The sequence below is a fragment of the Siphateles boraxobius genome, unplaced genomic scaffold (genome assembly GCF_051911475.1).
Source record: "Siphateles boraxobius isolate OS27281-9 unplaced genomic scaffold, OSU_SipBor_1 76, whole genome shotgun sequence".
Lineage (NCBI taxonomy): Eukaryota > Metazoa > Chordata > Actinopteri > Cypriniformes > Leuciscidae > Siphateles > Siphateles boraxobius.
In genome coordinates this window covers 2,675,256-2,819,434 of record NW_027509204.1, presented here as the reverse complement: position 1 = coordinate 2,819,434, position 144,179 = coordinate 2,675,256, and the positions used below count along the sequence as shown (strand labels likewise).

At 41.5% G+C, this 144,179-nt stretch overlaps 5 protein-coding genes across 11 annotated transcripts; 2 read left to right on the top strand and 3 right to left on the bottom strand.

Annotated features, from left to right (window-relative positions):
* Nucleotides 1-4,913: 4,913 nt before the first annotated feature.
* On the bottom strand, nt 4,914-7,255 carry LOC143724614 (zona pellucida sperm-binding protein 3-like). The gene is made up of 8 exons (XM_077217800.1): nt 6,698-7,255; nt 6,101-6,219; nt 5,921-6,024; nt 5,659-5,836; nt 5,400-5,517; nt 5,234-5,316; nt 5,072-5,163; nt 4,914-4,998 (listed from the first exon to the last, which is right to left on the bottom strand). The coding sequence occupies exons 1-8, from the start codon at nt 7,235-7,237 to the stop codon at nt 4,928-4,930; spliced, it is 1,305 nt and encodes a 434-aa protein (XP_077073915.1). The 5' UTR covers nt 7,238-7,255; the 3' UTR covers nt 4,914-4,927.
* A 5,322-nt stretch (nt 7,256-12,577) lies between these two features.
* On the bottom strand, nt 12,578-14,943 carry LOC143724562 (zona pellucida sperm-binding protein 3-like). The gene is made up of 8 exons (XM_077217706.1): nt 14,358-14,943; nt 13,761-13,879; nt 13,581-13,684; nt 13,322-13,499; nt 13,064-13,181; nt 12,898-12,980; nt 12,736-12,827; nt 12,578-12,662 (listed from the first exon to the last, which is right to left on the bottom strand). The coding sequence occupies exons 1-8, from the start codon at nt 14,895-14,897 to the stop codon at nt 12,592-12,594; spliced, it is 1,305 nt and encodes a 434-aa protein (XP_077073821.1). The 5' UTR covers nt 14,898-14,943; the 3' UTR covers nt 12,578-12,591.
* A 36,270-nt stretch (nt 14,944-51,213) lies between these two features.
* On the bottom strand, nt 51,214-53,586 carry LOC143724565 (zona pellucida sperm-binding protein 3-like). The gene is made up of 8 exons (XM_077217709.1): nt 53,000-53,586; nt 52,405-52,523; nt 52,225-52,328; nt 51,963-52,140; nt 51,701-51,818; nt 51,535-51,617; nt 51,372-51,463; nt 51,214-51,298 (listed from the first exon to the last, which is right to left on the bottom strand). The coding sequence occupies exons 1-8, from the start codon at nt 53,537-53,539 to the stop codon at nt 51,228-51,230; spliced, it is 1,305 nt and encodes a 434-aa protein (XP_077073824.1). The 5' UTR covers nt 53,540-53,586; the 3' UTR covers nt 51,214-51,227.
* Nucleotides 53,587-63,879: 10,293 nt separating this feature from the next.
* On the top strand, nt 63,880-109,587 carry l3mbtl1 (L3MBTL histone methyl-lysine binding protein 1). 5 transcript variants are annotated; one of them, XM_077217804.1, is made up of 28 exons: nt 63,880-64,063; nt 64,289-64,314; nt 64,687-64,730; nt 64,949-65,101; nt 65,189-65,311; nt 65,734-65,760; nt 68,547-69,194; nt 75,788-75,948; nt 76,270-76,436; nt 78,403-78,529; nt 83,660-83,816; nt 83,949-84,072; nt 84,181-84,229; nt 84,740-84,822; nt 85,050-85,154; nt 85,245-85,380; nt 86,682-86,773; nt 86,857-87,008; nt 87,605-87,681; nt 89,746-89,831; nt 92,029-92,139; nt 94,273-94,411; nt 94,511-94,610; nt 95,669-95,863; nt 98,128-98,177; nt 101,264-101,421; nt 103,853-103,915; nt 108,750-109,587. In XM_077217804.1, the coding sequence occupies exons 7-28, from the start codon at nt 69,130-69,132 to the stop codon at nt 108,882-108,884; spliced, it is 2,532 nt and encodes an 843-aa protein (XP_077073919.1). In that variant the 5' UTR covers nt 63,880-64,063; nt 64,289-64,314; nt 64,687-64,730; nt 64,949-65,101; nt 65,189-65,311; nt 65,734-65,760; nt 68,547-69,129; the 3' UTR covers nt 108,885-109,587. The 5 variants fall into 5 exon arrangements, with proteins under 5 accessions (XP_077073919.1, XP_077073917.1, XP_077073920.1 ...); XM_077217806.1 differs by lacking the exons at nt 63,880-64,063; nt 64,289-64,314; nt 64,687-64,730; ... (2 more) ...; nt 65,734-65,760; nt 68,547-69,194 and adding exons at nt 74,431-74,473; nt 74,753-74,935; XM_077217807.1 differs by lacking the exons at nt 63,880-64,063; nt 64,289-64,314; nt 64,687-64,730; ... (2 more) ...; nt 65,734-65,760; nt 68,547-69,194 and adding exons at nt 74,441-74,473; nt 74,756-74,935.
* Nucleotides 109,588-111,783: 2,196 nt separating this feature from the next.
* sgk2a (serum/glucocorticoid regulated kinase 2a) lies at nt 111,784-121,985 on the top strand. 3 transcript variants are annotated; one of them, XR_013197405.1, is made up of 14 exons: nt 111,831-111,975; nt 112,357-112,497; nt 112,579-112,634; nt 112,788-112,845; nt 113,038-113,121; nt 113,688-113,819; nt 115,273-115,385; nt 115,466-115,502; nt 115,591-115,677; nt 116,861-116,956; nt 117,053-117,208; nt 117,299-117,388; nt 121,218-121,437; nt 121,635-121,787. XR_013197405.1 is itself a non-coding variant. In XM_077217698.1 (13 exons), exons 2-13 carry the CDS (start codon nt 112,480-112,482, stop codon nt 121,377-121,379), a joined length of 1,089 nt encoding a protein of 362 aa, XP_077073813.1. In that variant the 5' UTR covers nt 111,784-111,975; nt 112,357-112,479; the 3' UTR covers nt 121,380-121,985. The 3 variants fall into 3 exon arrangements, 2 of the variants coding, with proteins under 2 accessions (XP_077073813.1, XP_077073814.1); XM_077217698.1 differs by having other exon boundaries at nt 111,784-111,975; nt 121,218-121,985; XM_077217699.1 differs by having other exon boundaries at nt 113,691-113,819; nt 121,218-121,985.
* The last annotated feature ends 22,194 nt before the right edge of the window (nt 121,986-144,179 follow it).

Genomic DNA, 144,179 nt, shown 5'->3' with positions numbered 1-144,179 from the left:
GAAAATGTAACACTGATTTCGACAGTTCAATAAACAAGTTATTCATATTAAGTCACTTACATTTTAGATACAATATTGACTTTTTGTTCTATTTTAAAACAAAGATCCCAGCAGAAACAGAACGCATCTCACAATCAACCGTGTTTTCATTACTAAATGATTCAGTGTTTTAAACGAATAGGTTGAGTCAAAGATTCAATGACCCATTCATGAACGACTACTTTATTCTTGATGAATCAGCTGTTTGAACGAATAGTTTGAACAAATGACTCAATGACTCGCTTAATAACACCGCTTATCACTTACTGCCATCTACTGGCGGTTTAGTTTCATGTTTAAAGGGGTCATATAATGCCATTTTTGTACAAGTTAATATGAATCTTTAGGGTCTAAATGAAAACTTTGTAATATACTTTTATTAAAAATTCTCATTAGTATTTTAAGAAAACACTAATTTTATCCGCTCAAAAACAGCTCTGTTTTCAGCACGCCGTTTTAGTGTATATGCCTTTAAATGATAATGAGCTTGCTGACTCCGCCCCTCTGTTCTTTGGGGCGTTTTTGACACAACCCACATGGAGTGTTGCCTTGACAACAGTTGATGGTATATTTTGGCGAAAGAATGGCAGCGGGAGTCTCTGAGGACACATCTGAAGTGTTGCCATACCAATTTGAACCGGAGTCGGACCCGGAACAAGATGACGGCCCCAAAGAAGTTTGACAATTAAGGCTGGAACAGGACGTTTCGGAATGGTTGGTTAACGTAATGTCACTTTGATCTATTTTTGTATATACTGTCAGGGTAGAGTAGTGGGATACAAACGCTGTGTTTACTGTATAGGTTAGTTCGTAGACAGATTTATGTTGAAAAACTTTTTTTTGGTAAATGTAGGCTTGTCAGTGATGCGTAACGTTATCTCAGTGTTCGATACAACTATCGTGACTGAAAATTGTCCTGTCATGTCAGTAATGATTCTAGCAGTAGTTAAAGGATACCTAAGAATTTGTTGTTTGTTTAGTGCTGTACGAAAATGTTTTATGTTTCACTTAGTGTTAGCACGTTAACTGTAACACCTTCGTACACAGTTTTTAATAACACAATAACCATAACGCGTTGTTCATTATAAACGTGGGATTATGAATTATATTGAGAACGTCGTAACGTTACATAGAATACATGCCGTAATGTACCCTGAGTGTAAACATTAGCCGCATTCATCGTGAAGCGTGCAAGCGATTTGCAAAAATTAATATGTATCGTAAAAGGTTAAAACGTTATACTTACTTCTTCAGGAGGTGCAGCAGGAACACGAATAGTTGGTACCGATTCCTTTTTCAGGACCAGCTTCTTAGCAAAACCAGCTTTATACTGACCCTCGTTTAAAAAGCAGTCTGGTGAGAAATGCTTCTCGCAAACATGAACGCATTTACGTCGATCGTGGGGAATATTCCCATCGTAAACAAAACCCAGCCACTGCTGTCAATCAACAACCGTGGGAGGGGTGTCATGTGCCGTGTGACGTCACATGGTGAAACGGCTCGATTTGAGACAGGGGAATACATATAAGGAGATTAAAACTAAAACACTGGATGGATTTTTATCATTATATGATGGTTGTGTACAGGCACTGCCAACACACATTGCAGTACAATCAACATATAAAAGTGCATGTACCATTATATGACCCCTTTAAAAGTGTCATTCTGTTCAACTTTTCTTATTTGTATATTTAAAAGAAAGATTTTAAACAATCTCATAACATTATTTAATGTATATTATTTAGTGTAAATTATTTAATTTGATTGGTAACAGTCCTATAGTATCTTATTCTAGTTTAATTTATTGATCAAATAAAGAATTTGAAATGAAAGAGGAATCATTACGATATATAATCATATATTTTATAAGATTAGGGCCCGTAGTGAACCTGCTGCTTCAACTCGCACATCTACTCACTAGGCTGGGCTGCTGTTGATTTCTCGGAGCAGTGTGACTAGGTCATCAAATGATCTCAGAGCAACTGTTTTGAATGTCATGGCTAGTATACCTATCGTTGTGTGGGATAGTCTGCGCTATCTTGGCCAACACAGCATCTTTCTTCAAAGTATATTCAAATATGGACAAAAAATAATCCGCATCCATCTTCATCCATACAATCAAAAGCATCATGGTCACCTCTAAAACGTAGCTGGTTCACTGCAAGGAAATCGATGACATTGATTATTGATGACAAGTAATATCTATTGCGTTCCAAATGTTCTGCATTGATTAAAGTTGTGATTTCTTTACTGGTCTGAATCGGTCTCTCCTTGTCCCTCCACATAGCTTCATAAGTCTGGTGTTCTTTTGACGATGTATGTTTATTAAGTCCTTTCCTAGTTTCCACTGCATGCTTCCAGTCGTTAAATTTAATCATCGTACATGTGGTGTCTGTGGCAGAGGAGGCCATGCTCGAAATGTTCTGCATGGGTAGCAGAATTCAGCACCTGCATGAAGAGTATTCTAGCCAGTCTCTGCTTCCATACCAGGAGCTGTTAAACTATCTTTTTTTGCCTGAGAAAACATGTGCAGGAAAGTTTTTCAAGAATACTTGGTTGGGTTTCTCAACCCCCGAGATCCCGTGGTGCTGCATCCTGTGGCCGTGACGACCTCTTGTGAACTGCTACACCCTGGGTTTTCTCTCCTTACCCCGCTGCTCTCTTCTGAAAACTTTGGTGGTCTTTGATTAAAGAAACAGCGTATATCCATGGTAACTGTCACACGAAATAGCTCAGCATAGTTGTTTAAAAAAATAACAGCTATCATTATTAAGCGCTACTATGCTTAAGACACAAACAAACATTCCCTCGCTTACTATCGACAAACCAATCAAATCCGTTTAAAAATATTATTTTTTAAATCAGACCAAACACATTTTTACTTTTATTCAGGAGTTTATTCATCAACTTTTGATAAGTTACAGTAGCCTATTGATAACAAAATATAAATAAAAGTGCAAACAAGCAAGGACTGGTGGTTGGTCAACTCCCGAGGGACAACTAACATTTACGACTAGATTTGATGGCCGAGTGCGGGCGCGGGCGGTAATGGGTTGCGGGAGAATAAATGATTCTTGGGACTCCCTATCTAAATAAAACATCCAAAAACAAATAAATTGTTATTCATTTATTGCACAAAAGCAATAAGAACAACTAAACAAAATAACGATTTACAGTCACAAGCATAGGTAGAGTTTCTATTTATAACGTGTTTTTGCAGCGTTGGTGCAATGTAGCCAATCACAGACATATGTGTTGATTTCTAAAACGCAATGGCCAGTCAGATGCATTTCAGATAAAATCCACTCACCGCTCAAAACGTTGGAGCTTTTGTGCAGTGCTGAATTCTGCTTGCTGGCAAATCCTCTGATTATACCAAAAAAAGTGCTGACATTATGAAAGATTCATTGTGCAGTCATCTTCACTGATAATAAAAGAGCTTTGTGGGATCATGATGAACTGAGATGTGGGACGTGACGTAGAGTTGAAGAAGGGAGACAAGCTCGTCCAGGGCTGGCACTAGTAACTCATAGGGCGGGCCAGGCCCCCCAATGCCTGCCCATGGTGCCGGGACTGCCAATCACAGACATATATGTTGAGCGCGTGAATGCAATGGCCAATCACAGACATATATGTTGAGCGTGTGGATGCAATGACCAATCACAGACATATATGTTGAGCAGGTGAACACAATGGCCAATCACAGACATATATGTTGAGCACGTGAACGCAATGGCCAATTGGACATGTTGATCTCAGAGACTTAGGTTAGGTAAAGAATCCTAAAAAATGGCCCCCTATTTAATAAGAATCAAAAGCTGAAGTGTAGTAAAATACATGAAGACTTTTTTTATAGGCTTTATAGATAGACAGATTGAGAGTGTCTCTTGAAGGACCAGCACCACATCCTCTTGTACCACTGTTTGAAGAATTCATCTTCCAGAATCTGTCACTAAGTTTTGGGAGTTCATTTTTCCATCTCCTACCCTGAAGTCTGTGTTGCAGAGATGTACTAAAAATGAATGTAAAAGAAAATGTGCCTATTATGCACACCTGAATATTAGTTTTTTCATTTCCAGCATTCATGAACAATTATATATTCACTTATAAATTATTAAACATACAAAATTAATAGTAGTTAAGATTAATGTGGCTTGGAATTGGTAGAACGTGCCTGGAAAAAAATATGATCAGAAAATCAACGTGCCTAATAATTCTGCACGTCCTGTATGTTGACCATTCTTCTAGAAGTGCACAATACTAAAGTCACGATATGGATCATCTTGGAATTATAAAATGTTAAATGAAAAAAAAAAAAAAAAAAAAAAAGCAAAGCTTAGAATGGCTATTCCTTCTGCTTTTAAAGTCTCTGCCTCAACTGAAATGACAATTAGTGTCAACTATAGTGACACTGAAGCATGTCAACAATACTCAATGACAACAAACACCATAAAACCAACTCCACCAGGGCTTTTCTGGCAGATCACATGACTCACATCTAACTCTTTGGTTTAGTGTTAATCCCAGTTTATGATGTTGTATCAATATTCTGAGCACAGCCCAAGTGTACATTAGTACACATGAAAGCACTATATAAATTCCTCAGTGGGTATGGTTTCCACCAGGAATTATTCTGTTAAATTGTAACAAACGAATGACTTCAAAAGCATAACCTTGAACTTTCACTAGTGGTCTTCAAAGGGTTCATCATTTAAAACTCCCTATGGAGAATGTTGTTAACTTCAGGAAGGCTATGGTTGCATGCTATATGGGACTTGAAAAGTACAGTAGGACTGTCAGTTTGACCACATTGGCAGAATAAGGCACTTTTTACAAGTCAAGAGCAGTTAAACCAGACATGAAGCAAAATAGGATTGATTTATCAGTTTTATTGAAAAGCTCTCTTTTGCCCTTGAACCATTAGAGGACCAAGTGAGGCCTTGCCTTCCCACTGAATGCCTAGAGAGAGGAAAAAAGCTAAGTAAAAGAACTTGAATCAAAAGCAACCTTAGATAGAACAAAAGCTACCAACCTTCATAGGGAGAAGCAGCAAATTCATCATCAGAACCACACGTTGAGTCACAGCAACCACAAACTTGGTCATTACCATCAGCAGCAAACCACCTGCAATAAAACAAAGACATGGCACCTTCAACATGAGAAAAGTCAATGTAAAAATAAAATGCCCACTTACCCATTGGCAAAGGAACAGGATTTGCGCTGAGCGTCACTAGGTGCAGAAGCAATAGTTGCCTTCAGAATACAAGTTATGTAGATCTGCAAGGGGTGTCAGACAAGTCACAAAACCAAAGCAGATGGGAGGAGAAGTCAAATTAACTCATGATATTCATAGGACATACAGGAGGACTGTTGCCCTCCTGGAACATAAATGCCTCCAGCTGGAACTGGATCTTGTCAACCTGGGACCGAGGCAAGAAGCGGGAGCTGGAAGCTGTAGTTTTGGCATCGACAAAGCACCTGACGACAAATCACAAAGAGCAACTCATGAATGTCAACTGTAGAGCATCAAGTAACTAGACCTTACCCATGACTCTGTGACAAAGTGGTTACAAAAAGCAACTTAAAACAGTCCTACCGCATCAAGGGCCATGACCTTACCCGTGATTCTCAATGAAGGAATATCTTGGAAGAGAGTTCACATCAGGTACTTGAGTGGCCACACAGCGGTCCACAAACACACGCAGAGGCACATGATTGTACTGCTTCACGGATGCCTCGATGTTAATTACGCCACCCAGGAAATAGGAGTATGAAGGCCTCTGATAGGACCAATCATCTAAACAAAAAAAAAACATTTTAGGTACAGCCATAATAGCAAGGGTAAAGGTTCATTTTATTGAAATAAAAAACTTGTACCAACCCATCATGATCTTCAGGGAGAACAGCAAGACTTCTTCACCAGCCTCTGTTGAGGCATAAGGGACCCACGTTGGCCTCAAGGCATCACTGCTTACATTTTGGAGCCTGCGGTTCATGAAAGTACCCATTAAATGGTCACCCAATTGCACGAGAAAGTGCAGAAAGTCACAGAGATACTTACCTTTGATAATGGCATTGAACACCAACAATTGCACCATCGGCCCGGGTGATGGGAGTACCTGCAAGCGCCTCAGGGGTGTAGGTAAGAGAGAAGGTGTAGACAAGCTCATCCTCACTCATCTGTAAACAGATTGTGGTTACCAAGAGGGTTATCCCAAAGACTTACATACACCAAGACCGTGCACTCATACAGTTATGTATGGGAGAAGGTGCACTGTGCAATATAGTGGAATTCCTAGAGAGCAAAAATCACCAATTAGTAAATTCTTCACATCACCGCAGCTGCCCTCAGAAGCGCTGGTGTTGCCAGAGATAGTCAAGGTTTTGGAGACATGCATTAAGGATTGAACATGCACATTGGCTGTTCCAGTTTAAAAACACTATTTATTGTTCTTGTTTCTTAAGTTCCCTTCATACCATTTATGGCATGGCTTACATCAGATGTTAGTTTGAAGGGTTACTTAAGGCAAGTAGCTTGAAAAACAGGATTTACCCATTCAAATAGATATAACTTGGCCTTAGCTGCCCTGGTATTGTACAACCAAGTGAACTGACTTTTCTTGAAACAAATAACTCATTAAGATTTATATGTTCTTACCATCAGTACACTGTTGCAGTCCTGTAATTCGTACTCAAAGATAAGCACTTTTGCCTCAGGATCCTGACCAACAACAGGACATCCACCTAAAGACAAACCAGTTGGCTGGATCAACTGACCATTGCTGAAAAAGTCCTGCTGAACCTCTACAAGAACCCGGTTCTCGCCACATTGAACTGCTACGCTGCTGGGAGTCACGGGTTGCCTCAACTGGAAGTCCACCGCCAACTCGCTCTGCACTTCAGGAACGATGGGATACCTCCAATTCAAAGGCTTCACTGGACCCAGCAACAGCTGCTTCTCCTGAATGCCAAAGGGGTCTTGCGCAAGGCTTTTGGAGACAGGATCCAAAGGACTCTGAGAAGCCACTTGCAAAGTGTTCCAGAGCCCTAATGGAGAAAGGGAAGGACTTCTGGAAGCTGGATCTGATTTTGGCCCCATGCTTCTTGGACTACGACTGGACCTCAATCTTCCCAAGACATCAGGCAGCTCAAATGCAACAATCACAACCACCACTAAGACAACTTTCAGGAACCCCATCCTAACAAACTTTGACACAAGCACAACACACACCAGTGCTTGGCTTTGCCATTTTGTACAGATTTGAGTTGGCTCCACCCCTATACCTTAATTATCCTTGATTACCTTCCGGACCTGTAGAGTGTATGCATCTTGGGTACGCACCAGTCTGCACATTTTTCTGGGCCTGTCCAAATAATCACACTTGCCGTCTTTGTACTTGACCACTTGTCTACTTACATGATCTACAGTTTTTCCGGTCTTTGATCCAAGTGTTCAAGTGGGCTTGAAAACCGCAAGTGTGTGCAGAAATTTTGATTACCCAATGGGACACACTTTTAGTGTTGCAAAAATGCAAGTTTACATAGCTTTATTTACACATTTTGCTTTCAAGTACTTTGCAATTTTAAATAAAACTTATAAATGTCTGCTCAGTAGTTCCTATGTAACAAAAGACACATTTAAAAAATTGTGATGCTTGTATTAAGTGATTAAATGCAGTCGTAATGCAATGTTGTACCAAATATACTCTCACATCTTTGCACCGATAACATCTACAACACTTTGATTTACTACCAAATTATGTGTAATTTCTCATTCATTTAACTTTAAATTTGGTGAATATTTTCAGTTGCACCTACATGTCTACATCCTACAGTATTAGTAGTATTAGTGTGCATCCTGAGACAAAACAATAGCATATTTAATATAGCATATAGACATATTTTAAGATATGCCAGTGCAAGCTGCTTTGAGTTAAAACAGCTCAAAGAAGTATTTTAGCCTGCGACTAGGCTTAAGCTTTTTGTGAATACAGGGGTTAATGTATTAGACCTGATCAAGATAGTGATTAGCTTCCATTTTGTTCAACAGCATTCAGAACACAGTTAACCCTGGGTCATTGTAAACCCCGGGTTAACAATCCTGCTTCATATTTCACACTGCTCGTAATTTACCCAGGGTTAACAATTAATCCTGGGTATTCATTAGCTGGCGTTTCACACTATGCATTCCTAAACCCTGGGATAATGTCCTTCTCTGCATATTTGCGGTGTGATGATTGGATGAACACTGCGTGAATGCAATAGCCAATCACAGACATATATGTTGAGCGTGTGAACGCAATGGCCAATCACAGACATATATGTTGAACGTGTGAACGCAATGGCCAATCACCAGACCCGGCGCCAGACACAAATTCACAGACGAGCATTACATTTTTTTCAAGGGGGCACAAATGAGATAATCCTAATTTCCTAATTGCATAATAACATTAAACAATATGATAAATTATGAATTGAATATGTATGATACAATGATAGTGATCGATAGTAGCCTACATAATGTACTGACGCTAAAAATTTGTGCTGTTTACGCTCGCGCAGCCTCTCGATGAAACAAATAGGCCTAACTGCAGCTCACACAAAGAAACTCAGTTAGCATACTGCGGTAAAAAAATCTAAATGTTTAAGTTAGTTTTTATATTTATAACATCACACGACCAAGTGCTAAATACCACCACGATTGAAAATGTAACACTGATTTCGACAGTTCAATAAACAAGTAATTCATATTTTGTCACTTACATTTTAGATACAATATTGACTTTTTGTTCTATTTTAAAACAAAGATCCCAGCAGAAACAGAACGCATCTCACAGTCAACCGTGTTTTCATTACTAAATGATTTTGTGTTTTTTAAACGAATCGGTTGAGTCAAAGATTCAATGACCCATTCATGAACGACTACTTTATTCTTGATGAATCAGCTGTTTGAAGGAATCGTTTGAACAAATGACTCAATGACTCGATTAATAACACCGCTTATCACTTACTGCCATCTACTGGCGGTTTAGTTTCATGTTTAAAAGTGTCATTCTTTTCAACTTTTCTTATTTTTATATTTAAAAGAAAGATTTAAAACAATCTCATAACATTATTTAATGTATATTATTTAGTGTAAATGATTTAATTTGATTGGTAACAGTCCTATAGTATCTTATTCTAATTTAATTTATTGATCAAATAAAGAATTTAAAATGAAAGAGGAATCATTACGATATATAATCATATATTTTATAAGATTAGGGCCCGTAGTGAACCTGCTGCTTCAACTCGCACATCTACTCACTAGGCTGGGCTGCTGTTGATTTCTCGGAGCAGTGTGACTAGGTCATCAAATGATCTCAGACGAAACTGTTTTGAATGTCATGGCTAGTATACCTAGCATTGTGTGGGATAGTCTGCGCTATCTTGGCCAACACAGCATCTTTCTTCAAAGTATATTCAAATATGGACAAAAATAATCCGCATCCATCTTCATCCATACAATCAAAAGCATCATGGTCACCTCTAAAACGTAGCTGGTTCACTGCAAGGAAATCGACGACATTGATTATTGATGACAAGTAATATCTATTGCGTTCCAAATGTTCTGCATTGATTAAAGTTGTGATTTCTTTACTGGTCTGAATCCGTCTCTCCTTGTCCCTCCACATAGCTTCATAAGTCTGGTGTTCTTTTGACGCTGAATGTTCATTAAGTCCTTTCCCAGTTTCCACTGCATGCTTCCAGTCGTAAAATCTAATCATCGTAAATGTGGTGTCTGTGGCAGAGGGTGCTAGAAACGTTCTGCATGGGTACCAGAATTCAGCACCTGCATGAAGAGTATTTTAGCCAGTCTCTGCTTCCATACCAGGAGCTGTTAAACTATCTTTTTTTGCCTGAGAAAACACGTGCAGGAAAGTTTTTTCAAGAATACTTGGTTGGGTTTCTCAACTCCGAGATCCCGTGGTGCTGCATCCTGTGGCCGTGACGACCTCTTGTGAACTGCTACACCCTGGGTTTTCTCTCCTTACCTCGCTGCTCTCTTCTGAAAACTTTGGTGGTCTTTGATTAAAGAAACAGCGTATATTCATGGTAACTGTCACACGAAATAGCTCAGCATAGTTGTTTTAAAAAAAAAAACAGCTATCATTATTAAGCGCTACTATGCTTAGGACACAAACAAACATTCCCGCGCTCACTATCGACAAACCAATCAAATCCGTTTAAAAATATTATTTTTTAAATCAGACCAAACACATTTTTATTCAGGAGTTTATTCATCAACTTTTGATAACAGTTACAGTAGCCTATTGATAACAAAATATAAATAAAAGTGCAAACAAGCAAGGACTGGTGGTTGGTCGACCCCCGAGGGACTACTAACATTTACGACTAGATTTTATGTTGAACTGAGATGTGGGACGTGACGTAGAGTTGATGAAGGGAGACAAGCTCGTCCAGGGCTGGGACTAGTAACTCACAGGGCGGGCCAGGCCCCCCAATGCGCGCCCATGGTGCCGGGACTGCCAATCACAGACATATATGTTGAGCGCGTGAACGCAATGGCCAATCACAGACATATATGTTGAGCGTCTGGACGCAATGGCCAATCAAAGACATATATGTTGAGCGTGTGGACGCAATGACCAATCACAGACATATATGTTGAGCACATGAACGCAATGGCCAATTGCACATGTTTGCCAATTATACACCTCTATGTTGAGCGGGTGAACACAATGGCCAATCACAGACATATGTTGAGCACGTGAACGCAATGGCCAATTGGACATGTTGATCTCAGAGACTAAGGTTAGGTAAAGAATCCTAAAAAATGGCCCCCTATTTAATAAGAATCAAAAGCTGAAGTGTAGTAAAATACATGAAGACTTTTTTTATTGGCTTTATAGATAGACAGATTGAGAGTGACTCTTGAAGGACCAGCACCACATCCTCTTGTACCACTGTTTGAAGAATTCATCTTCCAGAATCTGGCACTAAGTTTTTTGGAGTTAATTTTTCCATCTCCTACCCTGAAGTCCGTTTAGCAGTGATGTACTAAAAATTAATGTAAAAGAAAATGTGCCTATTATGCACACCTGAATATTAGTTTTTTTTTTTCATTTCCATCCGTCATGAAAAATTATATATTCACTTATAAATTAAATATACAAAATTAATAGTAGTTAAGATTAATGTGGCTTGGAATTGGTAGAACGTGCCTGGAAAAAAATATGATCAGAAAATCAACGTGCCTAATAATTCTGTATGTTGACCATTCTTCTAGAAGTGCATATGTGAGGTCAGGCACTGATTTTGGACGAGAAGGCCTGGCTCCCAGTCTTTGCAAAAGTGCACATTTACACACAAACTGACCATCTAATGCAACTTTCAAACACCCTCTTTATTTTTTATTTTCAAACGATCAGCTAGCTGCCCGCCCCATAAGCATGCCGTCCAAAAAACGCGTCTCTGTAGGCAGCCTAGGCTCTGAGATCTCCACACAAAAACAAATGGGTACAACCACCACTCAAAGCCAAAATAAACAGTGTTCCAACCAATCACTGACAGGGGCGGGTGTTGTGAGGTTTTGCGCTCGTGCACGGCTGGACGCGAAATCGGAGCAACACCCGCCCCTGTCAGTGATTGGTTGGAACACTGTTTATTTTGGCTTTGAGTGGTGGTTGTACCCATTTGTTTTTGTGTGGAGATCTCAGAGCCTAGGCTGCCTACAGAGACGCGGTTTTTGGACGGCATGCTTATGGGGCAGGCAGCTAGCTGATCGTTAGGAAAGATTAGACATTTATTTTGGGGCCAGAAATCACTGATACAACCTTTAAAATTGAACTTAAAAACTGTGTAGAACAGTGTGACAACAGAACATCGCTTAACTTTCATACAACCAGTATTTTTTTTCTGTTAAAAACTGACATATTCACTCTTGAAGCAGTTCTCACTGTATTGCCATAAATCCTGACATATGAAGCATATTAATGTATTTGTAATCTTTTGAGGGCGCTGAGACAGGGGTGGGAGTGGAGATAAGAGCATCAGGTAATGTTGTCTGCTTCTGAGATGAAAAATGTGGTGCTACCTGCTCCACCAGGGCTTTTCTGGCAGATCACATGACTCGCATCTAACTCTTTGGTTTATTGTTAATCCCAGTTCATGATGTTGAGTAAATATTCTGAGCACAGCCCAAGTGTACATTAGTACACATGAAAGCACTATATAAATTCCTCAGTGGGTATGGTTTCCATCAGGAATTATTCTGTTAAACAAATTGTAACAAACGAATGACTTCAAAAGCATAACCTTGAGCTTTCACTAGTGGTCTTCAAAGGGTTCATCATTTAAAACTCCCTATGGAGAAAGTTTTTAACTTCGGGAACCCTATGGTTGCATGCTATATGGGACTTGAAAAGTACAGTAGGACTATCAGTTTGATCACATTGGCAGAATAAGGCACTTTTTACAAGTCAAGAGCAATTAAACCAGACATGAAGCAAAATGACAAGACAAATGCAATATAGGATTGATTTATCAGTTTTATTGAAAAGCTCTCTTTTGCCCTTGAACCATTAGAGGACCAAGTGAGGCCTTGCCTTCCCACTGAATGCCTAGTTAGAGGAAAAAAGCCAAGTTAGGAGCACTTGAATCAAAATCAACCTTAGATAGAACAAAGCTACCAACCTTCATAGGGAGAAGCAGCAAATTCACCATCAGGACCACATGTTGAGTCACAGCAACCACAAACTTGGTCATTACCATCAGCAGCAAACCACCTGCAATAAAACAAAGACATGGAACCTTCAACATGAGAAAAGTCACTGTAAAAATAAAGTGCCCACTTACCCATTGGCAAAGGAACAGGATTTGCGCTGAGCGTCACTAGGTGCAGAAGCAATAGTTGCCTTCAGAATACATGTTATGTAGATCTGCAAGGGGTGACAAACGAGTCACAAAACCAAAGCAGATGGGAGGAGAAGTCAAATTAACTCATGATATTCATAGTACATACAGGAGGACTGTTGCCCTCCTGGAACATAAATGCCTCCAGCTGGAACTGGATCTTGTCAACCTGGGACCGAGGCAAGAAGCGGGAGCTGGAAGCTGTAGTTTTTGCATCCACAAAGCACCTGACGACAAATCACAAAGAGCAACTGATGAATGTCAACTGTAGAGCATCAAGTAACTAGACCTTACCCATGACTCTGTGACAAAGTGGTTACAAAAAGCAACTTAAACAGTCCTACTGCATCAAGGGCCATGACCTTACCCGTGATTCTCAATGAAGGAATATCTCGGAAGAGAGTTCACATCAGGTACTTGAGTGGCCACACAGCGGTCCACAAACACACGCAGAGGCACATGATTGTACTGCTTCACGGATGCCTCGATGTTAATAACGCCACCCAGGAAATAGGAGTATGAAGGCCTCTGATAGGACCAATCATCTAAACAAAAAAAATGTTTAGGCACAGGCATAATAGCAAGGGTAAAGGTTAATTTTATTGAAAGAAAAAACCTGTACCAACCCATCATGATCTTCAGGGAGAACAGCAAGACTTCTTCACCAGCCTCTGTTGAGGCATAAGGGACCCACGTTGGCCTCAAGGCATCACTGCTTACATTTTGGAGCCTGCGGTTCATGAAAGTACCCATTAAATGGTCTCCCAATTGCACGAGAAAGTGCAGAAAGTCACAGAGATACTTACCTTTGATAATGGCATTGAACACCAACAATTGCACCATCGGCCCGGGTGATCGGAGTACCTGCAAGCGCCTCAGGGGTGTAGGTAAGAGAGAAGGTGTAGACAAGCTCATCCTCACTCATCTGTAAACAGTTTGTGGTTACCAAGAGGCTCATCCCAAAGACCTTATATACACCAAGACCGTGCACTCATACAGCTATGAATTGGAGAAGGTGCACTGTGCAATATGGTGGAATTCCGAGAGCAAAAATCACCAATTAGTAAATTCTTCACATCACCGCAGCTGCCCTCAGAAGCGGCAGTGTTGCCAGAGATAGTCAATGTTTTGGAGACATGCATTAAGGATTGAACAAGCACATTGGCTGTTCCGGGTTAAAAACACAATTTATTGTTCTTGTTTCTTAAGTTCCCTTCATACCATTTATGGCATGGTTTACATCAGATGTTAGTTTGAAGGGTTACTTAAGGCAAGTAGCTTGTAAAATCAGGATTTACCCATTCAAATAGATATAACTTGGTCTTAGCTGCCCTGGCATTGTACAACCAAGTGAACTGACTTTTCTTGAAACAAATAACCCATAAAGATTTATATGTTCTTACCATCAGTACACTGTTGCAGTCCTGTAATTCGTACTCAAAGATAAGCACTTTTGCCTCAGGATCCTGACCAACAACAGGACATCCACCTAAAGACAAACCAGTTGGCTGGATCAACTGACCATTGCTGAAAAAGTCCTGCTGAACCTCTACAAGAACCCGGTTCTCGCCACATTGAACTGCTACGCTGCTGGGAGTCACGGGTTGCCTCAACTGGAAGTCCACCGCCAACTCGCTCTGCACTTCAGGAACGATGGGATACCTCCAATCCAAAGGCTTCACTGGACCCAGCAACAGCTGCTTCTCCTGAATGCCAAAGGGGTCTTGCGCAAGGCTTTTGGAGACAGGATCCAAAGGACTCTGAGAAGCCACTTGCAAAGTGTTCCAGAGCCCTAGTGGAGAAAGGGAAGGACTTCTGGAAGCTGGATCTGATTTTGGCCCCATGCTTCTTGGACTATGACTGTACCTCAATCTTCCCAAGACATCAGGCAGCTCAAATGCAACAATCACAACCACCACTAAGACAACTTTCAGGAACCCCATCCTAACAAACTTTTACACAAGCACCACAACACACACCAGTGCTTGGCTTTGTCATTTTGTACAGATTTGAGTTAAGGTGGCTCCACCCCTTTTACCTTAATTATCCTTGATTACCCTCTGGACCTGTAGAGTGTATGCATCTTGGGGACGCACCACTCTGCAATTTTTTTCTGGGCCTCTCCAAATAATCACACTTGCCATCTTTGTACTTGACCACTTGTCTACTTACATGATCTACAGTTTTTCCGGTCTTTGATCCAAGTGCTCAAGTGGGCTTGAAGACCGCAAGTGTGTGTAGAAATTTTGATTACCCAATGGGACACACTTTTAGTGTTGCAAAAATGCAAGTTTACATAACTTTATTTACACATTTTGCTTTCAAGTACTTTGCATTTTAAAATAAACTGATAAATGTCTGTTCAGTAGTCCCTATGGAACAAAAGACACATTTAAAAAATTGTGATGCTTGTATTAAGGGATGAAATGCAGTCGTAATGCAATGTTGTACAAAACATACTCTCACATCTTTGCACCGATAACATCTAAAACACTTTGTTTTACTACCAAATTATGTGTAATTTCTCATTCATTTAACTTTAAATTTGGTGAATATTTTCAGTTGCACCTACATCCTACAGTATTAGTAGTATTAGTGTGCATCTTGAGACAAAACAATAGCATATTTAATATAGCATATAGACATATTTTAAGATATGCCAGTGCAAGCTGCTTTGAGTTAAAACGGCTCAAAGAAGTATTTTAGCCTGCGACTAGCCTTAAAGGGATAGTTCACCCAAAAATAAAAATTCTGTCAGTATTTACCATTTACTCACCCTCATGTTTTTCCAAACCCGTAAGACCTTCGTTCATCTTCGGAACACGAATTAAGATTTTTTTGATGAAATCTGAGACCTGGATCACTCCTCCATAGGCTTCAAATGGATTGAAACCTTCCGGCCTCGAAAAGTTATAAAAGACATCGTTAAAATAGTCCAAGTGACTACAGATTGAGCAATCTTAAGTTTATCAAGCGACGAGAATACTTTTTGTGCGCAAAAACAAACAAAAATAATGACTTTATTTCAACTATACATTTCCTTCTCTGTTGGCCTCTAGTCAGTTAACTTAGTGTAATGGCGTAGAGCTACGTCACACGTAGGCTCACTATTGGCCGACGCTGGTCATGTGGGTGATGTGTGTGACGTACAACACAGAAGCTTACGCTATTACACAAGTAAACTGACTCGAGGCCCACAGAGAAGGAAATTAATAGTTGAAATAAAGTCGTTATTTTTGTTTTTTTGCGCACAAAAAGTATTCTCGACGTTTGATAAACTAAAGATTGAGCCCCTGTAGTCACTTGGACTATTTTAACGATGTCTGTAATAACTTTTCGGGGCCCTGCAAGTTCAATCCCTCAAGAAGCCTATGGAGGAGTATGGAGGAGTGATCCAGGTCTCAGATTTCATCAAAAATATCTTAATTCGTGTTCCGAAGATGAACGAAGGTCTTACGGGGTTGGAACAACATGAGGGTGAGGAAATACTGACAGAATTTTCATTTTTGGGTGAACTAACCCTTAAAGCTTTTTGTGAATACAGGGGTTAATGTATTAGACTTGATCAAGATAGTGATTAGTTTCCATTTTGTTCAACAGCATTCAGAACACAGTTAACCCTGGGTCATTGTAAACCCTGGGTCAACAATCCTGCTTCATATTTCACACTGCTCGTAATTTACCCAGGGTTAACAATTAATCCTGGGTATTCATTAGCTGGGGTTTCACACTATGCATTCCTAAACCCTGGGATAATGTCCTTCTCTGCATATTTGCGGTGTGATGATTGGATGAACACAGCGTGAACGCAATAGCCAATCACAGACATATATGTTGAGCGTGTGAACGCAATGGCCAATCACAGACATATATGTTGAGCGTGTGAACGCAATGGCCAATCACCAGACCCGGCGCAAGACACAAATTCACAGACAAGCATTAAATGTTTTTCCAGGGGGCACAAATGAGATAAACCTAATTTCCTAATTGCATAATAACATTAAAGGATATGATAAATTATGAATTGAATATGTATGATACAATGATTATGATCGATAGTAGACTACATAATGTACTGACGCTAAAAATTTGTGCTGTTTAGGCTTGCGCAGCCTCTCGATGAAACAACTGCAGCTCACACAAAGAAACTCAGTTAGCATACTGCGGTAAAAAAATCAAAATGTTTAAGTTAGTTTTTATATTTATAACATGAAGCAACACCACACGACCAAGTGCTGAATATCACCACGATTGAAAATGTAACACTGATTTCGACGGTTCAATAAACAATTCATATTTTGTCACTTAAATTTTAGATACAATATTGACTTTTTGTTCTATTTTAAAACAAAGATCCCAGCAGAAACAGTAAGCATCTCACAATCAACCGTGTTTTTATTACTAAATGATTTAGTGTTTTTTAAACAAATCGGTTGAGTCAAAGATTCAATGACCCATTCATGAACGACTACTTTATTCTTGATGAAACAGCTGTTTGAAGGAATCGTTTGAACAAATGACTCAATGACTCGCTTAATAACACCGCTTATCACTTATGCCATCTACTGGCGGTTTAGTTTCATGTTTAAAAGTGTCATTCTTTTCAATTTTCTTATTTGTATATTTAAAAGAAAGATTTAAAACAATCTCATAACATTATTTAATGTATATTATGTAGTGTAAATGATTTAATTTGATTGGTAACAGTCCTATAGTATCTTATTCTTATTTAATTTATTGATCAAAAAAAGAATTTAAAATGAAAGAGGAATAATTACGATATATAATCATATATTTTATAAGATTAGGGCCCGTAGTGAACCTGCTGCTTCAACTCGCACATCTACTCACTAGGCTGGGCTGCTGTTGATTTCTCGGAGCAGTGTGACTAGGTCATCAAATGATCTCAGAGCAACTGTTTTGAATGTCATGGCTAGTATACCTAGCATTGTATGGGATACGTACCTCCGTGAAGTTGGCACCCAATAAAACGAAATAATCTCCAAAACTATGCCATTGGTTTGTGCTGCGTTTGTGCTGATTTGTGCCGCAAAAACGGACGTTTGTGCTGGTTTGGTTTTTGAGATATTGAACATTATTTTTTTGGGTGTGTTACGTCACCCTCCACCCCATGTCGCTCAAATCGCTCAAACCGGTGTCATTTGTTTGTGATCGGTTTGTGCTGGTTTGTGCCGTTAAAACAAACATTGTATCTGTTTTCCTTTCGCAGATATAACAAATTTAATTCGGGAACTGTGACGTCACTCTTCACCCCATATCTTCTAAATTGCACAAAAACTGTGTCGTTCGTTTGTGCTCGGTTTGTGTCGATTTGTGCCGTTAAAATTAACATTGTATCTATATCCCATCCTTTAGAAATAACAAATATAATTCGGGGCAGTGACGTCACTCTCCACCCCACCTCATCTAAATCGCACCAAACCGGTGTTGTTTGTTTGTACTGGATTTGTGCCGGTTTGTGTCGTTGAAAGAAACATTGCAACTGCGATCCCCTCTTAAACATAAAAAAATAAACTTCTTACGTACAGTTACATAACTGTCCACCCCATATGGTCTAAATCGTTCCAAAACTGTGCCGTTCGTTTGTACTCGATTTGTGCCGGTTTGTGCTGTTACGATGAACATCATATCTTTTTCCCCTCTTTAGAAATTACACATTGGATTCGGGACAGTGACGTCACTCTCCACCACATGCCGTCCAAATCGCCCCAAAACAGTGCCTTTTGTTTGTGCTCGATTTGTGCTGTTTTGTGCCGTAGAAAAAACCATCATAAATTATTCCATTCTTCAGATATCACAAAATCTTTGGAGGAGTAGTGACGTCACTCAAGCAAGCCGCGCTCTCCATCCATCTCGTCTACAAACCTGTCTGGTGCGTTTGTGCTCGCACAGGGCCTCTGCTGTCATTTGCCTTTTATTTTTTAGATACTGTTGTGGCAAAAATTCTGTTAAACATCATCACTGCGTAAGAGACACTCAGAGTCAAATTAACAAAAAGGAAAGTATTTATTCTTGCAAGAATAGGTCCAGTCTAGTACACAGAAGTTACGCTGTGCAAGAGAGTGACACACAACAGGAAGATATGAGACAGCCTTTATACTGTTTTTAAGGTTCCTCCTCACCCGCTGTACCTTTCACCCACCCAGATAAGGTCCTTACTGCTGTTCAGTTTCTACTTAAAGACACAAACTGGTACTGAAATAAACTGGCCAAAACTGACCGTCCCTAAGGTCAGAGGTCCTGTCCCATATGTTCCTGAAGAGTCACGCACAAGCACGTACACACATATACCTTTATACATTGAATTGGTTCTTTCTCTTATGATCACTGTTTGGGATCAATGACTATTAAAATTTCTACAACAGTTCCCCCCTTTTTATCATTCAGATTACCCAATCATAATAATAAAAATAATAGAACAAATTTAAAGTCATTTCATCACACTTATACTCTTCATCTCTGGTTTTCACATAACTGACCATTCTCTTAAACATTTGTGAAATAACATTTGGAAAAGTAAAAAGCTTAGGCTGTTTTTGTGGGGATAGTCCCTTAAGTATTAGCAAGCAAGTAAAGACTTTATCTGAGGCCGGGCTAAATGAATAAGCACTGTTATTGCACTCCCGACCTAGGTCGGACCCTCAGTCACCTCAGTATAAACAAGAAATAGTGTATAGTTTAAGTAGGAAACACATCAATTTAACACCCTTGTTATCATTACACATCTTGAAACCCACATGGCATTTCAACAGGCTAAGAAATACAAAGAAATAAAAGTAGAATAAAATCCCTCATTTCGACCCCTCTCCTTGTACGTCATCACATAGCGGATAACCACAGCTTTTAACCTTCTGTTCATATCAAAAACATTCATAGAAAGAAAGAAAAAAAAAAGGAAACATACACTTTAACACATTTCACAGTAGCTCCCACTACTTGTATCATCATATTTTGTTCATCCCATTGAACAGACTCCCAGCTTTAACCAGTCTCTGTACTGAGCTGGAAACACATTATAATGCATGGTAAACATAACAATATTGATAATCCTATCGCTGAAATTGGTAGTACAGTACCCCCAACCCCCCAAAGATTAATCAATCTTATCCATTTACCATCAGTCCACGCCCATTTCCATACATCGCCTCCATTTTCCTAACCATATTTTCTTAACTTTTAACTCGATTCAGCCAATGGTTTTTACTTAGTAAGCTCTATTTAACACCATATTTAATAAAATCTATCCAGAAAAGGTTTTATATTTTTTATCCATTCTTTTAACCAATGTAGTTGTTCAAAATTAACTTTAATATTTCAAATACGGACCATCTTTTAGCTTATTACCATACATATTCTCCCATGATCGGCCTTTCTTACCCTTAATGGAAAGCCTAATCATCAAGTTTCTTCAATAATAATCCCTATAATTTACCTGAAATATTTTCTAATGAATCTTTAACCAATCAAATCATTTGATCTAGCCATATTTTGATTCAATCAAATAAAATCATCAAAATCATCACAAAAACAGATTCTTTTGCTAAACTCAAACCATTAGTTGGTGCATCTTCCTCCAGGTGTGTTGGTCATCTCGTTTCCCCCATGGACATTCCGTCTTCACCAGGGTGACACTTTGCGTGCCGTAGCCATGGTCTTCCATCGCTGGTGAGGGAGGTACGTTACTAGCACGTCCTTGAATCCCTCACTTTGTGCTCTATTGGATGGTTGAGGCCTGTTGGTGTTGTCTAAGGTGAGAGGCTTGGACCCAGGTGTCACACTCTCCAACCATTTTCTGATCCTTATAAGGTTTTCCCTTAAATCACGACCGCATCCCCACTGGAGTGAACCATTTCTTGCCTGCTTTCACCTGTGAATGGAGACCTTAAGTATTTTGTTAGTGACCGCTTGTCTTGCCGCTCGTGCCTATTGGTGTGACCTGTGGAATTTTCACCATTTGTTCACCTTGCTGATGATATGCATAAAGAATTTCAAGTTTATTCTCAACACTTGTCCAATTCAACTCTGTTTCTTCTCATTTTACAAATCATCTTATCACTAAATAATTTCTTCCTCACTTAATAGCACTCGGGGTCCTTTTACCCTGAAAAACACTCAACCCACTTTGCTCATGTCCACAACACAATATTTATACATTTGGAACAGAATTAGTTCTGTTTTCTGCAATCCTTCCTGACATTCTGCAAAAGGAAAATCTTAAGTTATGCGCTGCGCAGGTGTGGCCTTGTTTCTTTCTGCCACAATAACAATCTAGGCCAGGATAGTTAGTCAAATTCATCCATAACCATTATTTTATTGGGCACATTCTGCCCTGCATCAAAAGTCTGCATGCTCTGTAAAGAAAAACTAATGTCGAGGTTATTTTCAGATAGTAAAGTACACGTGGTTTCTTTTGTCTACTGTGCTGCCACGGCCTTCGCTGCTGCATCTTCCCTGGTGTTTCCTGTTGAAACAGTCCTGCAAATACACTTACAGACAGCAATTTTGTTAGGGAGAAGAATGGCTTCTTGCCAGGCTTTTACCCAGTCAAGCTCAGTGTCTTCCCAAGATATATTGTCCCCTAGTAAACCATACTTTGTCAATTGTTATCAAAATTGTTACCAATTGTTACCATCCCCCTTTTGATGCAATGATTCAACTCTTGCATCAATCTAACATAATGGTGTTTGGGTAAAGTTTGCCATCATCACTAACCCAAACGTTGTCCTTCAGACAAATTTCCTTCAGACATCTTTCTCTGCCTCTTGAAACAAAAATATTACTTAAAGCCACAAACACATCTTCTTATCAGAGTATTTGGAGGGCAACGGCCCTCAGTCTTACAGTGTATCCTGCTTTTCAGGCCTGTTGTTTGGTCCCTTATGCCAGTCATCTACAAACATTTTCAAAGTCATCAATTGTTTCTGTCTGGTCAGGTCGTGCTGTACAGACTTGGTCAATGTCAGTCAAACAACATTTTCCCCCTTTGTTCACAATATTCATAAATGTATAAATATTCATAAAAAAAGAATTTAAAATGAAAGAGGAATCATTACGATATATAATCATATATTTTATAAGATTAGGGCCCGTAGTGAACCTGCTGCTTCAACTCGCACATCTACTCACTAAGCTGGGCTGCTGTTGATTTCTCGGAGCAGTGTGACTAGGTCATCAAATGATCTGAGAGCAACTGTTTTGAATGTCATGGCTAGTATACCTAGCATTGTGTGGGATAGTCTGCGCTATCTTGGCCAACACAGCATCTTTCTTCAAAGTATATTCAAATATGGACAAAAATAATCCGCATCCATCTTCATCCATACAATCAAAAGCATCATGGTCACCTCTGTAACATACCTCTGTGAAGTTGGCACCCAATAAAACGAAATAATCTCCAAAACTATGCCATTGGTTTGTGCTGCGTTTGTGCTGATTTGTGCCGCAAAAACGAACGTTTGTGCTGGTTTGGTTTTTGAGATATTGAACATAATTTTTTTGGGTGTGTTACGTCACCCTCCACCCCATGTCGTTCAAATCGCTCAAACCGGTGTGTCATTTGTTTGTGCTCGGTTTGTGCTGGTTTGTGCCGTTAAAACAAACATTGTATCTGTTTTCCTTTCGCAGATATAACAAATTTAATTCGGGAACTGTGACGTCACTCTTCACCCCATATCTTCTAAATTGCACAAAAACTGTGTCGTTCGTTTGTGCTCGGTTTGTGTCGATTTGTGCCGTTAAAATTAACATTGTATCTATATCCCATCCTTTAGAAATAACAAATATAATTGGGGGCAGTGACGTCACTCTTCACCCCATATCTTCTAAATTGCACAAAAACTGTGTCGTTCGTTTGTGCTCGGTTTGTGCCGATTTGTGCCGTTAAAATTAACATTGTATCTATATCCCATCCTTTAGAAATAACAAATATAATTCGGGGCAGTGACGTCACTCTCCACCCCACCTCATCTAAATCGCACCAAACCGGTGTTGTTTGTTTGTACTGGATTTGTGCCGGTTTGTGCCGTTGAAAGAAACATTGCAACTGCGATCCCCTCTTAAACATAAAAAAATAAACTTTTTACATACAGTTACATAACTGTCCACCCCATATGGTCTAAATCGTTCCAAAACTGTGCCGTTCGTTTGTGCTCGATTTGTGCCGGTTTGTGCTGTTACGATGAACATCATATCTTTTTCCCCTCTTTAGAAATTACACATTGGATTCGGGACAGTGACGTCACTCTCCACCACATGCCGTCCAAATCGCCCCAAAACAGTGCCTTTTGTTTGTGCTCGATTTGTGCTGTTTTGTGCCGTAGAAAAAAACATCATAAATTATTCCATTCTTCAGATATCACAAAATCTTTGGAGGAGTAGTGACGTCACTCAAGCAAGCCGCGCTCTCCATCCATCTCGTCTACAAACCTGTCTGGTGCGTTTGTGCTCGCACAGGGCCTCTGCTGTCATTTGCCTTTTATTTTTTAGATACTGTTGTGGCAAAAATTCTGTTAAACATCATCACTGCGTAAGAGACACTCAGAGTCAAATTAACAAAAAGGAAAGTATTTATTCTTGCAAGAATAGGTCCAGTCTAGTACACAGAAGTTACGCTGTGCAAGAGAGTGACACACAACAGGAAGATATGAGACAGCCTTTATACTGTTTTCAAGGTTCCTCCTCACCCGCTGTACCTTTCACCCACCCAGATAAGGTCCTTACTGCTGTTCAGTTTCTACTTAAAGACACAAACTGGTACTGAAATAAACTGGCCAAATCTGACCGTCCCTAAGGTCAGAGGTCCTGTCCCATATGTTCCTGAAAAGTCACGCACAAGCACGTACACACATTTACTTTTATACATTGAATAGGTTCTTTCTCTTATGATACCTGTTTGGGATCAATGACTATTAAAATTTCTACAACAATACGGAAATGTTTTATTGCCAATGACTTCTACAAGCTCAAGATTAAAAAACGGTATGTGATTGATTGACTCGTGTTTAAAAATGCTTGTTGTGTGTCAGCTTTTTGAAAACTTTGTAGCATGTCAGAACATTGCGACGCACGCCCCTTGTCCGTCGCTTAATCCCCTTTGTTATTATTATGTTCTTTTATTCAAATAGAGCTTAATTTATCAGATTGAAGTTTAGGCTACTGTAGTTTGTTTTAAATGTGTTATTGCCTTGTGGTGGCAATTTTAATGATATTCATTGATCTTTAGTAAAATATAGATGATTCAAATAATGTCACATGTGTGTCTCTCACTTGTAGTGAGAGAAGATTCTGTTTATGTACCTGGGGAGGCAGAAGGGGGAGACACTCCAGAGAACAGACGAACAAGGACCTCTGACCTAGATGTCAGAAGGCCATTTGGTGCAGGGGAGCTTAGTGGGCCAACTAGTGACGTCTATGGAAAACTACTGGGAGGAAGGCTCTGGGGGGAAGAAGGCCTTGAAACTAAGATAAAAGCTAGTTCAGTCTGTCTGGGGGTGTGTCACTCTTCTGCACAGGGTAACAACTGTGTATTAGACTGCTCCTATTCTTGCAAGAATAAATACTTCTATTTTATATAATTTGACTCTGAGTGTCTCTTACGCAGTGATGTTTGTTTGAGATGAATTTTTGCCACAACAGTTTGGTGTCAGAATAGTGGGATTCCTTGGAAGTGCCTTCTGGACCTGAGAGCGGACGGTGTTTGGCCACCTGGACTGAGCAGTTCCAGCTCTACCTCGTAAATTTCAGAGAGAGGGGCCGACCGCTATCAGGGCCAGGAGAAACTCCACTGGAATCAATTGAAAGAACCCGGTGGCAACAGAAGCATCTCTGGTAAGAGACAGTTCAATTTATTTTCTTTTGGGTAAGTTAATTAAATTCAGTTTAATTGGGGAGAAGAGTGAAATTGAACCATATTGGCTGAAGGCTGTTTCTGTGGTACGTAATCTGAGATTAATTGAGATCTATATAGATCAAGAAATTTCAAACAGATACGAGGGAAAATGATCTGAGATTAATTGAGGTCTGTAACAGAACAAGAAATTTCAAGCAGATAAATAATCTGGGATTAAGTGAGAACTGTAACAGATCAAGAGATTTCAAACAGATAGGTACCCTGAAAATTAGTTGTTCCACGACGGAGCAAATTGTTTTTAGGTAGTGAGGCTAATTAGGGGGAACCAGAACAGTTCTTTGGTAAACCTTAATTAGGAGGGCACTAATAGTGCAACCCGACCGATTTGGGTTAAAAGAAAGAATCGGGTCTGTTGGGGACGCCTAAACAGATTAGAGAAAACGCGCGTTGAAGAGAAATCCACAGGGAACAGAAAACAGCCAGTATGGGAAAATCTCAGAGTAAGCATGCCAAATTTGATACACCGGTTTTCTGTAGAACTAGGAAAGTATGGGGGGAAATGTATGTTTTAGATATTGAAGTAGGAAGAAGCAATAAGGCTGTCTGTGTGAAATAGAGGGAACTGTAAGTGAGACTTGGTGGAAGAGGGAAGTGAAAAAACAAAAAGGTGGTGTGTGAGACATGTGTGTGTGGGGATTGTGCAAACAATCATGTACTGGTTAGATAATGAAGGAACTGGCATGTTTGAGAAAAGAAAGGAGAAGATAATGAAGGAACTGGCATGTTTGAGAAAAGAAAGGAGAGGATAATGAAGGAACTGGCATGTAGGGAAAAGAAAGGAGAAATATAGTAGAAAACTATATGTGATGAAAATAGACATGGTCTGACAGAATTTATGGAAGTCAAATTAACTGATTAACATGATATGAAGAATGTTTTAAGCAGAATGGGGAACATTTCTAGATTTTGATAAAATAATGATTGAAATGATGATATATCTGCTTTATTTTATTAATGTTAAGAAAATAAGGGTATTGAAGCAAGTAGCTATAATGGTTGTCTGTGTAATTTACGGACTGAGTAATATAATCTGTTTTGGAGAAACAGTAGAGATAAGACTGAGACAATAATGATAATATTAAGTTGAATCTGCAGACTGACCATGTGATGGAAGGGAAAAGGCTTCAAACCAGTTGTAATGAAAATAATGATGTACAAATTGTTACACTTTATGAAGAGTAACTGAACAGTCCGGGAAAATAAATAAATAAATAAATAGTGAGACAGAAGAGAGCAAATGCTGTAAACAGCTCTGCTCTGAAGATCTCATTTTGAAGAGATTTGCAGATGATGTTTTGTAAAAGATAAGCTGGGATAACAGCAACAGTACTTGTAATTAGTGTTGTTGATGATAATACCAAATTAGTAAGGTAAAGACAGAAAACAAATTCGAATATTTTGAGTATTCTCTGTGCTGCTCATGAAATTATGTTCTGCCAATAATAATGATGAAGAGTATGAGTTGGCTATTGTGATTGAATCCGCCATTGGTGGATGGTCAAAGGAATACAGAGAACTGCTTATCAGTGGGTCTGTTTACATTCCTGAATGGGACACACACTGCTTCAAGGGTGTGCAGTTAAGTTGAAGCCCTTTGGAAGCTCACAGTGATCAAACTGCAAGGTGTCTGATGCTGTAGTTGAGGCTGACACACGAACCAACAAGATGACAGAGAGTGTCTTGATTGTGGTCAGCAGGACCATTTAACACGTGACACATTTCTGATAATAATGTGGGGATGAAAATAGATCAGTGTTTAAATGACGACAGTGACAATTTTTGGTCTGAGAAATAAGAGATAAAAAAACAAGGTCAAAAGATTGAAGTCTTAAAGTGAATCCTTTTGTGACTCCAACAAATGTGAGTTGCAAAATATGTAAAGGTAATATAGAGAGACAGATCTCAAAGATGATTTATAATAACTGCAAAAGATGCAGAGAAGCCTTGTCAAAATTAGTGTGAATCCTAATTGGAGATTGATAAACTCCAAGAGAAAACTTAAGTCAAATATTAAACTATGGTTGAGAACTTGACAATTAAAATTGAGATTGAGAAATGTGAAACGTTATTGAGAACTAGAATAATTATTTTTATGTAAGAACAAATAAGCAGAAGTAGTAGGCTACTGAATTAACAGTTGCTAAATGTAAAATGTGTTGAAAGGCATTTGATTAAACAAACAGCTTGAAAAGTTGACCATGAAAGAGCTAGAAGCTGATGTTTTGCTTCCAAAAGATAAGTCTGCTATTGGCTGTAATGAAACAGTTCGCTTATCTAAATCTGGTGTGTGCTGTGCCTGAAACTGCCAGTGCGACAGAGACTCAATCTGAGTGGAAATTTGTAATGTCTAAATTCCCTGAGGTGGGCAAAAGACAAATATAAATAATATGTTTATTTGAAACACATGTAATTTCTGGCAAAGATGCCTTAAGCTGGGCTAGAGTTAAAATATGGTAGATAAAGTCTGATGTTAAAAGTTTTATGAAAATGCAGTGTACCAGTCCTGAATGCCTCAGAGTCTCTCTCTGATTCAATGTCAGCTAAAAGCTGTTATCTGAGCCTGTGTCATAAGTAAAGCACAGTGTTTAAGTTGAAAATCATAGACATGGAGAGGTTAAAAGAAATCATTGCCGTTCAGAGGGCAATTTGTATTTGTAAATGGATTTAAGTAAAACTGAATGACTTTAAAGAAGTCTTTAAAATAATAATACAGACCTTAAACGATAGAGGTGACATTTTGATTAGCGTATTTTAGGACCAGTAACAACTTTGTCTCATTTAGTCTCCACCATTCAGGACCGATGGCTCCGGCTACAGATGAAGTACACTGAATGTACGGTTGTGATCTAAATTCACTGAGTATAATCTAAGCAGCTAGGTTTCTGCTTTTAAGATAGTTAATGGATTTAAGTGATTAAATACTGTTGTTATTGACCTGTCTCCCTGTGTGAACACTATTAGGCAATCCGAATGGCCCTGGTGACTCTAGAACGTGCCTTACCTAAGCTCCAGAAAACAGCTGAGGTCTGTTGAAGAGAACTGATTGTGTGATTGGAAAGAGCGGTCACCAGTGGGCACGAGTGACCATCTCGATGACGGGTAAGACCTTCTTTGGCCAGACAGGGGGCAACCTAAGCCAGAGTGGATCACGTAAAGTCATTGGGCATCTCCTGAATGGAGGTGTGTTATGTGAGACAGGTATGAGGGTTGAGCAGGAGCTGTGAGGCCAGCAGCGTACTTATGCCGTTAAGGGGAGATGACGCGGTGACGAGTCACGGCATGTCTCCCCAATAAAGCAAAGCTCCTCTATATATACCACTCGCCGGAAGAAACCGCATTAGTTGTATGGCTTGTTTTTTTATTGTGACAAGCGTCTGCAAATATGCCAGGGGAAAACACCCTGATGGAGATTATAGATAAAGGGCTAACAGGAGTGGGCTTTCAAGAGCCAGCTGAGGCCATGAAGTGATTCCCATTAGTTGTTGTGGAGACAGTAGCAAAACTTTTTATGTACTGGTTTGCCTTATGGGCAAGGAAAAATCATAGTGTTGATTTTGAACTAATAGGTCTATGACATAGTTTTAACTCTTGAAGGTCGTTAGACATGGTGGTGCTAAAGATGAAGACAGCTTTTGATTTAAGGAAAGTCTGGATGACAAAGGTGAATGGTCAAAGGTTATTGTAATGAATACAAATTTTGTCTAAGTTACAGCCTTAGGAGGCTGGTGGAAAAATTATTTGTTATAGTGAGAGAGACTGCCTGAGTTGGAGGAAGGGATGGTAACTGTGTCTGTCTTTCTGTTATCTGCCTGCTAGAGCAAGCTGAAGCAAAATAATGATAATGAAACAAAACAACCCAGCTGACTTGTCTAAAAATCAAATGAATAATGAACAGACGTGCTTTGAAAGTGGTTAAGATACCATGTAAAATTAGGTAGAAGCTACAGGAAAATGGGAAGTTTAAAATCTTATTTAAAATTTAAATCTTTTAGCAATAATATAAAGAAAAGGTTTGGTGTGTATATTGCGTCATTAACCTCTGGAATGAGTTTATCATTACAGATGGGTTAAGGCAAATGTGTCACGGAACACACACAGGAGGCAGAAAATCCAAGAGCAGTATTTTTAATTAAAGGGCAATCCAAACTCGTAGTCATCCAGGCAGGTGTCAAAATCCAATCAGGCAATCCAAAACACAAGACAAAAACAAGAAACGGGCAGATACAGACTAGAAAGTGAGGTGACATAAACCAAGGACTCCGTAACAAACACTAACACAGACAGGGAATATATACACACAGAATTAACAAGGTGTTGGGAAACAGCTGAGGGCAATAATCAGATAAGTGACAGAACAGAATGCTGGGAATTGTAGTCTAATGTGAATGACACCGTGAGAACGAGGACCTCTAGTGATAACCCAGGGAAACACAACCAGACACTGTGACAGAACCTCCCCTCTACGGAGCGGCTACCAGACGCTCCATGACAGTCCACAAGACAACACAAGAGTCCAAGAGGAAGGTGGGAAATCCAAGGGAGGGATGGGAGGGCCAGGACCATGAAGGGGAACAAGAACAGGGGGTGATGGCTCAGCCGGCGGCCAGGGCGAAGCAGACAGTCCATCGGGCGGCCAGGGCGAAGCAGACAGTCCATCGGGCGGCCAGGGCGAAGCAGACTGTCCATCGGGCGGCCAGGGCGAAGCAGACTGTCCATCGGGCGGCCAGGGCGAAGCAGACTGTCCATCGGGCGGCCAGGGCGAAGCAGACTGTCCATCGGGCGGCCAGGGCGAAGCAGACTGTCCATCGGGCGGCCAGGGCGAAGCAGACTGTCCATCGGGCGGCCAGGGCGAAGCAGACGGCCCATCGGGCGGCCAGGGCGAAGCAGACGACCCATCGGGCGGCCAGGGCGGTGAAGAACCCTCGGGCGGCCAGGGCGGTGAAGAACCCTCGGGCGGCCAGGGCGGTGAAGAACCCTCGGGCGGCCAGGGCGGTGAAGAACCCTCGGGCTGCCAGGGCGGTGAAGAACCCTCGGGCTGCCAGGGCGGTGAAGAACCCTCGGGCTGCCAGGGCGGTGAAGAACCATCGGCCGGCCAGTGCGGTGACGACCAGGGCGGAGACGACCCCTCGGGCGGCCACGGTACAGGAACAGACACCGGCTCAGGAACAGACACCGGCTCAGGAACAGACACCAGAACAGTAACAACCGCAAGGACAGACATAAACTCAGGAACAGACACGGGCTCCGGCTCAGGAACAGCAGACACGGGCTCCGGCTCAGGAACAGCAGACACGGGCTCCGGCTCAGGAACAGCAGACACGGGCTCCGGCTCAGGAACAGCAGACACGGGCTCCGGCTCAGGAACAGCAGACACGGGCTCCGGCTCAGGAACAGCAGACACGGGCTCCGGCTCAGGAACAGCAGACACGGGCTCCGGCTCAGGAACAGCAGACACGGGCTCCGGCTCAGGAACAGCAGACACGGGCTCCGGCTCAGGAACAGCAGACACGGGCTCCGGCTCAGGAACAGCAGACACGGGCTCCGGCTCAGGAACAGCAGACACGGGCTCCGGCTCAGGAACAGCAGACACGGGCTCCGGCTCAGGAACAGCAGACACGGGCTCCGGCTCAGGAACAGCAGACACGGGCTCCGGCTCAGGAACAGCAGACACGGGCTCCGGCTCAGGAACAGCAGACACGGGCTCCGGCTCAGGAACAGCAGACACGGGCTCCGGCTCAGGAACAGCAGACACGGGCTCCGGCTCAGGAACAGCAGACACGGGCTCCGGCTCAGGAACAGCAGACACGGGCTCCGGCTCAGGAACAGCAGACACGGGCTCCGGCTCAGGAACAGCAGACACGGGCTCCGGCTCAGGAACAGCAGACACGGGCTCCGGCTCAGGAACAGCAGACACGGGCTCCGGCTCAGGAACAGCAGACACGGGCTCCGGCTCAGGAACAGCAGACACGGGCTCCGGCTCAGGAACAGCAGACACGGGCTCCGGCTCAGGAACAGCAGACACGGGCTCCGGCTCAGGAACAGCAGACACGGGCTCCGGCTCAGGAACAGCAGACACGGGCTCCGGCTCAGGAACAGCAGACACGGGCTCCGGCTCAGGAACAGCAGACACGGGCTCCGGCTCAGGAACAGCAGACACGGGCTCCGGCTCAGGAACAGCAGACACGGGCTCCGGCTCAGGAACAGCAGACACGGGCTCCGGCTCAGGAACAGCAGACACGGGCTCCGGCTCAGGAACAGCAGACACGGGCTCCGGCTCAGGAACAGCAGACACGGGCTCCGGCTCAGGAACAGCAGACACGGGCTCCGGCTCAGGAACAGCAGACACGGGCTCCGGCTCAGGAACAGCAGACACGGGCTCCGGCTCAGGAACAGCAGACACGGGCTCCGGCTCAGGAACAGCAGACACGGGCTCCGGCTCAGGAACAGCAGACACGGGCTCCGCCTCAGGAACAGCAGACACGGGCTCCGCCTCAGGAACAGCAGACACGGGCTCCGCCTCAGGAACAGCAGACACGGGCTCCGGCTCAGGAACAGCAGACACGGGCTCCGGCTCAGGAACAGCAGACACGGGCTCCGGCTTAGGAACAGCAGACACGGGCTCCGGCTTAGGAACAGCAGACACGGGCTCCGGCTCAGGAACAGCAGACACAAAAGGTCTGAAGGGTCCTTCCAGGATCCGTGCCAGACGCTCCAGATAGTTGCTCGGTATTCCCCCGGCTGCGAGAATGGTTATCTCCTGATCTGTCTCTGGCTCTGGAACAGACACTGGCTCCAGCTCTGGAACAGCAGACACCAAATCCGGCTCAGGAACAGCAGACACCGGCTCCGGCTCAGGAATAGCGAACACCGGCTCAGGAACAGCGGACACTGGCTCAGGCTCTGGAACGGACACTGGCTCCAGCTCTGGAACAGCGAGCACAGGCATGTCTAGGATCCGAATCAGATGCTCCAAATAGTCCATCCGTGCCCTCGCGGCCACGCGAATGGGCATATCCTGATCCGTCTCTGACCGGGTAGACATGGCGTGGACAGTCTCTGGCTGAGCAGACGTGACGTGAACAGTCTCTGACTGGGCAGACGGAACCTGAACAGTCTCTCGACCACCTCCTCCACTGCGACCTCCACGGGTCCCGCAAAACTTGACCAATCGGGTCCCTTTAAAAAACTCCCTTCTCTCCCGCTCGGTGGCTGGGGAAGAGATGTTACAAAACATACCGCTGGATTAGGTGTGACGGAGTCCTTCTGTCACGGAACACACACAGGAGGCAGAAAATCCAAGAGCAGTATTTTTAATTAAAGGGCAATCCAAACTCGTAGTCATCCAGGCAGGTGTCAAAATCCAATCAGGCAATCCAAAACACAAGACAAAAACAAGAAACGGGCAGATACAGACTAGAAAGTGAGGTGACATAAACCAAGGACTCCGTAACAAACACTAACACAGACAGGGAATATATACACACAGAATTAACAAGGTGTTGGGAAACAGCTGAGGGCAATAATCAGATAAGTGACAGAACAGAATGCTGGGAATTGTAGTCTAATGTGAATGACACCGTGAGAACGAGGACCTCTAGTGATAACCCAGGGAAACACAACCAGACACTGTGACAAAATGACAAATTTTAAAGAAGCTGATAATTCTGATGAAGAGACAATACAGAACATGGGACAAGCTTTAAGTTGATTGGCCATCAAGCTCTGTCTGGTAGTAATACTTTTGTCATACATAATGTAGATTTGAAGATCAGTAAATTGGAATTGTGTAGTTGTAGATCACCATCTGGCATGGGCTGAGATAAATGAAAATGTTGTAGATTTGAGGGAAACAACAAAGTGACATATTGGCTAAGTCAACATGAAATTATCAAGAGAGCCCCTCACATTTATGATTATTGTGAACAAATGGGGAGAAATGATTGACTGACATTGACCAAGTCTGCACAGCACGACCTGTCCTGATAGGGAAAATTGATGACTTTGGAAATGTTTGTAGATGACTGACTTGAGAGACCAAACAACAGGCCTGAAAAGCAGAATACGCTGTGAAACTGAGGGCCGTTGCCTTTCAAATACTTCAATAAGAAGATGAGATTGTGGCTTTAAGTGAAGAATGTAATATTTTTGTTTCAGAGGCAGAGAAAGATGTCTGGAGGAAATTTGTCTGAAGGACAACGTTTGGGTTAGTGTTGATGGCAAACTTTATAAAAAACACTATGTTAAATGTTATGTTAAATTGATGCTCGAGTTGTGTCGTGCATCAAGAGGGAGATGGTATAACAATTGCCAAATATGGTTTATTAAGTGATTAATAAATGTTGGGAGAACACTAGGGGTAATTTGATAAAAGCCCTGAAAGAAGCCATTTTTTCTGCCTAACAAAATGGATGTCTGTGAGTGTGCCGCACACACCAATAACAAAGATTGTTTCAACAGGAAACGCCAGGGCATCGAAGGCCACGGGAGAACAGTAGACAAAAGAAACTACGTACTTTACTATCTGACAATAACCTCGAAATCTGTTTCTCTTTACAGAGAGCATGCAGGATTGGGAGACAGGGCAAAATGTGCCCACTAAAATAATGGTTATGGATGAATTTGGCTAACTGTCCTGGCCTGGGTTATTAGTGTGGCAGAAAGGTGCTACACCTGCGCAGCGCATAACTTAAAATTTTCCTTTTACAGAATGTCAGGAAGGATTGGATCAAACAGAACTAATTCTGTTCCAAATGTATAAATATTGTGTGGACATGAGGACAGGGGTTGAGTGTTTTTCAGGGTAAAAGGACCCCGAGTGCTATTAAGTGAGCAAGAAATTATCCGGAGATAATGTTTCAGGTTGTTGATTCCACAGGTCACACCAAAGGGGAGCGGTCAAGCGGTCACTAACAAAATACTTAAGGTCTCCATTCACAGGTGACAGTTCACTCCAGTGGGGGTGCGGTCGTGATTTAAGGGAAAACCTTATAAGGATCAGAAAATGGTTGGAGAGTGTGACACCTGGGTCCAAGCCTCTCACCTACACCAACAGGCCACAACCATCCCATAGTCCATGGGGCGAACGAGATGATCAACACGCCTGATGGTTTAAGTTTAACAGAAGAATCTGTTTTTGTGATGATTTTGTTTGATTGAATCAAACTAGGTATTGATTTGATTGTAAATGTAGAAAATATATTGATTGTGTCCGTAATGGAAATATTAGAGTTAATTTTGAACAACTACATTGGTTAAAAGAATGGATAAAAAAAAAATATAAAACCTTTTCTGGATAGATTTTATTAAATATGGTGTTAAATAGAGCTTACTAAGTAAAACCATTGGCTGAATCGAGTTAAAAGTTAAGAAAATATGGTTAGGAAAATGGAGGCGATGTATGGAAATGGGCGTGGACTGATGGTAAATGGATAAGATTGGTTAATCTTTGGGGGGTTGGGGGTACTGTACTACCAATTTCAGCGATAGGATTATCAATATTGTTATGTTTACCATGCATTATAGTGTGTTTCCAGCTCAGTACAGAGACTGGTTAAAACTGGGAGTCTGTTCAATTGGATGAACAAAATATGATGATACAAGTAGTGGGAGCTACTGTGACATGTGTTAAAGTGTATGTTTCCTTTTCTTTTTCTTTATTTCTATGAATGTTTTTGATATGAACAGAAGGTTAAAAGCTGTGGTTATCCGCTATGTGTTGACGTACAAGGAGAGGGGTCGAAATGAGGGATTTTATTCTACTTTTATTTCTTTGTATTTCTTAGCCTGTTGAAATGCCATGTGGGTTTCAAGATGTGTAATGATAACCAGGGTGTTAAATTGATGTGTTTCCTACTTAAACTATACACTATTTCTTGTTTATACTGAGGTGACTGAGGGTCCGACCTAGGTCGGGAGTGCAATAACAGTGCTTATTCATTCAGCCCGGCCGCAGATAAAGTCTTTACTTGCTTGCTAATACTTAAGGGACTATCCCCACAAAAACAGCCTAAGCTTTTTACTTTTCCAAATGTTATTTCACAAATGTTTAAGAGAGTGGTCAGTGAAAACCAGAGATGAAGAGTATAAGTGTGATGATATGACTTAAAATTTGTCTTATTGTTTATTATTGTGATTATGGGTAATCATAATGATAAAAAGTGAGGAGTTGTGGAGGCAATTTTAATGATATTCATTGATCTTTAGTAAAATATAGATGATTCAAATAATGTCACATGTGTGTCTCTCACTTGTAGTGAGAGAAGATTCTGTTTATGTACCTGGGGAGGCAGAAGGGGGAGACACTCCAGAGAACAGACGAACAAGGACCTCTGACCTAGGTGTCAGAAGGCCATTTGGTGCAGGGGAGCTTAGTGGGCCAACTAGTGACGTCTATGGAAAACTACTGGGAGGAAGGCTCTGGGGGGAAGAAGGCCTTGAAACTAAGATAAAAGCTAGTTCAGTCTGTCTGGGGGTGTGTCACTCTTCTGCACAGGGTAACAACTGTGTATTAGACTGCTCCTATTCTTGCAAGAATAAATACTTCTATTTTATATAATTTGACTCTGAGTGTCTCTTACGCAGTGATGTTTGTTTGAGATGAATTTTTGCCACAACAGCCTTATCTAGGCCTATATTGCAGATGATCAAATAATCTGAGCATTTTATCTCTGAAGGAGAAAGTGAACCAAGGACAGGTGAGCAGTGTTTCTGCTTGTTTAAAATGTTTTTAAAGCAAATAATCGAGGACTGTTACTTGTTAGTTTGCGGTTCTTAGCTGGTTTAACGTCTTCACGCTTTTTGACCAGTTTAGGATTCTGTAATTTCGTACTAAACAAACAAAGTCATAGAGATTTTATTCATTGTTGGGTGAAGTGGCTATTCATTTAATACCAGCAAACCACCTGGTTAAAGTTTTTCACTCTCTCTCTCACTCTCTCTCAGCTGAACAGACAACATATCCAAACTTGTTTCCTTTTAAATGCAAAGATGAATGTAAAAAAAAACCCCGGCAATTTCTGTGGAGAATTTACAAATATTTTTTCATTCATTCATCATTCACTTAAACTGCATCTTTTTTTCCAAATCAGTTCAAGTAAATAATGGCTGAAATAAAAGCATGTGGGCTATATAACTTATATATAGTCCAATTGTTCCGAGGTCATTCAATTAGATTTACCTCAGAAAATCTTGTCATCCATCCTATATTGGCCGTGTTTAGATATTGCTACTTTTTATGACTAAAAGAATCAGTTATTTGGTGGCTTTAAAGAACAGACTGTATTTTCAATATTACCGTAAAAATTTAATCTCAAAGTCATTGTTTTCTGTTAATCTTTCATTCCAGTGATATGGATCACCAAGTCAATGAGTTCAGAGAAAGATTTACTAAGAATCCTTTTGTGAACTAAATCAACTAATTCATTACAAAAGAGCTTGAAAAGACAACACATTCTCTATATGAAAAGTAGCAATAACTGAACTTGGTAAATGGTAAATGGGTGACAATCTTTTCTGTGAATTAGTTAAATTTGAGTCTGTTCACAATGTAAAGTGATTTCCATTACACGAGAGTAGATGTTAAAACTTCATGCTGATTTGTACTCGGCTTTCGCCAATTTAAGCACCAACTAAGACGTAGCTTTACAGTAACCTATGCTTCTCCATCCATTTACGCTTCTTTCCATCTGGTGACATGAATCTCCTTCTGTCTGGTGTTAATAGCTACAGTGTACTGCGCGTCAGCACACACAACGGCTGCAACCACAGTGCGGTTCCCCCATAACAACCGTCTGGATTGAGCGGAGTAGGGAACATCTCTAGGGTCTTCAAGTGGGCACCTTCCGTCCTCAGTGTTTCGTCGACTAGCCCACGATACCTCAAGAGGGCTCGACAGTGACTCTGACGTCCCAGAGTCACCCCTCTCCGTCCCCCACTCAACTCAGCCCAGCTTACTGACCTCTACTTCCCTCTTGCTGCTGAGACCTAACCACAATCTCACAATCTCTCCGCAACCCAACCATACGCGCCAACCCGTTTGACTAAGGCTGTCGTGTCACGGTATACTATTCTCTGGTTCCTTCTCGTCTCGTGTTTATGTTGTGGTATGAATGCACGTGCGTTGTGGGCGTGAGTGTGATGTCATTACCTGATCCGCTCCAGCTGATCATCATATCACCACCAGCTGCAGTCCATTTCCTCACCCTATTTATACTCACCGGTTTTTGTCCTCTTTGTCAGATCGTTGTTTGATGTCTCCTGTGTCGGTGTTCCAGTCCTGTCATCCCGCTCGTCCGGTGTTCGTGTTCTTCGTGGATTGTCGTTTCGTTGTGGATTATCGTTTGGGTTGTGTGGATTCCGTCTTCTGTGTTTCACCACTTCACGGTTCCTGTCATCACTTCTGGCCATCGAAGTCCCTGCGCTACCATTCCACGCCCGTGTCATTGTTTTGGTCTTTAATAAATTGAGTTACTTGCTATTGCTTCCTGTGTTCTGTTCCCCGCCATGACAGAACGATCTGACCAAACCATGGAAGCAGCGAGTGCACCATCGTCTTCGTTGGAGGACTTCATTCGGCACAGCATACGTAGGATGGATTCCCAAGAGAGAAATTTGAATGACACGGGTCGTGCGGTACAATCTTTGGTGGCGCAGGTGTCCGAGCTTACCCAGCAGATCCAACAAATGCGAGCTCCCACTGCGCCACCCGCACCAGCCGTTCCCCCCACACCACCAGAGTTCCACCACCAGTCTGAGCCCCGCCTACCGGTTCCGGAGGCTTATTCCGGGGAGTCCAGGTACTGTAGAGCCTTTCTGACACGATGCTCGATGCATTTTGCGCTACAACCAAGAACTTTTCAGACTGAACAGGCCAAGGTAGCGTTCGTCCTGACCCTTCTGACGGGAAAGGCGGCGCTATGGGGAACGGCGGTGTGGGAGAACCAAGACCCATGCTGCGCCTCGTTCCAGACACTCTCCTCCGAAATCAGACGAGTTTTCGACCGCGCCGTCGCGGGGAGAGAGCCCGCCAGGGTGTTGGCCGACCTGCATCAGGGAGAGAGGTCGGTTGCGGACTTTTCCATCGAGTTCCGGACCCTGGCGGCCGAATGTCGATGGAACGAGGAGGCGCAGTGGGACATGTTCCTGCATGGGTTGGCTGACCGCGTCCAGAGGGAGATCTACGCCCTGGACCTCCCCACATCTTTAAATGGACTAATCGAGCTGGCACTGCGGGTGGACGCTCGACTCTCACGAGTCGAGCGAAGAGGGTCGTTCACCCGCACACCGGAAGGAGCCGAGGGTCCTAGGTCCAGCGGCAGGGACGCGGTCAGTCCCGTCTACGATCACGAACCCATGCAGGTGGGGCGAGCTCGGCTTTCCCGGGAGGAGAGGGAAAGGCGGAGGTCCCAGGGCCTTTGCCTCTACTGCGGGGGTACGGGACATTTCGCATACAACTGCCCGGTAAAAGGTCAAGCCCGATAGTAAGTATGAGGCTACTATCGGGTGGGATCTCCGCCAAGAAGACCTCATCCACATCTACCCTCCTCCCGGTAAGACTAAGATGGTCAGTCCACCAGCACGACTGTAGAGCACTTTTGGACTCCGGGGCTGAAGGTAATTTTATGGACAAATCATTTGCACTCAAGTTTCAGATTCCCCTCAAGCCCCTCACTCACAGGATTGCAGTACACGCACTTAATGGTCAAGAACTTCCCACTATTTCACTCACGACTGAAGATATTACCCTCATCACATCTGGCAACCACACTGAGACTATTTTTTTTTACATACTGGATTCACCCCTCGCACCCATCGTTCTTGGACACCCCTGGCTCATCCACCACAACCCCCGTATAGACTGGCAGCAAAGAACTGTGCTGGAGTGGAGCAAGGAATGTCATAAGTCCTGTCTTGTGTCTGCTTGTTCGTCTGTGCCTGTTTTTATGTTTCAGGAGGAAGCAGGGGATTTGTCTAGCGTGCCCAGGGAGTACCTGGACCTGAAGGAAGTGTTTAGTAAGTCTCGTGCTGCTTCTCTCCCTCCGCATCGTCCCTATGACTGTGCCATAGATTTACTGCCAGGTAAGTCTCCGCCCAAGGGCAAGTTATACTCACTGTCTGTTCCTGAGAGGGAGGCCATGGAGAAATATATTTCTGATTCTCTAGCAACCAAGTTCATTCGCCCTTCCTCTTCTCCAGCGGGGGCGGGGTTCTTTTTTGTGGGGAAGAAGGATGGTTCTCTGCGACCTTGTATCGATTACCGGGGGTTGAACAACATCACGGTAAAGAATACTTATCCTTTGCCGTTGATGTCTTCAGCTTTCGAGAGGTTACAGGGAGCTTCCGTCTTCACGAAATTGGACTTACGTAACGCATATCATTTGGTTCGCATTAGGGAGGGGGATGAGTGGAAGACTGCGTTTAACACCCCCAGGGGGCACTTTGAATACTTGGTCATGCCGTTCGGGCTGTCCAACTCCCCTGCGGTCTTCCAGGCACTCGTCAATGATGTGCTGCGAGATATGATAGATCAGTTCATTTATGTCTACCTGGATGACATATTGATTTTTTCATCTTCTCTCCAGGAACATGTGCAGCACGTCCGACGAGTGCTTCAGAGGTTGCTAGAGAATGGGCTTTTTGTCAAGGCGGAGAAATGCGAATTTCATGCACAGTCTGTTCCTTTCCTAGGGCACATCATTTCGTCTGAAGGAGTGCGTATGGATCCTGAAAAGGTTAAGGCTGTGGTCGAGTGGCCAAGCCCAGATTCCCGTAAGGCCCTACAGAGGTTTCTGGGCTTCGCCAATTTCTACCGGCGTTTTATTCGCAACTTCAGCCAACTAGCCGCACCTCTGACTGCCTTGACCTCCCCCAGAACGGCGTTCAGGTGGACAGACACAGCGGAAGCTGTGTTTGCCAAACTGAAAGGCCGCTTTGTTTCAGCCCCCATCCTTATTGCCCCTGATTCTTCACGTCAGTTCGTGGTGGAGGTTGATGCGTCAGAGGTGGGGGTAGGTGCAGTGCTATCCCAACGCTCTTCTACAGACGACAAGATGCATCCCTGCGCGTTTTTATCTCATCGCTTGTCCCCAGCCGAACGTAATTACGACATCGGTAACAGGGAGTTGTTGGCAGTCAAAGTAGCGTTGGAGGAGTGGCGTCACTGGTTAGAAGGGTCAGGGGTACCTTTTATCGTCTGGACTGATCATAAGAATCTAGAATACATTAGAACGGCTAAAAGATTGAACTCCAGGCAGGCTCGGTGGGCACTTTTTTTCGGCCGTTTTGATTTTACGGGATTTTAAAAACATCAAACCCGATTCATTATCTCGTATTTTTGAGCCTTCCGAACGCCCGTCTACTCCCGAGTGCATTTTACCCGAAACCCTATTTGTTTCCACACTCACATGGGAGGTCGAATCGAAGGTCAAGTCGGCCTTAGAAGGGGTAACGCCTCCGCCCGGTTGCCCACCGAATCGTTTATTTGTGCCGGAGGAATTACGGTCCGACGTCATTCAGTGGGGTCATTGCTCCAACGTGGCTTGTCATCCAGGAGTCAACCGAACCAGTTTCTTGGTTAAGCAACGATTTTGGTGGCCACTTATGGCTCGTGACATTCACAGTTTTGTCTTGGCTTGCTCAGTTTGTGCCACTGGTAAGACTTCTAATCGACCTCCAGATGGGTTACTCCAACCGCTGCCAGTCCCTTCGAGACCCTGGTCCCACATCGCGCTAGATTTTATTACCGCCCTCCCGCCCTCCCAGGGTAACACAGTCGTTTTGACCGTGGTGGACCGGTTCTCGAAGGCGGCTCACTTTATCCCCTTACCCAAATTACCCTCAGCTAAGGAGACAGCGTTGACTGTCGTAGATCACGTCTTTCGTTTACATGGCCTCCCGATGGACGTGGTCTCCGACAGGGGACCCCAGTTTGTGTCCAAATTTTGGCGAGAATTTTGTAGATTACTGGGTGCGACGGTTAGTCTGTCCTCAGGGTTCCATCCCCAGAGCAATGGCCAAACTGAGAGAGCCAACCAAGATCTGGAAAGGATGTTACGGTGCTTGGTCTCCAAGAATCCTTCCTCATGGAGCCAACAACTATCCATGGTGGAGTACGCCCACAACACGTTACCGGTGTCGTCCACGGGCCTTTCTCCGTTTGAGTGTAGTTTAGGTTACCAGCCACCTATTTTTCCCAGTCTGGAATCCGAGGTCGCGGTCCCCTCTGCTCACGCCTTCGTCCAGAGGTGTCACCGTACCTGGACTAGAGCCCGTGAGACTCTACTCCAGGTGGGGGCGCGCACCAAGGCCAAGGCCGATCGCCACCGGTCAAGGCCTCCCGTATACATCGTCGGTCAAAAAGTGTGGCTTTCTACCAGAAACATTCCTCTCCGCTCCGTCTCCAATAAGCTTGCTCCCAAATTCATTGGCCCGTTCACTGTCACCAAGATCATTAGTCCGGTGGCAGTCCGCCTCAATTTACCTCCGGCGTACAGGAGGATTCATCCCGTCTTCCACGTATCCAAAATTAAGCCCGTGTTTCATTCGCACATTAATCCGCCAGCCCCGGTTCCCCCCCCGCCGCGACTCGTAGATGGGGAAACCACTTATTCGGTCAACCGTATTCTGGACTCTAGGCGGAGGGGACGCGGATTCCAGTACTTGGTGGACTGGGAAGGTTACGGTCCGGAGGAGAGAAGTTGGGTACCTGCTAGAGACATCCTGGATCACTCCCTTATCGATGATTACAATCGACAGGTAAGGGAGTCTGAGAACGCCAGGAGGCGTTCTTAGGAGGAGGGGTACTGTCACGGTATACTATTCTCTGGTTCCTTCTCGTCTCGTGTTTATGTTGTGGTATGAATGCACGTGCGTTGTGGGCGTGAGTGTGATGTCATTACCTGATCCGCTCCAGCTGATCATCATATCACCACCAGCTGCAGTCCATTTCCTCACCCTATTTATACTCACCGGTTTTTGTCCTCTTTGTCAGATCGTTGTTTGATGTCTCCTGTGTCGGTGTTCCAGTCCTGTCATCCCGCTCGTCCGGTGTTCGTGTTCTTCGTGGATTGTCGTTTCGTTGTGGATTATCGTTTGGGTTGTGTGGATTTCGTCTTCTGTGTTTCACCACTTCACGGTTCCTGTCATCACTTCTGGCCATCGAAGTCCCTGCGCTACCATTCCACGCCCGTGTCATTGTTTTGGTCTTTAATAAATTGAGTTACTTGCTATTGCTTCCTGTGTTCTGTTCCCCGCCATGACATGTCGAGCCCCACTGGTGCGTTAATATGCAGTTTCAGTGGCAACGGTTCCGTATGGCATACCACCTACCGCAAAACACAATATCTGCCCAACCACCCGTCATTCACGCAATATACACAGGAACGTAATGACTGTAAATACTATACAACCTATACAAATAAACCAACAGACTCTTCAAGTTTTCAAGAATTCTACGAAACCGTAGCATGGCGGCCTGTACACAGCCAGCTAGAATCTTTCCGTCTCAACCACAGCCAGTTGCTGCTCCTTTCTGCTGCTTCAGATAAGTTCTTTACTGTGCGACGCAACTCTTGGCCACTGAATCCGACGTCTCTGAGGAACCGGGTTGTAGAGTGTGCCACAAAACCTCGACAACCCACTTCCACTGGATAAACCTGGACTCTCCATCCTCGCTGTTCTGCTTCAGTGGCCAGATGAGCATACCGCAATTTCTTCCTCTCATATGCCTCATCTACCGCATCCTCCCATGGCACTGTTAACTCTATCAGTTGAACAATGCGTGCTGATCCAGACCACAAAACAATATCTGGTCGTAGGTTAGTGGTGGCAATCTCAGGTGGAAAAATAAGCCGTTGCTCAAGATCAGCCAATATCTTCCAGTCCCTAGCAGCTTCCAGTTGTCCTGGGCGAGAATTGGTGTTAGCACCTTTTCTTTGTGGTTGCTCGCCTGGGCGGAGGAATATTGTCTTCTGCGTGTAATGTTTTGCTAGAACAGGCGGCAACTTATTGGTCATACTACGCTTTCCTTCCAATGCTAAAGCCAAACATCGCAATACTTGGTCATGGCGCCAAGTAAACCGACCATGGCTAAGAGCCACCTTACATCCTGTCAAAATGTGCCTTAATGTGGCAGGTGATGAACACAAAGGACAAGAGGGATCCTCTCCTACCCAGAGGTTTAGGTTCTGCGGTGATGGGAGAACATCATATGTTGACCTAACAAGGAAACTGATCCTACTCTCTTCCATTGACCAAAGGTCTTGCCAGCCCATTTTGCCCATTATACATCTCATCCTCTCCTCCTGCTTTCGCACCTCGTTGACTACCAGCTTCCTCCTTTGAGCTGGGCCTGCCTTGTGCCATTTAGGAGGAGCTAATTAAATGACTTCAGAGGATTAAATGGAACATATATTCCACTTGTATATTGCTTTTTGTCATTTCCTCTGCATAACATCAAGCTTTTTGCCATGAAATGTACTTTGCTGTATATCTTAACTAATAACTTAATGTATTTTATTGCATGGCATGGCATAAGAATGTCATAGGTCTACTCTTATTAATGTGACCAATGGAGGATCATTTGGACATGATACATTTACCTGATTGCCCATATTAATTAATAAAAAGTTTCACATCTTTGACGTGTCTGTCAATTTCTTATTTGTTCAAATTATCCAGTAAATTATATTGACCTGCACACATGATTTTAGTATTTTTTTTTGTATTTTATCTCAGAGCACATGCTTACCTTTTTCACAGCCAGATGCCTTTTCCTGTTTTGTTTTCCCACTATGCATTGCTTAGGGTAAACAAATGTTTTTAGGGGGCAGAAAGACTTTAAATGTCTGTAAGCTGAAGCTTAAGTATTCAGAAAACTTATGACAGAACACAACTTTATTTGAATTTATTGGACAAAATTAAAGCATCTATCACACGTAGCCTGCAGCCAGAGTATTGATAGTTTTTAGTAACCAAAAATCCAAATCACAGTCTCTACTGCACCAATTTAATTGATATTAATACTAGTGTAGAACATTGCATAGAAACTGTGTCTATTCCTCGTTTACTAAGATCAAATAATAAATCTACTGCGGGATCTAGAAAAAATCTAATTGTTATTAAAACAAAAAATCTCGCTAGTAGTGAACAAAAACAATTTCTAAAGCTAGGTCTCCTAAACATTAGATCGCTCACACCTAAGGCGGTTATTGTAAATGAAATGGTCACAGATAATAATTTCGATGTTCTGTGCCTTACTGAAACCTGGCTTAAACCAAATGATTATTTCGGTCTAAATGAGTCTACTCCGCCAGGATACTGTTATAAGCATGAGCCCCGTCTGATCGGTCGTGGCGGCGGTGTTGCAACAATTACAGAGATACCCTTAATGTTACTCAGAAAACTCGTCATAGGTTTAATTCGTTTGAAGTGCTTGTGCTAAATGTTACGCTCTTAGATGTAAGAAAAAAAACCACATTATCTCTAGCATTGGCTACCGTATATAGACCTCCAGGGCCTTACGCCAATTTCCTAAAAGACTTTGCTGACTTTCTATCAGATCTTTTGGTCAACGTCGATAAAGCATTAATTGTTGGAGATTTTAACATACACGTAGATAATTTAAATGATGCGTTAGGGGTTGCGTTTACAGATTTATTAAACTCCTTCGGGGTCAAGCAAAACGTCACCGGACCAACTCATCGTCTTAATCATACACTCGATTTAATTATATCATATGGAACCGATCCAACCGATATAGATATTGTACCGCAAAGTGATGATGTCACTGACCACTACTTGTTAACTTGCATATTACGCACTGCTATAATATGTCATGCTGCGCCACGTTATCGACCAGGTAGAACAATTCGTCCATCCACCATAGATCATTTCTCAAATAGCTTATCTGATCTGTCCCAGCTGCTGCCTGAACCCAAACAAACAGATGAACTAGACGAACTAACTAGCACTACGAGCTCCATTCTCTCTAGAACATTGGATATTGTTGCACCCATTAGATTAAAAAAGGTCAGAGAAAAAAGTATAGCACCATGGTACAATAATACTACGTATGTTTTAAAGAGAGAAACCCGTAATTTAGACCGTAAATGGAAAAAAACTAATTTAGAGGTCTTTAGAATCGCGTGGAAAGACAGTATGTCACGTTATAAAAAGGCCCTTAAAACGGCCAGGGCGGAGCACCTCAGCAAATTAATAGAAAACAACCGAAATAATCCAAGGTTTTTATTTAATACCGTGGCTAGACTAACAAATAAACAGACGTCGTCTGAATAAAATACCTCGTTACAGTTTAGTAGTAATGATTTCATGAACTTCTTCACCGAGAAAATTGAAAGCATCAGAATCAAAATCGTAAACGTTCGATCTCTGCTCGAGCCTTATAATTCAGCCGCAATTATCACCCCGCAAGAACAATTACAATGCTTTACAACCATAGAACAAAAAGAGTTAAATAAACTTATCACTTCATCTAAAACAACAACATGTTTATTAGATCCTATACCAACTGAACTACTGAAAAAAGTGTTACCTATAGTGGAAGAGCCTCTTCTCAATATTATTAACTCATCTTTATCTTTAGGTCATGTTCCAAGAACGTTCAAGCTGGCAGTTATAAAACCTCTTATTAAGAAACCACAATTAGATCCAAATAACCTAGCAAATTACAAACCCATTTCGAATCTTCCATTTATGTCAAAAATATTAGAAAAAGTTGTGGCTGCTCAACTCGGCTCTTTCTTGCAAGAAAAACGACATCTATGAAAAGTTTCAGTCTGGATTCAGGCCACATCATAGCACTGAAACTGCGCTTGTTAGAATCACAAATGATTTACTTTTAGCTTTGGACCAAGGCTGTATCTCAGTACTAGTTTTACTTGATCTTAGTGCTGCGTTCGATACTATAGATCACACAATACTCTTAGATCGACTACAAAATTACACTGGTGTTCAAGGACAAGCATTAAGCTGGTTCAGGTCATACTTATCTGACCGCTACCATTTCGTCTACTTAAATGGAGAAAAATCGATTATAACTTCGGCAAACTATGGAGTGCCGCAGGGATCTGTGTTAGGCCCTTTATTATTCTCAATATATATGCTGCCACTTGGTAATATTCTAAGGAAACATGGAATTAGTTTCCATTGTTATGCTGATGACACTCAAATATATATTTCATCACGGCCAGATGAATACGCTAAATTATCCAAATTGACAGATTGTGTTAATGATATAAAAGATTGGATGACGCATAATTTTCTTTTATTAAATCCAGACAAGACAGAGGTAATACTTATCGGTTCTAAAAACCGTCCACAAAACCCTTCACAGCACGACTTTAACATAGTAGGATGCCCTATTACTTTATCCGCTACAGTAAAAGACCTGGGTGTTATACTAGACCGCAACCTGTCTTTTGAAAAGCATATTTCATATGTTACAAAAACAGTCTTTTTCCACCTTTGAAACATTGCTAAGCTACGTAATATGCTATCAGTCTCTGATGCAGAAAAGTTAGTTCATGCATTCATGACCTCGAGACTAGATTACTGTAATGCTTCATTAGCTGGTTGTCCTGCATCTTCAATAAACAAGCTACAGTTAGTCCAAAATGCAGCCGCTAGAGTTCTTACTAGATCAAGAAAATATGATCATATAACACCGATTTTATCCTCACTTCATTGGTTACCTATAAAGTTCCGTATTAAATACAAGGTATTGCTTTTGACTTATAAAGCTCTAAATGGTTTAGCTCCAGTCTATTTAACGGATCTTCTATCGCCTTACAATCCATCGCGCTCTTTAAGATCACTAGATTCGAGGCTTCTGGTCATTCCTAGGATATCCAGATCCACCAAAGGAGGCAGAGCATTTTCACATTTAGCTCCGATGCTCTGGAATAGCCTTCCTGATATTGTTCATAGCTCAGACTCTCTCTCCCAGTTTAAAACTAGACTGAAGACGCATCTAATTAGCCAGGCATTCATATAAATTTTTATCTTACAGTTACTGTAAATTCGGCCTCTAGTTCATAAACGCCAGAGGAGAACTGGCCCCCGACTGGGTTCTCCCAAGGTTTTTTTTTCTCCATTGGGTCATTTGATGGGGTGTTAGGACACCATTAGGTCACTCGATGGAGTTTTTCGGTTCCTTGCCACTGTTGCCTTTGGCTTGCTCAGTTGGGGATATTCAAATTAATTAACCAATCATATCATTGATTAGCTCTACCAAACTAGGATGTCTTTTTTTCCAGTAATAAACTAACATTGTTAAGATGTTTTGATTGATACTGTGAAGCAGCTTTGATACAATCTGTATTGTGAAAAGCGCTATATAAATATATTTGACTTGACTTGACTTGACTATTGACAGTACATTACATATCATAATGCACTGTTGATATTATAAAGACCACATGTCAATATCTAGCACAAATTTAAACTAAAACAGTTCTGTATCTAAAAAATAAAAGAACAATGACAGCAGAGGCCCTGTGCGAGCACAAACGCACCAGACAGGTTTGTAGACGAGATGGATGGAGTGCTTGAGTGACGTCACTACTCCTCCAAAGATTTTGTGATGTCTGAAGAATGGAATAATTTATGATGTTTTTTCTACGGCACAAAACAGCACAAATCGAGCACAAACAAAAGGCACTGTTTTGGGGCGATTTGGACGGCATGTGGTGGAGAGTGACGTCACTGTCCCGAATCCAATGTGTAATTTCTAAAGAGGGGAAAAAGATATGATGTTCATCGTAACAGTACAAACCGGCACAAATCGAGCACAAACGAACGGCATAGTTTTGGAACGATTTAGACCATATGGGGTGGACAGTTATGTAACTGTATGTAAGAAGTTTATTTTTTTATGTTTAAGAGGGGATCGCAGTTGCAATGTTTCTTTCAACGGCACAAACCGGCACAAATCGAGCACAAACAAACGACACCGGTTTGGTGCGATTTAGATGAGGTGGGGTGGAGAGTGACGTCACTGACCCGAATTATATTTGTTATTTCTAAAGGATGGGATATAGATACAATGTTAATTTTAACGGCACAAATCGGCACAAACCGAGCACAAACGAACGACACAGTTTTTGTGCGATTTGGAAGAAATGGGGTGAAGAGTGACGTCACAGTTCCCGAATTAAATTTGTTATATCTGCGAAAGGAAAACAGATACAATGTTTGTTTTAACGGCACAAACCAGCACAATCCGAGCACAAACAAATGACACCGGTTTGAGCGATTTGAACGACATGGGGTGGAGAGTGACGTAACACAACTAAAAAAATAATGTTCAATATCTCAAACACCAAACCAGCACTGACGTTCGTTTTTGCGACACAAATCAGCACAAACGCAGCACAATTCAATGGCATAGTTTTGGAGATTATTTCGCTTTATGGGGTGCCAACTTCACGGAGGTCTAAAACGTAGCTGGTTCACTGCAAGGAAATCGACGACATCAATTATTGATGACAAGTAATATCTATTGTGTTCCAAATGTTCTGCATTGATTAAAGTTGTGATTTCTTTACTGGTCTGAATCGGTCTCTCCTTGTCCCTCCACATAGCTTCATAAGTCTGGTGTTCTTTTGACGCTGAATATTTATTAAGTCCTTTCCCAGTTTCCACTGCATGCTTCCAGTCGTTAAATTTAATTATCGTACATGTGGTGTCTGTGGCAGAGGAGGCCATGCTCGAAATGTTCTGCATGGGTAGCAGAATTCAGCACCTGCATGAAGAGTATTTTAGCCAGTCTCTGCTTCCATACCAGGAGCTGTTAAACTATCTTTTTTTGCCTGAGAAAACACGTGTAGGAAAGTTTTTCAAGAATACTTGGTTGGGTTTCTCAACTCCGAGATCCCGTGGTGCTGCATCCTGTGGCCGTGACGACCTCTTGTGCACAGCTACACCCTGGGTTTTCTCCCCTTACCTCGCTGCTGTCTTCTGAAAACTTTGGTGGTCTTTGATTAAAGAAACAGCGTATATCCATGGTAACTGTCACACGAAATAGCTCAGCATAGTTGTTTTAAAAAAAAACAGCTATCATTATTAAGCGCTACTATGCTTAGGACACAAACAAACATTCCCGCGCTCACTATCGACAAACCAATCAAATCCGTTTTCAAAAATATTATTTTTTAAATCAGACCAAACACATTTTTATTCAGGAGTTTATTCATCAACTTTTGATAACAGTTACAGTAGCCTATGGATAACAAAATATAAATAAAAGTCGAGAAAAGCAAGAACTGGTGGTTGGTCGACTCCCGAGGGACAACTACCATTTACGACTAGATTTGATGTTGAACTGAGATGTGGGATGTAGAGTTGATGAAGGGAGACAAGCTCGTCCAGGGCGGGCACTAGTGACTCACATGGTGCCGGGACTGCCAATCACAGACATATATGTTGAGCGTGTGAACGCAATGGCCAATCACAGACATATGTTGAGCGTGTGAACGCAATGGCCAATCACAGACATATATGTTGAGCGTGTACGCAATGACTAATCACAGATATGTTGAGCGCGGGAACACAATGGCCAATCACAGACATGTATGTTTAGCGTGTGAACGCAATGGCCAATCACAGACATATATATAAAACACAAGAACGCAAGGGCCAAGAATTAAGTGTGAAACCATTAGAAACCCTTTAGTCTTCAGTGCCACCCTTTTCCAGAACTGCAACCTACCTGGAGTCTCCAGAAGTGGAAGGTGTCAGGATCTCAGAGACTTAGGTTAGGGAAAGAATCCAAAAAAATGGCCCCCTATTTAATAAGAATCACAAGCTGAAGTGTAGTAAAATACATGAAGACTGTTTTTTATAGGCTTTATAGACTGACATATTGACAGTGACTCTTGAAGGTCCAGCACCACATCCTCTTGTACCACTGTTTGAAGAATTCATCTTCCAGAATCTGGCACTAAGTTTTGGGAGTTCATTTTTCCATCTCCTACCCTGAAGTCCGTTATGCAGAGATGTACTAAAATTAATGTAAAAGAAAATGTGCCTATTACGCAAACCTGAATATTAGTTTTTTTCATTTCCAGCCTTCATGAACAATTATATATTCACTTAGAAATTATTAAATATACAAAATTAATAGTAGTTAATTTTGCCAAGCCATTTATGTGGCTTGGAATTGGTAGAACGTGCCTGGAAAAAAAATATGATCAGAAAATCAACGTGCCTAATAATTCTGCACGTCCTGTATGTTGACCATTCTTCTAGAAGTGCATTTGTGAGGTCAGGCACTGATGTTGGACGAGAAGGCCTGGCTCCCAGTCTTTGCAAAAATGCACATTTACACACAAACTGACCATCTAATGCAACGTTCAGACGCCCTCTTTATTTTTTAGCTCAACTGTCACAGAATGGAAAGCACAGGATTTTGCCAAAATTCCTATATATTTTTCAATCTCCCGATACATATTCCACCCTCTTTTTTTGGTTTGATCAGACCTTTTATATGGCACGGTAAAACATCCAGAATAAATAATGACAATAGAGTATAATCAGGGGGTCTTAAAGCTACCTGAATTTGAACAACTGGCCCAGATGTTTGGAAGCCACTTCATCTCCTCACAGCTTAAAATAAACCTTTATGAACTAAAGAAAACGTCCCCACAGATTTATATACATGGAATGATAATCTAGTTCCACAGCGTTTCTTACACCACAGAACCCCTTCCACTATGAGGAAACTTTTGTCAAATGGAAAGCTTTCATGGGTGTTAAATAGGGCTGTTTATCACCAAAGTCACAGTACTAAAGTCACTATATGGACCGTCTTGGAACTTAAATTTCTTTTGAGCACTTTAGTAACAGTAATCTGTTTATTGAATAACCAGTGTCATAACTGAAAAAACTATCATAAAATAAGTTAAATGAAATTCAACAAAAAAAGCTTAGAATGGCTATTCCTTCTGCTTTTAAAATCTCTGCCTCAACTGAAATGACAATTAGGGTGAACTATAGTGACACTGAAGCATGTCAACAATACTCAATGACAACAAACACCATAAAAGCAAAAACTGTAACAACTAAAATTGACTTGAACTGTGCAGAAGAGTGTGACAACAGAAAATCTCACTTAACTTTCATACAACCAGTATTTTTTTCTGTTAAAAACTCACTTAGGGTGACTTCGGGAACCCTATCGTTGCATGCTATATGGGACTTGAAAAGTACAGTAGGACTATCAGTTTGATCACATTGGCAGAATAAGGCACTTTTTACAAGTCAAGAGCAGTTAAACCAGACATGAAGCAAAATGACAAGTCAGATGCAATACAGGATTGATTTATCAGTTTTATTGAAAAGCTCTTTTTTGCCCTTGAACCATTAGAGGACCAAGTGAGGCCTTGCCTTCCCACTGAATGCCTAGAGAGAGGAAAAAAGCCAAGTTAGGAGCACTTGAATCAAAATCAACCTTAGATAGAACAAAGCTACCAACCTTCATAGGGAGAAGCAGCAAATTCACCATCAGGACCACATGTTGAGTCACAGCAACCACAAACTTGATCATTACCATCAGCAGCAAACCAACTGCAATAAAACAGACATGGAACCTTCAGCATGAGAAAAGCCATTTAACATAAAATAAAATGCCCCCTTACCCATTGGCAAAGGAACAGGATTTGCGCTGAGCGTCACTAGGTGCAGAAGCAATAGTTGCCTTCAGAATACAAGTTATGTAGATCTGCAAGGGGTGACAGACAAGTCACGAAACCAAAGCAGATGGGGGGAGAAGTCAAATTAACTCATGATATTCATAATACATACAGGAGGACTGTTGCCCTCCTGGAACATAAACGCCTCCAGCTGGAACTGGATCTTGTCAACCTGGGACCGAGGCAAGAAGCGGGAGCTGGAAGCTGTAGTTTTGGCGTCCACAAAGCACCTGACGACAGTCACAAAGAGCAACTCATGAACGTCAACTGTAGAGCTATCTTGATAGCAACTAGACCTTACCCATGACTCTGTGACAAAGTGGTTACAGAACGCAACTTAAACCGTCCTACCGCATCAAGGGCCATGACCTTACCCATGATTCTCAATGAAGGAATATCTTGGAAGAGAGTTCACATCAGGTACTTGAGTGGCCACACAGCGGTCCACAAACACACGCAGAGGCACATGATTGTACTGCTTCACAGATGCCTCGATGTTGATAACGCCGCCCAGGAAATAGGAGTATGAAGGCCTCTGATAGGACCAATCATCTAAACAAAAAAAAAAAACATTTTAGGCACAGCCATAATAGCAAGGGTAAAGGTTTTTTATTGAAAGAAAAAACCTGTACCAACCCATCATGATCTTCAGGGAGAACAGCAAGACTTCTTCACCAGCCTCTGTTGAGGCATAAGGGACCCATGTTGGCCTCAAGGCATCACTGCTTACATTTTGGAACCTGCGGTTCATCAAAGTACCCATTGAATGGTCTGCCAATTACACGAGAAAGTGCAGAAAGTCACAGAGATACTTACCTTTGATAATGGCATTGAACACCAACAATTGCACCATCGGCCCGGGTGATCGGAGTACCTGCAAGCGCCTCAGGGGTGTAGGTAAGAGAGAAGGTGTAGACAAGCTCATCCTCATTCATCTGTAAACAGATTGTGGTTACCAAGAGGGTTATCCCAAAGACTTACATACACCCAAGACCATGCACTCATACAACTATGAATGGGAGAAGGTGCACTGTGCAATATGGTGGAATTCCTAGGGAGCAAAAATCACCAATTAGTAAATTCACATCACCGCAGCTGCCCTCAGAAGTGCCGGTGTTGCCAGAGATAGTCAATGTTTTGGAGACATGCACTAAGGATTGAACATGCACATTGGGGGTTCCAGGTTAAAAACACTATTTATTGTTCTTGTTTCTTAAGTGCCCTTCATACCATTTATGGCATGGTTTACATCAGCTGTTAGTTTGAAGGGCTACTTAAGGCAAGTAGCTTGAAAAATCAGGATTTACCCATTCAAATAAATATAACTTGGTGTTAGCTGCCCTGGCATTGTACAACCAAATGAACTGACTTTTTTTTAAACATAAACCCTTTAAGATTTATATGTTCTTACCATCAGTACACTGTTGCAGTCCTGTAATTCATACTCAAAGATAAGCACTCTTGCCTCAGGATCCTGACCAACAACAGGACATCCACCTAAAGACAAACCAGTTGGCTGGATCAACTGACCATTGCTGAAAAAGTCCTGCTGAACCTCTACGAGAACCCGGTTCTCGCCACATTGAACCGCTACGCTGCTGGGAGTCACGGGTTGCCTCAACTGGAAGTCCACCGCCAACTCGCTCTGCACTTCAGGAACGATGGGATACCTCCAATCCAAAGGCTTCACTGGACCCAGCAACAGCTGCTTCTCCTGAATGCCAAAAGGGTCTTGCGCAAGGCTTTTGGAGACAGGATCCAAAGGACTCTGAGAACCCACTTGCAAAGTGTTCCAGTGCCCTAGTGGAGAAAGGGAAGGACTTCTGGAAGCTGGATCTGATTTTGGCCCCATGCTTCTTGGGCTATGACTGTACCTCAATCTTCCCAAGACATCAGGCAGCTCAAATGCAACAATCACAACCCCCACTAAGACAACTTTCAGGAACCCCATCCTAACAAACTTTGGCACAAGCACCACAACACACACCAGTGCTTGGCTTTGCCATTTTGTACAGCTTTGAGTTATGGTGGCTCCACCCCTTTTACCTTAATTATCCTTGATTCCCCTCTGGACCTGTAGAGTTTATGCATCTTGGGGACCCAACACTCTGCACATTTTTTTATGGGCCTGTCCAAATAACCACACATGCCTCTCACATCTTTGCACAAATAACATGTACAACACTTTGTTTTACTACCAAATTATGTTTAATTTCTCATTCATTTAACTTACAATTTGGTGAATGTTTTCAGTTGCACCTACACTAACTCTCATTAGAGTGTTAGTACAGTATTAGTAGTAATAGTGTGCATCTTGAGACAAAACAATAGCATATTTAATATAGCGTATTGACATATTTTAAGATATGCCAGTGCAAGCTGCTTTGAGTTAAAACAGCTCAAACATGTATTTTAGCCTGCGACTAGGCTTAAGCTTTTTGTGAATACATGGATTAATGTATTAGGCTTGATCAAGATAGTGATTACTTTCCATTGGGTTCAACAGCATTCAGAAGGGCTTTTCACACAGTTAACCCTGGGTCATTGTAAACAATTGGTTACTTGCATAACCCAGGTTCTCTGATAGCATTAAGTGAGGTATCTCACTAAGGGATACGCCCCTTCCGGAGGATACACCCCTAATAGGGCTTCTGTAATTCCTCAGAAGCCCTATTAGATTACGCCAGTCCCAGTTGACTGGCAGACGTGACGTAGTGTCTTGGAGTGGCTACCCCACCCCTTAGTATAAGAGGAGCAACACAACGTCATTACGACATTCAAAACAAGCACACCTCTTCCTCGCTTCACACAGCAAGGAGGGTGATCTGGTGAGACACCTCACTTAATGCTATCAGAGAACCGGGGTTACGCAAGTAACCTATTGTTCTCTTTCAAGCATACGTTTCGGTGTCTCACTATGGGATATCTTAACTCCCGTGTTGCCAGATAGCCTGCCTCGAAGTCTCCTGCCAACCACAGCACCGCCTCCAGGGCTGGACGAGTCATGACTCAACTCCAACGCTCAATACTGCATGTGCTAAAGTTTGAGCTCTAACATGCAGTTTATAAAACCTAGCAAATGTATGCGGGCGAGGACCATTTCGCCGCTTCACAGATATCCTGTATCGTGACTGTAAAGAGAGCCCATGAAGTTGACATTCCCCTTGTTGAGTGTGCACGTAAACCAGCTGGGGGTGTATGACCCTTACTGGAATACGCCAATGACATCGCCTCCACTATCCAGTGCAACAAACGTTGTTTTGTAATCGGCTTCCCTGTACGTGGTTTCACCCAAGATATAAACAGCTATATAATCGCTTTCCCGGAACCCTCTGGTTCTTTCCATGTTAATGCGTAAAGCACGCACTGGGCACAACTCTTTTAGCTTTTGCTGTTTTGACGAAGCAAAAGGTGGTGGATAGAAAGCTCTTAACTCAAAAGGAGTCATAGAATTAACTATTTTGGGCATAAATGCAGGATTAGGCTTCAGAACTGCCCCTGCTACCCCAGGCATGACCTGTGTACATGCTGAATGCACCGAAAGAGCGTGAATCTCACTTACGCGTTTCGCCGAAGCCAAAGCTAACAGCAGCGCCGTCTTAAACAACAATTTTTTTAAATCAATCTTGTCCAGTGGCTCAAATGGGGACATAGAGAGAGCATCAAGAACCAGTGCCAAATCCTATGAAGGGGAAAGCGGCTTTGAAACTGGCAAAGCGCGACGTGCCCTTCATGAACCTACATACTAGAGGATGCTGCCCAGCGGTTTTATTATCAAAACCTATGTGACAAGCAGAAATAGCGGCCAAATACACTTTTATGGTTAAAAACGCTTTTCCTTGGTCTATCAAACCCTAAAGCAGGGTTTGATAGAAAAAAACGCATAAAGGAGAGTGCAGGGCCAATCGTGTGCCAGCGCGTCTATCCCAAAAGGCACATTCTGACCTTTCAGGGAGAAAAACAGAGGACACTGTGCATTGTCGTGGGACGCGTACAGATCCACTGTCGCCCTGCCGTATATTCCTCAGATCTGTTCGACCACCTGCCTGTTCAATTTCCACTCCCCGTAGAATGGATTGCCCCGGGACAGCAGATCTGCACCCTGGTTCATGGCACCCTGTACGTGCGTCACTCTCAGGGATGAAAGATAGGCATTGCTCCACAAAATCAGTTTGCGTGCCAGCATGTGCAAGGGAAGTGATCTGTGGCCTCCCTGTCGATTTATATAAGCCACAATTGTAGTGTTGTCCGTGCTCACGAGAACATGATGTCCTTTCAGAAAAGGGAGAAAATGCATCAACGTCAGAAACACGGCAGCATTTCCAGATAGTTTATGTGAAGATTGGTCACATAGAAGATTGGATGATGACCCCATCTTCCATTCACTATCCTGCCCTCGTAAAATGCCCCCCCAACCGGACAATGACACGTCCGTCGTTATGACTTTTCCGGCTTGAACCACGCCCATGGGTACCCCTTGAACCAGAAAGGTTGTGTGTTTCCACTGGTGCAGTGCAAAGACTGCCTCTGACGTCTCTCTCACTCTCCTTCGGGAGTGCCTTAATGGGTCCAACCTCAGAGACACTAACCAGCGCTGAAATTCTCTCATAAACAGTCTGCCCTAAGGACATAACTATTAGGGCTGAGGCCATCAGTCCCAGTAGCCTGAGGCATGTTCGGAAAGACACATTTTTCCCCCTCTGAAATTCGGCCAGACATCGGGTGAATTTTTCCACCCTGCCCTCTGACAGTCGCGCTCTGAAGGTCACTGAGTCCAGTGACAGCCCCAGATATGTTATAGACTGTGCGGGAATCAAAACACTCTTTTCGGTGTTCAGTTTTAAGCCCAGTTTCTGTATGTGTTCCAGAAGCATGATTGTGTGATCTCTCACTTCTCGCTCTGTTTGAGCTGTCATCAACCAATCGTCTATGTAAGAAGCGAGACGAATGCCTTTTTCCCTGAGCGGGGTCAGAGCCGCTTCTGTTCACTTTATAATTACTCTCGGGCTGAGAGACATGCCAAATGGCAGGACCAGGTATGTCACTCCGAGGAAAGCAAACCTTAGGAATTTCCTGTGGGGTGGGTATATCTTTATCTGAAAATATGCGTCCTTCAGGTCGATTGATGTAAACCAATCGCCAGGGAACACCAGTTTTAGTAGTGTAGAATGAGTGAGCATTCTGAATTGTACTTCCTTAAAGAGATAGTTCACCCAAAAATGAAAATTCTGTCAGTATTTACTCACCCTCATGTTGTTCCAACCCCGTAAGACCTTCGTTCATCTTCAGAACACGAATTAAGATATTTTTTGATGAAATCTGAGAGCTGGATCACTCCTCCATAGGCTTCAAAAGGATTGAAACTTGCTGGCCCTGTCCTCGAAAAGTTATGAAAGACATCGTTAAAATAGTCCAAGTGACTACAGTGGCTCAATCTTAAGTTTATCAAGCGACGAGAATACTTTTTGTGCACAAAAACAAACAAAAATAACGACTGTATTTCAACTATAAATTTCCTTCTATGTTGGCCTCTAGTCAGTTAACTTTAATAGCGCCTTTTCCGTGGGTCCTGCCGCAGCGAGGAGTTGTGCTGGGTGCGCAGGCCGGGGGAGGAATGGAGAGTCCTTGAAGTCTTCCTCTTCGTCAGAGAGAAGAAAATCCGATTGCCCCTCTTCCTCGAAATCAAGCGCGTCCTCTTTCTCATCCGTGCTGAGCAGACTGGGAAGAGGCATGCACACATCGAGCTGCTCACTCCACGATAGAGCTGCCATGGTGGGCAGCTCTACAGGAGTGGATACCTGCGGAGTGGGAGCTGGCGCAGGGCTAGGTGTCATAAGGGCATCCTGGCCCAACAGGCTAGCTTGGCGTGCTAGTCTGCAATGAAGGCTCTTCATGGTAAAGCGATTCTCGATCGCTAATTGAGCATGTTTCAGCCCGAGACATGCAGAGCAGACCTGGTGTGTGTCCTTGCATGAAATTGTATTCCCGCAGGAACAGAGTCGCACGGAATCTCCCTCACTAGCCGGGATAGTCTGCATTGCTGCAGCCATCGTAGTGTCGAACAATCCTTGCAATCGGCTGGAATGCTAATCGGGGTAGTCAGGCAAAAAACGGCGTGGTGGCCAGTAATTCGTACGGAAGTTCGTAGAAAGTTTGTAGGCTTCTAGGCTTCTGTGTGAAGCGATAAGAGGTTTTTGAATGTCGAAATGACGTTGGGTAATGACGCTCTTCTTATACTGAGGGTTGGGGTAGCCACTCCCAGACACTAGATCACGTCTGCCAGCCAACCGGGGCTGGTGTAATGTAATAGGGCTTCTGAGGAATACGCGGAAGGGGCGTATCCCATAGTGAGACACAGAAACGTATGCTTGAAAGAGAACCTTGGGTTAACAATCCTGCTTCATGTTTCACACTGCTCGTAATTTACCCAGGGTTACAGGGGCACTTCACTCATTTGCATTAAGCTTTGTATGGTTAAAAAGTGGGAGCCACTCTCCACTCTCCCACTCTCGTGCTCCAATAATGGCAACAACGGTCGACTACGCCACCCCAGAATGGGGACTAACCGCCCTAAGGGCGCACAGGTTCGTCATCTAGGACGTGGGTAAAGAGACGTGGGGCAACATATAGAAAAATAGACTTTTTATTTCTCTCATCAGCACTTCATAATAAATAGTTAAAAAGTCACAAGATTCTCAGAATCAATTTTACAGTAACGTTCATGCAGTTTGCATCAGAAACACATTACAACAAACCTATATCTAAATTTAACTAATGGACCAGCAGTGGAGGTTCCTGGAGGTACAGGCTAGCTGCCAAATTCCTGGGTAGCTTGCCCCACACACACGTGAAGATTGGATGCAAGAAAACACAGCCTAGGTGTATATCACCACACACGATAGCAGCTAGCCCTCCCTCTCCAGAAACCTCCAGCTCCTGCAAAGAAAATAACACAATATAAATGTACAACAGTAACAAGAAAGCACAAAAAGAAACATACAAATAACTGTTCTCGTAAGGGAGAACAGTTAAAAAAAAAACACATTTCACTCAGCCGTTATACATTACAATGCCCAGAGTGAATTGTGCACCATAACAAAATAACAAACATTCATAAAGAAACTCCATGTACTGATGCACAATCAGAAGATCAAGCAGGCGGCAGCTGGTGAAGACAGACCATGTCACGAAGACTGCTGCGTGAGGAAACTTCAGGAGACGAAAAGCAGGTTAACAGTCTTTAATGAAAAAACAAGGCAGAGCCGAAACGGCCGATCAACAGAAATGTCTCAAAATGTTCGTGAAGAAACAGAGAAGCGCTCGCAGCAGGTCTCGTGGACTGGAGAAGCGCAGATCCCTCACACCTCTTCTGGACTCAACACAGGTAACCGCTGATCTGGTAAAGTAGTAGGTGGATAACTGACAACTGGACTAGACAGGACATAACAAATAACAGGAGATCAATAGCGGTAACAAACGTGACGGTCAACAATAATCCGACAAACTAGAGTGGAACACAAGAGACTAGAAATAGAGAGAAGCTAATGAAATGATAGAGAACAGGTGCGATAATGAGAAGATGAGAAACAGCTGGGGAAGATAAGTGAATGAAGAGTGAGAGCGAACAAAAGGGAACAGATACAGAGAATGACCAGAAGAGGGAGACAGAGACCAATAAAACACGAGAAGGGAACCAGGATCATGACAGTACCCCCTCCTCAAAGTGCGCCCCCTGGCGCACTCAAAGAGGAAGACTGACGAGAGCGAAAGAATTCGTCGATGAGCGAGCGGTCCAGGACATCCCGGGCGGGAATCCAGCTTCTCTCCTCAATACCATAACCCTCCCAGTCGACCAAAAACTGATGGCCACGACCACAAGGACGGACATCAAGGATCTTACGGACCCGGTAGACTGGGGAGCCCTCGACACGAACCGGAGGGTTAACAGGGCGGGGGGGTGGGCGAACAACGGGCTTGAGAGAAGAGACATGAAACACGGGGTGAACACGGCGGAGATTGGATGGCAATCTGAGCCTCACAGAGACAGGGCTAAGGACCTGAATTATGCGATAGGGCCCAATAAATTTGGGAGCCAGTTTACGAGACGGATACTGGAGAGGGAGATTGGCGGTGGAAAGCCACACTCTTTGACCAATGACATAACGGGGACTCTTGATACGACGTCTGTTAGCGGACCGACGGGTGATGGAGCGAGACCTTAAAAGAGCGGATCTCACCGTCCTCCAGGTTCGTTTGCAGCGTTGGATAAACGTATTTACAGATGGAACATTAGATTCCGGACTCGAGGAAGGAAAGAGAGAGGGTTGGTACCCTAAACAGCTCTGAAAAGGAGACAGGCCGGTGGCGGACGAGGGAGCGGAATTGAACGCGTACTCTGCCCATGGAAGTTGCTCAGACCAGGAGGCAGGGTTGCGGTACGCGAGGCTTCGCAGAATTCGGCCAATGGTCTGATTAGCGCGTTCAGCTTGTCCATTGGTCTGGGGGTGAAAACCCGAGGAAAGGCTGACCGTGGCTCCGATGAGGCGACAGAACTCTTTCCAAAACAGGGAAGCGAACTGTGGCCCTCTATCGGATACGATATTCTCAGGGAGACCGTGGATCTTAAAAATGTGATCGACAACAATTTGGGCGGTCTCCTTGGCGGAGGGAAGCTTTGGAAGAGGGACAAAGCGAGCCGCTTTCGAAAATCGATCGACGACAGTAAGAATTACAGTCTTTCCACCCGAAGGAGGAAGTCCTGTAATAAAATCAAGGCCAATCTGAGCCCACGGACGTGACGGAACAGGCAACGGTCTAAGGAGACCAGTGGGAGGTCTATTACTAACCTTAGTCTGAGCACAGACAGGACATGCCGCAATGAAACGACGGATATCACGTTCCCGAGTGGGCCACCAAAATTTCTGAGACACAGACGCAATAGTACCCCTAACCCCAGGATGGGCGAAAAGCTTGGAGGAGTGGCCCCACTGAAGAACGGCACGACGAGCGGAGGGGGGAACAAATAATGAACCCTTAGGGCAGCCACGAGGAGTTATTGCGTGAGAAAGCGCGCGCTTGACGGTTCGTTCTATTCCCCAAGTAACAGCCCCTACCACTCGTTCCTGAGGAAGGATAGACTCAATGGGTGACGACTCGGGGGAGGAGAATTGACGAGACAGCGCGTCAGGCTTTAAATTCTTAGAACCAGGGCGGTAGGAGAGGGAGAAATCGAAACGAGCAAAGAATAGAGAAAATTGCCCTCGGAACCAGAGTCAATAAGAGCCTGACAATCTATAGAAGAGTCGGACCAGCGGAGATGAACAGAAAAAGTAGTCCGAGAAGGCGGCGGAGGGCTTAGAGAAGATGCGCTCACCAGTAACCCTCGCTTTACTGGGGAGCTTTGTCCTTTAAAAGGACAGGAGGTGACGAAATGGTTGTTAGCGGCGCAATAAAGACACAGACGGTTCATAATTCGACGCTGGCGTTCTGAAGCAGAGATCCGGATTCCACCCAGCTGCATGGGTTCCTGGTCCGCCGCAGGTGCAGTAGCAGGGAAGCCGAAAGACGATGAGAGAGAAGGCGGGGCCGCTGGACGTGCTCGTCGACGCAACTCAAAACGTTCCTCCACACGTAGAGCCAAATCAATGAGGGGGTTGAGGAAAGATGGTATCTCACGAGCCAGAACCTCATCCCTGATCTCGGCGTTTAACCCATCGACAAAGCGCGCTACCAGCGCGGGCTCGTTCCAGCCACAAGAGGTAGAGAGCGTGCGGAATTCCACCGAGAAGTCGGCGACAGAGCGTCTTCCCTGACGCAGAGTGGATAACTGACGAGAAGCCTCCGGTCCCCGCACCGGACGGTCGAACACTCGTAACATCTCGTCCTTAAAAAGGGAATAACTGTCGAGGCAGATTGCTTCGGAATTCCAGACCGCTGTTCCCCACTCACGAGCCCGTCCCTTGAGAAGTGAGATGATGTAGGCTATGCGAGTCCGTTGTTCAGAATAAGTGTGTGGCTGAAGCGAAAACACAATTTCACATTGGGTTAGAAAAGACATGCACTCGGTAGGCTCACCCGTATAGCAGGGGGGATTATTCACACGTGGCTCGGAAGCGGAGGAATCAGAGGACCGGACCGGATCTGTTCGAAGAAGATGAAACTGCCCAGACAAATCAGACATCTGGGAAGCCAGCGTCTCAATAGGTGCAGTTATTCCACCTTGCTACATATATATATATATATATATATATATATATATATATATATATATATATATTGGACAAATCAAATTGGACAAATATAAAGCCAGATGGGAACATTGATTTAGACATTAAGAAGCAGAAACGTGGGGTGAATTTTGTAAGTCAAGTCAAGTCACATTTATTTATATAGCGTTTTCTACAATACAGTTTGTTGCAAAGCAGCTTTACAGACATAACAGGAAAATAATGTTGTGATAATATTGTTAATATAAAATTAAATGTCCCTAACTAAGCAAGCCAAAAGCCAAGACAATGTTAGGATGTAAGGATGGAGTAGGATGTGGTGGAGGGAGCTTTAGTGTATACTGTTTGCACTAAATTAGCTCCTTATATCATGAAATATGCATTTTTGTGCTATAAGTTTACTCCTTTTCTACAATAAACTTGCTCTTCTGGATGTCTGATAATGGTTTCTGCTCCACCTCACTGAAGCTGATCAGATCATCTGCTGAATCAAACACTCTCTCTCTTTCAGCTTCAGTTTCACACCAGATGCAAACCAACACTAAGAGTGTAATATATATATATATCAAACCAACACTAAGAGTGTATATATATATATATATATATATATATATATCAACCCAACACTAAGAGTGTATATATATATATATATATCAACCCAACACTAAGAGTGTATATATATCAACCCAGCACTAAGAGTGTATATATATATCAACCCAACACTAAGAGTATATATATATATATATCAACCCAACACTAAGAGTGTATATATATCAACCCAGCACTAAGAGTGTATATATATATCAACCCAACACTAAGAGTGTATATATATCAACCTAACATTAAGAGTGTATATATATCAACCCAACACTAAGAGTGTATATATATCAACCCAGCACTAAGAGTGTATATATATCAACCCAACACTAAGAGTGTATATATATATCAACATATCAACCCAACACTAAGAGTGTATATATATCAACCCAGCACTAAGAGTGTATATATATCAACCCAACACTAAGAGTGTATATATCAACCCAGCACTAAGAGTGTATATATATATCAACATATCAACCCAACACTAAGAGTGTATATATATATCAACCCAACACTAAGAGTGTATATATATATCAACATATCAACCCAAAACTAAGAGTGTATATATATATATCAACCCAACACTAAGAGTGTATATATATATCAACATATCAACCCAACACTAAGAGTGTATATATATATATCAACCCAGCACTAAGAGTGTATATATATATCAACATATCAACCCAACACTACGAGTGTATATATATATCAACCCAACACTAAGAGTGTATATATATATCAACCCAACACTAAGAGTGTATATATATATCTCAACCCAACACTAAGAGTGTGTATATATATCAACCCAACACTAAGAGTGTATATATATATCAACCTAACACTAAACGTATATATATATATATATATATATATAAGAAGCCTGGATATAGGGCTATAATGGATATATAGCCTTTTTAAATTTAACAAGAAATGTATTTACTGGGTAGTCTCTATCAAAGATGTTAAAACTTATTTCCTTAACTTTATTTACTAATAAATATTTGTTTGGTAAAGTCCAGATTGCCTTCCATAATAAACCTTCCACCAGTCTATTCCAATAAACAATACAGTTTGGCCTGGTAACAATGTCTTTTTGAAATAAAGAACGAATAGTTTTATTAAAATTTAAAAATCCAGGGCAATCAGCAGTTGGTGTAATTTACAGCATGTTGACCAGATATAATACAAAATATGTTTGTTTTTTTTCGGTTTTTTTTTTCCCTTTTTCAATATTTTGGAAATAGTCAAATGTACATACAAAAAAGGCATTGTACAAACAATATTAACAGTTTTTAATATGTATTTATTATGTCTATGGTGTTGACAGCTCTACGTGTCAAGCTTTCTGCTCTGGCTTTCTGTCCATTCTCCAGTCCAGTAGGTGGCGGTAATGCACCTTTAAGTTGGTTTGCCAACCACCAAAGAAGAAGAAGAAAATGCGACAACCACGTGATCTGGCGTCATACATGTGCGCAAAGCAAGCAGCTCAGCCATCTTTTATTTTTATTTTATTAATACAAAGCTTTTTAAACCGCTATCGATTGATCCGCTTGAAGGTGTGATATGATCTTTATAGACTGTAGTCTGAGACTAGAGAACTGACGGAGATTTGACTGCTTTACATCCACATCATCTGTTTGTGGCAGGTCAGTAGATATGTCTTTCTGTATTAAACGGGTTATTACCTTATCAAAATCACCATGGTAACCATAGTTTACACTGAAATGCCATAGTTATTGTTCCAACTGTAAAATAAATGTATTAATTTGAGATGAAGCTGTAAGAAGCCTTCACAATCCTTAATTAAATAACAATTGTATAGTCTTTGGTATTTGCTATTAATTCTATTTTTATATGTATATATTTTTTAGGCCCTGGAAGTAAATAGTCATGACAGGTGAGTGTGATGCATTTAATAAAAACTTTTAAAATAAGACGATGGTTCACAAGATCGACTTGAATTATAATTAGAATCAAAGGATGAGTTTGCAATGCAATGCATATGAAGTATAGTGTGTGTAGATAGACTTCAGATGGGTTTGTTAATTTTGTAGTCCTAAAACTATTAGGAATTTCATAATGTGTTTAACATTACTTTAGTCTAGACTCAGTCTTGCCTCAAATGTGAATTTTAAAGCCGCTGCATTGTTTAAATATAGAAGTTACTCATTTGGACGGTAAATGGTGAAACTAAATGGCACGAAAGTTTGTCTAGTAAGAAACATACATATTATTAATGCAACACAATTTCTTTTTTTCTTTTCTTAAGCAACTTGTGGTAAACTTGCAGCATGGAATATCTATGGCACAATGGTAGGCTGGGTTCAATCCTGCAACTATTGAGTGAACAGCCATGATCGTGAACCGATCTGCTACACAACCAATGAACCATAATCAGAATATATATTCACTAGCAGTTCAGGCACTGATACAGTGAAACACCCCACCACTATCTCAAGGGATCAATATGCAGTGGAGATGGTTCTATAAAGCTTGCATTTCATATATTTATTTTTACTCTTTGTTTACAGAGAGAATATTTGTGTTTGTTGATGAAGAGGAGCTTTTCAGTGTGATGAAGGACCTTGACTGTCTCTACTGTAGGAATCCAGTTACTGCATCTAAACATCACCTCAAAAAAAGACATCTCAGATTCGCTATATATTATAAAGATTCTGGCATTGGTAATTAAACACATTTCTTCAGTAGTTTTGCGCAGAGATGATATTCTGCAGCCGTTCTCGGCTCTAACGCTGTGTTGTTTGTGACAGGGAAGTTTTCCATCCCCTGTTACTGTGCTGATGGAGGGCATGGCCGGAGCCACTGGCATTGCCCAATGTGCATGAAAATACTGCAAAGGACAAAGGATTACAAAATCCACATTACCAACCATGGTTTGTGCCTATTTAAATACATTATTGAATTATCTTTGAGGAGTGGACTGTACTTTTACTTGCTATATTGTATGATTGAAGATGAATGTAATATCTTATCTGAATAGGGATGTATACATATGTTTCTCTATTGTTTGGACTTACTCGTGTATCATTATTGGTGTTGTCCCTATTATAGAATAAAAGAAAACTTTTTAAGATTTAAGTTTATCATCTACACCGGCCATCTTTGTCTAGCTTCTGTTTGCTGTTTCACTGCATTCTGGGATGTTTTTAAACATTATTAAAATGTACGCTGAAAGGATATTTTTCACTATATGTATAATTACTGTATAACTTTTTCTCATTGCTTTTTGTTCTCTGAGTAAAAAGCCTGCAGTTATTAACATCCTTCAATTCTGATCTGTTTCATGTAATCGCAGGTGTTGAGATGACAGACAAATCCACAGGTGAGAAATGGCATTTAATCATTTTCACTGATGTTTATCCATTGATTTAATTAATGGCTGTGTCCAAAACCGCAGAAACTGCCCAGTCGTTCAGTAGTGACTGAAAGTCGGCATTGAGCGGACGTCTTTTCTTCTTAATTGTGCTGTATATATATATCCGAGTGACAAAGCTTTTGTTGTGGTTTACTATTAGACGTTCTGATGTGAGTGACAGGTTGCCCCGCCCTCGCGCCAGTGATGATGTCATCAGAGAAGTTATTTAGATTAGAGATTACAAGTCACATGAATTTTTCCCACACAGATTCAGGTTAAATTGATCATGCAAATTCAGCGTGCTGACCGCACACACCTGACGTGTGACTAAAGACAACAGAACCCATTATAATCAGTGATGCTGTGCGACAGGACAAATCCCCAACAGTAAACTAACGATCCGCTAATGAAGAACAAATGGATTAGCAATGGCTTCTTTGTCGTGGCCAGTGTACGAAACACTATGTACGATTTTTTTAATCAAAATATCCCAAAACCACTAGATTCTAGAACAATGTTATTTACTTTGTTGTTTTGTGAACTTACATTATCCCAAATGTTTCTAAGAATGTTTAAATCCAGAGAAATAAGCAGATTTTACCAGGACACGGACCGTGCGGCGCCTATCAGTGACATCATACCCGCGTTACTTTGTTTTTATTTTGTAGAAACCATGGAAACACCAAAGATGCTTTAATATAATATGTTTTATTAGACAGGTGAGGAGCTGTTTGGATACATTTTCTACAGAAAACTGATCATTGTTATACAGCTCAACACAGTTAGTCTTCTTGTTTAAATCTATTGCCATATTCTAGTATCCAAATCTAGTCTCTCATTAGCAATCGCTCCAGCGGCCTCGTTCCACTCCAACGGCTTTCGTGACGTTAATAAATCTTTAATACATTACCGGTCATCCATGAATATGATTTTTGCATATTTAAGAAATTTTGCATTTATATATAATGTATATTATATATAAATATTTTATATGAAAATAACACATTTTTCTTAAATATATACATGCATATGTGTGTGTATTTAATTATACACCGTACACATATATATTATGTTAACACAAACTTTTATTTTGGGTGCGATTAATCACGTTTAATCGTTGCCCAGCGCTAATAGTTATATAATAAAATTCTTAAATGATACAATTTAATTGCATCTTAAATAAATAAAAGAGCAAGAAAAGCTGCATAATAGCTTCAGCTGCGAGGTTTCTCTGAATAACGCAGATATCCGTGTGTGTACAGCTGGCTAATGAGAGCTCTGTAGTCTGGGTGTAAAGGTGTTTATTGTGGGAACTGGTGGACTGGCACACCGGCGTCGCTCAAGGATCAGGCGAGAGTTTGATGAGAGTGACGAAAGGCTGTGAGGAAAGTGTTTGTGGAAAGCCCTTATATGGAAATGTGTGCTCATTTACAATACTCCAAATTCACTAACATCAGAAAGATGTCAAAGGGGTCATTGGGTGCAAAATGAGCAGTTGCTCATTATCATTTAAAGAGACATGCACCGAAACGGGTCGCTGAGAACAGAGCTGTTTTTCAGGAAGTAAAAAGGTGTTGTTTTACACAACCATTGAGGAATTTTGGCTAAAGTATGTTACAAACTTTACATGAACACCCTAAAGAATGATACCAACTTCTGGAAAACGGGCATCCGATGAGCCCGTTAAACCCTGTAAGTAATCCCCCCCCCCCCCCTCTTATTTTTGAATATTCATGAAAATGCACATTCTGAACTTAAATGGTTATAACTCACGAATGCATTGGAATATAGATGTAAGATAGTTCTTGTTCTAAACGACATTTGGCAGATTTTTTTACAAGTGAAATAAATTAAGAAAGTGAAACAGAAAAAGTTATAGAAGTTAAAATAAAATTATAAAATTTAATTATTCATATTTTATATAAAATATATATTTTCAAAACATGTTGGACTCTAAAACTGCAAAAAAATCAAAGCCACACTCTTCCACTAGGTGAACACCAGACTCCATTACTGCACATATAACAGCGCCTCCATTTCCACATGTGTTTTGAGTGATCTGAACCATTATTTCAACAATTTTCATACAATTTATGAAGTAGACATCCTATTCAGAAGTAGTATGGGAAGTCTGGCAGATTTTGATATGAATTCAACCTCTAATAAACACACAAAAAGAGTACGTATGTGTGTTATCGCTCGCAGCTGCATCTCAAATGGTGAATCTATTATTTTTTTCTTTATATTTAAAACATTTTCAGACCTTTTTTTCAAAAAAAAAAAAAAATTTAATGGATGTTATCTTTTGAACTCTTGGCATGAAAACAAACTTAGGTTTCTACCATTCTTTCATGATTTTTCATGTTCATTACTATTTCAAAATAAAGGTCTGAACACGCCTTATGAGTATGGAATATTCTTGTTGCAAATTGATAAATTATGGCTCCTCTGTAATTTATTTTGAAAATCAGTAACCAAATATGGAAACCAGAGATTGTAAGCTTTCAAATGATATATATTTTGCCAAGATTACTTTAGGTTTAGTATAGGATATTACTGTTTTGAATATGTAATGGCTATGGGCCCACCGGTGGGCCGGTACGAACGTGTTGTGAATTAGGCGGAGATTCTTCATGAGAAGTGCGTACAAATGTGAAATAATCCAAGCAATTATTAGTGAATGAGACCCATTTTCCCTCCAGAAGCAGGATTGGACAAATAGCCCTGGCCTTAACCGTTTTCCCCTTTTCCAGTTGAGCTGCAACCCACAACAGTCCTGATGGAGACCCTGCAAACAGACACTGACGACAGGACAACAGGGGACAAGTCTTCATGCCCGAAGTGTGGAGTCCACTTCACCACCACATCCAACCTGAGGCGGCACGAGAGGCTCCAGCACTGCCAGGACCAGCAGCCCATGTTATGCGTAGATGCCAAAAACGCCATCTACGTCACGCCCAAGGACCAGCATGGACCACGAGTGCCCGTCCACATCCGAAAGTCCTTCTCCTTACAGATCCTGCTCTGCGAGCTGGAGGAATGCTGGGATTTCATGAAAGCGCAGGCGCAGAGAGGGAACCCAGGGAGAGAGTGCCGTCACCTGATGAGAACGAGCCTCGCTCGGCCCTACACGCCCCCCCCTCCGCTGTGTGTGCGCTCGCTGGAGGACATGGCCCGCAGACGCCTGCTGTCCAGGACACACACACAGCAGTGCCAGGAGATACACACCAGGGCGGGTTTGGACGGGGTCGATTGTGTGTACCCTGTGTTTTGGGGGGAGCACGCGCTCTCCGAGAAATGTGTGTACTTCTCTGTGTACACCGGCTTTAAGGACAAATGGTGTCAGTTTGGGAGGACACGCGTCTCGTTCGACTCCAGGTCCGGCAGCTGGAAGTGTCTGTGTGAGTTTAAGAGAAGCCTCTGCGTACACAAGTGTTTGTCCATGTGGTGGCTATTCCAGGAGCATCCCGAGCTGATGGGAAACGCCCTGGATGTGAGCGATGATGACGGTGTGGGAGTGCTGGAGGAGGAGGAGGAGGAGGGGGGGGTTAAAGAGGGGGAGGGGGACGACATCTGCTAGTGTCATCCGTCACAACTACACAACAGTCTCATCCGTCACAACTACACAACAGTCTCATCCGTCACAACTACACAACAGTGTCATCCGTCACAACTACACAACAGTCTCATCCGTCACAACTACACAACAGTGTCATCCGTCACAACTACACAACAGTCTCATCCGTCACAACTACACAACAGTGTCATCCGTCACAACTACACAACAGTCTCATCCGTCACAACTACACAACAGTGTCATCCGTCACAACTACACAACAGTGTCATCCGTCACAACTACACAACAGTGTCATCCGTCACAACTACACAACAGTGTCATCCGTCACAACTACACAACAGTGTCATCCGTCACAACTACACAACCGTGTCATCCGTCACAACTACACAACAGTCTCATCCGTCACAACTACACAACAGTGTCATCCGTCACAACTACACAAGTCTCATCCGTCACAACTACACAACAGTCTCATCCGTCACAACTACACAACAGTGTCATACGTCACAACTACACAACAGTGTCATCCGTCACAACTACACAACAGTCTCATCCGTCACAACTACACAACAGTCTCATCCGTCACAACTACACAACAGTGTCATCCGTCACAACTACACAACAGTCTCATCCGTCACAACTACACAACAGTGTCATCCGTCACAACTACACAACAGTCTCATCCGTCACAACTACACAACAGTGTCATCCGTCACAACTACACAACAGTCTCATCCGTCACAACTACACAACAGTGTCATCCGTCACAACTACACAACAGTGTCATCCGTCACAACTACACAACAGTGTCATCCGTCACAACTACACAACAGTGTCATCCGTCACAACTACACAACAGTGTCATCCGTCACAACTACACAACCGTGTCATCCGTCACAACTACACAACAGTCTCATCCGTCACAACTACACAACAGTGTCATCCGTCACAACTACACAAGTCTCATCCGTCACAACTACACAACAGTCTCATCCGTCACAACTACACAACAGTGTCATACGTCACAACTACACAACAGTGTCATCCGTCACAACTACACAACAGTCTCATCCGTCACAACTACACAACAGTCTCATCCGTCACAACTACACAACAGTCTCATCCGTCACAACTACACAACAGTCTCATCCGTCACAACTACACAAGTGTCATCCGTCACAACTACACAACAGTCTCATCCGTCACAACTACACAACAGTCTCATCCGTCACAACTACACAACAGTCTCATCCGTCACAACTACACAACAGTCTCATCCGTCACAACTGTCATCCGTCACAACTACACAACAGTGTCATCCGTCACAACTACACAACAGTCTCATCCGTCACAACTACACAACAGTCTCATCCGTCACAACTACACAACAGTGTCATCCGTCACAACTACACAACAGTGTCATCCGTCACAACTACACAAGTGTCATCCGTCACAACTACACAAGTGTCATCCGTCACAACTACACAAGTGTCATCCGTCACAACTACACAACAGTGTCATCCGTCACAACTACACAACAGTCTCATCCGTCACAATGTCATCCGTCACAACTACACAACAGTGTCATCCGTCACAACTACACAACAGTCTCATCCGTCACAACTACACAACAGTGTCATCCGTCACAACTACACAACAGTGTCATCCGTCACAACTACACAACAGTGTCATCCGTCACAACTACACAACAGTGTCATCCGTCACAACTACACAAGTGTCATCCGTCACAACTACACAACAGTGTCATCCGTCACAACTACACAACAGTCTCATCCGTCACAATGTCATCCGTCACAACTACACAACAGTGTCATCCGTCACAACTACACAAGTGTCATCCGTCACAACTACACAACAGTGTCATCCGTCACAACTACACAACAGTGTCATCCGTCACAACTACACAACAGTGTCATCCGTCACAACTACACAACAGTGTCATCCGTCACAACTACACAACAGTGTCATCCGTCACAACTACACAACAGTGTCATCCGTCACAACTACACAACAGTGTCATACGTCACAGCTACACAACAGTGTCATACGTCACAACTACACAACAGTGTCATCCGTCACAACTACACAACAGTGTCATCCGTCACAACTACATAACAGTGTCATCGTCACAACTACACAACAGTCGTCCGTCACAACAGTGTCATCCTTCACAACTACACAACAGTGTCATCCGTCACAACTACACAACAGTGTCATCCGTCACAACTACACAACAGTGTCATCCGTCACAACTACACAAGTGTCATCCGTCACAACTACACAACAGTCTCATCCGTCACATTTACACAACAGTGTCATCCGTCACAACTACACAACAGTCTCATCCGTCACAACTACACAACAGTCTCATCCGTCACAACTACACAACAGTGTCATCCGTCACAACTACACAACAGTGTCATCCGTCACAACTACACAACAGTGTCATCCGTCAAAACTACACAACAGTCTCATCCATCACAACTACACAACAGTCTCATCCGTCACAACTACACAACAGTCTCATCCGTCACAACTACACAACAGTGTAATCGGTCACAACTACACAACAGTGTCATCCGTCACATTTACACAACAGTGTCATCCGTCACAACTACACAACAGTGTCATCCGTCACAACTACACAAGTGTCATCCGTCACAACTACACAACAGTGTCATCCGTCACAACTACACAACAGTGTCATCCGTCACAACTACACAACTGTGTCATCCGTCACAACTACACAACAGTGTCATCCGTCACAACTACACAACAGTGTCATCCGTCACAACTACACAAGTGTCATCCGTCACAACTACACAAGTGTCATCCGTCACAACTACACAACAGTGTCATCCGTCACAACTACACAAGTGTCATCCGTCACAACTACACAAGTGTCATCCGTCACAACTACACAACAGTGTCATCCGTCACAACTACACAACAGTCTCATCCGTCACAACTACACAACAGTCTCCATGTCTTCAGTCAATAAAAGCACTGGCCATACCCTCGTGTTTTGTGAACGGTTGGTTCGTGAAAACTCATGTACTGTGTTTATGATGTTGCTACACTCACTTTCTTAAAGGGATAGTTCACCCAAAATGAGATTTACTCACCCTTAAATCATCCTAGGTGTATCTGACATTCTTCTTTCAGACGAACACAATCTGAGTAATTTAAAAAATATCCTGGCTCTTCCAAGCTTTATGGTGGCAGCGAAGTCCATAAAAGTGCATCTATCCATCATAAAAGTAATCCAAACGGCTCTGCGGGGGTTAATAAACGCCTTCTGAAGTGAAGCGATGTGTTTGTGTAACAAAAATATCCATATTCAAAACTTTATGGACTAAAATAGCTATCTTCCGGCAGACGACACAAGTCGACTCACGCCACAAGAGTGACATAAACCCATTTACTGCCATTATAAAGCTGGGAAGAGCCAGGACATTTTTTAATATATCTCTGATTGTGTTCGTCTGAAAGAAGAAAGTCATATACGTACACCTAGGGTGACTTCAGGGTGAGTAAATCATGGGATAATTTACATTTTTGGGTGAACTATCCCTTTAATATGTATGTTACATTTGTGGTGGTAAAGACTTTTATGAGATTTAAAACCCTAATGACATTTAAAGCGGATTACACACAATTTGTGTGAGCGAAATGTGTGGCCATACTTTCAATGCCAAGTCCAATAACAATTTCAGTAAACTTCAAATCTAGGCCTTTGAATTATGTGACATAATTTTATGCGACAGATCTAACGAGCGATTTATACAAAGCATTGAAGCACTGAACTTTGGTGAGTTTAAAAACGCCCTGGTTTAGTTTGGTCAGATTTTACACTAGGATATGTAAATGATGTTCAGTATTAAGATTTTACTTTGCATGTTTATCTATATTTGGACAGGAAAGTCTAATAAAGACATTAAAGGAATACAGGCTCAGTGGATGCTCAGTTTTATGCAGTATATTTTTCTGGTTCGAGGTAAGATCAAAAGCAGGATCAGGATGGAGAATGGATCATGAATTAACTTCCACTAGGAGAACATTGAAGGTGTGTCGATTTAACTTGGTTTCTCATTCACGTGACGTCTGAAGATATTTTTACATTTTACTTTTCCACTTCTAGGTAACAATCACTTAATTAAAACAAGAAATCATGACTGTTATATGGTAATCCAGTGACAGTGAAGGTTATTTATTTACTTTTATTTAGATTTAAGTATATATTTAAATATATTTCAGGAATTTACTCAATTGGTGCAAAGTCTGTCTTTCGTTGTTATTAATTACATACAATCAAACCAAAAATTATTCAGACACCAGATATCATTTTTGATATTTCTTTACTAGTGTGTGCAGGACACTATAGTTCATTTATGTAAGCGAGGAGAGCAAAATAAAGTAAACTGTGACATAATGTGCCCAAAAATTACAGTGGACTACCAGTAAAATGTACTAAAATAAATTGGGACCAAAAATGATTCAGACACTTTGACCTGGCCATGTTTTGCTTAAGTGTTTTTTCTTTATTTGCTAATGCACCTTTTTACACCACAGACTGAACAACATTGCGTTTGTTAATTTTGTTGCGTTAACAAAATTAAGCATTGCTTGGTAATTTGTTGAGCTAAACTGGTATTTTCCAGCTGACAGATTTTCAACATAATTCATGTTGTGTGAGAGTCTAACAGAAGGATGGACAAAACCAGTGAAATATCAACTTGAGTACTTGTCATATTTTATTACCATTTTCTAAACTATAGCAAATAAACTGTGATAATGTGAGAAATGTTGAAGGTGTCTGAATATATTTTGGTGTGATTGTATAGGCTATAAGGCAAACTTTTTTTCTTTTTTTAAAACTAATCCTTAACAAAAAAGGTAAAATGTTTTAAATATGTTTTTAGATTAGTGTGTTGAGTAGAATCCGCATTAGGGATGTGTCATAAACTGCACACTATCGTGTGTGAAATTGTGTAGAATGCAACACTTTCAAACATCAGAGGATTGTGCACTTATGCTGCGCGCATGCGCAGATCATATTCCTCCCGAGCAAGACCAGCGCTGGTGAGAATAAATTCATTATCTTATCGCCTTCACATTACGCACAATTCATGTCATGCTATAAAGACACGATCGAGATATAAAGATTTTGCTTGGCATACATATATGGACACTTATAGGCTAATGACGCGCGTTTTATCGCATTTGTCCTGATAAAATTATTAAATAACCCCTTATAATTAGCAATTAAGCTGAGGTTGTCATGGAATTAAAACACTATTTTAACAGTGCGCATCTGTCTTTTCCTCCTAAATGCCCGGGAATCGGATGCTCCTCATAAAGCAGTGTTTCAGTCCAGATCGGGATGGAGGAATGAATGGTTCAATGGTTTAGTTCACTGACCACAGCGCCATTTTACACTGCTGGAGTCAAGAATATTTTGGGATCTGAGAGGATGCGCTGGAAATTATGCTTTTTGAATGGGAATTGATTATTCCATAACATACCTACCAGTATCTCTATATGGTTTGAGCATCATCACCATCAGTTTATGCATTATGCCTAATCATCACCATTGGTTAATGTGTTGAGCATTAACACCATCACTTATGCTTCATCATCACCACCACCACCACTATTAGTTTATGAATTATGCATGATCAACACCGTCAGATTATGGATTATGCATCTCTAACATAATAAACATTTGTTAATTGTCTTGTGCATCAATTTGGCTGAGCATCATCATTTGTGCTTCATCTTTGTTATCGTTTCACTTTTGTGAAGAAATTACAGAAATATCCTTTTAAATGACTAATCGTATTCCTATTAAAACTTCTGATAAACAGCAGGATTTTAACTATACACTGTCATAACTATTAAAATCATTTGTAATTCTTTTTTAAATACTAAGTAATTAATAACAGTCATTTAAATACGTTTCCCTTGGAAAAAGGAAAGTAATGGATTACTCTTAATTTTTCTGTAATTTTATGAGTTCTGATGCAATTGCAATAAATAGACATAGAATATTTCTATATAAAACAATAGTGGATTTAACATCAAAATGTAACATAATGTTAAAATTTATGTTTTTAATCTAACATTTTCCCTTAAATTCTTTGGTCAGTTCAAAAATAATTTTTGCAATTGTATATTATTTATTTGAAATAATTAAAAGAGCCTTTTCATATACTTCAGGTGAATATGGGATTTAGGATGTAATTAGTGAGTAATGCAATTTTAGAGAGAGTAATTAGTAATCTAATTACATCATTGAAGAAATTGATTAGTTTTTTAGAGTAACTTACCGAACACTGCATACTCTACATACTGTTGCTAAATAACTAAATGATGTCCTTATTTCTCTCTGGTCAGTGGTACTGAGGTACTGAGTCTTGCTATGAGTGCCAAAGCAGAGCTGGACGTCCCGCCACACGATGCAGACGCTCCTCCTGAAAGCATCGTCCCTCACGCTCACACTGACAGTCCCTCGCATCGCCTCAAACCCCACGATACTGCCACTATCATTTTTCCAGGTACTTAGATCATTAACGTAATTTATTAATGACATTAATGCTATCTAAAACTTTTAAAAAATAAAAAAACTTTTAAAACATGACTAAAAAAGTAAACTAATTTGGCTGTCAAAGGTAGAGGGTTTGAGCTTGAGAATTGATCAGCTGTTTATATTTACTTGCAGTTTGATTGACAGGATTAAATCTTACTAAACTATTGTTTAGTACTCCAAATAAAAGAGTTAAAAATTGTAGATGAAACTGGCATGAGCATAAAATCTATATAGGCCTACTTTTAGAGCAGTTTTCTTTTTTTTAAAAAAAGCTTGTATTTTCTCATAGCTTCTGCTCATTCGTTGCCAAAAGTGGAGCTGCCTCAAAATGCAATCAGGGCAATTAAAGGCAGTGAACTGGAGACCGCATCACTTCCTGCTCAGGTTGGAGGGACTATTGTGCATGTTCTGGGCTGGAAGGAGGGAGTCGCGATCCTCCCTGGAAGCAATCTGAAGGTGAGCAGAACATTGTTCTACTATTTCATTAACTAATTGCATTTGAATGTCCAATCTGGAAAGAGTGTGTCAAGCTGTCTCCAGTCAGCATTACTTGAAGGTCATGTGCTCAAGGGTTTGAAGAGACGTGCTGATCAGCATCTCGGAGGATCTTCTGGTGTACCACAGTGTGTGAAGGCATCTCATAACTGGTCTTGCAGGGCCTTTCTAAGTAGCCTTTGTGTAATGCCAGTATTCAAAATTTCATTAAGCTTGGAGAGAAATCCATCCATGTTGATTTTGACAGCAACAAGCTTTTGAGTTATTCATGTTCAAGAACCAGCCCTGAAGTGCAAAGCAGCCACATTTGAACTTAATTGTAGAGGTGATGTTACAGTACCTGGGTGCTGGTCTGTATGTTACTTGTGCCCTTTGTTGTCAGAACGTAGAGCTAGTCGGGTAAGATTACAACATGTTCTCCACATGTGACAAAATCAGTGATATTTATTTGAAATGAAGATTTAACCATGTTAACACGATTGCTGAAGATAATTATGAAACAGCATCAAACTCAGAGTGAATACTTATCAATGAAGTCATTTTTAGCTTTTTAATTTCTAATCAAATTTAACAGATGACTAAATACATTAATTAAATGTAGCAGATGATTTTATGCAAAGCAACTTACAAATGAGGACTGCTGCAACGTAAGCTTTTCAGACTAACAATGCATTAAAATGGAAGGTTTTTTCTAACAGAATTCAAATGATATGTCAAATGCCCATACTGCACATGAAATGACCTCCTTAATTATTCAAATCTGATACTAAAACAAGCAATCAAATGTGAAAAATTATAGCTAGTTATAGCTTTTATTTACACACGTTTTAGGTGTTGACAACTAAGATGATACTGATTACATCCATGGCATTCCCCTTGTTGTTGATTTTTCTTATTAAAGCAACTTGAATTCTTGTTAGCAGGTCCTCAACCCAAACACACACTCGGCACTTCACCACAATAGACCCCCCCCCCCCCCCCTTTAGTAAATGTCTCATTAGTAAACAAGTCTCCCTGTTTGCTCATCATGCTAAACATGCAGAAAATAACACTTTATTTCAACATTTACTCGCCCTCTCCAGCACTGTACAAAGCATGATGGGAAGTGGAAATCCCGTTTCCATATATTTGATCGAGTTACTTGATTGGAACATGTTCTTTCAAGATGAAAACATCAAGTTAAGCCAAAGAGTAATCGTTTTAAGTCAGTTTAACATAAAGCAATCATGTTTGAACACAAAACCTGATACAATGGTGTTAAATCAAAAGGAATTTTTTAAATAAATTGAAAAGCACCAATATTTTTTTATGATTACAAGGCACATGAATTTTAAAAAGTCCTTGACTGAGAAAAAGTTGACTTGACTGAAATGGATGGCATTATAAAAAGAGTGAGCTGAAGATGATGTTCTTTCTATCAGGCATGCAGAGGTGTGTTGTTACCATAACAGTGGTAGGAATTCCATGTGCTTGGATGATAGGGCCCTGTGATTTTGAGTATATTGAGAAAATGGGGGTGGGGCCAAACACCGAACCCTGAGGCACCCCATACGGTTAGCCAAATTGATTTAGACACTGTTCGCCTCCAAGATACCCTGAAGGATCTGTCTGTCCCAGTACCAAGCCAGTGGAGTGCCGTTCCCATTATGAGCAGTGTGGAGAGGGTAGATCTTGTTATTTAAATTGTCAAAAGCTACAGACAGATCCAGAAGAAGAATAAAGAATAATCTGGAGGTCACTCTCTTACCAGTTGAAGAATTTCAGTGATGGCTAGTCTTCTGTTTTTAATCTAGAGTGGAAAAAAATATAATTTTTTACTTTATATACACATAATCATTTATTGTGTTGAATGCTTCCTGAAGGCACTTTATATTACTTTTTATTACTGAATAACAGTAACACTATTCTTTTTGCTTACTTTTTGCAGCTATGTGTTAGTGATACTGGTTCGCTGGAAGTGATCAGTGAAGGGAAAATAGGCTCTGCTAACCTGACCACCGGAGGAGTTCAGACAAAACCAGCTGATATGGAGCTCAAACAGGGTGAAAAATCAGGTAATTTTTTATTAGATGCCTCTGGATTATTACATATTTAGCTCATGGCTTTATGATGTTTTGATGTCTGGCTGTCAATTATAGCTTTTTATAAATGTCCAGGAGCCAAAAATTGGGTTTGACGAATATGTCAAATTTAGCTGCTTAACATTTGGCTAGTCTCTTTATTAGGACCCACAACCAAACACAGAAAGTTTCCATTCAAGGATTTTTTTTTTCAGCACATCAAAATGGTCCTGTATACACTTTGTTAGTCTGTTTTTCAATTTGACATGAAATAAGCGGAAACAATAAAACTGCACCTTTATTTGTTTTTTCACAAGAACTTGGATTGATTTTTCGTTTTTAGGTTCAGGGGTATGCCTAGTAAATGAAAAAACAGTTTGATTGTTCGTTTCACATGTGGGCTGGAACAAAATGCCCCTTTCCACTGATTGGTCAACCAAATATCAACCCGTGCCGTCATCGTGCAACAGAATGAAATATCCTAAATCATCCTCTGCAATATTTGTTCATATTCTTAAAGCGTTTTTTGCAACTACATACAGTATAATCTCTCACTAATCAAACAACTGGACCAAGGAATGCCTTGACATAAGCATACTTGGCAGCGCCTAGACAGGGCTTTCTTCTGTGTACGCAACTTACAGGTGCCAGAGAAATATTAGTAGTTGTTTATTTCAGAAATATTAATGTAACTTGCATCTGCACACACAGTTAACCCTTCGCCCCCTTCTTAGACACAGCCTGTTATATGTATCTGTCCAGCTATCAAAATCTGTGTGGCAAAGCTGGGCAACGCACTGAACAGCGCAGAGCAAATGCATGTACATTGCAGACCCATATTGATTTAAGTGTAATTACCCAGCAGTATAATGTCTCAGGTTATACATGTAACCGTGGTTCCTCAGACAAGAATGGATGACGTATTTCACAGGTGGGCTTTTATACTCACGGTCACAACAGTGATAACGTCTTAGGCTGCCGCCTGCCAATGTCAAGTTCATTGTTGTGTTTAGACTCATGCTTCAGACACCAGTCGGAGGCATTCCCCCATAGTGACCCCTAGGGGATGCAGTGTCCCGTTACCCTTCTCAGGGAACCATGGTTACATGCGTAACTTGAGACATTCCCTTTCGAAAGGGAACTCACGCTGAAGTCATGCTGAAGGTATGGGTGCCCTATTGACAGAGCTAAGTTAAAGGACTCAAAGGGAGTCCTCCTCCCTAAAGTGCACACCAGCAGTGGGATCATAGACTGGAGCTTCTCAACAACGGAGGCCTCAACAGGATAACTCTAGAGACAGGAAGCCTAACTATGTTCATTTTCAGGCCAGCGTCCAAGGAGGCTCACAGATAACCTAACACTAAGACAACCCTGAAGAGTGGAGGCCTCAAACAAGTGGCCTAGGGAACACTCTAACCAAAGGGCAGTACCGAAAAAGCACAGAAAGAGCTAAAAACCAATCTAACTGGCCCGCAAAGCTCCACAGAGTGGAGGCCTTAATACAACAACTCTCATAATGAGAGGAGGCCTAGCAAAACTCTACACTAAGGTCAGTAGCCAAGAAGGCTCCCAGAGAGCCTAACAACCTAGCATATTACCCTACCACCTAGCCGAGCTCTAGGAGCGGAGGCCTCAGTATTATGACTCTCTAAATCGAGAGGACATCTTGCAAGGAGGCTCACAGAGAGCCTAAAACTCACAATTGCTATCCTATCTGAGCTCTGGTGAGCGGAGGCCTCAATAAGATAACTCTCTCTAGCGAGAGGAGGCCTAGCGACGCTCGCAAAAGCCAAGGAGGCTCACAAAGGGCCTAACAACTTAGCAAACATTAGCCGAGCTCTAGGAGCGGAGGCCTCAGCATGTAGACTCTCTAAATCGAGAAGAGACCTAACGACACCCCATGCTCAGGATATTTTGCAAGGAGGCTCACAGAGAGCCTACCACTCACAATTGCTAGTGGAGCGGAGGGCTCAATAAGATAATGCTTACTAGCAAGAGGAGGCCTAACAATGCTCTAGTTAAAGAGCAGTGACCAAGGAGACTCACTTGGCACTATTAAAACAGATGGAGCTCAGGGGAGCGAACAAACAATGGTTAAAGTACACCCAAACTAGACGAAAAGAGCCTACAACTTAGTGCTACTGCCCAATTCTGGCTCAATATGCTGACTTTTTAGGACGAGAGGAGGCCTAACTTTGTTCTATACTCAGGGCAGCTCCAAAGGAAGCAGTAACTAAGGGGGCTCACTGAGAGCCAGACAATGCATTCACAACCAGCTTCCTTCTGAAAGCAGTGGCCAAGAAGGCTCGCAAATAGCCCAAACTCAGCACTTCTGCCTGCTGAGCTTTGGGGATGGAGGCCTGAATTTGGTGACTCTCTAAAGTGAGAGGAGGCCTACTAACTCAGACCTACTATTCAGGTGGAGCTCTAGGGAGTGAAGGCCTGAAAAGAGTGACTCTATATAACTCTCCACTACTGTAAAGGCAGTAGCCAAGGGAGCTCACAGAGAGCCTATTAACCTAGCATACTGCCTAGCTAAATTCTGAGGACAGAGACCTCAGCATGACGACTCTCAAACGAGAAGAGGTCTAACGACTTCCTACGCTCGGAACAGCTTACCAAGGAGGCTTCTCAAAGCCTAGCAACTCAAACTCGCTGTCTGGGCAGAGCTCTAGGGAGCGGAAGCCTAGAAGAATGATCCTCTATAACGCCAGTATTGTAAAGACAGTAGCCAAGGAGGTTCACAGAGAGCCTAACAACCTAGCATACAGCCTAGCTGAGCTTTGAGGACGGAGACAGCATACCTCTCTAAAGCGAAAGGGTGGCCTAACAACGTCCAACGCTCAGGACAACATATCAAGGGGGCTTACTAAAAGCCTAATGACTCGATACTTACTTATATTTAGGGGAGCACCTGGGAAACAAAGACCAAAAGAAAAGCAATGAAACGGTTGAAACGGTTAAACCGTGTGCGGCATCCAGCACTAACGAACTCGCTTGCCACTTTCGCCACTCTATTTAAGCGATAAACAACACAAGTCGCTTGACTCGTTTGAAATCGAGACGAGTGCAACATGATTTAAACTGTACACAATTTTAAAAGCTTTTCAGTACACACAGCGCCACTACTATAAAAATTACCATGCAGTTACTAAAGCTGTAGAAAATTGCATTGTGGTATTTATTGTAAATGTTACTATTATTAGCCTTACATTAAATATTGAGTAATATAAGGGCAGACAAGTATCTTTTATAAAGGTTGCTTTATAGTGTATAAGATGTTTTTCATTACAAATATCATAGTTTGTTATTAGTAATATAGAATAAAACAATAGTAATGAGGAGCTTGGTTTGATCTGTGTCATGATATTACAGTTCAAGTCTATGCAAGTTCTTGATCCTATGCAAGAACTGTGGAAACTATGGTAACTTTTCAGGATGAAGCTGTTTTTCTTCTCTGCATATGTTCCGTTCCAATATACTTTAACTGCAAAAAATCAATACAATAATTGTGAGCCGTGCAATATAATGCTATATTAATATCGTTAAACACATTTGTAGTATATTCAAAATAGCTATTTTTTTCTGTCCTTTATTCATTCATTAATTTTATTCTATTTATTCCAATTTAAAGGGCTTACCCCAGCAAAACATTAATGGGAAAATGTCTGGCGGGCTGAAATTTAGCCTCAGGCCAGCCCTGATGATTCTCCTCTTCTAGAGCCTGAATGAAGACCCTGTAATGATAAAACTGTTTAAAGGCAACTCCTTAAGGCAGTTGTATGCCTGGAAACCTGTTTGCATTGGCTTCACATCTGGTGTAAATGCATTTGTGCTTTTAATCTGTTTTAGACTGGAATTTTTTCATATTTGATATAGAGATCCAATACATTGTATCTCGGTTTGTTATACATACTGTATGTAGATGTAGATATAACTGTTGTAGAAAACATTGTGGCACCAAGATAGGCTACTATAAAGAGGGCCCTTGGGTTTGCTACAATGTAGTTGTGTAGCTCTGATAGGAACGGCCCAATCTTCCTAATGTTATAGGCAAATCTGCAGGACCGGGCAGTTCTAGCAATTTGTGAAGTTTAGCTGATCATCAATCACAACTCCAAGGTTCCTGGCTGTCCTGGAAGGAGTTATGGTTGACAAACCCAACTGAATGGAGAAGTTGTAGTGTAGTATTGGGTTCGCCGAAACCACAAGCAGCTCTGTCTTGGCACGTTTGAGTTGAGAGTGAAGGTGATGGTCCTTCATGCAGCAAGAAATATCTGTCAGGCTGGCAGGCTGAGATTTGAGCAAGAATCAGCATCATCTGGATGGAATGAGAGGTAGAGTTGTGTGTCATCAGCATAGCAGTGAAAGGTAAATCCATGTTTCTGAATCACAGATCCTAGTGATGACATATAGATAGAGAAGAGAATGGTCCCAGCACTGAGCTCTGATGCATCCCCAGTAGCTAGATGTTGCGACTTATGCCCTTCGTCTTGAGGATTGACAGGAGGATCTAGTGGTTAACTCTCAAAAGCAGCAGACAGATCCAGCAAGATGAGAACTGAGGATTTAGAAGCTGCTCTTGCCAGTCTCAGAACTTCAGTGAGCTTCAACCGAGAGCAGGGCAGTCTCAGTTGAGTGACCGTGTTTGAAGCTAGTCTGGTTGTTGTCCAGGAGGTTGTTCTGTGTGAGAAAGGCAGAGACTTGGTTGAACAGGACTTGCTCAAGTGCTTTTGTATTGATTGGAAAAAGAGATACCAGTCTGTAGTTTTCTAAAAGTGCTGGGTCTAGAGTATATACACAAAATCACACTACGCACACCTTTTTATCGGTAAAAGGACAATTGTATGAAAACAGGGTGGAGTCAATAAATTTCACAAATGTTTTTAAAACTTATTTGATAACAGAACAGTGCAAAAAGTGGAGGTAAACTTGATTACAGTTAATCTCAAGCTGGAAGGACAGCAGTTCAATGACAAGTTCAGAATCATTTTGTGAACGTTGAAATTTTTTAATTGGCAGGTGTGAAAAAGATCATTCTGGAGCCTGTAATTAGTATAAATCTAACGTGTCAAATCTTGTCTTTCCAATGGCACCATCTCAAACAGTAATGTTTTATTCCAGGCATCTCAGCAGGTGGGAATAGCAGGCCAGCTGTCTTTGTGGAGGCCGACAGACTTCAGAGAGGACATATGGAAGTTCAAGATAATCCAGTTCATAGCAAGTGCAGTGAGATATCGGCCAAACAGACTTACTTACATGGAGAACCAATGTCTAAAAAGTAAATGAACTACTAGACTTACACTTCTATTCTACTCATACAATATACAAATACAGTGTGTGTCATTTGTGTGAGATTTCTTGTATTCTGAAAAGTCTTGTACTTGTTGCAAATTCTGTATGGATGCTTTAGTCTTGCAGGAATTGAAGAAGCACAGGTGGCCTATCATGAGCATGAAATGTTGAAGCCTATGAAGAAGAGAAAGAGAAGAGAATACAACAGCCCATCAGAGGAGGAGTCTGATGCTGAACCAATGGTGCAGTTCTTTCAATTAATTTAATTGCTGTGTTTGATGTGTATTTTTACATTATCTTGTATTTCATATGGAGTTCTAATGCAAGGAAATGCACTTTTGTAATTAAAGGAGGAAAAAATTGAGGCTTTAAAAATTGATGGCAGACACAACAAAGCAGGTACTTTAATCACACTCCTAGAAAACACAGTATTACTTTATGAAATCATCACAAATTAAATCTAAAGTTAGATTTCACACACTTGCACTGTGCACCCACACAAATGTCAATCACTGCTTCAATGATGTTGGCCAAACTGCAGAAATGCAGGTTTTGTGTTCCTAACCAATGCAATCTCATTAGTATCTGCAGGTATTCGAATGTAAAGTGATAGACGCTGATATGAACGATACCAATGCATGGACAGCTTCCAAAATGTAAGCTTGCCTTTACATATGCTTACAACATTAGAGATGTACAAATGTTTAAAATGTGGTGTAATTATAATGCTTGTGAAATGTTTGTATAAACCAGGGATTTGCATGCATATTGATATTGTTTGTATCAGTGTCTATCCCAAAATAAACTTTAAAAATACTTTACATACACATAAGAACACATAATGAGATGACATCAGAACAGTGTGTTTTGCATATGTGAATGTGTAACACCTGTCTGTGGGTACGACAGAGGCTAAACTGGAGTTGTGGTCCTGGTCGCAGTACCTAGAGCAACAGAAAGCTGTGGCCGCTCCAGCCAGACTCTTCCAGGAGGTTTGACTTCTTCATTTCACCACAGGAAGGGAAGAATGCCTCTTTGCTAGTGATTTTAATCTAAAACTTCAATGACATTTTTATGATCCAGCTGTGATGTGTTATCATAGCACAGAATATTAATTTGATTTATTTCAATAGAGAGTAGAGATACAAAAAGTTCATGGTTCAATTATGGATTTTTCTTCTTTTTTCAATATTAATATTTATCCATGTTACCGCTCTAGACCCAAAGGGTTCCCATGATTAAGAACAACTTTCGACAGGGTATGAAGTTAGAAGGCATTGACCCCCAGCATCCCTCTATGTATTTCGTCCTGACGGTGGCTGAGGTATATCGTGACGGCTCTTCACATTTGACTTTCTGACTGTTGTTCCTATCAATGTGGAGAAAGTCACTCTCTTGAAATGCTTGTCTCTAGGTGTGTGGCTTCAGATTACGCCTTCATTTTGATGGCTATTCTGACTGTCATGACTTCTGGGTCAACGCCAACTGCCCTGATATTCACCCAGCTGGATGGTGTGAGAGCACAGGACACAAGTTATACACACCAAAAGGTGAATTATAAACTTGAAATCTGTTCGGGTGAGAAAAATGGGTCAAATAGGTGATTTACACACACAAGTGACCAAATTCTGTATTTAATTGTATTAAAGGTATAGTTCACCCAAAAATGAAAATTACCCCATGGTTTACTCACCCTCAAGCCATCCTAGGTGTATATGACATTCTTCTTTCAGACGAATACAATCGAAGTTATATTAAAAAATATCCTGGCTCTTCCTAGCTTTATAATGGCAGTGAATGGAGGATGAGATTTTGAAGCTCCGGGGGGTTAATAAAGGCCTTCTGAAGCGAAGCCATGCATTTGTGTAAGAAACATATCAATATTTAAAACTTTGAAAACTAAAATAGCTAGCTTCCGACAGCTTACGCAAGTCAAAGGTGTAGGAGTAGCGTAAGCTTTGACGCCTCTCGCGGTTCAAACAGGACTGGGCAACAAACTCAAGCTCCTCTTCTCTTTTATTGACATCATACGACATTTCTCTTTAAAAAAAATCTCATTTTAGTTTCTTATTCGTGACCAGGTTTTATTTCCGCGTTTGTCAATGCGTCATGCGTCGGGTCAAGTGTTACTCTTTCACCCTAAACCAATGCGTAGGCCGTCTGTCGGAAGCTAGTTATTTTAGTTGCTAAAGTTATAAATATGTATATATTTCTTACAAAAATGCATGGCTTCACTTCAGAAGGCCTTTATTAACCCCCCAGAGTCGTATGGAGCACTTTTATCATTGATAGATCCGCTTTTTTGGGGCTTCAAAATCTCATCCTCCATTATAAAGCTTGGAAGAGCCAGGATATTTTTTAATATATCTCCGATTGTGTTCATCCGAAATAAGAATGTCATATGCACCTAGTAAGGCTTGAGGGTGAGTAAATCGTAGGGTAATTTAAATTTTTGGGTGAATTAACCCTTTAATATCACAAGTAACTTTTCTACAGTATCACCTACAGTTGGCTAATAAACTATATTATTTGCCTTAAAAGGTTTCTGTGAATAATATTAATAATGATATTTATTGAATATTGCTGTCAGGTTACAGTGATTTTACCATGTCAAGAAAAGCCCTTAAAAATCCCTTAATTGTGGGAAAATCACTGTGACACTTGAAGTTAAAAAAATAGATCTATGTCAAAAAGAAGATCTATGATGTATCTCAATTGCTATATAGTTGCATCCAATCTAGAATCAACAAAGAACCGTATACTAACATACAATTATATTGTAAATTCTCCTATGTTATAATTTTTGTAAAGGTACTTAACTTTACTACCATTCAACACTCTTCCCTTTCAGGATGTAAAGAAGAAGAGTTTTCTTGGTCCAACTACCTAAAAATCACCAGATCACAAGCCGCACCGAAAGAGTTGTTTTCTAGCTCAATCAAGGTAAGTAATATAACCGTTGATTGAATCTGTATTGCAATTTCCTTCAAAACAAACAACAAAGGCCTTGTTTTCTCACTGTGCAGTCTGAGACAGACTGTGGGTTTGAGGTGGGGATGAAGTTGGAGGCTGTCGACCGCATGAATCCCTCTCTCATCTGTGTTGCAACAGTAACAGACAAAGTGGGCAACCGTTTTCTGGTTCATTTTGATAACTGGGATGACACGTATGACTACTGGTGAGTTACAATGACTCAAGTCTTTGGGTCCTATTTTACCGATCTAAGCGCATGGTCTCTAAAGCGCACGGCACAAGTGCACTTATGGCGTGTCCGAATCCACTTTTGCTAGTTTAACGACGGGGAAAACGGATCTGCTCGTGCGCGAGGTTAAACCTCAAGCAGAACATCTACGGGACAAAGTGTGTTGTGGACCCCTCTATAGGCGCACATTACTAACGCGATCTTTAAATAACAAAAACAAATACTGCGCTAATGACTTCAGACCAGCTTTTTGTTGGTCATAGGCACAGTCTATTTCAGTTTCCTTAAAATAGCAATGCGTCAACAATGGGCCCGAACACACCTCGTTCTCAGACCAGCAGCCCATGGGTGAACAGATGGGCACAAATGCATTTGCTATTTAAACAACGTGGCGCAGGATGTGAAAATGATAACTGCGTCAGGTTGAAACTAGAAAAAAACACTTGCGTCGTGCCTGGTGCCGCACTGCGCCAGGTGTATGATAGGGCCCAAGATATGATAGTTCTGTGTGAAATGAATAGGTTTATAATTTAAAATGAACTTGTAATATTTTGAGTTTCCTCATATCGTAGGTGTGATGCCCGCAGCCCGTACATTCATCCCACTGGCTGGTGTCACGAGAGAAGCCTCCCCCTGACGCCCCCGCAGGGTAACTCACAGAGACATCGGACCCATCATACACATCATACACATCACACCCATCATATCCATCACACCCATCATATCCATCACACCCATCACACCCATCATATCCATCACACCATTATACAGCATACCCATCACACCCATCATACCCATCATATCCATCACACCCATCACACCCCTCATAACCATGACACCCATCACACCCATCATACCCATCATACCCATCATATCCATCACACCCATCATATCCATCACACCCATCACACCCATCATATCCATCACACCCATCATATCCATCACACCCATCACACCCATCATACCCATCACAGCCATCATATCCATCATACGATCATACAGCATACCCATCACACCCATCATACCCATCATATCCATCACACCCATCACACCCATCATATCCATGACACCCATCATATCCATGACACCCATCATATTCATCACACCCATCATATCCATCACACCCATCACACCCATCATATCCATCACACCCATCACACCCATCATACCCATCACAGCCATCATATCCATCACACCCATCATATCCATCACACCCATCACACCCATCATATCCATGACACCCATCATATCCATGACACCCATCATATCCATGACACCCATCATATCCATCACACCCATCATATCCATCACACCCATCATATCCATCACACCCATCACACCCATCACACCCATCACACCCATCATATCAATCACACCCATCATAGCCATCACACCCATCATATCCATCATACCCATCATACCCAACACACCCATCATACCCATCATATCATCACACCCATCATATCCATCACACCCATCACACCCATCATACCCATCATACCATCATATCATCACACCCATCATATCCATCACACCCATCATATCCATCACACCCATCATACCCATCATATCCATCACACCCAATCATACCCATCATATCATCACACCCATCATACCCATCATATCATCACACCCATCATATCCATCATACCCATCACACCCATCACACCCATCATACCCATCATATCCATCATTCCCATCACACCCATCATATCCATCACACCCATCATATCCATCACACCCATCATACCCATCACACCCATCATATCCATCACACCCATCATACCCATCATACCCATCATATCCATCATACCCATCATACCCATCACACCCATCATATCCATCACACCCATCATACCATCATACCCATCATACCCATCACAACCATCATATCCATCACACCCATCATACCCAAAACACCCATCATACCCAAAACACCCATCATACCATCATATCCATCATATCCATCACACCCATCATATCCATCACACCAATCATATCTATCACACCCATCATACCCATCACACCCATCACACCCATCATATCCATCATACCCATCATATCCATCACACCCATCATATCCATCACACCCATCATATCCATCACACCCATCATACCCATCACATCATACCCATCACACCCATCATATCCATCACACCCATCATATCCATCACACCCATCATACCCATCACATCATACCCATCACACCCATCACACCCATCACACCCATTATATCCATCACACCCATCATACCCATCATATCCATCATACCCATCATACCCATCATACCCGTCACACCCATCATATCCATCACACCCATCACACCCATCATATCCATCTGACCCACCATATTCATACTGAGTCTGGATACCCCTACAGGCAAAGGAAAAACACTTTGTGACTCCACTTAAGTAGATTTCTGGAAAATTGTAAATGTTTCTGCGGAGATCCATTGTGAGATGTAAATGAATAACTTTGTTACAAAAAGGCAGAAAATTACGTAAGCTGCATAAATGTCTCAGTGTTAGGGATGTACAATTTGTTTCACAATAGTAATGTTTTTACTGTTTGTTTGATCAAATAAATGCAGCCTTGATAAGCATAAGAGACTTACCGACTAACAAATCTTACCGACCCCAATCTTTTAACCTGTAATACTCAAGTCTGCCTACTTTTTATGTAACACTGGCTCAATGTTTTCTTCTCCTGGCAGATTATCCTGACCCTGACAGGTTCTCGTGGGAGAGATATTTGGAAGAGACAGGCTCAACGGCGGTCGCTGCTGAAGCATTCAGAGTGGTGTGTTCAATCTCTCAATCCTTTAAAAGAGTATCAAATGATCTTTGGTTTACATCTATGTCAGTCAATAAATGAAAGGGGTCATGACATGAGAAATCAGGTTTGCCTTGCACTTTTAATATGTAAGAGGTCTTTAAAACATAGTTTAAAATGTCTTCCTCATTATAAACAAAGTATTTATTTAATCAAACTCCATAAACAGCTCGTTTTGACATTGCTTGATCTGTGACGTCACATGACAAATGCATTTGCATATGACTGCCTCCAGAGCAAGACATCGACATCTTCACTCCATAAGCCCCGCCCACTGCCATTCAGTCACTTACAGTTGCAGTGAGCGATTTCAGAGAAACGCTGTTGATAGAATCGAGCTAAACACACACACCCCTGCCTGTCATTGCCAATAACAGCTTATCTTGGTTCTGTGAAACATAACAAAACCAATGTTTCTCATGTATGGAGCAAAACAACTGGGGCTCCCAGCTTCAGTGTGGCACTCAAGATCCCAAAGCCATGGTCAGGATTTCCATTAAACAATACATCACATTTCTGGTTTGTTTTATCTTATACCTCCAGAACATGTGGAATATACGACATGTGTTGCTTGGGATCGTTCTGTGATACTTTTTTTTAAAGTTTGATGCTGGTCACTATTAGGGATGGGTATTGATAAGATGTTAGCAATATAAATGCCACTGACGATTCTGCTTATCAATCCGATTCTTTAACGATTCTCTTATCGATTCCTGATAGCACTGTATGGAAAAAAGTAGTCATATGCTTTTTTGGCAAAAAAAAAAGTGTTTTAACACATTTAAAATGTGTTTTAAGCTTTATGTTTTAAAGCTTAAACTTGAGTAAGCAAACTGAATAATAAATAAGATTTACAAAATAAAGCAAAAACTCTTCTGTAAACAAGCATACAGGTCAGAAACTCTTCCTCCTAATATAGAATTAAAACTATTCTCTATAAAAACAGGGATGGAATAGTTATACATAATACAGTGTTTTCTTAGAATATGGCTGTTATTTGTAAGACGTCAGTGATATTTTACATTACACTACCCAGTTCAGCGGAGGTTACGGTGCTGCTAGCTTGGGCAGTTGTACGCAGCGGATCAAAAACACGGAATTCCTGCAATTTAGTACCATGGGTAGATATATGTTTAAGCATGTTACTTGTATTTGCACCCTTACATGAAATTACAGCCTTGCAGTTATTGCAAACGGCATCATTTTCGTCTCATTTAGTAAAATAAAGCCAAGCTTTAGATCGTCTCTTCCTCTCCATGATTCCCTCCTTTGCTCAAATCGCGTTGCCGTCATGATGCACAGATACGTAGGGGCCGTGCTATGGTGCCCGATAAAGGACAAAAGGGACAGTTGTGAGTTCACGGTCTGTAAGGCTGGGACTCGGAGCAGGACCATCGATAAGAGAACTCGTTAATGTCAAGGGCATACAATATCGATGGTTCATAAAACTTAGCACCGGTTCTCGAGTGGAACCGGTTTTCAATTCCCATCCCTAGTCACTATCCACTGCCATTACAGTATATGGACAAGCGCAAGTGGGACATTTGTTTTTTAATTCTCCTTTTGTGAATGTGATGATTCACATGTGAGGAAGGAAGAAGACGGGGTCAGCTGACTGAGACGTGTGTTTTATTAAAGTAAATCAAAGAAATCACAAACAAAAGGTGTCGCTCTGCGCAAATAAAAATAAATAAACTCTTTCACTGCAGCACTTGGGTTTCCAGTCACTCAGTTCTCAGACACGCACAAAGTCCCAGTCCAGTCTCTCTCTCAGTCTGTATCCATTTCCCGGTGGATTTTATCGTGTCTCTCCATGCCAATTACTGAAACAAGACATGTTTGTACTGTATTACTGTTTGTCATTTGCACTTGACCCACTTACGCACCGCTCATCTCCTGCCTCTCTCTCTTCTCGCTGACCCACGCCCCCCTCGCCACAGTTAACCTCAAGGAATATATATATATTTTAAATTAAAACTCTATGTCATGACCCCTTTAATTGTTCGGTTAGTCAGACTTGATGAAATCTAAAAAAAAATCTGACCGACTATTGTATTCTGTTACAAAGTACACTGATAACTGTATTTAAACCATTTCCTTCAGCAAAATAAAGCCAGGTTTAGGATTGCATTGGAAAGCTGACTCGTCTTGTATGTCTGTGTAGCGTCCTTCCCACAGCTTCCAGTTGCAGATGAAGCTGGAGGCGGTGGATAAGAGGTGCCCGGGCCTGATCCGTGTGGCTACGGTGGAGGAAGTGGACACTTACAGAATAAAGGTGTGTGAGAAACTACTTGTGTACATAAACGCCAGCTTACAACTACGCTGCTTTAATCAAATAACTAAAGGTATTCGAGGACATTATCTTTTTTTCATTTAATGTCTCATAAAAACCGAGGAGAAACACACACTCCCGTTGAGAAGTTTGGGGTCAGTAAGATTTTTTTAACGGTTTTTAAAGAAGTATTTTTGCTTATCAGAGCGGCATTTATTTGATTAGAAATACGGTTAAAACAGTGAAATATTATTACAATTAAAACAACAATTTTCTATGTGAATATATAGTATTATTTAATTTATTCCTGTGATCAAAGCTGGATTTTCAGCATCATTAATCCAGTCTTCAGTCTCACATGATCCTTCAGAAAACTTGATGATTTGATGCTTAAGAAACATTTATGATTTTTATCAATGTTGAAAACAGTTGTGCTGCTTCATATTTTTGTGGAAACCATAATTTTTCCCATGACTCTGTGATGAATAGAAAGTTCAAAATAACAACATTTATTTGAAAAAGATTTTTTTTCTTACAATATAAATGTCTTTACTGTCATTGTTGATCAAATTAATGCATCCTTGCTGAATAAAAAGAAGAACTTTATTTCCAAACATTTTTTTACTGACCCTTGACTTTTAAATGGCAATTTATGTAAACCAAACAACTATTTAAAGTATGAAAAATATAAGTTAAAAGAGTAAATAACTTTTCCTGAGATATTGTCTATCCACACAAAAAGGTTGGATTTTTCCTAATTTTTTTAATTAAGGCATTGAGATCAATTTCCAAAAGATGATTTTTTACTCCTCTTTTTAGTCAACTTTAGCATGGGTGTATTCACTTATGCTAAGCACTGTATGTAAACACAAACTTTCATTTTGGATGTGAATAATCGCAATTAATCGTTGCCTAGCACAATTTCTTTTTTGCTATGCAGGACTTACTGACTCACTGGTCAGAACCATTAAAGGGATAGTTCACCCAAAAATGAAAATTCTGTCAGTAATTACTCTCCCTCATGTTGTTCAACCCCGTAAGACCTTCATTCATCTTCGGAACACGAATTAAAATATTTTTGATTAAATCTGAGAGCTGGATCACTCCTCCATAGGCTTCTAAGGGATTGAAACTTGTTCCCCGAAAAGTTATTAAAGACATCGTTAAAATAGTCCGAGTGACTACAGTGGCTCAATCTTAAGTTTATCAAACGACGAGAATACTATTTGTTCGCAAAAACAAAAAATAACAACTTAATTTCAACTATTCATTTCCTTCTCTGTGGGCCTCGAGTCAGTTAACGTAGTGTGACACACTTAGGCTCAGTATTGGCCGACGCTGGTCATGTGTGTGATGCGTTTGAAGTACAACACAGAAGCGCTGCGCTGTTACACTAATGAACTGACTCGAGGCCCGCAGAGAAGGAAATGAATAGTTGAAATAAAGTTGTTACTTTTGTTTGTTTTTGCAAAAAAAAAGTATTCTTGTCGCTTGATAAACTTAAGATTGAGCCACTGTAGTCACTTGGACTATTTTAACGATGTCTTTAATAACTTTTCGGGGAACAAGTTTCAATCCCTTAGAAGCCTATGGAGGAGTGATCCAGCTCTCAGATTTAATCAAAAATATCTTAATTTGTGTTTTGAAGATGAACGAAGGTCTTACGGGGTTGAACAACATGAGGGAGAGTAAATACTGACAGAACTTTAATTTTTGGGTGAATTAAACCCTTTAATGTTCAGAGTTAACAACTCTCCGAAAAGAATGCTAACTTACATGAAAGCACATGATAAACAGTAATTTACACTAACTTTATTAGTTTGAAATCAACAAGAATAGAAAAAACACATCCAGCAAAGACATCCAAAAAAAAGCAGGCTCACAGAATCACCCGTGTGGCGAACAGGACGAGACCGAGGGACGTGAGAGAACGGAGCGAGGACGGTGGTGCAAGTGTTAATGAGCAACACCCTGTGAGCACACCGGTCTCGCATCCCTCACGTCCCTCCGCCTCGTCCTGTTCGCCACAACCCGTAACGAGACCAAAAATGTTATCAGAGGATTTCATTGGTGCATGGATGAATGAGGTAGAGTGACGTGTTCTTGTGAAGGTGTGTTATCATCTGTTGTCCTCAGATTCATTTTGATGGTTGGAGCCACTTGTATGACGAGTGGATGGACTCAGACCATCCGGACGTCCATCCTGCTGGCTGGTGTGAAGGCACAGGACACCCCCTCAAACCTCCACCCTGCCAACCCATCACCCAGAAACCTGGTGAGATTCCTCTAGATCAATCTCTTTCCTTATCCATGTGACTCATATGTGCTCATGTACCAAATACTCTGTCAATTCAGAGTAATATGTGTCTTTTAGGTCCCAGGGAGACCCTGACAGCCCGACAGCCCAACTTCTCCTTGTCTTATAAAAGTCTGCCTCAGCAACGCAACCCCTCCAAATACAGCTTCCACCACAGGTCATTCCTTCATGTGCCCATACAGTGTAAAACACTCAAATTGTCAGTTTGTGTTTTGTTTTCTGATTAAAGGAGTAGTTCTCTTCAGGATAAAAAAAAAATCCTGATTATTTACTCACCCTCACGTCATCCAAGATGTTAATGACTTTCTTTCTTCAGTCAAAAAGAAATGAAGGTTTTTGAGGAAAACATTCCAGGATTTTTCTCCATATAGTGACTTAAATGGTTGTCAACGGGTTGAAGGTCCATGTTAGTTTCAGTGCAGCTTCAAAGTCTCGACATGATCCCAGCCGAAGAATAATAGTCTTATCTAGATAAACCATTGGCCATTTTCTAACAAAAAAATGAACAATTATATAATTATATATAACAAATGCTTTTTAACCACAAATGCTCGTCTTACACGTCCATGACTTCACGCATTACGTAATCACGTTGAATGGTTAGGCGAGTTCCGGTTAAAAAATATAGTGTAGGGTGAATCTCATTTTCTCCTCCAACTTCAAAATCGTCCAACATCGTTGCTTTACCTTCTATTTATTTTTTGTAAATGGATTTAGTTTGATTTAGTCTTTGCACGTTGGCTTTGTAAACACTAGGTCGGTACTACCGCCTACGTGACCTTTCAACATGATTACGTAATGTGTGGCGCATCACAGAGCTAGTGCAAGGCGAGCATTCGTGGTTAAAAAGTATATATATATTTTATTTTTAGAAAAAGACCAATGGTTTCACTAGATAAGAGCCTTATTCCTCGACTGGGATTGTGTAGAGCCTTTGCTTCTGCACTTAAACTGCAATTTGGACCTTTAACCTGTTGACAAACATTGTAGTCACTATCCTGGAAAATCCTGGAATGTTTTCCTCAAAAACCTTAATTTCTTTTCAACTGAAGAAAGAAAGACATGAATTTCTTGGATGACGTGGGGGTGAGTAAATTATCAGGAAATTTTAATTCTGAAGTCAACTAATGCTTTAAATTGTCTTGCAGTTGAGGGACAGTTTATTAAAAACAAATGACTGCAGATTTGAGAACAGACCCGTTGTTTGTCAAACAGAAAGTGCCCTACTCCGGGATGTGACGGATCAGGTCATGTGACCGGGCGTTTTACGGCGCATCACTGTTTATCTGGCTGTCCGTTGGCTGAGAGGAACCAGGGCCGGCTCAAGGCGGACCTCTCTGATACAGAAGGATCCAGGCGTAACCTGCTGGTCTTCGGCCAGAGAGCAAAAAAGTCAAGATATCACGGCAGGCAAGACAATATTCACATTTGTTGTGTTAATCAAGTATATCACTGCAAAAAAAGGCTTTTCTTACTCAGTATTGTGACGAAGTTAAAGGTCAGGGAAGAGGGAACTGGCGAATGTTCAACGGAACTTTAATATCAAAATAAACAAACAACAAAACGAAAGTAAAGCAGCAGCCCCTCAATGACGACTGCCACACAAAAAGATAACAAAAACACGTCATAAATAGTCCAGACCTTGTCCTCTCTCATCCTTCACTGTCTTCACTCCTCCTTTGATCAATACGAGCTCCTCCGTGAGACTCGCTCCATTCTTACGGCTCTCTGCCCCGCCCTGCTTGCCACAAGTATTTTTGTCTTGTTTCCAGTCCAAATATACTGGTACTAAGTACTAAGATACTAATGGCTCGTTTCCACTGAGCAGTACGGTACGGTACAGTACGATTTGGTTCGGGTCGGGTCAGTAAACCATGATCCGGCTAGCGTTTCCACCGCCAACAGTACTCTACTTGATAGGCGTGGTGTTTGCCGGAAAGATGCGATCAACGTCATTTTCGCGCGAAGAAGAATGCGACAAAGTAAACACCAATGGAGGGCATACAGCAGATCTTGTGCTTGCTTCTCGGCATGTTTGTCACAAGAAGACAAGCGCCGACATTAGGCATTTCTCAATACCAAGTATGTAAAGTTCTCAGCAGAAGGACTCCTGAGGACGCGAGTCCGGTAATTCTCCAAATGGAACAGCGCATTCGTGAAAGCGTCACGCAGCTCGCTCTGCATGAACATTTTAGGCAACAATAAAACGAAATATGTTATAAAACACCAATCTGCCTTTTTTCGTTTTCATTTAAATAAATTTTAAACATTATAGGCACACAAACGTGGTTCTGGCAATGTATAGACCTGATTATATTATTCACAGCATGTTTAACGGTAGCCTATTTATAACAAAACGAAATATAAAACACAACCCTGCATTTCGTTTAAATTTAAAAAAATATTAAACATATTACAGGCAATATGTGCATTTGTACAAATGAATAAACAACATTACAGTGATAATCTTGTAATAAAAATGACAAAACTCAACCCTATCTCTTTTTGTTAAATTTCAGTTTTATCAATAATAGCCATTATAAAAGTATAAGTAAAAGGTAACGTTACAAGAAGCTATACAAAAAGAAATAAAGCAATCAATTCAGTCAAATATACAAATTCAGCGCTAGTCTAACGTTAACTTTACAACGGAAAAGTTATAGCCTAAATATATGAAACTTCACTTAGCCCTCAGCCAAAACGATTGGCCAGGGAATGAATTATCGATTCACGAGACCAAAGATCACCCGTTAGATACACACAAGACGAATTACCACTACAGAGTCAGCGGCAAACGTCAGAACGACTAGCCGAGGAAAGGCTGTTCCAGGCGGGGAACATGAGCGCAGAGCGCCCGGTGATCCCTGGAATGGATCAAATTATCATAAATCCTTATAAATGAAACCCCAGATTTGAGCTTTAAACAACTACATTCTCGCCTCAAAAACTCTTAAAACTACATTTCGTGAAAGAATAACCGTAGTATTATATTCCAACTGTATATTAAAAAATGGCGCTTCTTATGTTGTCATTCCCCTTGTAGCACCCGCAAGTGATGATACTCTGTCAACCAATCAGCGTTCTGCAGTGAGTCTAGCTCCACCCTTCAGTACCGTACCACTGTGCTAGGTACCCCAACGGAAGGGTACCCAAAAAGTGGTACGGTACGGTTCGGCTTTTTGGTACCATTTACAACTTTTGACAGTGGAAACGCAAATAATTGCGTACCGTACCGAACTGTACCGTACCGTACCGCTCAGTGGAAACGAGCCATAAGAGTGACCGGATATTATGAAAAATCTGTAATAGTAAATAAGTGAGTTTCTGCTTAAAACAAGCAAACTTATCTGACAATGGGGTAAGAAAAATAATCTTAATTCAAACGGAAACAAGTTTTTTTTTTGGTACCCTATTGAAAGATAATTTTGCTTGTTTTCACTTTATTTAGATTATCATTATTATTTCTTTCAGAAAACAAGACATAATATTATGTAATTTTACTTGGCTAGTAAATGCTTCTTGATTTAAAATGTTTTAGATATTTGGACTGGTAACAAGACAAACATACTAAGTAAGAAAAGCATTTTTTGCAGTGAATTGCATATTAATAAAATTAACAATGTTGCGCTTATGTAAACATTAAATTAAAAGTCACCTTTGTTTGCTGTCCGCAGGATCGGTCGCCCCCCTAAATATCGTAAAAGTCAGCAAAGAAATTGTCAGAGTGAGTTTTACTTTCCTACATTTTCTATATTTGAATGTTTAAAATTTTCAAATGATTTTTTTATCAGTTACTGTGTTTAAATTCACAAGTATATTTTTAATAATAGTAGTCATATTCCGATAATGTGTGTACACCATATTGCCAAAAGTATTGGGACACCCCTCCAAAACATTGAATTCAGGTGTTCCAATCACTTCCATGGCCACAGTTGTATAGAATCAAGCACCTAGGCATGCAGACGCTTCTACAAACATTTATGAAAGAATGGGTCTCAGGAGCTCAGGAGTGAATTCAAGAGTGGTACCGTGATAGGTTGCCACCTCTGCAAGAAGCCCATTCATGAAATTTCCACACTAATATTCCACAGTCAACTGTTAGTGGTATGACAGTGGAGGCATTTGGGAGCAACAGCAACTCAGCCACAAAGTGGTAGGCCACGTAAAATCCCAGAGCAGCGCATGCTGAGGCTCACAGTGCGTAGAAGTCGCCAACTTTCTGCAGAGTCAATAGCTACAGACCTCTAAACGTCGTGTGGCCTTCAGATTAACTCAAGGACAGTGTGTACAGCTTCATGAAGTGAGTTTCCATGGCCAAGCAGCTGCATCCAAGCCTTACATCACAAAGTGCAATGCAGTGGTGCAAAGCGTGGAATGCTGTGGTGTAAAGCTCGAGATACAGTGGTGGAAAACGCGGGATGCAGTGGTTCAAAGCAGGATATACAGTGGTGTAAAACCCAGGATACAGTGGTGTACAGCGTGGGATGCAGTGGTGTAAAGCGTGGGATTCAGTGGTGTACAGCGTTGGTTTCAGTGGTGTACAGCGTGGGATGCAGTGGTGTAGAGCGTGGGATGCAGTGCTGTAAAGCGTGGGATGCAGTGCTGTAAAGCGTAGGATGCAGTGGTGTAAAGCGTGGGATACAGTGGTGTAAAAGTGTGGGATGCAGTGGTGTAGAGCGTGGGATGTAGTTGTGTAAAGCGTGGGATGCAGTGGTGTAGAGCGTGGGATGCAGTGGTGTAAAGCGTGGGATGCAGTGGTGTAAAGCGTGGGATGCAGTGGTGTAAAGCATGGGATGCAGTGGTGTAATGCGTGGGATGCAGTGGTGTAAAGCGTGGGATGCAGTGGTGTAAAGCGTGGGATGCAGTGGTGTAAAGCGTGGGATGCAGTGGTGCAAAGCGTGGGATGCAGTGGTGTAGAGCATGGGATGCAGTGGTGTAAAACCGTGGGATGCAGTGATGTAAAGATTGGGATGCGGTGGTGTAAAGCGCGGGATGCAGTGGTGTAAAGCATGGGATGCAGTGGTGTAAAGCGTGGGATGCAGTGGTGTACAGCGTGGGATGCAGTGATGTAAAGAGTGGAATGCGGTGGTGTAAAGCGCGGGATGCGGTGGTGTACAGCGTGGGATGCAGTGATGTAAAGAGTGGGATGCAGTGGTGTAAAGCGCGGGATGCAGTGATGTAAAGATTGGGATGCGGTGGTGTAAAGCGCGGGATGCAGTGGTGTAAAGCATGGGATGCAGTGGTGTAAAGCGTGGGATGCAGTGGTGTACAGCGTGGGATGCAGTGATGTAAAGAGTGGGATGCAGTGGTGTAAAGCGCGGGATGCAGTGGTGTAAAGCGTGGGATGCAGTGGTGTACAGCGTGGGATGCAGTGATGTAAAGAGTGGGATGCAGTGGTGTAAAGCGCGGGATGCAGTGGTGTAAAGCGTGGGATGCAGTGGTGTAAAGCGTGGGATGCAGTGGGGTAAAGCGTGGGATGCAGTGGGGTAAAGCGTGGGATGCAGTGGGGTAAAGCGTGGGATGCAGTGGTGTAAAGCGTGAGATGCAGTGATGTAAAGTCTGGGATGCAGTGGTGTAAAGCGTGGGATGCAGTGGTGTAAAGCGTGGGATGCAGTGGTTTAAAGTGTGGGATGCAGTGGTTTAAAGTGTGGGATGCAGTGGTGGAATGTGTGGGATGTGGAATGTGTGTTCCCATAAACTCACTTCTAAACCTTGTAGAAAGCCTTCCCAGAAGAGTTGAAGCTGTTAAAGCTGCAAAGGGTGGGCCAACTTCATATTAAACCCTACGGATTAGGAATGGGATGTCATTAAAGTTAATGTGCATGTAAAGGCAGACATTCCAAGACTTTTGGCAATATAGTGTATCATGTTAACATGTTAACCAGATTACCATAATCAACCAATGCAATATTTATAATAATAATCTGACAGATGCTGTGTGTCAGTAATCATTTTTGGCCCATGAAAACTTACTCAGAGTATCCTAACTTAATGATATATACTCTCAGTTGTGCAAAATCACAAAGATTATAGAATATAGTCAATAGCTATGATTCTATCCAAAGTTGCGAATTTAATATCACATAAAACATTCGCGAATATAGCACTGCTTCCATCCAGTGAGAAAAAGTAACAAAATCATCACTTCTTGATTATCTGCCACCAAATATCAAATGTAATTTGCTGCAGTAGAAGAACCCACTGTGTCGTACAGTATATAATGAATGATTTGCACCTCAGATTTTGCAGATGAAACGCAATAAGCACGGTCATGTTACCCTACTTTCCCTGTTTGGGAATGCATTCATGTAAGACAGTCATGGGAGGTAATTATACCAAACCACTTTGACGACAGACTTCAGAATGACCAAAACAGCATTTCAGATGCTTGCGCAATGAGATCGGTCCACTAGTTAGTCCACTTATGCCGTCCCATCGCACAAAGTCACACCACTTTTATGATACGCATCGAGGAATTTATTCGGTAAATGTGTTTCCATCGTAGTTTATGCGCATGTTTTCTTATCAGATAAAACATTTATCTGCCTTAACTGAGTGCATATGTTTTTATACGCATCTTGGCATTTCCATCCAGCGTTTTTTATTTTTTTTGCCGATATGCCACAATGTGCATAAAAAAGGGGTATTGAAACATAGCTAGTGACAAGTGCAAGCTTCACCTTAAAAATTACTATTTTAGTTGCTGTCAAATATGTAAACCTCTTTTAAGATTAGAAATTACCTCTCGCCAGAAGATGGACCTTAAATGGTCATGTAGATGTAAATGTGGTGATTGTTTCTGCGTTTCAGATATGACGGCGGAAGGGATGTACCCTTCTCTCTTCATGACGGCATTTACTGCCAACTCGGATCGAACCCTGTCTCTCTGCTGGGAGCAGCACTGTAAACTGCTGCCTGGTGTTGCAGGAGTTCATGCCAGTCAAGTAGCTTCCTGGACTATAGAGGAGGTAATAATCACTTCATTCAACTGTGTTGATATCCCTTGGTTTACAAGTTAAATGAATGGGTGCATTTAGAGTACAAGATAACGTCCAGTTATTATTATACTGCAGTGGTGGACCGTCAGGGCCAGCAAGGCCTTCTCTGCTGGCCTAAACACTATCAGAATCACTGACTTGCACTTTCAAATATTTTTTCCATGAATGAGTATTAAATTATTCCCAATAGTCAATTTTTTTAATCTCAAAGCTTTTCTCTTGGTTGCGCTGCTTCCAGTATTCTATATTTATTTTAGCGCTTTTATCCAATTATATTTCAGCCATCATGAGTTGCCAGGGTAAAATAAATCTGCCTTAAGGCCTTAATTATTGGAATCGACAGTGCGGGCACCAGTAGTTTACAATGAATGGAAATGAAACCGGTGCTTTAACCAATCAGATAATCAGTCAGATTTAATCAGCCAATCAGATTTCAATTTGACTGCACCGGGGCCATCTAGCAGGCATACAATAACGTCGGCATTTTCACGTCCTTTGATTGGCTGGTCAGAGCACGTACTACTACTGGTAGACAGAGGCTGAGCTAGCTAACGCATCTGTAGCGAACTGCATAAACTAAAATACATTCCTGTAGATTTAATAGTTTTTCAACCCACAAATTAATGTTTCTTTCCCTCCTCGACCCCCAGCCGGTTCAATACTGAAACGCACAGATAACCTGTACACCAGAGTAATTGAAGTCTTTTTGAGGAAAGAAATTAGGATGGATTTTGTGTAAAACATAATCAGTAGTTTTGGTGAGTATAATGCATTTTTGCCGTGCATTTTTTCCGTGGTGAATAGGATTTTCTTCTTAATTTTTCTTGGAAATTTATGATCTAATGTTTTTTTTCAAACATTCAAACTATTTTAACGTCTGACAAAGGACTTGTAACCATTGAAGGACAAGACAAGGGAGGCTCAGTTTCTGAACTTATAATCGGAACGCAAGAACAACTGTATCCTACACTAACGCACACGCCGAACTCACTCACTCGTTTCTCTCTACCGGCCTTTTCCGAACTCACCGCATTAACCCTATAACTGCCGGTGCAAAGTAAAAACAGCAATTTCACAACAATTATAGAGAGTCTGTGCGCTGCTACGCTATTTAAAGTTATTAATTCACTGAAGGCCTAGGTGTGAAATGCACGGCCCGCCACTGTTATACACTGTATATCACTAAATCACTTATATGTTTATAATACTTTTATTTTGGTAACACTTTACAATAAGTTTCATTAGTTAACATTAGTTAACTTCATTAGTTAGCATGAACTAATAATGAACTGTACTTATACAACATTTATTAATATTTGTTCTTGTTAATTTTAACATTTTAACATTTACTAACACTTTATTAACATCTTGTTAACATTAGTTAACAGGGTTCTCAAGTCTCACGCATTGGCTGTGAGACACAACCAATTCAACCAGTTCACACGCTCACATGCCACACAGGTATTTCTCATGCTGAAAAGGCAATGCCAACCAAGCTGTCCTGCAAGCTTTATATATAATGTCGTATACGAGGCGCAGACACACGGAGTGAAGTTTCCTGCCGCTAGCACAGTTTGGCTAGCTTACGTTATCTGAAACTAAGGGAAATGTTAGTGGGTATGGGAAGGAATGAAGATGTATTTCTTCATTTTATGTTAAATTATATATTATACTGTATTAATAGTCTTTCTAGTTACATTAAGGCTACATGTATTAAAGCAAGGGGCTCTGGGTAATATTTTATATCACACAATAAATCATTATACCATTTCGACTAGACTCATTCAAAATGCAAAAAGATTTGTTTTGTTGAGCAATTTGTTATATTTTTGTAATTTTTGTATATTTATACTTTCGAAATATAACATTAAAGAGTATATTTGATGTGATGAATTGCTATGTATTTTATCAGATTTACCAATTGTTATAATTTCAATTTGTGCTGGTTAATTATGAACAATGGGTAAAATTGGGGGATGGGCGGGAGTGGGGCTCCATTGGGGCTCCTCCCCTAACCACAAGTGATCTCACTCCAAGCTTTTGATAAAACCCTGAGTTAATGCACTTGAACTAACATGAACAAACTATGAACAGCTTTATTTTTATTAACTAACATTAAAAAAGATTAACAAATAATACAATAACAAATTTCTCATGGTTAGTTCATGTTAGTTAATACATTAACTAATGTTAACTAATGAACCTGATTGTAAAGTGTTTCCTTTATTTTACATTGAAAAATAAAAACACTGAACAAAACATGCAATACGATAGGCTGAAAACTCAAGAATACAGCCGCACAGTTCTGAACTTCTGGATATTAAAATGATGTCTGGATGCAGCAAACAAACAGCCGCTAGAATGATGGCTCTGTTCATTTATATCTCTGTTTGATTTCCAGGTCTTTGGATTTGTTAATAATCTTATTGGTTGTGAGGAGCAGGCCCAAATTTTCAAAGATGAAGTAAGTAAATTTCTAAAAATAATGAATTTTCTCAGTGTGAAAAAGAGAACAACATGTTGCAAACAATCAGGAGATGCGTGCCTCCGTGTTCACGGCCCATCGCTGATGTGAGTTCTGCTTTGAGTGTTTGGGGGAAGAGCTTACGTTCGAGCAAGGCAAAGTGCAAAAACTCGATTTGGTTCTATATTAAAGTGCTTCGCACTCGTTTCACATATTTTCAAGGACAAGCCCCCACACTAAGATAGTAAGGTTTGCGAGTCGATCTGGCTGAGGAGTTAAAAAAGACAAAATCTATGTTTATACAATTTTCTGGAGCTGAAATATGGCTTGTAAATGTTGTTTTATGGTTGCTAGGGTGCCCTAAGTGGTTTCTAGGGTGCGACTATGAAGTTATGTCACAACTTATTGGCCGCTTGATAGGCCGAGTCAAAGTGCCAAGCCTCAAGCCTCTATGACCTTCTGATCGCCAATGTTAAGTCTATGGGAAATTTTTTCAGCCGATTTATCACCCGCCGGACGAACATCGTACACACGATCGGTTAGAAAAGGCATAGCTCTCCTCTCCTCAATAAACCAGTCGATTTGACGCCTCATTCATGGGTCTACGAGAGACGTTGCGGGAGGAGTAGTGTAGCTGACGCTGGTAGGTCAGCTGTAATTATGACATATTGGTGATTTCAGGGGTTAATATTTATTTTTTTACTTTATAATTTAAATGTGTATTTCTGTGGGTGTACCAATTCCATAATTTTGTTGGCATTACATTTCATTATTACTCAGTCTATCTAAGTTGAGTGTCATGTGACTCTTGCTGATTTATTTCACCTGGACGTGTTAGCGTCAACTGAATGGTGAGACGTGAAGTCAGATGTTAGTGCTCCTGACCATTCTTACCAGGCGAACACGGTAAAAGTGTTAATATTTTGTATATTATGTTTGGTTTTGTGTCTTTAGGGGTGTTGTGTGTAAAATTAGGGTTTGTTTTCTTTTTGTGTCTAGTTTTCACGGTGTCTCAGATCAATAAATAAAAAATGGACATCAATACTTCAGAACCGTGGACTGTTTAATAACCAGCGAGTACTTACAAGTAGCATGCCGAAGTTTAAGTATGAGCAATAACAATAGTGATGCCTTGCCTTTGGCAAGCACCACTAACTACTAAACGAATACCATGAATGATAAAAGAATAAAGTGCATAAGATGCATAAAATACAAGTGATTAAGTTGACTGTGGCTTTGGAAGAGTTACATTAACGTATGTAAAGATAAAGTCTCCTACACTGTCATTGTCACTGTCTTATGTTAGTCCCCGTCTGCACTACAGCTCCCAGCATCCCCCTTAGTCCACACCTGCACCTCCTTCACCATTAACTGCACCTGCCAACAATTCATCACCACTCACTGTCTTCAGTTGTCCTCATCATTCCTCTGTGTATTAAAGTTCCTCTCATGTCAGTGTTCAGTGTTGGTTGTTGTTTGTGTATCATACACACTGATTCGCGTACTTGGCTGTTTACCTTTTTTTTGACTAAATCTCCTTGTTACTCATATCTCCTGAATCTGAGTCTTCCTCTGAGTCCTGAAGCGTTACAGAACAACCGACCTTCTAAACGAACAGAAGACCAATGCAATCGCTCCAGAGCCATATCCCAAGATGGATACCATTTCTGAGTCTCTTCATGTCAGTCCTGCCGAGCATAAGCTTCGTTACGTCACTCCTGCTGAACCTTAGATTCTTCTCGTCAGTCCTGCTGAGCCTGAACTTCTTCACGTCGGTCCTGCCGAGCCTGCACTTCACGTCAGTCCTGCTGAGCCTGCGCATCATGTCATGCCCGCCGAGCCAGAGACTGTTCACGCCAGTCCCGCCGAGCCAGAGACTGTTGACGTCAGTCCTGCCGAGCCTGCACTTCACGTCAGTCCTGCCAAGCCAGAGACTGTTCACGTTAGTCCTGCCGAGCCTGCGCATCACGTCAGTCCTGCCAAGCCAGAGACTGTTCACGTCAGTCCTGCTGAGCTTGCACTTCACGTCAGTCCTGCCGAGCCTGCGCATCACATCAAAACCACTGGTCCCGTCCAGCCCAGAGCCTTCACCGCTGGTGCCGTCCAGCACAGAGCCTTCACCGCTGGTGCCGTCCAGCCCAGAGCCTTCACCACTGGGTCCTCGCTGTGGCCGCCCAAAGGCCCACAGCCAACAGAAAAATCATCTCCGCCATGGCAGCCTGAAGGGTCTTCACCGCCATGGCCGCCTGAACCACCATGGCCGCTAGAAGGGTCTGCCCCGCCTTGGCCACCTGTACAGCCTGCTCCGCCCTGGCCATCTGCACAGCCTGCTCCCCCTTGGCCTCCTGCACAGCCTGCTCCGCCTTGGTCACTTGCACTGCCTGCTCCGCCCTGGCCGCCTGCGCAGCCTGCTCCGCCCTGGCCGCCTGCGCAGCCTGCTCCGCCCTGGCTGCCTACACTTCCTGCCCCACCCTGGCTGCCTGCACTTCCTGCTCCGCCCTGGCCTCCTGCTCCGCCCTGGCCGCCTGCTCTGCCCTGCCCGCCTGCACAGCCTGCTCCGCCCTGGCCGCCTGCTCCGCCCTGGTCGCCTGCTCAGCCTGATCCGCTCTGGCTGCCTGCACTTCCTGCTCCACCCTAGCCGCCTGCTCAGCCTGCTCCGCCCTGGCTGCCTGCACTTCCTGCTCCGCCCTGGCTGCCTGCACTTCCTGCTCCGCCCTGGCCGCCTGCTCAGCCTGCTCCGCCCTGGTCGCCTGCACAGCCTGCTTCGCCCTGGCCGCCAGCACAGCCTGCTCCGCCCTGGCCGCCTGTACAGCCTGCTCCGCCCTGGCCACCTGCAGTTCCTGCTCCGCCCTGGCCGCCTGCACAGTCTGCTCCGCCCTGGTCGCCTGCACAGCTTGCTTCGCCCTGGTCGCCTGCACAGCCTGCTCCGCCCTGGCCGCCTGCACTTCCTGTTCCACCTTGGCTGCCTGCACTTCCTGCTCCGCCCTGGCCGCCTGCTCAGCCTGCTCCGCCCTGGCCGCCTGCACAGCCTGCTCCGCCCTGGCTACCTGCACTTCCTGCTCGGCCCTGGCTGCCTGCACTTCCTGCTCCGCCCTGGTCGCCTACTCAGCCTGCTCTGCCCTGGCCACCTGCTCCGCCCTGGACGCCTGCACAGCCTGCTCCGCCCTGGTCGCCTGCACAGCCTGCTTCGCCCTGGCCGCCTGTACAGCGTGCTCCGCCCTGGCCGCCTGCACAGCCTGCTCCGCCCTGGTCGCCTGCACTTCCTGGTCCGCCCTGGCCGCCAGCGCCCACCCCCCCACCCCTGTTGATGTTCTACGGCGCGAGGTCTCGCCTTTTTGAACGGGGGGCGTAATGTCATAGTCATCGTCTGCACCAGTCTGTCTTTGCCTGCACTTCCCTGCCCAGAATCCTCCTTTTCTCCACACCTGAACTCACTCCCTCAATTACTCACCTGTTCCTCGTCTTCATCATCCATGTCACCTGTGATTACCTTGTTATGTTTGATTGGTGCTTGTATTTAGTTTGCTTCAGTTCAGTCAGTCCTCGTCGGTTCTTGTTATTGTTACTGTGTTTGTGTGTGTGCTAACCTTCTGCCCTGTCAACCCGTCTGCCTGTTTGTACCTGTTTGGAAGTATATATTAGTAAACGTTTGTACTGGAGCCTTTTGAGTCAGTCTCTTCTTCAACCCGCACCACAACCGTGACAATTGGCTGATTTTATAAAAGTTTATAAAATTGACAGGATATCTTTGCTTGGTGGATTTGGAAACAAGACTTTTCTATTTCTAAACGTAATCGCATGAATTTTTGATGATTATATTGTCTCTGTGTTAAAAAAACATGGCACTTGATTAGAGGCTAGTCTCACTTTGTCCCACAGCAACATTAAAATAGTTTAGATTTTTGTACATTTTTCAGTTAATAATGTATTGTATTAAGTGTCCATTTCATTTAAATATTCAGATTGTTCATGAATAATTGAACATGTATTTAAAGTTCTGTTAAAGAGGGATGGAGATGGTCACATTTGAGCATTCAAAAATGTACTTGAAAGTAACAAAAAAGTTACTTTCTGAAGTAACTAGTTACTTTTATAATTTGTAACTAACTAATTAAGTTACTTTTTGGAAGAAGTAACTAGTAACTGTAACTAATTACTTTTTTAAAAGTAACTTGCCCAACACTGGTGAAGATTATCACGACGGACAAAATATGTAAGAATCAATAAGCTTTTTTGTTAACAGAACTTATTTTTTTCAATAATCCAAAAGCCAAATGGAAAAAACCTATTGGTTTTTATCAAGGGAACCAGGGTGATGCAGACATACGGGTTGGCCTACACAGATACGTCATCACCGCAGCGCTTATCTGGTCAATGGAAGCTCAACCACAGATGCTGGATGTGCGAGAACAAACCTCATTGGTTTTTGTAAAGCATGACACCTCATCGATTCTCCAACAAGCATGCTTGAGTTTCAGTTTGCCAAATTTGAATGCGTACATTCGCAGATCAATGTTGATTATAGAACAGAATAGAATTAATAATAGAATTTAGATGCAGAGTAGCCTAGCAAGAAGCACAACACTCTGGACAGCATAGCAATTATGCTTAGCAACACTCTGGCAACCTGCCAACACACTACAACACCACTCACATTTTTAGAATCTTAGAAAAAAAAATGTCTATATATTATATTACATTTTTAGAAATAAAATCCAAGCTATGAACTTATAAAAAAAGATTTCAGGTATAGCATTGAGTAGTGTTGAGTAACATGTCGTTTGGAGTTTCTTGTTCCAGGTTGTCACTGATACAGCGTCTCTTTTCTCTGCAGATGATCGACGGAGAGGCCTTCCTTCTTCTGACTCAAAATGATATTGTGAAGATCATGAATATAAAGCTAGGACCAGCGCTGAAGATTCACAACGCCATTTTAGTGTTCAAGAGCACAGACGAAGGCCTGAAGTGAACTGCTCATCTTCAATCTCCTCATGGCGTAACAATCCATTCAGAATCCGACATCTAATCACGTGTTTGGTGTTTACCGTCTGAACCCACCAGAGAGAGAGAGAGAGAGAGAGAGCGGGATGAACGAAACATGAAACCGTACAGCCTAGCTGAGCTTCGATGCTGCTTTATTTCATAAGCGAAATGACACTTTCTGATAAAGAACAACCTGATCTGAAACCACCGTGCAGGATTTTTTGTATTTGGAGTGTAAACTGAAATCTACATTTGTTCTCAGTATGTGAAGTGAAATTGGTGCAGAGAAATATCAGGGCCGATTTCAGTTGATTGGTGCTACTCTCCCCTTTATTAGAGCCCTGGTGAAGTTTATGCACTTTACCTGAGGAGCCACTAGAGGGAGCTGTCCTGTAGACAATCTGAGCCAACTAGACCAATTGTTTGGGGACCGTTTACTATATTTGCCCTCGGTAACAAGTGCTACTGACATTGTGGTGTTAAATGAGATTAAATGAGCTATTTTACCGAGTTTGGATTGTCATGTCAGTGTTGTTATTTTTGAATGAATGGAAACCCCGAGGGGTAAATAGTAACCGAGGAAGGTTTTAGGTGATCTATGTTTCTCTCTCTGATGGGAAATTTTAATAATGTACAGTTGAGTAACAATGTCGTTCAGTTCATCAACATGAATAAATGTTTAACTCAAATCTGGTTTCTGCGTGTGTTTAGTGGTGATTGTGGGAATGATACATGAAGTCTTGCTGCTTTTAGAAGAGTAGTGCTGTTTTCATCGGTCAGACAAGTACAACTGGAAACAATCATCTTAGCAACAGTTAAGTGCTGGTTAACACTTTATTTTGATAGTCGACTTTCTACTAACTAACTTTAACTTCATGTATTAGAGTAACTTAAAGTATTGCTTAATATCTGCTAACACTTTATTTTGATGCTCCATCAAAGACATTATACTGACTATAAGCAACGGTCTACTAAAAACTACCGCCCTACTGCCCATCAGTGGTTGATTTAGGCTATTTATTAAAATGCCCAAATATCTTACACCTTTTTTTAACTCAATATCGTCTATATGGTCTTTGTTAAGTCTGTCAAGAGGCATTAAATTACTTTCGTTTTGATTGACCGAGAGGCCAGATGCATTTCAAGATAAATTTCAAGCATCCAAAATAACAGGAACCGGTTTCTCGTCTTTTAAATAAACGGGTGTGATCCTCTTGACTGATTAGAAAAGTGTGTTCTGCCACTAAAATACCCTGAACATCTACACTTTCAGTTATAAAAATATTGAGAATATTAGCAACCAACAAAAACCAAAAGGGGAATACAAACCGGGGAGGAACACCATTCTCCAAAGACATCGCTATTAATATTTATTTTTATAAAATTTTTGAGATATTTGAACAAAAGTTGATAGATTCATACATAAACCTTATCGAAGGTCTTATAAAAGTCTAAAAAAAAGATTTATGTTCAGTTTGTTTGTGTTTAGTTTGGTTTTGCTCTGTTCCTGTTTGTGTTCCTGAATCAGAACACAGTTTGTTTCCATAGTTACTGATCAGTTTGTTTGCCCTGTGTATTTATAACCTTTGTTTTAGTTACTCATGCTCAGTAGTTAATATATGGTGTTTTTTATTGTTCCTGAGTTTATGTTTGTTCTGAGATTGTAAAGCTTAATAAAGACTGTTATTTGGTTCTCTTTATCGTGCACCGCTCACACAAAGCATGACAGTTAGTTGACTGATTAATCTAATATATCCAACACAAGGCTAATATTATTTGCTATATTCCTACCTCTCATAAAGCCAGATTGGGAAACAGAGATAACCTAATTTATTTTAATCTATTTGCATAAAGGGAGGTAAAGATTGCACTGTAAACGTTTAAATGTTGTGTTTGCTAGCAGGTATACTAGCTAACACCTGCGCCATCTATAGTTTCATGACTGAACTGGTTATTTTCTTGTTACTATATGAAACATGCAGCACATCTTTGTTCCTCATTTATTTCATTCTGGTGTTTAAAGAGAGTTGAGTTTCTGAAGTCTCCTATAGTATCACGTAGGGCCACAGGGACAATGATTATAAGTCATTGCTAGCTGTATCTATCCTGCACCTTGTCTCCAATAGAGACTATTAAGATCATTAACCAATCTAATTTATCATTTTGTATGGAGAAAACATGTGCACTTATTTTGATTTTGCATTTCCAGAGATATATTTAGAAAATAGGGTGGAATTGATGTCCTACTGAGATGTGATGTTACTGTTTCCAGACTGCCAATCAAATGATCTCCCTTACACCAACTATCACATGTTGTGTGGCAGCAGCTCAATATGAAGACGGAGGAAATAACAATAACAGTCTTTATTAAGCTTTACAAACTCAGGAATATTAATGACGCCATACATTAATGAGAGCCGACCAGGAATAACTGAAACACAGGATATAAATACACAGAGCAAACAAAGAAGCGCAGGTGAAACTTAATTTCTAATTATACACACACACACACACACACACACACACACACACACACACACACACACACACACACACACACACACACACACACACACACACACACACACACACACACACACACACACACACACACACACACACACACACACACACACACACACACACACACACACGTTATCTTCTATTGTTTTTATATGCAGTTAATAAATACTGACTAAACCAAAGCCACACCCTAACAGTTCTACATTTTCAGAATAAAATCATAAACAAAAGATTATTTAGGCCTGCTTTATTTACTGTTTTTACAAATGAGAATGTCCCCAGATGGAAGTTTTGCCAGATTTAACTCATTTCTGGGGACATATTTGTGTCCAGAGCATAACAAATTACACACACACACACACACACACACACAGTGCTGTCCTGCGGGCTCGGGCTCATATCTGGTGTCATGCACACATGGGTTGATCATTCACCCAGGCCTTCAGCCAAACACAGCTGCGTAACGCAATGCTTCTGAGACATGGCAGAATATGATGCACTTCAACAACACTTTATCAGCAAAACTTCATAAACTATATATTTAACACTGACAGGTAAGTTGTTTCTTAGAACTGTTCAATTTTTAACAAATTATTTGAAATGCATGTTTTTCTCTAAATTCATGTCTACACTGTTTTTATTTTTATCTTATTAGAAAATATAGCATTCAAACAGCTTGTCAGTGCATATAATATACTTTTTTTATTATGTGAGTTATTATTATTATTAATAAAGGTCATAAATTTCCATCCAATGAACAGTTGAAAAAGATGATTAAAACATGAATAACTTAACTTACAAAGTGATCTTTTTGCTTTACTCCATTGTGTCATAGTGTTTATTCCTAATATGCAGGAGACTTGCAAAGCTGTATTTACTGTGTAAACTGGTTAATGCTGAGTTACCAAACGTCCTTCATGGGTCTGTGTCACCAGAACCTGAACATCCAGTTTTCTCCAGTGGGACCAGCATAAGAGCTCAGTGCTGGACACATCACATCTCTACACGCAGGACAGGAGCCGCTGTGAGAGACGCTGACAACACTGCGGGAACTGAAGATGGCACATTATAATCCAGTAAGAACTTTTATTCTTCGCTGTTGCATCTTCAGGTTCTAGATTAGCCATGCAGTTTAACACATCTCAATGTCCCTCCAGCCTTTATCATCGTCTCCATCAGACGAGGTCAATCTGGGTGTGTCTGTCAATCCTCAGTAAGATGTCCTTGTTTTATTAGTTTATTAGAGAATCCTGTAAATATGTGCAAGTGAACAGTTATGGATTTATGTGCACAGAAAGTGATTGTGATGCATACCGTAACAGTTTGTGCTAGACTGTTGACATTTATTGTGTCTTGTGTGCTTCAGTGCCAAACCCACTGACTTTGACTTTCTGGCTGTGATTGGTAAAGGAACATTTGGGAAGGTGAGGCGCGTCCGATTAAAAGTGTACCTTATGACTTCACAAATGATTAACACTTCAGAAGCAAGCCTAGTAAGGTTACCTTGATGCAAGATTTGTTTGGTTTTCCACTGGGCATACGTGACCTACAAGAAGAAAACTTACAGAAATGCTATTTTATCCAAAACAATATCTGAGATATCATGTGGGTTGCAGGTGCTCTTGGCAAAACTGAAAGCAGATGGAAAATTCTATGCAGTGAAGGTTTTGCAAAAGAAGTTTATATTGAAGAAAAAAGAGGTTTGTATTGATTTTGTTTTTAGCTTGTTTGTCCATATAACCAGCCCTTGCAAGACTATAGTGTTACATATGTAAGACCAAAACACCTCCATTGCTCTGATAATGATAGAATCTAATCTAATCTTTTACTCCGTCCTTTGTACCGTGGTAATCTGTTACACTACTTGCTGGCCAAAAGACAGGCTTTTTATTTACTACAGTAGTTGAAGCAGTGACTAATATTTACCTCTTGTTTTGATGTTGGAATATAATAAAGTAAAATTATCCCAGTGTGTATTAACACACAAGCACAGTTAAAGTTGCTTGCAGAATATCGTTGTATTGTCATTAAAAAGCTACAAAAGCTGTCACTGTGGCGGTACCTTTTCAAAAGGTACACCTTTGTACCTAAAGTGTACATATTAGTACCTAAATGGCACATATCAGAACCCTTTTGAAGGGTACTGTCCCAGTGACAGCTTTTGTACCTTTTTTTTCTGAGAGTGTGTAACGTTGTCATTTGTGTTCTGGGTGGCGTGAGCTCATATGTGTGTGTTCTCTTGTCGACGCTGTATTGTGTACAACAGCAGAAGAATATAATGGCGGAGAGGAACGTGCTGCTGAAGAGTCTGAAACACCCGTTCCTGGTCGGCCTGCACTACTCCTTCCAGACCACGGAGAAGCTGTACTTTGTCCTCGATTATGTCAATGGAGGAGAGGTATGGGAAGAAAGCGTGACTGATTGTGATTTAAAACTTGTAATAACCTGTGAACACAAACTCTACACAAAAAAGGCAGGATTACACTGCAAAAACTATTGCTAAATAATCTGCCAATGGAGCAAGCAAAATAATCTTATTTCAAACAGAAAACAGGATTATGTTGCATACCCCATTAGCAGATTATTTAGCTTTTTTCAGGCAAAAATTCACTTAATTTTGACTTCTGAAAACAAGACAAAGATTTTTATTCGTCTAGAGAATGCTTCTTGATTTAAAGATTTTTAGATATTTGGACTGGAAACAAGACATAAAATTTAAATAAGAAAAGCATTCTTGGCAGTGAATGACAGAGGGTAGGACGTGGCACAACATTATAAATGCCATATCATTTTGATATGCCCTTATGTTTACAGACATACTTTAGCTTTAAGTGTCACCGGCCCACCGGTGGGCCCATAGCCATTACATATTCAAAACAGTACAGTAATATCCTATACTAAACCTTAACTAATCTTGGCAAAATACATATAATTTGAAAGCTTACAATCTCTGGTTTCCATATTTGGTGACTGAGTTTCAAAATAAATTACAGAGGAGCCATAATTTAACAATTTGCATCAAGAATATTCCATACTCCTAAGGCGTGTTCAGACCTTTATTTTGAAATAGTAATGAACATGAAAAATCATAAAAGAATGGTAGAAACCTAAGTTTTTTTCATGCCAAGAGTTCAAAAGATAACATCCATTCAATTTTTTTTAGTAAAAAGGGTCTCAAGATGTTTTAAATATAAAGAAAAAATAATAGATTCACCATTTGTAATGCAGCTGCGAGCGATAACACACATACGTACTCTTTTTATGTGTTTATTAGAGGTTGAATTCATATCAAAATCTGCCAGACTTCCCATACTACTTCTGAATAGGATGTCTACTTCATAAATTGTATGAAAATTGTTGAAATAATGGTTCAGATCACTCAAAACACATGTGGAAATGGAGGCGCTGTTATATGGGCAGTAATGGAGTCTGGTGTTCACTTAGTGGAAGAGTGTGGTACACCCACACACACTCTCACTGAAAGTAATTTTTTTTTGAGATATGAGCCTAAATATTGAAACAAAACTTGTTCAGATTTTGATTGTCTAGCAGTTTTAGAGTCCACCAGGTTTTTAAAAAATATATTTTATATAAAATATAACTTCTTTAACTTCCTTTCTGTTTCAGTTTCTTAATTAATTTCACTTCTACAAAAATCTGCCATGTCTTCTTTAAAACAAGACCAATATTACATCTATATTCCAATGCATTCTTGAATTATAACCATTTAAGTTCAGAATGTGCATTTTCAAGACTATTAAAAAAAAAGGTAGGGTGACTTAAAGGGTTAAACACAGATTTCCCCCGGTGGACACAGCAGTGTAATGGCCTGAGTGTGTTGTCGCCTGCAGCTGTTCTATCACCTGCAGCGAGAGCGCTGTTTCTCCGAGGCTCGAGCTCGCTTCTATTCCGCTGAGGTGGCCAGTGCCATCGGATACCTCCACTCACTCAATATAGTTTACAGGTCAGTATTCGGGACGCTTTCATTATCATCCCATTTACAGTTTACTGACCTCACTTTCATATCTTCATGCTCCTGTCTAGAGATCTCAAGCCAGAAAACATTCTATTAGACTACCAGGTAAAATGAATATATAGAATTCACGTAGTATATGTACAATGGTAAATATATTTTCATAGTGTATATTTTTGTTTCTCATCTCTTTCAGGGCCACGTGGTGTTAACAGATTTTGGTTTGTGTAAAGAAGGCATAGAACCAGAAGGAACCACCACAACTTTTTGCGGGACTCCTGAGGTAATGTTATGAGTCAAGACCTTTTTATCCTGAGTTAATGGTACACTGTGGCTGCGAATCCAACGTTAGCTTCACTTCCTGAGATCCCTTCATCTGATCGGTTTTTGAAGGCAGCACAGATGTATTATTCGCTAACTTTGATATCCCACAATCCTTTGCTTTCCATACTGTAACAGTTGAGCTACAAAAATAAAGATGGCGTCTGAAACTTGTGGTCCCTAGTCAGTTTGTACATTTTTGACGAACGTTTCCCACTTCTGATGTCATTTCTAGCGAGAAATTACTATTGTAGTAATTAAATATTCACTTGGTTATCACCAAAGCTTGCTCTATTTTGCTGTAGATCATGAAACTGTTACGCTGCATCAGAAGAGTGTCTGAAATCAGTTTCGCGAGGAACCTTTGTGTGCAAACTCTGCCTGCAAAGTCATTGCCTTTGCCCTCAATGGGAGCGCCACGCTTTCATCGCTTTTAGCACATTTCTCAGTTCTCACCATCTCAGAAAAGCCAAGCCCATGTTGATTCTTGTGTTATTACGAGCTCTGTCGCTTTCTCTTTATGCCATAAACTCTCCTCTGTTCAGGGTTTAAAACGGATGATTCCCGGGAGATGCAGCTGCTCCATGATAACCTTTCTCACTCGCTGTGAAAATTACACTCGTCAAACCTAAATTTATGAAACAGTTCTCTGATTTCATTAGAGATTTCAAATATGAAATTTAATCATAAGCTTAGTAAACAGCTTCCCCATTCACAGAGATAGACCTTATGCATAGCAACGCCATGACAGGTATGAAAGCGAGGCTGTGAGGGATAGACTTACTGTCTTTTCAAAAGCATTCGCTGTAAAAAAAAAAAAAAAACACGTATAAAACTCCCAGATCACTAATTTTCTAAACCTCATGTTGTCTAGAGTTTTTTTTTGTCAACTGAAATTTCTATGAAAGATATTTTTGCAGTGTTTCGTCTGCAGAACAATCCAAAAACACATTAAATAACAGTACAACCCACTGAAGAGATCACAGCCTCGCTTTCATTCCCGTTAAACATCAGAGATGGCGCTGCTGTGAATAAGGTCTATAGGAGCTGGACTTGCGTGACTGAAACAGAGGCGTTTCGCAGATGGACGCCAACTGAAATGACTTTAACGTGACCCTGGTCATGTGATATTCTCTCACTCTTAGTATCTGGCACCTGAGGTACTCCGGAAAGAGCCATATGACCGTACGGTGGACTGGTGGTGTCTTGGCGCTGTGCTCTATGAGATGCTCTACAGCTTGGTAAGTTTACTGATCGGCTCAACGTATTTACTTTAGCTTGGCCCCAAACTTAATGGAATATAATCACATTTATTTTTGGATTGCTGTGACAAACAGCCTCCATTCTACAGCCGGGATGTGTCCGAGATGTACGATGCGATCCTGCATAAGCCACTTCACCTTCCCCCGGGAAAGTCGGAGGCGTCGTGTCACCTGCTCCACGCACTCCTGCAGAAAGACCAGCGCCGTCGTATCGGAGCCATCGCTGATTTTGTGAATGACCATCTGGATGTCTTTGTCATTGTGAAACTGTTTATCAGGCCAAGAGTCACAGTTAATGTGTCAACTGTTGTTGTTTTGCAGTTGGAGATTAAAAATCATCTGTTCTTTGCCCACATAAACTGGGACGACCTCTACCACAAACGAATCACGCCTCCGTATAACCCCAATGTGGTAGGCTCTTAAACACCGCCTCTGGGCCTTCGTCTTTATTGGGCACCAAATACAGGGATTATTAGTGCATTGTGTCCACCGAAGCGCAGCTGGCATATTTTTCCAATTGTTTTCATGGGATCACCACGTTTTCGTTTGTAAAACGCCAGGAGAGTAACGAGATACTGAGTGTCTATTTCACGCTGAAGCGCTCTGCGTTTTTTTCTCCTAGGTTGAAGAATGTTCAACTTTGGGTAAAACACAGCGCTCATCACTGTCACTTTTTACTCAGCCGGCCAATCACAGTGGAGGAGAGGCGGGACTAATACCACACCGGCCAACCGGTTATCATCTACAACGTCAACTCATGATAACGACAAGTATAATAAAAATCATTTAAAACAAGAGCCAGAGCAAATATGGTGCGTTCAAGTCATGTCGTAAAGATCGTATTTATGAACGCATCCATAATATCGTAAATACGAGTGGGAAGCTCTGGATTTTCATTAAAGTCGTCATGATATCAAATTTTACCATTCGTATTTTTATTTGTAATATTGTAGTGTTTATTATAACTGATTTATCTGTGCACTTCATTATTTTTTTTAAATTCATGTACCCTTATAATCTTTAATCAAATACGTTACCCTTCCCCCCTCGAAACGACTTCTCTTCTCTTCCGGTCAAAATCTATTACTAGAGGGCGTGGCTATTACTAGAGGGCGTGGCTATTGTGGTCTGTCTCTCTCTGTGCTCTCGAGGGTGAACTTTACTATCTACGCCTCATCTTGGTTCGCGGGAGGCTCATATAAATATGGGGTGATTCCTTCTCGGAAAATTTGGCTGCTTGTCCTCATTCTCATCGTTGGGTTCCTCAATTAAAAATGCTTCATGGGAGGGTAACGGTGGTGAGTCTGGTGGAGAGAAATCCTCCACAACTGACTGCAAACTGGCATTCAAATCTGCCTCCATTTTGTTAGCAACGCCCAACCTCCAATGATCCAATCAATTCCCGAAGGACGAAATCAAGCCCCGCCCTACGTTTTTTTCTAATTTCAGAAGCCGTTTCACTCGGATATACGTCACAATAAGGAAAAAGGGACAATCTCAACTTCCGTTTCATGACGACTTTAAGCCCCGATCTGTACAGGTTGGGGGCGTCTCAGTAGCCCCTTTCACACAGAGATTCCGGAAAATACACGGATAAAGTGACCCGGGATTTGACCCGGGTTCGTTTGATTTTGATTCATTCACACTGCCAGTGATTTTCCGGAATCAGAGAGTACGTTCACACACAACCTGTAAAAATCCCGTAAAGACACGTGACATCGATGTGACATGTAATGTCTCAGCAGCGTCTATAGTTTGCTTATGAGCTGCGATTTCTCTCTCGAGAAACCACGCTTGTGTATTTTTTTCTCTGATTCGATCATAAACTAGCGCATTACGTACCGTTTCACTCCTGCTTTCACTTCACTTCAGCGTAATCATTACGACACGACATTGATTACGGCTTTTGTTCACACAGTGCGCGTTCCGGGACTGATCCCGGCAATTTAACTAGGTACCCAACCCGGCATCGATACCGGGATCAATCCCGGGTCGTGTTTGCGTTCTCACAGAACGCGTTATGGCAATTTCCCGGGATCAACGCACTGTGTGAAAGGGGCTAGTGAGAAACATGGCGGAAAACCACAATACTAAAAGGTATTTAGCAGTGATATTGCTAGACTTTTCTATTTCCAGTGCAGTAAGTTAATTGCCTGCACAGAATATGATAGCATTATAATATAACAATATAATATGTAATGATAAAGTTTACAGTATCTTCATAAATTAATTAAAAACATTAAAAAAAGCAAAACACACTGATGCACATTCCGGTAACACTTTAGAATACGGTTCCTTCGTTAATGAATAACTACACAAGAACCAATGAGTAACACAATATTAACAATCTAGTAACTATTATTAACTAACAAGAAACTCTGATTAACGAACTAGTAAGTAATAGCGCACAGATGAAAGTCATACTTCATACTTTTATGGGAATTACTAATTATTTGGATCCGTATTCTAAAGTGAAGATCATGGGAACTAACTAGTATTGACTCAAGTGTTACTACATGATCTAGTCATGATTTGTGCAACCAAACACAAAAGTAATTTCAAGCGTTTGAGATTTTTGGTGAACTTTAGTATACTTTTAGGAAATTTCTTTAGAAGTATGGTAACACTTGAGTCATTACTAGTTAGTTACCATGATCTTCACTTTAGAATACGGATCCAAATAATTAGTAATTCCCATAGAACTATGTAGTAACACTTGAGTCATTACTAGTTTGTTCCCATGATTCTTACAGTTACTAATGAAAAGCCAATAAAGTGTAGAATCTTCTCACTCACAAGACACACACACACACACACACACACACATACACTATATATATATATGTATATAAATTCAATCTATATGGTATTTGGATGGCTGATGACTCAATATGTTCCAGTCGTCACCGTGACTCTAGTGATTCAATGCCAGTCCAAAGGAATGCCAGAAAATTGGCCACAGGACAAGTAAGGTCCCGAGTCCCGACAACTGCATTTAAAAATCCATTTCTTTAAAATTATTCAGTTGATAAATAGACAGCATAGGCCAATTATTAACAGCTTACATATTGATAATTTAAACAACCTTGTGTATTCGTTTACGGTAGCAGTTCAAATGTTAATGTAGTGCTAGTCATTTATCCTGCATTGGTTATTGATTAGTTTTGTATGAATTATGAACATTTTCAGTAGTTCTCTGGGAAGCATAAAAGAATATAGTAGGCTAGTTATTGAAGTACCACTTTCATCTGTGCACTATTACTTCCTAATTCGTTAATCAGAGTTTATTTTTAGTTAATAGTAGTTACTAGATTGTTAATAAACTTTTTCAGTAGTTCTCTGGGAAGCATAAAAAAATAGTAGTTATTTCATCTGTGCGCTATTACTTACTAGTTCGTTAATCAGAGTTTCTTGTTAGTTAATAATAGTTACTAGATTGTTAATATTGTGTTACTCATTGGTTCTTGTGTAGTTATTCATTAACGAAGGAACCGTATTCTAAAGTGTTATCACATTCCTTGTTCTTCATTTTCTGGAAGTAAATTTTAAGAACCTTGTTGTATTTTTGTGTAAGTAATTAAGACAAAGTCCACCGCCATCTTACTCCGATGAAAGTGACGTTGTGAGCTCGACTTGTGAATGTGAACTTCCCATGAGGATTTGAAAGCACCAACACCTTACATTGTATTTTTATACATTCTTCTTACTTCTTATACATTTTATAAAAATTTGTATATAGAAAAACAACACAAGTCAAGTCACCTTTATTTATATAGCGCTTTTTACAATACAGATTGTTTCAAAGCAGCTTTACAGAGATAACAGGAAAATAATGTTGTAATGATATTGTTAAATACAAAATTAAATGTCCCCAACTAAGCAAGCCAAAAGCCAATGGTGACAAAGGTGAAGAAATGCACAGAAAAAAACTATCTGTGAAATTAGGTACTAGTAACAGTTCGCCGATATTCTGTATAATATAGCAAGCAAAGCGTCTCAAAGCTTATTCTGTATCATATAGCAAAGAAATATTCTTTATAGAAAGGATATTCTGTATCATATAGCGACTCAAAGAGTCTCAACTGAAAAACCCCAAACGTTCTCAAGCGCCCACAACTAAGCTTCGGTGGACACGTGTCCTGAGTGCTCCTCTCTACTTTATGTAGGCTACGTATTCAGTTCTGTCCCGTCTGGCACTAATGGTGATCTGTGTATAAAGCCATGTGATTTGTTTCTCCAGAGAGGCCCTGCAGACCTTCAGCACATTGACCCAGAGTTCACCAGAGAGACGGTGCCGAACTCGGTGGGCCGGACGCCCGAGCCCACGCCCAGCCTGGCCACCAGCAGCTCCAGCGCCTTCACCGGTTTCTCCTACATCTCCGGCGAAGACGGCTTCCTCTGACCGGCGCGGGCTTCACGCACCGCAGCCCATCCTGGGGGAACACTGCACTGTAATCAGGGTAAAAGCTGGAAACGCAGATGTTGAATGAGGAGTTTTGCATTCATAATCAAAGGGAATATTTCATCAGTGTGCGTTGCAATCTTGTTCGTTGTGTAAGGACATTGCAGATGTTTTTGTTGATTGCACCACTGGAAAAAAAGCAGCTTGTTGTGAAATCTGTAAAAGTCTAGATGTCTGATCTTGCTCGTCTCTTAGGGATTGAGGATCTGCAGGATTTGGCAACGTCCTCGTCTAATGTTCTTTATCTGAATACTGAGACGAGCATCATGGGGGAAAAACTGTTTTGCTTTGGAATATTTTGTGCAAAACTTACTCTTCTGCTGTTATTAAAAATGTCACATAATCAAATCTATATTATGAATGATCCATAAATGTGAACATTATATGACTGTGCTTTATGAAATCATGTATTAATGCTTAATATGTCTTGAGAAGTGTAATACCACTGACAAATATACAGAATATATTTTCTCTCATTGTAGCTAAACAGATATATTGCTAATATTGTTACGTTTGTTTAAAGTTTAATAAAATCTTTGCTAAAGATGTCCTTTAATCTGTGATATATATATATATATATATATATATATATATATATATATATATATATATATATATAGAGAGAGAGAGAGAGAGAGAGAGAGAGAGAGAGAGCATCGGTAACACAGTGGTGGTTTATTTCTCTCAAATTTTGATATATGGTAGCTACATTTGTCTGCTACAAATTTAACTCACTTGGACATGTACAACACACTCACAGATTATCTGAGTTAATGTCAAACACAAAGAGTCCCATTGTTACAACCTTCGGTGAGTGACTCAGGCTGGGGCTAATTTGCTGAAATAAGATCCATCGTATTGTGTGTGTGTATTCCTGTCACATAACAGTTCAGGCACTAGCTATGCTGCCATCCACGTATTTTATGTGTATTTTGGGATATCTCATAAAAAAACGCTGGATGGAAATGCAGAGATGTGCATAAATTGTAAAAAAAGAAAGAAAAAAAAAGTATGTGCTCAATTGAGATGGGTAGGCCTAATGTTTTTATCCGATAAGAAGACATGTGCTTAAACTATTATGGAAACATATTTACCACATAAATCCCTCAATGCACAACAAAAACCTTGCATGATTTTGTGTTACCAGAGGATGTGATTGATAACTGGAGTCATCAGGAGGGGCTGTGAGTAGTAAATAACTACACCACCTGTCAAAATGATTGATTGGCAGGTGGGCGTGGTTATCCTTTGATCTCCCCTGCCCCTTCCGGTCCCCTGCCCCTTCCTGTTCCACCCCTTGTCCCGCCCCTTCCGGTTCCGCCCCTTCCTGTTACCTTTGACCTAGTTCCGCCCCTTCCTGTTACCTTTGACCTAGTTCCGCCCCTTCCGGTTAAACTTTCTGTCAAAATGATCGATGATGACCTTTGATCTAGTTCCTCCCCTTGCGGTTACAGCTTCTGTCAAAATGATGGATGGTGACAGTTAGTTTGATAAAGAAAAGGGAGGTATTGGCCTTTGATGTTAACATAAGCTTTGATGTTACAGTTACAAAGTGATGTGACAGTTAGTTTCAGATGTATTGGCTTTGATGGTGACAGTTAGTTTGATTGTTTGAAGTTGGTGTTTTGTCACCGCATCCCCTAAATATCCCTGAGCTTTATCACGGGCAGCTGTGAAAGTGATAAGAAAAAAATGTGGAAATGTATCTGTTCTTTAAAAGAATATAAAATAAAATCTCACACAAAAAGTTTGAATAAAATGTAGAACTATTCACTGAACCAAGCGTTTCAGTTTAAATAAAATGGTGAAAGTTTATCTGTTCTTTAAAAGAATATAAAATAAAATCTCACACAAAAAGTTTGAATAAAATGGAGCCACAAAAATATTGCAAACAATCCAATGTATGAATGACCTTGCTCTGTCTCAAAAACTTAGCGAGCGCGCGTCTATGTGTGTGTGTGTGTGTGTGTGTGTGTGTGTGTATCAAAGCAGTAATTACCCTCCCTCCGCATTGCTGAGGACGTTGGAAGTTTATCTCACACAGAAGTTGAAAAAGCATTATGTTCATTTAAATGAAATGATTATAAAATTTACATTTAGTCATTCACAAATATTTGACACTGACTCAAGTTGAAAAACTATGCTGTTCAATTAAAAGTATATAAATTAAACAAAAATAAAATCATCTTACTGTTTCACCATGGTTGAAAAAAACCCACAAGTGTTTCCCCTGAAGTCTTTTCTCTCTGTCACACCAGCGTGTGGCTGGCCTGGTATCTGTTTTTGTGACACGTTCCTGAGCCCATTGAAAAGCATTGTGTTCCTTTAAAAGTGTATAAATTAAAATATATCATATATCAAATAAATATTTTATAATTTAACTAAAGTTGAATTGCATGTTGTTCATTTAAAATCTTACTAAATTACTGAAGTTGAAAATCATGCTGTTCATTAAAAATTCTTACTAGATTACTGAAGTTGAAAAGCATTCTGTTCATTTAAAATAAATATTTTACAAATTTACTGTACCAGTTATGTTAGATTAAGATAAAAAATAAAATCATCTTACATCTACATACCAGGGTTGAAGTAGCTCCTATCACATAGATGTCCATATTGACCATTTAAAGTTGAAAAGAACCCCAGAGTATTTCTCTCTTTCTCTCTCTCTCACACACCAGCGTTTGACAGTCAGAGGGCTGTGTTCAGTGATCAGAATGAGACTGTGAATGTTTTGCTAAATTTATTTCATAGTGTATAAGCATTAAAAGTTTGAAATAGTTTCAAACTTATTCAATGAATTCATAAAAAACAAATATGCTATATCGATGGTCTCTGGGGAAAACTTGACTATATTTCTTTATTTATCAGGGTCCATGTAAAGAACTTTGAAATTTGCGGCTCTCACAAGTTATCAGACACATTGTGTGAAATGTTTAATAATTCCACAAGTAGTATCTGTGAGAAAATCCCCACATAGGCCTATCTGTAGTGAGAGAGCAACAATGAAGACTTTTAGAATCTGTGATGACTCAGGCCGAGCCCCATTGATAGCCTGCTTAAAGCTCCTTCCGATCACCAGCACATCTTCAGAGAAATACGTTACTTTACAATAATGTTAGCATCAGGATATAGGGTGACAGAGCAGATGAGCCTCTGTCTATCATGTAATGTTAGTCTGCTAACGCCTTTCCAGAACCAAAGTTTTGTTCGTACTAAATTTATTTCAAAGCATAATCGTAAAAGTTTAAATATGATCTTTTAAAAATGAAAAGATTGTTTAAATTAAATCTTTACAGTTTTAATACATTCATATCTTTTAGAAGATTACTGAAATGATTTTTGTTTAACGGGGACCTAAAGTATAATTGTTATTAATATAGCCATAATTATTTTTGTACTGTAACAGCATATTCTACCCCGTACACCTAAACACGACCATCACAGAAAACGTCTCGGTTACATATGGTAACCCTCGTTCCCTGAGGGAGGGAACGGAGACGTAGGTCATGACTGACCAATAGGAATCTCGCTAGAGAGGCCAATCTACTTCGAGTGAAACTAAAACAAGCCAATACACATTGGCGTGCAATCATTTGCATCAGCTGCGCGCCCTCGTTAGCGCGGGTATAAACGAGCAGCTGGTGCGATTGCACACTAGTTTTTTGCTGAGGAGCCAAGCCTGAGAAGCTGGCCGCCCCGGCGGGCGGCAGCGGATGTGGCGACGGGACCTACGTCTCCGTTCCCTCCCTCAGGGAACGAGGGTTACCATATGTAACCGAGACGTTCCCTATCGGTCAGTCACTACAACGTAGGTCATGACTGACCAATAGGAATCCCTACCAAAGCGCCACAGCCGCTGCACCCCATCCAGCGCCCCCGTGCAAGCCTCTACACCTTCTTGCCTGGAAGGACGATAGGCGGAGGCTTACACAGAGTGAGTCTGACACTGTTGTTCCGTAATAACCCATACAGTGAGATATTGGATAACACTGGGAAAGCGTGCCCTTTCTGTTTAGGAAGGAACGCTGCGGAAGCCACTTCTTCAAAGAGTTATGTGGAAATGCATATGGACTAGCCGAAGGCTGTACTGCATATGAAATAAAGGGTGACTTAGCCCAAGGGAAAGACACGGGCTTCCGATAGGAGCAGCCGTGGAATATACACATATGGGATCCCCGTAGGGTCACACAAATGGAACCCAGCCCAGATCCGGTTCTCAAGGATTCAGCGGATAAGGGCCTGGCGCCGGACGCTCCGCCAAGTCCGGGCCGAGGGGTTTTGGAGGACTCAACAGGTTTTACTCTGGAGCAATAAGGGTGCACAGTAGGGTGCAGCAAGCCGACAGAGCCAGACCTCTCAGTGCTTCTACCCGTCTAGGGTGAGAACACGGGAGGACACCGGCTCTACACGTAGGCTATAGTATCTAGCGAACGTGTTAGGTGTCGCCCAGCCCGCAGCTCTACAGATATCTGTTAGCGAGGAGCCACGTGCCAGCGCCCAGGAGGATGCAACGCCTCTCGTGGAGTGTGCATGCAGCCTGAGCGGGCAGGGCACGCCTTGTGCTTGGTAAGCCAAGGCGATGGCATCCACTATCCAGTGGGCCATCCTCTGCTTGGAGACAGCCTTTCCCTTCTGCTGGCCTCCGTAACAGACAAAGAGCTGGTCTGAGGTCCTGACGCTTTGAGTTCTGTCCACGTACATACGCAGAGCGCGAACGGGACAGAGCAAAGCCAGGGCTGGGTCTGCCTCCTCCAAAGGCAGCGCTTGCAGGTTCACTACCTGGTCTTTGAAGGGAGTGGTAGGAACCTTGGGCACATAGCCAGGCCGGGGTCTTAGTACCACGTGGCTGCCACCCGGCCCGAACTCTAGGCACGATTCGTCGACCGAAAATGCGTGCAGGTCTCCTACCCTCTTGACAGAGGCCAGTGCAACCAGCAGCAAAGTCTTCATGGAAAGAAGCTTTAAGTCTACTGACTGCAGAGGCTCAAAGGGAACATCCTGAAGTGCTCGAAGCACCAGGGAAAGATCCCAAGAGGGTATGGAGGGGGGTCGAGGAGGATTTAATCGTCTCGCCCCCCTAAGAAACCTGACGACCAGGTCGTGCTTTCCCACTGCTTTGCCATCTATGTGGTCGTGATAAGCTGAAATAGCGGCAGCATGTACTTTGAGGGTGGAGGGAGACAGTCTACGCTCCAACCCCTGCTGCAAGAAGGAAAGCACAGACCCTATCGGACATCTTCGGGGGTCTTCTCGGCGAGAAGAACACCACTTGATGAACAGGTTCCACTTCAGGGCGTAAACACGTCTCGTGGACGGCGCCCGTGCTGAAGTGATGGTGTTAAGTACCTCAGGGGGTAAGTCACCTAAAACCTCCGCGTCCCGTCCAGGGACCAGACATGGAGTTTCCAGAGGTCTGGATGCGGGTGCCATAGGGTGCCCCGTCTCTGAGTCAGAAGGTCCTTCCTCAGAGGAATGGGCCAGGGAGGGACTGTCACAAGGAGCATGAGTTCTGGGAACCAAGTCCGGGTGGGCCAATAGGGAGCCACCAGAAGGACCTGCTCCTCGTCCTCCCTGACTTTGCACAGTGTCTGCGCAAGTAGGCTCACTGGGGGAAACGCATATTTGCGAAGGCCCCGGGGCCAGCTGTGTGCCAGTGCGTCCGTGCCGAGTGTTCCCTCGGTCAGGGAGTAAAACAGCTGGCAGTGGGAGGTCTCTGAGGAGGCAAACAGGTCTACCTGAGCCTCCCCGAACTCTCTCCAGATCAGCTGAACCGCCTGGGGGTGGAGTCGCCATTCTCCCGGGAGCACAGCTCGTGATAGCTCGTCGGCCACACGGTTGAGCAAGCCGGGGACATACATGGCTCGAAGCGACCTCAGATGCTTCTGACTCCAGAGGAGGAGATGGCGGGCGAGTTGCGACATGCGACGGGAGCGTAGACCACCTTGTCGGTTGATGTAGGCAACGGTCGCAGTGTTGTCCGTACAGACCAGCACGTCCCTGCCCTGTAGCCGTCTTTTCAAGCGGGTCAGGGCGAGATGTACTGCTAGCAACTCGAGGCAGTTGATGTGCCAACGCATTTGAGGGTCCGTCCACACCCCTGACACTGCATGCCCGTTGTACGTGGCACCCCAGCCGGTGGCAGAGGCATCTGTGAATACCACAGCATGCCTGGACACCTGTTCCAAGGGGACTCCTGCCCGCAGGAACGAGGGGTCTGACCACGGGCTGAAGGTCTGGCGGCACGCCGGTGTGATTGCCACCCGGTGAGTGCCATGACGCCACGCCCATCTCGGGACTCGGCCGTGAAGCCAGTGCTGAAGCGGTCTCATATGTAGCAGGCCGAGCGGGGTTACCGCTGATGCTGCTGCCATATGCCCCAGGAGCCTCTGAAAGAGTTTCAGTGGGACCGCTGTCCTGCCCTTGAACGTGTTCAAGCAGTTCAGCACCGACTGAGCACGCTGCTCTGTGAGGCGCGCTGTCTGGGCGACCGAATCCAACTCCATACCGAGAAAAGAGATCCTCTGCACAGGGGAGAGTTTGCTCTTTTCCCAGTTGACCTGAAGACCCAACTGGCTGAGGTGCCTGAGCACTAGGTCCCTGTGTTCGCATAGCTGATCTCGAGAGTGTGCTAGTATGAGCCAGTCGTCGAGATAGTTGAGGATGCGAACGCCCTGTTCTCTCATGGGAACAAGGGCCCCCTCCGTGACTTTCGTGAAGACACGGGGGGAGAGGGACAGCCCGAAGGGTAGGACTATGTACTGATATGCTCGACCCTCGAACGCAAAGCGCAGAAATGGCCTGTGTCGAGGAAGAATCGAGACATGAAACTACGCGTCCTTCAGGTCGATCGCTGCAAACCAATCTTGGGGACGGATACATTCGAAAATGCGTCTCTGCGTGAGCATTTTGAACGGTAGCTTGTGGAGGCTCCGATTCAAAACTCGCAGATCCAAGATCGGTCGTAACCCACCACCTTTCTTGGGTACAATGAAGTAGGGACTGTAGTGCCCTGACCTCATATCGGCTGGAGGGACCGGCTCTATCGCATCCTTCGCCAGTAGGACTGCGATCTCCGCACGCAAGACATGGGCATCGGCTGCTCTCACTGTAGTGGAGTGGATGGCCCGAAACTTGGGGGGACGCCGGGCGAACTGAATCGCATAGCCGAGCCTGATGGTTCGAATGAGCCAGCGAGACGGCCTGGGGAGCGCTAACCAGGCTCGCAGAGACCGTACAAGCGGGACCAAAGGGACCGTAGGCGTACCCGGAGTGGGGCAGCGAGGTGGAACACAGGGACGCAGCTCGGGAGGCTCTCTCTGGGAGGCGGCCCGTAGCGGGTCTGAGTGTGCTGTGCAGCACTTACCTGGTTCCACGGGGCAGGAGGTGCGGGAGGCGGCTCGATGGCGTTCTCGGACCGTACGCAGCTGCCGGCTGGCGATAGAAGAGGCGGATGAGAGTGGTGAGGATTCTGACCCCCCACTACTCTCCGGGCCCTCTTCGGACCCAGAGATGATAGAAACTGCTCTTTTATTGAAAATTTGGGTACCGCTGGTTTTAAGGCCAGCGGCGGAACAAAGGATTTTCCACCCGGCCCTCTTCCGGGGGAGGGAGCGATGCAGTCATCGTCTCCTGGAGAGCAGTCCCTTCCACCTCTGGGTCGCCCGTCCTAGGGCCGCTTACCTTTGGCTTTGCCGCCCCTCTTGGCGGGGGCCTGGACGGGCGGGGCGCCCTGCCTGCGACTGGCTCCACGGTGCCGCTTGGATGGAGGCTGCTGCTGCGGCGCGGGAGCAGGGGCAGACGCAGGCGGACGCCCACGGCGACGAGCAGACCGAGGAGCTGCGGGCGGTGGGGTGGAGGCAGCAGCTGACCGCCGCGGCAAGATGTGTCTAATGGCCTCAGTCTGCTTCTGTACAGCCGAGAACTGCTGGGCGAAGTTCTCGACCGCGTCGCCGAAGAGGCCGGTCTGGGACACGGGGGAGTTAAGGAACCTGATCTTGTCGGTCTCCCGCATGTCAGCCAGACACAGCCGGAGGTGGCGTTCCTGGACCACCAGTGTGGACATCGCACGACCCACTGACCGCGCAGTGACCTTCGTCGCACGGAGCGCGAGGTCAGTTGCGGCACGAAGTTCTTGGAGAACTTGTGGATCATGACCACCCTCGTGCAGGTCCTTCAGTGCCTTGGCCTGATGAACCTGCAACAACGCCATGGCGTGCATGGCAGAGGCAGCTTCCCCACAGGCCTTGTAAGCCTTGCCGGTCAGGTCCGACGAGTACTTACAAGCCCGGGAAGGAAGACACGGTTCTCCACGCCAAGTGGAGTTAGGGCACAGTTGCATAGCAACGGCCCGTTCCACTGGCGGGATACGCGTGTATCCCTTAGCTGCCCCGCCATCAAGGGTGGTGAGGGAGGAGGATCCACCGAGTACACACGACCGGTACACATCTCGAGGACGGTCCAGAACGTTCCGTTGGCAGCTCAACTGGTTGCGGAGCATGAGAGGAGTGAGGGTTCCTAGGGGGTTGGTTCCCCGAAGGAAGCGCGCTCACTGTAATCCTCAGGTCACCCGTGTCACTGCCCGAAGCAACCCGCGAAGGGGGGTTGGAACGAGGTGCAGGCACGGGGACTCCGCCCCTTTGCAGGAACGTGAGTCTCGACCTCAGCTCCGAGATGGTCATCTTCCCACAATGGGTACATGACTCATCCACGAACGCTGCCTGTGCGTGTTCGAGGCCCAGACACACAAGGCAGCGATCGTGACCATCCCGCGAACCCAGGTAACGACCGCATCCAGAAACACACAGATAGAATGTCATCTTGAAAAAGACGCAAACTATCTGTGTAAGCTCTTTTAGAGACTGCTCTCCTTGGTGCTGAAGCACGCAGGGGAACGGTCACAGCGAACACAGACAGGAATGTGCACCTGTCTGTGCGCGATTCTCTCTCGCTGGTCTTACCAGCCGTAAAAACGGCCGTTGAGCGCTTTAATCGCGCACCTTACCAGCCGTAAAAACGGCCGTTGAGCGCTTTAACCGCGCACCTTACCAGCCGTGAAAACAGCTTTTTTTGTTTGCTCAGTTTTAAAACAACAAACAAAGAAGAGAGAGAGAGAAGAGAAAAAGACCGCTCGCGCTGTTGTGCCGTCACGCCCGCACCAAAGTGGAGAGATCCAGAAGAGGCTTGCTTTCAAATTCACTCTGTTCAGCATACGAAGTGCTTGGCTCCGAAGCAAAAAGCTAGTGTGCAATCGCACCAGCTGCTCGTTTATACCCGCGCTAACGAGGGCGCGCAGCTGATGCAAATGATTGCACGCCAATGTGTATTGGCTTGTTTTAGTTTCACTCGAAGTAGATTGGCCTCTCTAGCGAGATTCCTATTGGTCAGTCATGACCTACGTTGTAGTGACTGACCGATAGGGAACTGCATTTTTACATTGTTTTTTACATACTGTTCTGCACTCTCACACACTAAGTTGGTTCCATAAAATCAAATAAAGTAACTCAATGTATAATGACAAAATGTATTCAAACAATTTAACCTTAGTTTTAGCTAAATTAATATATATATATATATATATATATATATATATATATGTAAATTATATATATATAAATATAACATAAAAACTCCTTACATTTTCATAGAACTGAAGAAGTAGTAGAAACTAACAATAAAAAAACAAATAGTTTAAGATGTCATAAACAAAAACCCTCCCAGATCCTTCAGGGATAAACTACAGGTTGAGATGAAGCTTCACATCCTCACAGAGACGAGAGGAGTGACAGGCCAGATGAGCCTCTGGGGTCACAATGCCCCAGCATTAGCAAAGTTAGTCTGCTTTCCACTGTTTTATTCATATTAAACTCATTTTAAAGCATAATCTTAAAATTTTTAAATGAGATCTTTTCCAATTAAAAGACCGTTTAGATCAAATCTGTGAAGTTTTATTAAAATCGTATCATGAAACATGTTGTCACAATTGAAGGGGGTGGATTGGAATCCACTGCTGCTTCAATGTATATGTAATGATTGATTATAATTAAGGTATTAATCAATATTTTTCCTTCTAAATATCAAATGAGTTGAATGACTTCTCTGGAGATTTTACTTTATTTATATAAGTTACCATTGTGATTACTGAAATGTTCTTTTCATGTATTCTTTAATGTCTGTATTTGATATCTGAATGCAGTGCTTACTTATTTAACCCAGCTTCCAGAAATGAAATAGGGACTTGTTTTGTGTTTGAGAAAGGTCTTCAATGTGTTAAAACATATAGGGGTCATTGAAGCCAATAGTTTAAGGGGCCATTTCTTTGTTAAAGCCTTTCTTTCCAGTTAAGACTAAAGTTTAGCTATCCTTGAGAGAAAGAACGCATTATCTTGATGTTTTGAGAGGACTCTCCTGTTTATAGTGAGAGCCTGGCCAAATCCAACCTTGGAAAAGCTGTGTGTCGGTGTGTGTGTTAGTCTTCTTGGTTACAGGTTAAGGAACCACTGGCATTATTGGAGATTGACTGAGTTGTTGTTCTGGACATGCTGGCGCCAAGCAACCCAAATCTGCGACCTGGAAGGTCATGACGTGCCTAACTTCAGCTGCATAATCGATGGAGATATGCTTCAGTCTATCTGTATATGTGTGGAAAATTACTGTGTTTATCTATTTCATAGCCAATGAGAATCATTCATCCTGTAAGCAATGACGTAGCTTAGACCTTGGAAATGGTATAACTGCTGGGATCTTTGTAACTGTAAGCGGGGCGGCCTACGAACTCCTGTGCGAGTATTGAAGCTGACTTCTGCTGATGAAACTGCAAACTATCTTCAGTAAATATTTTCTTTAATTTTTTATAATTCTGACTCTGGGTCTTCATTCTTCATATCTGGTTCTGGGTCTTTAACTGTACACCCCTTACAGTTTGGTGGAGGATGCGGCGGGCAATCATTCCGTGGTGACATCTCTGGCAAATCAACACACAAGGTAGTAAGCTTTTATTAATTGTTAGAGCTGTCTGACTGGAAGAGATTTTGAAGGAGGGCGGGAGAGCCTTCACTCCGATGAGGCAAGTGAAGGAGTAAGTAGCCTTCACTCCGATGAGGCGAGTGAAGGAGTAAGTTGTAGGCCTACTGCTGAGAGGATAAGAAGTCGCTGAGAGCGTCGTTAAGGGTAACGGCAGCAGACAGTGCAAGCGAAGCGTGCTCTGTGTGGGCCCCGCTGGGCATTAATGGTGTAGCACCACCTCAGCAGAGTACGTCCCTGGACGGGAGGTCCAGTGGCACCGTAAACCTGCTCAATCTCTTCCATCTCAGATAGGGGATCCCCGAATTTAGTGAATCAGGCAGTTAGGGATACTAACAAAAATAGGGTTGTTTGCCAGGGATGCATCAGGAACAATCCCGAGAGAGAAAAAAAGAAAAGAAAAGTTGTGACCCAAATTGGCATGGACCAGTATATGTAACTGTGATTTTGGAGTATACTCTGCAGTTTCATCACGGAGAAGCCAAGCTGTGTTGTTCAAAGATCGCCGCCTCCATTTCTGCAATGGCTTCAGGTGAGTTTGAACTGTTATTAAGATATGGCAGACAAACTGAGTAACTTGATCAGTAACCTGAACAGTCCTGAAACTAACAGTGAGACAGAAAAGAGCGAACGCTGTAAGCAGCTGTGCTCTGAAGCCCTCACTTCAGAGAAATTTGCAGAAATTATTAAGTAAATGGTTGTCTTGATAAGTTTTGCTTCTGTTTGGAAATTTAAACAACAACTTGACTGGCTACAAACAAACAAAGAAACTGAAAAATTAAAATGTTTAGCCTTGTATTGCTTACGATGATTACAAAAAGCAAGTATATTAAATTATGGGTCGAAGATCATTTCCTTGGACAAGTGTGACTAAAGTTAAACAGACACTTTGTGAAAACAACTTAGAATATTTTGCAGCTTATGAAAATTTATGTTCTGCCAATAATAATGATGAAGATTATGATTGGGCTATTATGATTAAATCAGCCACTGGTGGACTGTAAAAGAATACAGAGAACTGCTTATCAGCTCGGTTTGCATTCCTGTTTGGGACACACTGCTTCAAGGGTGTGCAGTAAGTTGGAGCCGAGAGTGTTTTAATGGTGGTCATCAGGACCATTTAATACGTAACTGTAAATGCCCAGCGAGAAGGTGTTTAAAATGTGATAAAATGACAACACATTTTTGGTAATAATATTGGTTTGAAAGTAGATCAGTGTTTAAATGACGACAGTGACATTTTTCGTCTGAGAAATAAGAGATAAAAAGGTCAAAAGATTGAAGTCTTAAAGTGAATCCTTTTGAAGAAAATATCTATAATAGTAATTTCTATAATAGTAATTTTTATAAGTGAATTGATGAATAGAGGTTGATGTAAAATTAATGACTCCAACAGATGTGAGTTGCAAAATATATCAAAGTAACTAAAAGGATGATTGTGTTGTAATTAAACATTTTAAAAAGGTTTTAGATGATATAGAGAGACTAATCTCACAGATGATTTACAATAACTGCAAAAGTATCACAAGCAGAGAGTGCTTGCCTCGTCAAAATTATAGTGTGAATCCTAATTGGAGATTGATAAACTCCAAGAGAAAACTAAAGTCAAATATTAAACTATGGTTGAGAACTTGACAATTAAAATTGAGATTGAGAAATGTGAAACGTTATTGAGAACTAGAATAATTATTTTTATGTAAGAACAAATAAGCAGAAGTAGTACTGGATTAACAGTTGCTAAATGCTGATTAAACAAACTGCTTGAAAAGTTGACCATGAAAGAACTAGAAGCTGATGTTTTGCTTTCAAAGGATAAGGTTGTTATTGGCTGTAATGAAACAGTTTGCTTATCTGAATCTGATGTGTGCTGTGGCTGAAATTGCCAGTGCAACAGACTCAATCTGAGTGGAAATTTGTAATGCCTAAATTTCCTGATGTGTGGGCAAAAGACAAATATAAATAATATGTTTATTTGAAACCGTATGTAATATCTGGCAAAGATGCCTTAAGCTGGGATAGAGTTAAAAGATGGTAGATAAAGTTAGACGTTCATGAGAGTGCAGTGTACCAGTCCCTCTCTCATTCAATGTCTCTCTCTCATTCAATGTCAGCTAAAAGCTGTTACCTGAGTCGGTGTCATAAGTGATAAGCTATTTGTAGTGACATCTTTGATTAGGTTATTTTAGGACCAGTAACTTCTTTGTCTGATCTTAGTCCCCACCATGAAACGGGGGCGGGGCCGACGGAAATGTACACTGAATGTACGGTTGTGATGTAAATCCACTGAGTAGCTAGGTTGCTGCTTTTAAGATGGTTAATGGATTTAAGTGATTAAATACTGTTGTTATTAACCTGTCTCCCTGTGTTACAACTATTAGGCAGTCCAAATGGCCCTGGTGACTCTTGATTGTGTCTTTCCTGAGCTCCAGAGAACAACAGATTTTGTTGAAGAAAACGGTCAAAGATTTTGTGATGGGAAAAAGCGGTTACCAGTGGGCACGAGTGACCATCTCTATGACGGGTAAGACCTTCTTTGGCCAGACAGGGGGCAACCTAAGGCAGGGGGGTCACGTAAAGTCACTGGGCATCTCCTGAATGGAGGTGTGTTATGTGAGACAGGTATGAGAGTTGAGCAGGAGCTGTGAGGCCAGCAGCGTCCTTATACCGTTAAGGGGAGATGAAGCGGTGAAGAGTTACTGCAGTCTGCCCCAGAAACAAAGCTCCTCTATACCACTCCCCAGAAACCGCATTAGTTGTATGGCTTGTTTTTCATTGTGACAAGCGTCTGAAAATATGCCAGGGGGGACAACACCCTGATGGAGGTTATAGATAAAGAGCTAACTGGAATGGGCTTTCGGGGTTCAGTCTAGGCCATGAAGTGATTCCCATTAGTTGTTGTGGAGACAGTAATAAAACTTTTTGATGTCGGTTGCCTTATGGGCAAGGAAAATCATAGTGTTGATTTTGAACTAATATGTCTATAACATAGTTTTAACTCTTGAAGGTCGTTAAACATGGTGGTGGCTAAAGATGAAGACAGCTTTTGATTTAAGAAAAGTCTGGATAACAAAGGTGAATGGTCAAAGATTATTGTAACGAATTTAATATTACATTTTATATAAGTTACAGTCTTAGAAATTTATTTATAGTGAGAGAGACTGCTTGAGCGGAGGAAGGGATGGTAACTGTGTCTGTCTTTCTGTCATCGGCCTGCTAGAGCAAGCTGAAGCAAAATAATGATAATGAAACAAAACAACCCAGCTGACCTCGTTAAATTCTAATGAATAATGAACAGGCATGCTTTGAAACTGGTTAAGAGACCATGTAAAATTAGGTAGAAGCTACAGGAAAATGGGAAGTTTAAAATCTTATTTAAAATTTAAATCTTTTAGCAATAATATAAAGAAAAATGAACATTGAAAATGAACAGTTAACATATGTGTGTCTAGTATGAGTGCGTGTGATGGTGACAGCACTTTATGTCTTGTATGTATTAGTTTGGGGTACTATTATTTCCTGATTTTGAGGATATTGTGTCATTAACCTCTGGAATTAGTGTTTTATCATTACAGATGGGTTAAGTGAAATGACCAACTTTAAAAAAGTTGATAATTCTAAGTCAATCTGATGAAAAGACAATGCAGAACATGGGACGAGCTTTAATTGGAGTGGTTCTCCAGCTCTGTCTGCTATTGGTAATTATGAATGCTTTTGTCATTTATGATATTGAACTGAATTACTCTCTGGATTAGTATTTTATATAAATTGGAATTGTAAAGAAGATTGCCGTCCATTCTGGGGTAAAACTCTTGTCTAAATTCAACTGAGGGTCTAAATTTAAATAGACAACTAGGTGGGATCATAAGGATAAACGTAGGAAAAAAAAAAATATATATATATATAGACTTGACGGCAGAGAGACAAAGTGACACATTGGCTAAGTCACTATCCAAATTATCCAGAGTGAGCTCCCTCATTTTTATTGAAAGGCCGGAGGGCGAACAAAGGAGGAGTGAATATAACTTCTAAAAAGAAAAGGTTTTATTTCTCAATCCATTAAATGTATGTATGACATTAGATGTCTAAGAAAACTACAATTTAATAAAGGTAAAAAGAGAAAGCAGCTATATGGCTGTGGGCTGGGATCTGAGTAACATAATATTTTGGTTTCTGTAAAACTGTAAAGATAAGTGGAACTGAGACAAATACTGTGAGAAGTAGTTATAATGAAAAATAAAGTAGAAGTTAATGATAAGAAAACAAGAGTATTGAAGAATTAATAAAATACCATGATTTCCCTAACGAGGGAACTTTAAGTGTCACTAGGCTGACAGTGGTGAGAGACTCGGATGCAGAAGGAACTGGCATGTAGGGCAAGATGGAAGAAATATAGTAGAAAAAAAATGTATGTTATGAAAATACAATTTCTGATAGAATTTATGGAAGTCAAAGTAAGTTTAAATGGTATGGAAAAGTGAGTTTCAAAATAAAAATAATAAGACATTGTATGATTGACAGGGATTCAAGTGATATAAGGATAAGGAATGAACAAAAGCTTTATTGAGCACAATGGGGAACGATCCTATATTTTAGTGGTAAAATAATGACTGAAATGATGATGTGAATTTGTTTTATTTTATTTCTATTTTTGAAACAAACAAAAAAGGGTATAAGATGTTATACAATTAAAATGGTACATGCTATGTGACTGTAAACTGAAGGATGATTTCAGTAAAGACTTAAAGTGCTTACATGGATTATTATGGGTCTTTTTTTTTATTTTTATTTTTATGTTGTTTATTTTCAGTTTGACAACCTTTGTGTTTTCAACCAGTGTTTTGAACCTTTTGGGTCTATAAAGGGGAGTAGTGAAAAGAATGGATTAACTATTCTTCTTAGTTTATTATAAAATGAATTGGAAATTATAAAAACTAGTGCATATATCCTGGTATTTATGATTAAATATGTACTTGTATTGTATCAGTTAATTTGATGATGAAACCAAATTAGCCCAGATGAATAATAGCTGTGTAAGACATGTAAAGACAGCTTTGTCCAAAGGTTCTGGAGATCAATATTGTAGTATGTGGGATATTTAATTGATATTAAGTCATTGAAGGAAAAAGATATTGTTTGTTTTATAAAAATTAACCTGACAGAGGAGCATGGGTCAGAAACCTAAAATTTTGAAGCAGCCTCTTTATGGATAGACCTGATGTGGTGTTTAGGACTCCACATTGGTCTAAAACGGGGGACTGAAGGGGGTCGGATTGGAATCCACTGCTGCTTCAATGTATATGTAATGATTGATTATAATAAAGGTATTAATCAATATTTTTCCTTCTAAATATCAAATGAGTTGAATGACTTCTCTGGAGATTTTACTTTATTTATATAAGTTACCATTGTGATTACTGAAATGTTCTTTTCATGTATTCTTTAATGTCTGTATTTGATATCTGAATGGAGTGCTTACTTATTTAACACAGCTTCCAGAAATGAAATAGGGACTTGTTTTGTGTTTGAGAAAGGTCTTCAATGTGTTAAAACATATAGGGGTCATTGAAGCCAATAGTTTAAGGGGCCATTTCTTTGTTAAAGCCTTTCTTTCCAGTTAAAGGGTTAGTTCACCCAAAAATGAAAATTAAGTCATTAATTACTCACCCCCATGCTGTACCAACCCCGTAAGCCCTTCGTTCATCTTCGGAACACAAATGAAGATATTTTTGATTAAATCTGAGAGGTGGATCACTGCTACATAGGCTGCCAGAGGGAATGAAACTTGACGGCCCAGAAAGTCATTAAAGAACATGTTTAAATATTCCATGTGCCTACAGTGGCTCAACTATAAGTTTATCAAGCGACGAGAATACTTTTTTCCCGAAAAAACCCCCATAAATAACGACTTTATTCGACTATTCCTTTTCTTCCAAAGTCAGTTCGTTGGCAAAGGTAATTTTACACCAATGAGAAAATATTTATGAATAAAGACATTGATTTTAGAAAATATTTATGAATAAAGACATTGATTTTAAAATACTTTATAAATAATACCATAAGTTTAATTTCAGATGTGTAAATTACAAAACTCAATTTTCGACCGAGTGAATCTACGCATGAGAGATCTTCAGAAGTCATAACTTCAAACCAAAAGATTAAAAACCAAAGATCAAAATCATGCATATCTACATACGTGTTGTGTTCTTACACAAGGCCATTAGCTGATTCTTTTTGTTTTATAAATTTACTTTACTTATTTCTACAAATATCAGCCTGATACATATGTACTTAATACACGATGAAACAAGATAATCATGCTACCAATTCCGTCTGACACAATGTTTTTTAAGAAAAGTAGTGTTTTAAAATGCAACTAAACCAGATGATTTTTCTTTGACAAACCTACAGAAATGCATGTCGATTACTAAGTTTCAGGCATAGTGCAAACATGCAATGTTCGAGAAAGTGTAATCTTTGCGAGGTCTCACCCACAAACGCAAAACTTTGTGTTGGGTGATACGGGCATATCTTTACTAAAGGAAAATATTATGGAAGTAATTTTAAAACCGTAATTATATTACATTTATATTTTATTAATATTATGGTTTGATGTTGATTTAAAGTACAGCGATGTGAATAAGTTAGGACACCCATGCTAAAGTTGCCTAAAAAGAGGAATAAAAAATCATCTTTTGGAAATTGATCTTAATGCTTTAATTAAAAAAATGAGGATAAATCCAACCTTTAAAGACACCAATTTTCTTTGTGAATGAATAATGTATCATAAATAAATAAATGTTCTTCCTTAAAATACAGGGTGCATAAGTCAGGACACCCCTATGTTAAATTCCCATAGAGCCAGGCAGATTTTTATTTTTTAAGGCCAGTTATTTCATGGATCCAGGATAATATGCATTCTGATAAAGTTCCCTTGGCCTTTGGAATTAAAATATCCCACATCATCACACACCCTTCACCATATCTAGAGATTGGCATGGTTTTATTTCAGTTAGCCTAATAGCTAGTTTGATTTGCATTGAAAGATGATCTTATGGAAAGTACCCCATGCCAATCTCTAGGTATGATGAAGGGAATGTGATGATGTGGGGATATTTTAATTCCAAAGGCCAAGGGAACTTTATCAGGATGCATATTATCCTGGATCCATGAAATAACTGGCCTTTAAAAATACAAATCTGCCAGACTCTATGGGAATTTAACATAAGGGTGTCCTGACTTATGCACCCTGTATTTTAAGGAAGAACATTTATTTATTTATGATACATTATTCATTCACAAAGAAAATTGGTGTCCTTAAAGATTGGATTTTTCCTCATTTTTCTAATTAAGGCATTAAGATCAATTTCCAAAAGATTATTTTTTTATTCCTCTTTTTAGGCAACTTTAGCATGGGTGTCCTAACTTATTCACATCACTGTATTTGTTATTAATTAATACCTTTATTTTTATCTAACACTTCAATATACAGCACAAAATTTTGTTCAAAAATTGCTCTCTGATCCCAAATAATTAGATAATGTAATGTTCACAAGCTACATTTAGATATTCTCCTGCATAGTATGGGTGTAAATAGTAGTGCTTAAATCTTTGGCTGTATTTGTCACACCGTAGCGATGCAAAGTACCATACTCTAGCCTATGGACTAACTTTATACGGTAATGCAAAAGACCAAATCACTAAGAAAGGAGGGTTGAAAAGCACTGTTTATAATAAATAGACAAAAGTTTGCAAATTATGGTTTTATTACTATTCAGATAGCTAGCCGATGTCGCTGTTTCACATGTTGGACCGTATGTGTTTTAGGTGAAGACTTTTCTTTGAGGGCTGTCAACATTCAGTGTTTATAGGAATAATTTTAAGTGATACTATTTCTGTTTGAGAACTAAATTGATACTTTGTTTAGTGCAACCTTCCCTCTATCTATGTTGTGGAATCACACAAAGTATTAACATGCTGCAAGTATTACTTACTGAAGTTACTTATAAGTAAGTATTAATGCGAAAAGTAAGCGCATGCTATTTTACACTTAAACTATTAAAACAGAATCACACCTGACTATTGCACTGAGAGACACATATTCATTGAAGCTCGAGGCTGTTAAACAAAGTTCGGTAAAACCTGCAGATAACATTGCACAAAGTAAATTCTAGTGATCAACTTGCTAAAAAGTAAATACTACATGAGCCATACAGAAAAGCCACTTGCGATCAGTTTTGTAATTGACATTTTATATACTAGTCAATTAGGCCGTTTACATCATGTTTCTTTTTGTTTTTGTACAGTTTGCAAAAACTATAGTCTACGAGAGTGGTCAAACCTTTAGGAATTTATGAAAAACATGGGCAAATATAGCATAAAGAGAATTAAATCCTTCTATACGAGTGTTTAAGACTAAACCATTCAAATTTCTTTTAGAATATCTTTCTGCTATGTCTACGAAACATCGTCATGAAAGATGAGTATTGCTGTTTTTATGGTACCTATACAACTATTACGCTTCAAACTTGTCTAATTATTGCACTTTTCACAGCACGGAAATAGATACACAGTTATGTTGTGTATGTCGCTAAAAAACTGTTAAGCTAATGAATTACCTTTGATAAGCGGTATTTTTACGTGTAAGGTGGGGTGATTCATTTTTTTATTCCGTTCACATCAATACTTTGACACCAGAGTTTCAGGTCTGACAAAACAGACGGTAAGCAGTAAGTTATGAAAACATGTGGTAAGCAGTTTTTGGCCTCATCATCAAAATGTTTTAACATAGCGCAAGTTTCAATTGTTTGATAAATTATCTAACGATTATACCTAACTATCAGCAGGTATATGTGAAACGAGCTCAGTCGCATTAGAGTTGGATTCTTGTTTATATTGAACTTTGTTATTGAACGGCATGTTTAACAGCTCTAGGGTTCTTAAATTGTTTACCGCATTTTCGTTTTAACAACACTATCGTAACACTTATCATATCGCCGGGTGTGATTGTAATGTTCTGTATGGTGTTTTTCTTTACACTTTCCCAATGGATATCTGGTTCCTACAGTTAGCGGTAATGTTTGTGAACTCTAGGTCTTCTCTTTGTTCATATTTGGCAGTATTCACATGAATTGGCTTGATTTAATAAAATGACGGTTTAAACCATCACCTTCACTTGAGACATTTACATTATATTATTATACCATCCTAGTTTTTAAATACCGCACAAGGATCTCTGAAATATATATTTTTTTGTGTGTGTAAAACATCTATGTAGATCTATCTATGTTTTTAAAAATACACCAAAACAAAGAATGAAGACATCTTGCTATAAGAGACCCTCAACATTTGTGCATACAACAAAACACAGTGCATCCGTGTACGATGATTTATCAGAAAATTACTTTTGTCACTTTTTCTGAATAATCTCACCAAGTGAGGGTGCTTGATAACTATTAAACAACCCTGAATTCGGTTACTCAATAAAAAACTCAATACATTTGAATGCGCTAAAGGTCTATAACTGAACTTTAACATCTTAATAGTTGGTAAAAGTTCACTTAAAGTCTACGCAAAATAAAATACACCCTAGCTACTTTCTAAATGCTTGTTACGGAGATTATTGTGATCCATTCACCCATCCATATGTTTTGAACTTTTAATGTTTAATCAACATTTTGTTGGAAAACATATGGTGGATTTACTCAACTTTTTATGTCGACAGGTTCTACATAACGGGGTAATGTCACATTTAATTAACATTGTTTATTTCAGTAAACTTAAGTTTATTACATAAGATTAATTCAATGCCATTTAGTTGAATCAGATTAACATTCTTAATTTAGTCCAAAACTATTAAGTTCAATTAACCTAAAATTAATATCAAACAAAAATTAAAACAAATAATCCAATTGTTTTGTTTATTTAGGGATTGTGTTCAACAACCTTTACAAATATATCTAATAAGATAACCTTTTACAAAATCTATACTCCGTAAAGACTCTTATTGGTTTTGTCGCATCCAATGCTTCCCCAAAGTACTTGTTTTTATAATGATTAAAACCGCTTTAATTATTATTAGCATGGTCTACACTTTATGGTAAGACACTAACATATCAGAAACTATTTTTCTTTACAAAATTATGATAGACCGGCATTACATATACATAAAGTAGACAATAACTCCATTTATTTGTGATCCAACCAGAACAAAAAGTCGCGGCATGCAATCATGTTTTGGTCTAGGGAATAGCTGACGAGGCCTTCAACTATTTCGCCAAGATCTGTTTTGGCATTTTTTGACACCAGTGACACACAGAGATCTGTTATAGACGTACACATACAGAGGTTCGTCGACTTCGAATTCCTCACGAGATTCAAGCATCACATCAAGAACTTTTCTGACGATTACGTTGATCGGTTCTTTTCTGTTAAAAAACATGGGCGTCGCATCAGGCCATGATCCAACCAGCCCTCTTATGTCATCCATTTCATTTTTGACGTTTGTGACACGTTTGGTATCCTGCGCACAATCGTTTTCCATATCGCACGCAGCATCGATGATCCTGTGCATCAAGTCAACCATCTGGTCTCTAAAATGGTCTTTAAACATAGAGTCTAGCGTATCTCTTAAATGATCTCTTAAAACGATACTTGTGTCCCGCATCGCCGGAACTCGACGGGCAGTCGTTCTCCGTCAGCTTTTGCGTCGCCATTTCAGAAGTTTCTAGATTTTCAAATAGGAAACCGTTTGACGGTGAAAGTTTCCGGAATCTCTTGAGCGAGTCCTTGCAGCACAATGATCCAGGCCTTGTGCTTTAACGCTCGGAAGTTTGTGTTTTTGGGTCAGAAGCGTGAGTCGAAGAAGTGTAGTTTGAGTCAGGCTCAGACAAACAGGAACTTCTGATCAATTCCTTCCACTTTTGATCGATGAAATGTTGCAGTAGCCATATACGGCCCCCCAAACACTTTATATGATGTATGACAAGCCTGAACGCGTCCATCTCTGGCTCAGCGCCAGCCAACGCGCGAACGCACAGTTTGAATCTGGCAGTTATGTCATGTCACTGTACATATTTTGTCCAGACTTTGACACCCTTGCAAGCAGAGGGGACGAGGCTCATTGTTCACATGAACACCGTGTCTTGTAAAGACAAAGACGGGCCCGTTCACATATCGCGTGTTTTGCACGCTCAAGTTTGTTATTTCAGATGTACGTGCTCATAATGGAAGCGACGCGGTCGTGAAAGACGTGGTCAGGCATCTGATTGACTCGTCAAACGCATGCGTTTCGACTGCCAAGGGACTCGCGATTTGTCATAAAAGCGCGCGTTCTTAACGTGCGCTTTGTGGTCACGGAAAAAGCGCGTCAGAAACGCGCGTTTTTTGCAACAAAACGTGCGTCCTCGACGTGTGATCTGCAATTTAAATGATATTGTTTCTCTCTGCAGGTGTTTTATGCCTCTGAAGTGTTTTTGTAACAAGAAAAGAAAAACAACTCTCGTTGTCAAGTTCACTATTTTTTATTTCAGCACCTCGGACAGTCCCTTAATCCCTTCGTTCGAGACACATCTCGCAAATTTTCTAGTTGTAATTCTGGTAACACTTTACAATAAAGTTTCATACATTATTATTTATTTTTTTAATGCAAAAACCACAAATTTCTGGCGCGCGTTTTCCGTGACCACAAAGTGCACGTTAAGAACACGTGCTTTTATGGCA

Excerpts from the sequence above, each read along its gene's own strand:
- LOC143724614 (XM_077217800.1), bottom strand. The coding sequence starts at position 7,237 with ATGGGGTTCCTGAAAGTTGTCTTAGTGGTGGTTGTGATTGTTGCATTT. Across the intron at positions 6,220-6,697 it reads ACTGCAACAGTGTACTGATG|ATGAGTGAGGATGAGCTTGT; the intron begins GTAAGAACATAT and ends ATCTGTTTACAG. Across the intron at positions 5,518-5,658 it reads TCCTTCATTGAGAATCACGG|GTGCTTTGTCGATGCCAAAA; the intron begins GTAAGGTCATGG and ends ATTTGTCGTCAG.
- LOC143724562 (XM_077217706.1), bottom strand. The coding sequence starts at position 14,897 with ATGGGGTTCCTGAAAGTTGTCTTAGTGGTGGTTGTGATTGTTGCATTT. Across the intron at positions 12,828-12,897 it reads TCCTGTTCCTTTGCCAATGG|GTGGTTTGCTGCTGATGGTA; the intron begins GTAAGTGGGCAC and ends GTTTTATTGCAG. Across the intron at positions 12,663-12,735 it reads TGCTGCTTCTCCCTATGAAG|GCATTCAGTGGGAAGGCAAG; the intron begins GTTGGTAGCTTT and ends TCCTCTAACTAG.
- LOC143724565 (XM_077217709.1), bottom strand. The coding sequence starts at position 53,539 with ATGGGGTTCCTGAAAGTTGTCTTAGTGGGGGTTGTGATTGTTGCATTT. Across the intron at positions 51,819-51,962 it reads TCCTTCATTGAGAATCATGG|GTGCTTTGTGGACGCCAAAA; the intron begins GTAAGGTCATGG and ends GACTGTCGTCAG. Across the intron at positions 51,618-51,700 it reads AGGAGGGCAACAGTCCTCCT|ATCTACATAACTTGTATTCT; the intron begins GTATGTATTATG and ends CACCCCTTGCAG.
- l3mbtl1 (XM_077217802.1), top strand. The coding sequence starts at position 69,294 with ATGATGACGGTGTGGGAGTGCTGGAGGAGGAGGAGGAGGAGGGGGGGG. Across the intron at positions 72,268-72,318 it reads CATCCGTCACAACTACACAA|TGTCATCCGTCACAACTACA; the intron begins GTGTCATCCGTC and ends ACTACACAACAG.
- sgk2a (XM_077217698.1), top strand. Across the intron at positions 112,635-112,787 it reads GGTGTGTCTGTCAATCCTCA|TGCCAAACCCACTGACTTTG; the intron begins GTAAGATGTCCT and ends TGTGTGCTTCAG. Across the intron at positions 112,846-113,037 it reads GTAAAGGAACATTTGGGAAG|GTGCTCTTGGCAAAACTGAA; the intron begins GTGAGGCGCGTC and ends TGTGGGTTGCAG.